The sequence below is a fragment of the Panulirus ornatus genome, chromosome 67, assembly GCF_036320965.1.
Source record: "Panulirus ornatus isolate Po-2019 chromosome 67, ASM3632096v1, whole genome shotgun sequence".
NCBI classification, from domain to species: domain Eukaryota; kingdom Metazoa; phylum Arthropoda; class Malacostraca; order Decapoda; family Palinuridae; genus Panulirus; species Panulirus ornatus.
The window spans coordinates 6330862-6475040 of record NC_092290.1 but is presented as its reverse complement, the minus strand read 5'-3'; the positions used below and the strand labels follow the sequence as shown (position 1 = coordinate 6475040).

At 41.4% G+C, this 144179-nt stretch overlaps 3 protein-coding genes across 6 annotated transcripts; 2 read left to right on the top strand and 1 right to left on the bottom strand.

Moving 5' to 3' along the window:
* The first annotated feature begins 25872 nt into the window (after positions 1-25872).
* On the top strand, positions 25873-102830 carry LOC139747117 (metalloreductase STEAP4-like). 2 transcript variants are annotated; one of them, XM_071659017.1, is made up of 11 exons: positions 25873-25939; positions 41984-42095; positions 42726-42838; positions 89429-89605; positions 90420-90537; positions 91103-91308; positions 91441-91568; positions 94893-95020; positions 97361-97529; positions 98834-99042; positions 99181-102830. In XM_071659017.1, the coding sequence occupies exons 2-11, from the start codon at positions 41985-41987 to the stop codon at positions 99319-99321; spliced, it is 1500 nt and encodes a 499-aa protein (XP_071515118.1). In that variant the 5' UTR covers positions 25873-25939; position 41984; the 3' UTR covers positions 99322-102830. The 2 variants fall into 2 exon arrangements, with proteins under 2 accessions (XP_071515118.1, XP_071515120.1); XM_071659019.1 differs by having other exon boundaries at positions 25878-25978.
* On the bottom strand, positions 102260-133551 carry eIF2beta (eukaryotic translation initiation factor 2 subunit beta). 3 transcript variants are annotated; one of them, XM_071659020.1, is made up of 10 exons: positions 133425-133551; positions 131258-131414; positions 129742-130017; positions 113464-113511; positions 105961-105990; positions 105536-105675; positions 105245-105374; positions 104626-104689; positions 103571-103709; positions 103132-103317 (listed from the first exon to the last, which is right to left on the bottom strand). In XM_071659020.1, exons 1-10 carry the CDS (start codon positions 133440-133442, stop codon positions 103267-103269), a joined length of 1053 nt encoding a protein of 350 aa, XP_071515121.1. In that variant the 5' UTR covers positions 133443-133551; the 3' UTR covers positions 103132-103266. The 3 variants fall into 3 exon arrangements, with proteins under 3 accessions (XP_071515123.1, XP_071515121.1, XP_071515122.1); XM_071659021.1 differs by lacking the exon at positions 113464-113511; XM_071659022.1 differs by lacking the exons at positions 105961-105990; positions 113464-113511 and having other exon boundaries at positions 102260-103317.
* Positions 133552-138379: 4828 nt separating this feature from the next.
* Positions 138380-140499, top strand: LOC139747005 (uncharacterized). The gene is made up of 5 exons (XM_071658722.1): positions 138380-138466; positions 138731-138779; positions 139121-139203; positions 139577-139756; positions 140247-140499. Exons 1-5 carry the CDS (start codon positions 138380-138382, stop codon positions 140313-140315), a joined length of 468 nt encoding a protein of 155 aa, XP_071514823.1. The 3' UTR covers positions 140316-140499.
* Positions 140500-144179: the final 3680 nt, after the last annotated feature.

Below are 144179 nucleotides of genomic sequence, written 5' to 3'. Positions count from 1 at the left end.
ATATGAGCATGGTAATGAGGCATCATATGAGCATGGTAATGAGGCATTATATGAGCGTGGTATAATGAGGCATCATATGAGCATGGTAATGAGGCATCATATGAGTGTGGTAATGAGGTATCATATGAGCGTGGTAACTACTTCACTTCAGGCGAAGAGTCATCTATAGGGGTCAGGAGGTGGGTGGGGTGTAAAGGGTCACCTGGGGTCAGGGGCTGTGATGGTTACTTCTAGGGTCAGGGACTGTGAAGGGTCACCTAGGGTCAGGGGCTTATGAGGCGGTTAGCTAGGGTTATAGGGCTGCGAGGCGCCGTGAAAAAGGTCAAGTGAGGTTAAGACACTGCAACAGATGATAGGACTTGAAGATTGAACCTTAAGCGAAGCCCAAGATCTATTAATAAATTTACGGAATATCGCTCTCTTGTAAATGGGCGAAACAGGAAAGAAGTGCTATTTAAAAAAGTGAAATTGACTCAAGAATTACTGTCTAGTGTCGCGAGAAGGTTCATGGGGGGGTCAACGTAGAGCTATTGTCATATAATGAGCGTGTCTTTTCGCATCAGCTGGATCTTGCAGTCCTTGGAAGTCAAGCAGGATGGGAGATGTCACACAGCCAAAGCGTTGCCACCGAGAAGAAACGTGTCGGTATGCCGCGTTCGTCTAAATGTGGGGAAAGATATTTTAGAGAATCAGGTTTATAATTGCGGTTTTAAAGCTTGGCGGTTCGATGAGAGAGAGAGAGAGAGAGAGAGAGAGAGAGAGAGAGAGAGAGAGAGAGAGAGAGAGAGAGAGAGAGAGAGAGAGAGGAGGTCGCGTACAGATATCCTGGAGGAGTTTATATCCGGGTCCCCAAGTGGAGGTTGGTGCGGCCTAGCAGAGACACCGCGTCCAGAGTGAGCAATAATATGTAGTCAGAGTGTCCAATATTAACACAATATGGAGTGAGGGGGAGTTTGAAATCATAAAAGGCTAGAATACATGAATACCATAACCTTGTCCTAGTTTGAAATCATAAAAGGCTAGAATACATGAAGAGCATGATGACCTTGTCCTAGTCGGAACTTCCAACTTCATATATGAATTAGAAATCCGAGTGTTGAAGGCTAGGATGCATCATCCCCCACTGAAACCATTGTTAAAAAAAAAAGATATTAACCTCTTGAGCACGAGGGCATGACCTTTGGATATAATAGCCTAACCTTTGACCTTAACCTTTGAGTGTGTGTTCAATAGTTTATATAGAAAAATGATATTTGCCTTCTTGTAGGCCATTGATATGCCATTGACAAGTTCCTTATAGTGGAAATTGAAGTGTATTAGGATAGCATGACAGTTCTTAAGGTCTATTACCCTCATTGAATTTGCCTCACGGTTTTTGCCCTTGTGATTGGATATGTCTGACGATCGTAACAAGCCAGTCCGTAATAGCGTACAGGCCAGTAAAGTTCCCCGTACAAGCGAACCCTCACTGGTACCCAGCGGCACAGCTCCTTTGTGTAGGCAGGTCGTGACCTGGGAAGGAAATCCTTGTTGTGAAATATTTCCGTTTGTCATCTTTTTTTTTATATATAATACAAGAAAAAAAAGCGTCTGGTATCCGGGTACCGATCGTCCCATCGGCTGTCACATTAGTATTTACGTTAAAAAAATGATATTTGACAAGGTTGAGCGAAGCTTGTAGGAACATATATTCTTACGAAGGTTTGATGGATGTATCCTTTTATGGCAGGAATATCCTCCCCTCGAAGGTGATATACGTGAGGTGTGGAGGGTGGCGATGATGGGTTGTATGTATATCGATGGAAAACAGGCTTCTTCTCTTGGATCGCGACATGTTTTCGTGCACCAGTTGAAAGACTGAAGTTATGGGTTGGATTCATCCATTTGAATCTTGGAAATCAATTAACTTTCTTGACATTGGGTAAACAGGAAAATCTCAAGAGCTGTAATTAAAGTAGCCTCGAAGTGTTAAGGAAGGAACATTTTACGAATTGCTAGTCAATAATCTCTTAGAAAATTATATTTATCTCACCTATGTCAGTATTCTTTTTACTTCTATTCTTAAACAAGTTCTCAGCACCGATATATAACTATTTGCACTTACAAGATAATGAAATTGCTGAGGTAGTTGGATACATGAACACGTCTGTTTATTTAGACAACATTAACGTTGTTCCAGAACAATAGTAAGTGATCAAAACTTAATTGAAAGACGGGGGAAGAGATGATACAGGAGAACCTTGAGGTAGTTGGTCACAATGACAAGGAAGAGTAACAAGGGAAAGTGTGTGGAAGGCTAGGATTGTGATAGGCTAGGATGGTTGATTCGTCCATTACCCCCAGAACCCATACACGTTTTAGGGTCCTGTGCTCGCCCACTGCTCAAGAACCCAGTGTCATATAGTGTCAGTAAGGATAGTATTAATCTGTTTAAACCAGAATCATATTTGTCATGAGTCGCGATGGTTGGAATTGGATGCTGTGGCTGTCAAGTTGTGACATTTATTTTTACGTAGATTTATGAACATAATATTTATGTACCAGAAAATATTTCCCTTGTAATTAATTATACGTACTTCTCAAGTGATTTGAAGGACCTCTCTATTGTTATCCGAGAGTTAATGTTCCTTGTGATTTTTATAATTATCTTTTCAGATCAAGGATATTTTACTTCAGATAACTTTTCACTTTTCTCATTCCATTACTTTTATTTTGATATTTTTATTTTCATTTTTGTTACTAGATCTGTCGTGAAATATGGAGAATTTGAATTTATCCTACACGCTTGAATGCCGTTTCCTTGTAATCTATTAATGGAATAATTCGTTCTTAATTTATCACTTTAGCTCGTTATCGTTATTAGCCTTGGAAAATGAGGGATTTTGTTATGCAGTGCTTATGTATTTTATTTTTTTTAAGAGAATACAATAACTGTTGAGGTGCGTGTTAAATTTATTGACAGATATGAAATAAGGTCATAGTAGAGAGGAATATGTTTATGAAGGAAAACATTAGGTTCATATGTAAAGGTAGGTAATGCACTTACAAACCACCATTATAATAAACTATTTACCTGAGTAGACTAGGTAGTGCACTTACAAAACATCATCATAATATAACGTTTACTTAGTATACGAGGTAGTGCACTTACAAAACATCATGAAAAATAAATTTTATTTAGTGTATGAGGTAGTGCACTTACGAAACATCATGAGAAATAAAGTTTACTTGGTATACGAGGTAGTACACTTACAAAACATCATGAAAAATAAAGTTTACTTAGTGTACGAGGTAAAGTTTACTTAGTATACGAGATGGTGCACTTACAAAGCATCATCATGATATAAAGTTTACTTAGTGAACGAGATAGTGCACATACAGAACATCATCATAACCAATAAACAGTTTACCTAGTGGACGACTTACTAATAGAAATACACCACCCTTAACTTCGTCTGCCATTAGCGATCGCATGGTTTCTTGCTATGTCGTTTGTTTGTTGACGTCCGGCGCCATTACCATACTTGTCATTGATGATTGTGACTGATATATTATGACCGAAATACTAAATAAAATAACTCATGATTCCCAGGGAGGTTAAGTGAGGTTTTCATGGGTTTCGTTGATTTTTTTTTTTTACTAGTGTTTTACCTCCTTTAAGATTGATTAACCCATATTTTCTTTGATGTACATAGCCTTCAGTACCGTCACTTTATTTAGTATCGTTCAATAGCTCATAAAACAGGATCAAGATCCCATTACATTACATTTTCCGTAGAAAATCACTCGGTATCCAAGAGCTGATAATGATGCAGAGCTGACTCCCCGTAGCAGTTGAGATTTACAGTAGAATTATATCAACATTGTGGTTTGCCGCTGGAACAAGTGTAAAGTGACTGGGAAGGTTGGGCGCTGGTGAGACAGACGCCACTAGGCTTTTCCCTCTGCTTGTTTGATTTCTTTGAGACAGTTTGCACGATGCTGAGTCATGATAAACAGATGAGGAGGGGATGGTTCGACTGGAGGAATTCGAAATTAAGATTAATTTCGGCTGATAGAAAAAAGGTGAGTTAGGTTTTTTTTTTCATAATTTCTGTTGGTTCTTTTTAAAGGTGAATCAAGTACTGTTGCATTGATTATCCCCAAATTTCCATGATATTCATAGCCCTCACCACTATCGCCGTATTTAGATTTAGTTTGTATAAAATAAGGCTCCACATTACCTCCAGCAATTTATACTCTTCATCACCTCCATATCCAGCCTAGCGGTACAAAATTCCTAATAAACACCCGTGCATTCATGGTAGATGTATTTAAAGAATCATCTTTTACGAAAGTAATGTCGTGTTTTTTTGAAAATAGAGGAAAAGACAAAGTGCCGCTGTGGTGACCCTGGGAGCTGAGCTGTGCTGTCTGTCGACAGAAAGTGGCGAAATATAGCAAACTCTCACACGGTTACGCACTGTGCGCCTAATGCAAGTAAACGCCTTTTTGGCCACCCTGGCGTGCAACGCAGCGACGGAAATGCCCGAGTTTTTGTACGCTTATATAACCACTGAACACTGCTCGATGCCTATGTAAGTGAACATTAACTGGGGCGACTGATTTGTCGTCGGAAATAAATAAAAAAGAACTTACGTAAGAAAGCTACATTTTCATCCTTTAGTTAAATGCCCCTGATGCAGAAAATGATGCATTGTTTTCATGCTGTGGGAATGATCAATTTGCGTATTATTTCTGCCAGTTTGATATGGTCAGAATGAAGCGTGGTGAATATGCAATATATTATTATTATTATTATTATTATTATTATTATTATTATTATTATTATCATTATCATTATTATTATTGTTATTATTATTATTATTATATTATTATTATTATTATTATTATTATTATTATTATTACCAGTAAACTGAAGAACAAAATATGAGGAATCTGAAAAAGTGAGTTGATTTAGTCTTTATTTACATGCCAATTTCACGATGATTTTAATGGAACTCATCAGGAGGACCAGTTTGTATGTAATGGTTGCATAACAATAATTTGTCAAGAGGTGGTGTAATGAGCAAAAATTACTGCACACAGGTGACGCAGGGAATTAGGGTTTTCCACCAGAACTCTGTTGTATTGACGTAACTGTTTGTGTGAGTATATATATATATATATATATATATATATATATATATATATATATATATATATATATATATATATATATATATAATTCCAGGTTAGCTACAATCAGGAACAACTTACAAAACTCGATATTTTTGTCCTACGAAAGAAGTGTTCTGTATTGGGTCTAGAAAAAGTACTGGCAGAGCGTGATTTAAAGCGTTATATTTTAATATTATTGATTTATGTGTTGGTTTTACATCTTTCTAAGTTTTCATTTCTTCTATGAATTCTACGACTGGGGCATAGTTTTGCCTCTGTTTCCATAGCAAGAAGCGGGAAATCGGAAGAAGGAAGAAGGGCTTTGAGGATTATTGGAAAAGTACAGGCTGTTTATAATGTGGAAGTAAAAAAAAACAGAAATCGACTGAGTCTTTGAAAACCTAACTGAATTTCTCCATCTGCCGGGATTTACCTCATTGATTAATGTTCGAGCCGAAATTTACGAAGGCGATTGGTCTGTTTTGCTTTTTTGTGATTCCCAGGCTCATGGTGGAAAAATGTTGTAAGGTGGTACGTTTCGCTAGCCAACGCGCTCGACTCATAAAACTAATTTTAGCGCCATTTCTTCACCCCTGCGCTTGCAAACGGGAGGCGAAACTGAACTGTATTACGTTGCTAATATTGCGAAAAAAAAAAAAAACATTAAGAATTGAGGTGATAATCGGCTGTCGACAGAAGGTATGTGGCGTTTTCGTGGGTTCTGTTGATTTTTGATTGTTTCAGTTTACGTTGACCCCACATTTTTACCCAAAAATCCATAGCTCTGCGTATATTATATTAATATATAATCATTAAATAAAATGATAAGTTACAAATCAGGCTTTTTCATTCTTACACTGTTTTCAGAGCGTTATGTTGCAAAAGGAATATAATGAATATCGTTTATGTAAGTATGTAACAAAATTGGAAGTTTTATACTTTTTTTTTTTAGGTTATATAACTGTGGTTTTCTTCAATCTCAGTCCCTCCTTTCTCGCCCATCCCAAACGTCTTGTCTCTCCTCATTTATCTTCCTCCGCTTGTCTTTCATAGCTCCTGCCTGACTTTGCATCTGTTGGCGTCATCTTCACCCGTATCCTGCTCTTACCTTTTACGTGCCTCTCAAACCCAGCTCTGGATCTTTCATCTCCCTAACTTCTAGACCTTCCCCACCCCCACCCAGATGCCTCTCCTTCCCTTACTACCTCACATCTCCTGACCTTTCTTTTCCCATGCCTCCCATTTCCCTCCCTAGTGTCTGACCTTTCGCCTCCCACCCCTACCTTCCTTCTCTCCATACCCTCCCTAGATCCTTAGAACCTGACCTGACCTGACCTGACCTCCCATTCGCCTCCATCTTTTCGCTGCGTCGGGCCTGGGAGGCGTCGAGTACTGGATGTCCTTCCCGGATGTAGTTTCACGGTCAGGTTGCATCAGTCCCCCCCCCCCAGACCCTGCTGCAAACCGCCGCGCCGCGCCGCGCATCGCCCGCCAACCGGGGAACTAAGACGACCGCTGGTGGTGGATTTTCGTTGCGCCTGAAGCACCCGGAACTCCAAGGTGACGACGGTTGGCGGGGACGTTTTATATAGCCGCCGAGCCTCTTCCCAGAGCTTCTCCGTCGTGACCGACACTCGCCGCAGCGCCATCTTGTGTACTCTTCACAGTCCTTTTCCATCCTTTCTCATTTGTTTCTCTCCCCACACAACGGCCGTGGGAGGTGTACGACCTAGAACTGTACGTAGGGTGTTGCTGCAGCGGATAATAGTTTAAATTCATCCACGTTCCAGCGTGGACTAGGACCGTATTAACGGTACGACTCGTAATTATTGATGGCTTGGCCATCATACTGAAGGATCGAAGGGTCGTACTCAAGGACGGTCCTATCGTCCTTAGGGATCGTAACGTCGTCCTCAAGGATACTCCGCTTGCAAGCGTTTACCACGCGAGCGGGAAGTCACCTTCGACAAGACTGTGATCGTCGTCAATGGATGAAAGTTATTGTTCAGTTGTTTTTTTTTCAGGGACCTCCTTGCTCCGAAGGAGTCCTTCATCTCCCTGCTCCTGCGTGGAGTGTATCCTTGAAGCTACAGGAACCTCATTAACGAGGTCCTAAGATTGTATGATGCCCACACACGCATATATATATATATATATATATATATATATATATATATATATATATATATATATATATATATATATATATATATATATATATATATGTATGTGTGTGTGTGTGTGTGTGTTGCAAGAGGTCACACTGGTGCGCGTGATCTAGTAATGAAAAAAAAGCGGGAAAATGAAAGACGATAAGCTCCCAAGTGGCGTTTTTGTTACATCTTTTCCTTGTGTCTCATTCTTGTATCTCCCCTGACGATGTGATCATTACACGAAAGTGCACTTGGGAACGTCGCGTGTTTCATGTATCCTTTTTTGCATATATATATATATATATCAGCACATACATTTAATATGCTTTGTTTTTCTGGAGTGTCGTTCAACTAACATGATATCCAAGACATGTTTACAATCATTGTTCTAGATAATGCCAGAGGAAACTAAACAATCACATCATCGACAAATATATGTAATGTATTGACATGATGTAACAAAGCATAGTTGTACAGGGTGTGCCAATCCTGAACACTTAATTCATACTGTCTTGAGAGATGAGTGTGTGTGTGTGTGTGTGTATGTTTTGGGGGTTTGTATACGTGTACACAGTGAGATTGCAGCAACGATAGAACGGGATGCAGATGTACGATATGTAAAATTTGACACCTGGTTTACTGATATAGACTCGCTGGCAACCGTACTCATAATGACCTGTTATTAAACCTCTACTGCTTGCTTTCATAAACAATGGGTATAGACATAAAAGGCTTCTCTCTCTCTCTCTCTCTCTCTCTCTCTCTCTCTCTCTCTCTCTCTCTCTCTCTCTCTCTCTCTCTCTCCCCGAACTTTTTTGTATATGTGAAACAAAAAAAGCCAATGAGGTTGTACCAGTGAAGTCTATGGTGATATTTTGGGTCCTGACGCTCCTATGTAATCGTCCAAGTTCTCCGACTGTCCTGTGTGTGTGTGTGTGTGTGTGTTGGAGGAGGTGTTATACACACACATTTACGTCATGCGGAACCATCTCATTTTCGTGAGATCGAGATTGTGTAATTTGTCCAACCAGTTCAGTGTTTTTTTGTCTCTCAGGGGTAAACCATATCCAAGGGGATGTATATATAGTGTGGTTCCTTGGGCCTAACCCAAGGACGCGCCACCACACACACACACATCTAACCAGTTATTACCCACACACACACACACACACACACACACACACACACATGGTCGTGTTGCGGCAAGGTATCCTAGAGGATTTCGACGTACTGACAGAAACATTGCATCCTCTGTGTTTTTTTGTCATCAGACTGTGGAGGATATATATATATATATATATATATATATATATATATATATATATATATATATATATATATATATATATATGTGTGTGTGTGTGTGTGTGTGTGTGTGGTTTAAGAAGCTGTTTTTGTCTCATCCACCCACATGAAAATTGGGGAGAGTAAATTCAACCGAGAACGACGACAGACATCGATATAAGATGAAAACGACGTAGTTTTGATGAAGCTTACCAGACCTTCTTCTCTAACCTGAGCGAATGTCATGGCTTCCGTATGAAAGAAATGGTTCAAGGTTCAATATGATCCATACTGAACATCGTATATTGATATACCAAGTCTGCGAGAGCTCATTGTCAACAGCGTACGTCATTGGGCGTGTTGAGATAGGCTGTTGGTGGTGGCTGCTGGCCAAGCCAGTATCGGCTAGGTTGCCGGGTACGGTGGTAGGAGCTAGGCTGAAGCGCACATAACTACGTAGAATTGTACTCTCCACACTTCTAATGCAAGTGATATCTCATTTGTCTAATGACTGAGGCTCTCTGCTGTACACATAAAGCCTGGCGGCACTCGCCTGAAATAATATTCCTATTTATATTAAGTACAATGTAGTGTTCGAACTGCCATGGACGCGTACTTAAAGTGTTGAATGAGAGGCGTGTATCTATAGCTGGTTCCTGTGGCAACTTGTAACACTTTAACACTTTAAGTACGCGTCCTTGGCAGTTCTAACACTACATTGTACTAAATATGAATAGGAACATTATTTCAGGCGAGTGCCTGTTGGCGTAATTTAGCGTTATTTCAGCACCAGCTTATTGTAGATAGCAGGATGGGCTGTGGTGAAGTATATTATGGACGATTAAAAAGAATATTACATAAACGTAAATGTCAAAGTAATGTTAACATCATTACCATCATAAAATATGCATACTGGTGACGGTGACACGCTAGTGAATTACGTAAAGTACATATATATATATATATATATATATATATATATATATATATATATATATATATATATATATATATATATGTACATAACGAAGTGCCGCAATGTGTGTGTGTGTGAGTCAGGATCATGGTTAAAACAGAAGCAGACGTATGTTAGATCTTCGTGATTTGTTTACAAATGCCTGCCCATCCGTATGCCTAAATGTACGTATTCGTACATACACATGCCACGATCACCGAGTTCCAGAGAATAATGATCTTGGTGGCATTGATGCTGTATGAATGTTGTGTAACTGACTGAGCGATGAGTAATAGAAGGGCGGGGGGAAAGGAGGGAGGGTAGGGTGTTGGTGGAATGAGGTCCTCATTACGTCACGAAGGATACAAGATCTGCAGCGTTGTGTGGACGCGCGTGTGTGTGTGTGGATCCTCCCCCGTCGGCTTTCCCAGCTTACACAACTGATCGCTCGCCTCCACCGTTAGTGTCGGTGTGTGCCACACCCGCCTTACTATAGTTAAGTAATTACAAGGGTAAAACTGCTATTATAGTTAAGTAATTACAAGGGTAAAACTATTATAGTTAAGTAATTGCAAGGGTAAAACTGCTATTATAGTTAAGTAATTACAAGAGTAAAACTGATCAGTCGTCGTTACCCACACAGCCTGCGTAGCATCCTTCTGCCTTGGTCGTAAGTAACCTCTGGAATGCGACGGTACGACCCGTGAGGACGACGGTGCGATCCTTAAGTGTCGCCAGCTGAGAGGCCAGGGCCCGATGGTCGTACTCAAGACTCGTACGTGTGCTCAAGGGTCGTACCTGTCGTGCTCAAGGGTCGTCATTTTCGTGGTTAAGGGTCACACGTGATTCATGGTGTGTGAGAGGACGTTCACTTAACTATGTGTCTATGATAATATGACTGGCGCCACGAAAGGGAGGAGGGTCAGAATATATAACGCGCGCCATGAGCCATCCGCATCACTGCATCCACTGCACAACCCCTCGCGCGCCTCCACAAACCCCTCGCGCGCCTCCACAAACCCCTCGCGCGCCTCATACAAAACCCCTCGCGCGCCTCCAACGAACCCCCTCGCGCGCCTCCACAAACCCCTCGCGCGCCTCCACAAACCCCTCGTGCGCCTCATACAAAGCCCCTCGCGCGCCTCCACAAACCCCTCGCGCGCCTCCAACAAACCCCATCCACGCCTCCGACAAACCCCATCCACGCCTCCAACAAACCCCGTCCAAGCCTCCAACATACCCCATCCACGCCTCCAACAAACCCCTTCCACGCTTCCACCCATGTTCCCCAAAATCCACCGTGAGCGCATCCAAAAATCCTCCACGTTCCCATTCAAATATCTCACAACACACGCCTCCAACAGCTTACCGCGTCCATCTCCAAAGAGCCCAACCACACTCGCGCTTCGAAGCTATCTCGCGCGCGCCTCCAGTCACCTAACTGCCGCTCTTGCTGACACTCAGTCGCCCACAATTACTGTGGTGAAGCACATTACTCACCAGTCTGTCATGATTGAAAGCTAATACTATCATGGAAATTATGGAGAGAAAGGAGGTATGATGGAATGTATTTAATACCAAAGGTTAAACCTTCATGGTCTGTTGATATCTGAAGATGAAATTCTTTAACCTCAAGCATTTTTTTTTTTCCAGATATCTTGCATGATATTGTTCGTGAGAGATACGACATTTCATTATTTTTTCTTATTATTCTAATGAACATGACGGTATTTGAATATACCAAGACTCTCGTATTGGTAACCTGTAATCAAATTGCTGCATTCCGATAGATTTCTCTTGTTTGATGAAGGTTGGGCAAACGCGTGTTAAATGGTAACTTTTGAATAAATTGGTTTGCAAAATTCCGTGATGTGTCGGTTAGCGTTCGTGACCGTGACCTTATTCACGGGACCACACAGGGTCGAGGGCATAGGTTCGAATCCAGGTTGCGGCAGTCGGACCACAGTCATTGAAGCTCTTCATCCACCCTTAGTGGTTGATGGATAAAATGGGTACCTGACTTAGGCTAGGATATATATATATATATATATATATATATATATATATATATATATATATATATATATATATATATATATATATATATATATAATGGGATGGCCATGATTAGGGCCTCAGCTGCCGTCTCGGCTTACATAGAAAAAAAAATATTTTTGGTGCTGTGTTGCGTGATGACAATTTTTATGGACTTGCAACAACTTGACATTTGAATTTTCCTATTCGTAAACAAAGGAGAAAGAAAAATGTTCATTTATATTAAATCTTCTCAATAAAAATGTTCCGGAAATCGGAAACCTTCAGCTTGAATTTGTATTAAAAAAGAAAAAAAAAAAAGAATCGATGACTTGCTACTTCCTTGCTGTTTTACATCAAGGTCGTGCAGGGAATAAAAAAAGTTAAGTCCCTTTTACACACGCGTGGTGGGTAGTGTGGATCGTGGGAGGATATCCTACGTCAGTAGTAGGTAAATAAGGCTTGGATCCTATGGCCACAGGGCTTTGGATTCTCTTTCTCTAACTTCGTCGTGGCGTACCAGGTGGAACAGAGGAACGGAGTTGTGGGGAGGAGGGTATGCCGGCTCCTGGGTTTAACGGACATCGGAAGCAACGGTTTTATAAGCTGCTGGAGTGACTTGCCTCTCTCTCTCTCTCTCTCTCTCTCTCTCTCTCTCTCTCTCTCTCTCTCTCTCTCTCTCTCTCTCTCTCTCTCTCATAATTAACTGGAGGTAATGAGCACGAAAAGGGGCGAGCGTTGGGCGATCACATAGCCATCCATACCAATATTACACCGATTTCATCTTGTTATTGGCGTTATCTGCACTTAGTCCATCAAGATTAAATAAAACTCTTGATATACCAGCAGACCTCACCAACATTAAGAACTTACTGCTAGTACTGTACAGTTGTGCATTTTCTTAAGTGTCTGTGTTTCTGAATATGCGTGTAAAATGTCGTTCATGAAGCAGATGATAATGTGGTATGTGAACGCGTTCGTTTTCTATAGCCTGCTTAACCACTTAAAAGCAGCATGTTTTTTCAGGTTTTGTTCATCGTATTAGATACTATCAAGGCAACCGTTGCAAAATGTTATAAAGAATTTTAATAGTGTCACCTTCCTTTTTTTTTTTTTTGTCTTTTTTGTCATTGGTCAATTTCCAGATTGAAAATCCTTATGATTTATTTTCATTGTTTTCAGTGCCCACTGTATTCATGGGCTCAGAGACTCACCACACGGAGCGCTTCGGAAGGGAAACAAACACATTCGTAAATTATTTCTCGCTTGTCCTTGAACCAACTGGAATTCTTGATATTTTCCTCGCCTCAGAGCCAAGCCTTCACACATCATGGCCGTATATGACATATGCTCTGATCGCAGCTTTGTTTCTTCAACCTGTCGACCTTTTTCTTCCCCCAAACGCAAAACCCAGAGACTCTTTTTTTTCATGCGTTTCAGTGGGGAAAAGAGAGATTGGTGAGGTCTGTGACCGGTGGATCCTGTGAATTTCACTCGTCAGCTACGCTTAGTGTTTTCCATCTTACTTTCACCCCGTGGTAGAATAAAGCAAGCCATTATTCGTAGAATGAAACGATATTTAGTGGATCACCTCACTGTTTGTTGGCAGCTGGCAGAACCTCAAACTGGCAAGTCACAGTATAGACAGTTTACGTACAAGAAACAATTTTTTTATACAGATTAAATGACTCAAAGGAAAAAAGAACGTGATAGCACATCCAGTCACAACATTTTCCAGAACTCTACCCTTGGTTTTGGTATTCCTTGTGAGCATCCTCTTATATATATATATATATATATATATATATATATATATATATATATATATATATATATATATATATATATATATAATCTTGTGTTTACAGTATTATGTTACCTGGGATTTACCCTAAAAGCTCGGAGCCCCAGCAGTGTTCCTCCATCTCAATAGATATATTGTAAACCCCGGAATTAAGTTTTTTTTTCGTTCGCCTTCATTTCTTACTTTCGCTCTCCAGTACTTGTGTTTTATTATCCTAGCTCAAGTTTAAACGACCCCCACAAGGAAAGTGATACCAATAAACTGTATGGGTATATACGATGGGGTAATTTTGGTAAATCATTCTCATTAGCTTGAAATAAATTAAGATTTGACCAGTTTTTTTTTTTTTTTTTTTTGAGCAAGGCTTTTAGTGATGGAAACTTACTTATAGATTTATTGTCTCACGGTATCCGCGCTAAGTCGGCTTCTGTACTTGCCCTGAGTCCTGATGACACATAACCTCTCAGAAACTCCACGTCATTCGAATTCTTTCGGAGACACACCTTTCAGTAGTCCTTTACACCTGCACTTTGCTATTTACTGGAATTCGGAATGTTACCTTGTTTGTTGCATCGCAAGCTTGGAAAACAGTATATACATTATTTTGAACACCTCTCAGTTCATGCGTCAGTAAATTTTTGTAAGAAAAATAAATGTAATTCGAGTTGCTTTAAAAAAAAAACTCCAAGTTTTTGCTTTCAGGGAAGTGCTTCGCCTTGAGAAAAACCTCCCTCCATCCTTACCCCCTCCTCTTATGTCCCCTGTTCATTTTTTTTTTCTTATATGCTCCACAGTTGCTTTCATGGCCAACGCGATAGTGTAACCAAACACCTCAGACCCCTGCACACAACGTCTTCCTTTTTCCTCTTCATCTCCGCCTTCTTTGCTTGTAATGTATGTACTCGTCGCTCACTACATAAGCTGTAGCATATTGAGCTTCCTCTGTGACCCCTATCACGACAACTGTCGTTTACATTAGTTTTATACACAATCACTAGATGTGGATGTGTCCAGTTCAAGTTGAATTAGGTCTGAAGTGTAGCTTAATAGCTTAATTCTCCTCATGAAGAACGCGTTAATTCGACCTTTCAATATGATATTAAGACCCTTGAAAACTACTTTAAAACCCTTGGGTATGATGGTCTGGTCTATGACCTAAACTTTAAAGGGTCTGGTCAAGCCGTGGGGTGCCGCCGTCGGTGAGTGCGAGGCTAAGTTAGGCTAGGCTACGAGTCATGCGCAAGGTGTGAATCATTTTTCTTTGTTCTCTCATAGTATTGATGTCTTAATGGTGACTTTATTATTTTTTGTGAGATCATGTGTAGTACGCTAGTCGTTGCATTCACAAATAAAGATAATTTCAGGTTCAACGAAATAGATTTCAAGCTACAGAACATACATTCCATTGTTTGATCATATTTTGACGCCGCTCTCGCGCTCAATCTTCCATTTTCATATATTTTGTCAAAAAATATATCCTCGGAAGTCATTGCTTGTGGGTTGTGAAAGACAAATAGATTATCAGAGTGTCCTCGACGTGAACTGAATTACACCCTTTACTCCTTCGGATTTATTGACTTACTGTCATGTAAGGATTCTTTACATCTTAGTTATCCGCTTCCAATAAAATTCTTCTCTCTCTCTCTCTCTCTCTCTCTCTCTCTCTCTCTCTCTCTCTGTCTCTCTCTCTCTCTCTCTCTCTCTCTCTCTCTCTCTCTCTCTATATATATATATATATATATATATATATATATATATATATATATATATATATATATATATATTCTTAAGAGTCCACAGGGAAAATGAAACACGATAAGTTCCCAAGTGCACTTTCGCGTAATAATCACATCATCAGGGAAATGGAGTTGATAGATCAGTATGGTATTTATTCATCCCTAAAGTCCCCGGTAGAATCCAAAATTAGGATCAGTTACCGTTACCACAGAAAAAAATCAGTTTGTTTAGTTTGATATAATCAAAGGCTCACTGGCCTGTATCCATTTCACCTTATGAGTGCGAATATGTGTATATTAATGCAGCAGACAGCTGTTGACGCTGCCCAGCCACACGCTGCATGCCAAGTACCTTATCCATTGACGTAGGCTTTTGTTTAAGTCGTGCTTTCAATATCCTTGATGGACTGACTCGTCTTAGAGACATTTCGGGTCGTTATTGTCTCGCCGATTCACATCTTCGTTGCGACAGTTATTTAGATATTAAAGGATTCTTTTGAAAAAGTTTAGGAAATAATGTCATTTCAGATATTTTTAATGACGTAGACGCATCATGATATAAGAAATTTGCCTAACGTTGCTTTAAACAGCGTATAATCATACTGATTTTTTCCAGTGAAGAGATGCTGCGAAGCAGCATATGTGTGCAGTGGACACAGCAACAAACATGGAGTTGGTTGACCTTGCTCCCTTGCGCTTGCGCCATGGGAATCTCCGACGTGTGTGTTGGTGGGCTGTTAAGAAGAAAGATACACTTCCTACATACTTTACGTGTTTACCCTCCTCATGCATGGAACACTAATGCTACCTACGTCCTTGAGCATGACCACTGGAAATGTAAGGACGACCCTCTACCACAGCGAGACGACTCTTGAGCATGAAAATGATAGTGTGATCACGATTTTTCTCCTCTTAAACGCGACTGTTTGACCCTTGAGCACAGTGGCACGACCCTTGAGAACGGTGCGCGTTTGTTACGACCCTTGGGTGTAACAGCGTGACTTTTGCCGTGATCCATAGGGGTCAGGTCAGGTCAGGTCAAAGACCAGGCCGTCATACCCGAGGCTCGTAGCGTCTTGCTGAAGCCAAATACTCGACTAAATAAAAGAATATGCGTGGCACTCGCGGCGCTTCGTCGTCTTGCCATTTACGTAGTATTGTCAAGTGTTCAGAAAATATAATCCTTCTGTATTTCCCAGGAAGGTCGCACTAGCGTTATGTCCACAAACCTGCGAGTTTTATACTTTTTTTTTTAAAGCCAATATATTTTGACTGGTCATCTTTGACTTGTAAACAGTTTATGTATTTGTTCCTTAATCATATGGCTTGTTCGGAGGCCTAACCTGGAGATAACGCAGCAAGAAATTTAATTGTTCTAAGCGAAAAGATTATCAGGTGAAGAGGTAAGCAGTCAACAAGAGCACACACGCAGCTACATTGGGTGGAAACAGGAATATTATTCAGTACCGTGTCTATTTCTGTCAGTTGTTGCATATCCCTCCCGACTCTAGGATTCCCAAGATAATGCCTTCTCTGTCCTTATCTTTTATTTGCTGTATGTGTTCGTTTTGTGTTTACCTGTTTGTGAGCATGGGAAGGGAGCCTTGAACTCTTGAACCCTCACCCAACTCTCAGAGACTCTTCTAATGAAACGTTCTCTTGAATTCATTTTTTTTTCTTCGCATCTTTAATTGTCATCATCTACTAGTGCAGTGTTATAGAAATATTTCTCATCTTCCATTAGTCCACTGCTCTAGCCTTGTATGGATGTATCACATCCCACTGATGTACGACTCCACAGATATTGGAATATTTCTTATATTGCGTTGGTGCACAACTTTGCTTTTAGAGAAATGTTTCTCCATCATATTTTTATGGTTTTTATGCTCGGATTTCACTCATGTCCTTCGGTTAAGATACATACAACGTAAGACCTATTAAGGAGCATAGTTTCAAATGCTCTGTTTATCAGCTTTTGTGTGATTAGGACGTGTATGAATGAATGAATGTACGTACACGCAATATATATATATATATATATATATATATATATATATATATATATATATATATATATATATATATATATATGTATATATATATATATATATATATATATATATATATATATATAAAGTATGTTTCCTTATGGTGTCGATGAATTTCGAATTAGTTAGTACGATTCGTGTTAACTCTGTTGGGTTGGTGTGCGTGAATGTGACAACTTTCCCAATAATTATGGTTAGCTCCACTTTATGTTATTAATTTCCATCGGAATATGGAATCCAAGTTCTTTGCATTATTACAGTCGAAAAGCATTATATCCTGGCGTCGCTAGCAAACGATAGATCTCAATATAATGAAAACAGGACTACCAGTAGGAGGCCAAACAGAATGGGCATTTCTTAAGAAATCTTTCGTCCTTACTTAACACGAAATGTGGGTAAGATACTTTTTTTCCTACTTTTTTTTTCCCCCTCCCTTCGCCATTCCTCCCACCATCCAGCAGTGAACAAGACCAGTTGTAGAGGTGGGAGGCGATACGCGCCAGTGTGGCGCCGCGGGTGTCGCCTGGTCGACACTGCCCTCCGGGCATAGGCCCTTTAGGCCACAGTGCCCGTGGAAAAACCATGGGACACATAACCCCTCGAGCATGACGGTACGACCCTCGAGCACGACGGTGTGACCCTCGAGCACGACGGTGTGACCCTCGAGCACGACGGTGTGACCCTCGAGCACGACGGTGTAACCCTCGAGCATGACGATGTGACCCTCGAGCATGACGGTACGACCCTCGAGCACGACGATGTGACCCTCGAGCACGACGGTATGACCCTCGAGCACGACGATGTGACCCTTGATCATGAAGGTTGTAACCCTTAAGTATTACGCTGTGATTCTTGAGCACGGCAGTATGACCCTTAGGTTTAATGGCTTGGCTTTTAATCGCAACTGAAAGGGTAAAGTTAAAGACTGTGTCAGCGCGCGCGCATGTGTGTGTGTATGTGTGTGTGTGTGTGTTATTAACCTATAGTCTAAGAAGCGCTGAAGCTTTATGTTTCTAAGGAAGAAAAAGCACCAGTATATAATTCATTAGAAAGTTCGGGCTTGTCTTCTCTGACATTGTGCCCATTCTTGCAGAATCATTCATGCATTGCGCCCGAATATGCAGTCCCCTTGCGTGTATGGACGCGCTAATGTTTACGTTTTTTTAACGAAAATATTTTGTAGGTTGGATGTTCTGTTTAACGCTTATTTATTAACCAAGTTTATAGTTGGTTACGTTTAATGCCTCCAAGACCCAGTTTAACCCCATCTCTTGTGTCGATGATTCCTCAAAACTCTCTCTCTCTCTCTCTCTCTCTCTCTCTCTCTCTCTCTCTCTCTCTCTCTCTCTCTCTCTCTCTCTCTCTCTCTCCTTTGACGGTTCTGTAATTCCACCTCGAAGCTTTGGAACCCTCTACCCTCTTCATGTCATTCCCAGTAGCTAAGAACCTGGCACATATGAAAAGACAGGGTTTTCCACTTCCTCCAAAATGCGTAAAATACTTTCCTTTGTCTCCCCCCTCTTTTCATTACCTTCACCGTATTTCATTTGAGGCCTCCAACGTAAACAAAAACAAAAAAGATATAATTTGGTTTTACTTTGTCTTTTTTGGCAGGTCTTCGCAAGGCTGTGGACGTCGCCAGGGCTGTAAATCAATTAAGCAAATGACGTCCGGGCCATCTTCACCTTCCATATATATGCCTTGGCTCCGGCGTCCGTGGCTCCTGCAGTTAACAAAGCACAAGCTGGTGGCAGACGACGAAGGTTGAGTGAGGGGGGTAGCTCACCATGAAAGAAGAAGAAAGAAGAAGAAAAAATATCACTGTGTCTTTGTTAGTACCAATGGATTGCCAGTTGAACATGGCCACCAAGCGTGCTGGTTCGTATTCTCATTATTATTAGTATTAGTAGTAGTAGAAGTGTCAGTCCTGTTATTCATACCCGTGATCCCTTGAATTTGGCTAAAGTAGCTTCGAAGATGCACTCCTCGCAGGAGCAGGGAAATGCTGGACTCCTTTGGTGCAAAAAAAAGATCCATGACGAGATTGTACGTCATTTCATCTAGTAGCGATGATACAGCCTAGCCGAATATGACTTCCCGCTCTCGGTGTAAAGCAATAGCAGGCGGAATTCATCAATATCTCTTGATACGTGTTTGTTTTGTACTATATCTGCTGGTATGTAATTTTTTTCTTGAAGTACATAGTGCGTAAACTCATTCAGGATTTGGGAGTATATCACTCAGTGTAATCGTAATTTCCGCTTTTTTTTTAAACCATTCATTTTCTGGTTAAGCCTTTCCGTTCGCTATATACGCTTGCTTATTCAGTGTTTTCTCTGTCTTTAAGTTTTTTATTTTCGATCACTATTACCAAGATTCTTCTAACATTAATACTCTGGACGTATGTAGGGTCGGATTTGGCTTAGAATAAGATAAGTTTACGCAGGGAATGAATTAATATCGGGTTCGCATTATGGAACTAACTCGGCGAAAACAAGGCGAGATTTCTTCGAACACTTTTATATATATGTTATATATTCCTCGATTTCACGAAAAAAATCTTTATAGAAGTTTATACTTGACTGTATTTCAAAGACTGGGAATCGAACGAAATAAAGTTGAGTAAAGAAGCGTTTGGTTTAAGAACTAAAAAGAGATGGGTTGGTAAAGCGCGAGCCGTTGGCTCATGTGTGATGGTGGAAGTGTGTGGCAACTGTACCAAAGAGTGACGTCTGTGATGGGTTGGGAAGAGGGTTTTTTACTATTATAATTTCTTAATTACAGGATTTCTCATATAAGAGCCTGTAGGTAGATTAAGTCACCTCAATTCTGCACACTCGTATGATTAGTTCTGTCTTCTACTGTAACGGTTGACAGAAAGTAAAAAATTTGAATAAATTTTTTTTTAAGATCTTCATATTCAGGGCTCTCCAGATGGGTGATCAGTCGAAATCAGTTCTTTATTTAGAATACAGACTGTTATGCGCTTTCATAGGCTGCCCTTAGTAATGTGGTGGGTAGGCTACAGTAGAAGGTAATAAGATGTGTGCTTGGGTTTCCAGTGTGTGGGGAAGTGGTGGGTGAGTGACTGCTGTGATTTATCAAGTTGGTGTTAGTTCTTGAGGATTTCAGACACCAATGGGCCATGGTAACAGCCGCATCCCCTCGTGTATTTAACGCTGGAACAAGACACCGGTAGTCAGTCACGTCCGCTTGGTTCGGGATTTTCATACCGGATGTGTCATGCGCTTTAGTTCACGTTGTATTTTTTTTTTTCGGTGATTAATTAGATTTCTTCATTCTCACTCACATACACACACACACACACACACACACACACACACACACACACACACACACAGAGCACCTGTTACCACAGCGTGGTTGTGGACATCTGCGGTGAGTGAAGGGACAGGCCCTGCCTGGCAGCTGAGTGAACATCGTCTTCTCTTGGTGGCGGACGTGGGAGTAGTGTCTGCGCTTGTAGCAAGCTGGCAACTAGTTACCCGGAAAATTTACGGAGGTGGTCGCGCCGGTGAGCGATGTTCTTCTTCATATTCTTCCTCCTAGTGCTACCATTAGTAGTAATATTAACGTTATTATTATTATTATATCCCCCAAAACACGATTGATTGAAGGTGTACGCGCGTGTGATGTCTTCGATAATTGTTCTGCTCTTGTGGTTACCTAGCGTGTGTATCATGGCTTGAAGATTTGAATGGAATGTAGAGATGAAGAATAACATAGTAGATTACACCACTCGAAATAAACCCAGGTGAGGTTAACTCTGTCGTGAATATTCGTTTCCGCTCACCTCTTCGATTTGACTTTATTCTTTTGTAAGTAGTTCTGGTAACTATTCCTGACTCACTTCCTTTCACACGCTTAGCGGTGGTGGAGGAGCGCCGGGGAAAGGCCAGTTTGTCTCTGTGACGTGTAAAGGGTGGGGAGCGTTGGGGTGGGTAAGTGAGGGGTTGGTCGATGGGGGGCTGTTGTTAGGGTTGCTGTTGTGGTGGGAGCGGCGCAAGGAAAGTTTTGAGTCCAGGTTATCATCCCCTTGAGAACGACGGTACGGCTCAAGCTTGAGGACTTAGGCAGTGTCCCTTTGGGTATGATGGCGTGACCTTTGACATGACCCCCAAAAGGGGATAGGGTATTGGTAAGTCCATCAGTACCTTTAGGTCACGCTGTTGTGCATGTAGGCTCGTACCGTTGTGTTCGAGGGCCTCGCTGGAGGGTTTTTTTTTTTTATTAAAGCTAGTTTCATCCATAGTGGACATTAGCTAGTTTTTTAACGGTGTTTTCCATGACCACTGCGGAAACCTCAGTGTCTACCTAGTTGGTGGGGAGTGGCTGATTTCCAGAATTTACAGTAACGCCTCTACGAGCCAGTTTAAGGCACACCCACATCCCGTACCGTGAAATGGCGCTTGTTTACACCATCCTTTCGATCTCGGTGCCCATGGACGTCTTGGGAGGGAACGGGAAAGAAGAAAAAAAGGCGATCCTATAGTAACCCTGAAATTCATTAACGCCCTTTTGACATCACAAAATAACGGTCAGGCGGGATGCAACCGTTGCCGAAGGAACGTTATTGACAATGTTGATTTGCTTCTTTTTTTGTCATTTAAGATTACATTGAATGTTAGTGGATGAAATAAATTGCTGTATTAAATTCTCAGCGAAAATAAATAATAGTCTCTTCGTTTAAGATCTTGGAACTGTTTTGAATATAATGCGAAGTATTGATGTATAATTAATGGTAATTTTGATTCGATAATCGTTACCTAGAGAGAAGGAAGCCAGCGGTTGATAATCCTAATTAGATATTTTTTTTTTAATGATACATCATTACATTCCCAAGATATCGCGGTTGTGAAGCAGAGGCATGAAAAGTGAGGCATTGTAGGTTAAGCGGTCATCGCCACGGCTAGGCTAGGCTAGGCTGGCTTGGTGGCGGTGGAATCTCGTCCATGGATGGAGAAAGATAAAGAGATGGGGGGGGGGAGAGGAGGGGTTCCCCCCCGCGAGTTTAGATCTCCCTACCTGTATTTTAAGATGTGAACGTCTCTCTCTCTCTCTCTCTCTCTCTCTCTCTCTCTCTCTCTCTCTCTCTCTCTCTCTCTCTCTCTCTCTCTCTCTCTTTCTCTCTCTAAATCTCAGTCTCGGTCCATAGTGACGACTTCGTTGTGACCAGAATGAGCACGGTAGTAGTACCCAAGGATCGTGTCTGTACCTCACGGGATTTTTGTGATATGCTCAGATATATATCGTTCTAATGAGGAGGCACCACACACACACACCCCACCCCTGTTGCTGTGATGACGTGTGGCCCTGGGCTGGCACTGTGAAGGAGGAGGGGGATGGGGGTTTGTCATGTGTTGGTGCCGCGTCATATGGGCTGGCACTATGAGGGTGTCGTGTGTTGGTGCCAAGTGGTGCCAAGTGGTGCACACTGGCCCTTAGAGGAAAGGATTGTTCACGGGAACTGGATCGTGAAGAGCGTTGTAGTCTCCTGCCTTGTGTGTGTGTGTGTGTGTGTCAACACACATTGCTTCTCACCACCGCTGGAGTAACTTTCGTTGGGTCGATCAGCTTCGGCGAGGAAAGAACAAGGATTGTGTAACTTTAGTTGAAGTTCATTTGGGAGTGACATACTTTTTTTTTCCGGGGGGTAATATGTGGTTTATCGTAATTCCTTTTTAATCGAATTTTGTCAACACGATTGGTTTAGTTTGAACACTTCATCACAGTGATATTAAGGAAGTTGAAAGGCGTGCTGGTATTGGGAGAGAAAAACTGTAAAAAGTTTTAGACATTGATTACCTTACTAATTGAATATCCTTAATCATGGTAATTGTAAGACTTTTAACGTCTTTAAGAACGATGGTACGATCCTTGGGTAAACTGCCTTGGGTTTCAGATTGTCCCTTGAGGGTGTAGTCAAAGGCCACGAACGTCATACCCAAATGCCCTTAGTAAAGGTAAGGCTATGACAGAAACTGTGAACGTCCACAGCTTGGGAGCTTAAAGTGTCAACAAACTGATAGAATGGGCTCACTTGGGTGGTAAATGAACTTTAACTTCAGCAAGTACAATGTTTCATACATCGTAGTTAAAGACAAATGAATAGCAAGGCACAGCATGAATTATGATGAGTTAACGTAAGGTAAATGAAAAAAAAAACGAAGGTGTATTGATATATTAATATCCGATAATCTAAAGCCTAGGAACAGTGCGTGAAAGCAGTGAAAAAAAAAAAAGGCGGTGAAGGTATCTACGCGTCACAGTTTGAGCATTTAAATCCCCGTTCAGTGGTGCGTCTCCACCGTGTGTATTGTGATTTTCCCGCCCCGCTTCAAGTCAGACATGATGAAATGGAGTGTAGTGAAGCTACGCAGATGATTCCTCGAGTGAGAAATCATTTTCAGAAAAGAAGACGATTGAGATACGAGTATTCGAGGTTATCATAGGCTTTGATAACCTTGATCTAAGCTGGTGTTTAAGACCAGAGTTCGCTCTTGTTAATGGAGACTAACGTTGTATTTCGAATGAGGCAAAGTACTTTTTCTTCAACGGGATTGTTGAAATGTGCATTGATCTGCCACTCGAAGTTGACAAATACTTCTTCGCTTCAGGTCCACAACTGACTTTTTTGCGCTTTTCTTTTTTTTTCTTTTTTTAGGTTACAAACATTTCTCACGTCATCTGTTTGCTTTTGTATGCTCTCCTTTCTCGTCTCTTTGACCCCGATTTGCTCTGCTGTTCTCAGACAAACCTAAAAACGATCCGCATGCTCTTTTGCTCTTTGCCATCCTACACTTGTATTCCAGTTGAAGACAGATTTCACTCGAGTTGCATTATCTGGAAATGCAGAGTGAGGTGGCGAACAGATGGTTTTACGGATAGAAAATGCGGATGGTTAAGGGGGACATATATATGAAGGAAGGTGAATATTCAACCCTAGAGAGAGAAAGAACACAAAAGTAATGGATTTAAGTTAGTCTTCCCCCTTTTCTATGTTCATTATATATATATATATATATATATATATATATATATATATATATACATTCCTATGAGTCCACGGGGAAATTGAAACACGAGAAGTTCCCAAGTGCACTTTCGGGTGATAATCACACCATCAGGGTAGACACAAGAGAGAAATACAACTGACTTATATTTCTCTCTTGTGTCTCCCCTGATGATATATATATATATATATATATATATATATATATTTATATATATATATATATATATATATATATATATATATATATATATATATATATATATACCTAGGCGTCCACTGAGCAGGTCAGTTCTGTGATTAAAATAATGAATGTAACCTTTAACTATGGAAGAAGTTCTTAATTCCCGTTCGTAAATAAGTTGCGCAAGTTGTTGATTGCTTTGGCTTTTTTTTTTTTGTAGCCTCTGAGCCAGATCTGCTTTTGTTGCTGAAGTGGATCATCCGAGTATAGTGAACAAGCTTCAGGTCAAGTTGATATCGTAGGCTATTTGCTTGATAAACGAGCGAAGCTTAATAAGGTCTGTTAGACGCCTCAAGCATGTTGAACCGGAGAAGCTTAAATCTGTAAGGTGCCTTTGGCTTGGTGACTGGACTAAGCTTAAATCTGTCAAGTTAGACGTTTATGCTTGGTGAATTGGCTCAGCTTATGTCTGTAGACGCCTTAGGCTTGATGAACGGGATAAGCTTCTGCCAAAGTGCTGTAGGCTCTTGAGCTGGATGAACGGTATCAGTTTCAAACTGTTTGTGAAAACTAATTGGGTGAACGGGGATTTTTAATTCATTAATCTGGTGTGATTGGCTACATCGTCATAAGCTTTTGGTTCAGCAGCCTATTGCTCTAATTCACAGCTGGGAAGAAACATCTGTCACAGCTGGGAAGAAACATCTGTCACATGTAGGTGTTCCATTGTCATTAAACCTCGCCAGACATTCTGATAGATACTTGAGTATTTACTTATTTGCCTGTACGGAGTACTGTTGTGAGTACGTCATTTGGCGATGGAGAAGGTGAGTAGGGGAAGCGAATGAAGTATTCATAAGGCAAGTAAACGAAGTCGTTGAGAGAAAGAAGAATAACACAGAGTTTTGTATCCTCATCAAATTTGTGTCCATAATATGGGGGTTAGATGAAATACATGCGAGAACTATTTGAAAATAAACAGTTTGTATCAGCATAATGGCACATTGTTGGATTGCCTTTAAGGTAGATTTTTTCCAAAATTAGTTATTGGACTTAGGGTATTGGCTGTTTGAGTGTTCAATGGAGTAGTTAGTTTGAAGAGGTTCACTGAATTCTCCCATTTTAATCACAAAAAAGCCACTTAAACGAGAGGCGATGTGTGAAATGTCGTCAATTAACATCCTAGCGAAGAAGTTATACAAGTTGGAAGTCCAGAGTTACGTAAAGATATAATATTGCCATTGGTAGCAATTTTTGTCGCAAGTCTCGGTCGTTAGGCCATTTAAAAGGTGAAGAGATGGTTTATGGTGATATAAGAGACTGAAGGGAGTGGTACCTGCCGATTCTTGAAGGATCATTTTAAAGTTTCTGAAGGCTGTATCATGCTTGGATCCATTTCCTGCGGCCATGAGGTCCGTGAGTCATAAATGAGTACATGGCAACTACACTTGGAAGTGTTCAACCTTGGTCTGTTGTGAGTTCCTTTAGGACGTCAGTGCTTCGCAGACGGTGGTGGGTGTTGTACGTTAACTTTGTGAACTCGCCGACGTGAGTGGACGACTCTCCAGCCTGCACATTTTGGTGGTGGTCTGTCCCTCTCTTCTTTCTCATATGTGCATGAGATTCCATGCTTTAGATATGTAGACTAACTGCAGGGAATGTCTTCAGGTAAAATTGCCAGTTTTGGGGGCATCCACCTGTTTGAAATTATGTTCTTCCGATGGTTTTTATGGATGTGTTTTGCCGTACGAGTCTGACCTTCAGTTCTAGCGCAAATCACTTTTTTGAGGTAACCCCTCTTAATCCAACTGTATTGGAAAACCATTACTGGGAAGTGGGGTTTTGGGCGGGAGAAATCCTTAAAAAAAATTACAATTGCTATGGAAATGAGGGTCAGAATCCCTCAAAAGACATCGTAAACCATCGAAAAACACAACTTCCTCTGAATCAGTCCTTACTCAACCAAACCTAACGTAACCCAACAAAATTCGCTGGATGACCAAAACGGTAATATTACTTTTGATCATATTTGCTACAAGTGATATATATATTGACTCTATGACGCTGATCTGTTGTTGTCATGGTTAGGACTAAGGGTTGTTAGCATGTCTATACCACAGTGTAAACACATATTGAAAGCTACTGTCCTGTTTACCTCAAGCGTAGAGATCAAGTCGAAGATTACTAGTGTATTAAGTGTCTTAGAGTTTGCTAGTAACGAAGATGGGTTGAGAAAATTATGTATAAGTGATTCGTTCTTTAGGGAAGCCTGGAAAAAGTGTTGTTGATTCAAGTAACTGTAGTTTGTTTTGTAGGTATTCTGAGTCCCTACCTAAGATTGGCATTTGGTGATCTACATACTCTTCTCAAAGGTTAGAGAAGTGTGGACAGGTGTGTATTTTCCTTTTTCGGGACCCTGTGTTTGTTTGCATGAAATTGGAAAGTGTTGATTTTGCGTAAACTTTATTCTGTGGTTCTAAGTGAAATAACCTTGACATTGCGAGAGAAAATTATTCCAAAGATATGATAGTCGGAAACATCGTAAATCCAAACCTGTCGTATAACCTTAAGATTCTGTGAGTCGCAAATTGTCGGATCTTTAATACATAATTTTCGTAATTATGGTGCTTTGCGAACTATGATATTTCGAGATAAAGTGATGACACCATTTTTTTTTCTTTCTAAGGTTGACTGCCAAGCGATGTTTCATATTTCATTAGGTTTCGTGCTGAAGATTTAAAAAAAAAAAGTTTTTTTTGGGTGTTTCGAATTAAATCCTTGCTGGGAATAAGTAGGAGGTTTAAAGTCGATTGCTGATTGTCTGAAGTTGGCTCATTTGTTTTGGGTCGAGTGCCAGCCATGTGGTGACCAGTTTTACTGCCAGTCTGTCAAGTGGGTCTTAAGGTCGACTGTCGGCGACATTTAGTGATCTGGTTCTTCATCCATCCTTGGACCTTTATTTCCATTACTAATAGAATATGTTCACTCCAGAAATATATATATATATATATATATATATATATATATATATATATATATATATATATATATATATATATGTGTGTGTGTGTGTGTGTGTGTGTGTGTGTGTTTGTGTTACCGGGCTCTACCTGCAAGAGACTACACCGTTAGTGAAGTCACTTGAGCGTAGTTGTGTCAGCGGGAGTACAGTCTTTTCAAAAACCATCTCTTCTAAGGAGTGTAAATTTCCCTACAAAGAAGTAGTGAAGCCTGTAGAAAGAGGTGCTGGGTAGCTTGACGACTCACACCACTTGGTTCTGGGTAATATATATATATATATATATATATATATATATATATATATATATATATATATATATATATATATATATATCAGTCCACGGGGAAAATGAAGCACGATAAGTTCTCAAGTGCACTTTCGTGTAATAATCACATCATCAGGGGAGAGACAAGAGAGAAATATAAGTCAGTTGATATGCATAGAAGAGACGAAGCTAGGACGCCATTTGGTAGACATGCGAGTGTTCAAGAAATATACGTCATATATATATTATATGATGTATTCTCAAAGCAGACGGGGAAATCAAAGCAGGAAAATTTGCTGAAGCGCTTTCGTGTATTTCAACACATCTTTAGAAGCAAATACTTAGTAACAAATCACAGATGGAGAAAAATGTACAGTATAAATGTAAAGTGAGTCCGCAAGCTTAGATATCTTGCGTCTCTAAGAGGTCAGCATTTCAGTAACTTGTTCATATGAACCAAACCCTGTTCGGCAGGTACACGAAAGCTGAAATTATGGTTGTCTATTTTTTTTTGTAGCCCATGTCAGCTAGAATATTCTCGTCCAAGTAGGCCAGTCTTACATATGTCCGGGTGGAATAAGCCAGAATGACTTATCCATGTTGAGTAAGCTGTGATCATTATCCAGGTCAAGTAAGCTCGAATTATCGAAGTCGAGTGAGGCAGTTTCTTGCTTATCCTTGCCTTTTAAGGCAGGAAAAAAACCGTATATGCACTCGAGTAAGGAAAATTAATCGTATTTACTCAGGTCGAGTTAGACGAACAAATAGTCTATTTATCCTGATAGAGTAAGGCATAATCTAATTTATCCGTGTCGATTAATCCAAAAGTTAGTTTATCCAGGTCGAGTAAGCCAGAATCTTGTTTACCCAGGTCGAGTAAGCCAGAGTCTTGTTTACCCAGGTCGAGTAAGCCAGAATCTTGTCCATCCTGATTGAGTAGGCCAGGATCATGTTTATCTAGTCGAACTAATCACAATCTTATATTTAATTCAAGCTGGAATTCATTGAGGTCTAGTAAGCAGAGATTTTTTTAAATTGCCCAAACCCGTATGTAGCCGGCGCTGATGCATCAGCCGATAAGGAAATGGTATTAATACGTGTGGAATCAGGTTCCTTAAGACAATCAAATAACAACTGAACATCGCTGGAAATCCGTTGTTCGTGTTGGGTCCTAGGTTGCTTTGGGTAAGGTAGTTACTGTATTTTATATATATGTTTTATCCCTCCGTCATACGATTGGTTTTACATTGCCTTGGTCATGAAATTAGAATTAAAAGTATAAATTTTCTTGTGCGTTAGGTAGAGAATATTTTAGCCTTAAATGCATTTGGGAGTTTTGTTTCCTTGAGGAAGTCGATGCGACCTTATGAGCACGACGGAACCATAATTATTTGGTTATCGATCTCCTCAAAGGATCTTACGTTCATGTCCGAGAGTCGTAGTGCTCATAGGATCGTATCGTCTTCGTATCGTAGGATCGTAAAACGTTCTCAAGTGGATTAAGAACGCGTTAATACGCTGGAGATTATGTAATAGGTGAAGAGATCTCTCTCTGACGTGAGCTCTGTAAGCTAACTTTATTTTACCCGACGCTGAACAGTTGCTGAAGATAGATAGTAGAATTTCGTAGTTAGGCCATAGATAACGCGTCCTGCACGAATGAGATTTCATGTCCCAAACTACACGAAATTATGTAAAGATTTATGGATGATAAGAGTTTTCACAAAAAGAAATTGAAGATTGTAATTGCTGTGTCGTTGAAGACGATTTTTTTAAATTTCATTTAACAAGATTAATTTATCGAAATTCTCCCGGAATTTTTTTTTATTCGAATTTTTAAATCTATCGAAGCTTCCTGGTCGTTTGGCATTGATTTGGGCCCAAACTGCACAAAATTATGAAAAGATTAGATGGAATTTCGACGAAATGAAAATGAAGATTGTAATTGCTGTATCGCTGAAGACGTTTTTAATTTCGTTTGACAAGATTAATTTATTGAAATTATACCGGAAACTTTTTTTTTTTATCTCAAATTCCTGGTCGTTTGCGATGACAAGTTGTCCTTGATGGAGATGAGACGCGATTAGGTGGGTGATTATCTCGCTTCGAAATGTCAGAAAGATTAAGGTTGATGCATTGTTGAATTAACCTTGGATAATCTTACTTGGTAGGGCGGGAATGGTAGCTCAAGGTCGCGTTGAGAAAGTGGACGGACAGGGTTTTGGCCAGAGAGGGTCAGAGGGGAGGGGGGGAAAAAAAACGTTTATGCTGGTAAGGAAAAGGGAATAAACGTACATCAGAAGTGCCTTGGATATTAAAAACGTTCGTGAGGTCTTGTGGCGAGTGTGGGTTAATGTTTAAAGCAAGCGACGGCAAGTAATGATGACTGATGCATGACATGAAACTTTTTTTTGTGGTTTTGTTGGCAAATTGTTTGAGGACAGACAGTTATAGATAGCGAATGCGAGTAATGACCATATTGGTGGGTGGGTAAGCTTTTAGTGTGATGAAAGAGGGTTATGAGTACAAACGTTTATGGCAAGCAAGAGTGAAAGCAAACGTTTGCAGCGGGCCGAGGGTGAGACGACAAACGAGTGGAGGATGAGAGTAGGTGGAGAAACGTTTATGGCGTGTGAAAGTGTTTGGAAAGACGTTTTTATCACTTACAAACAAACGTGTGTGGTTGGCGAGAGAACATTTTTCGTGCGGGGTAAGGGTAAACGTGCGAGATAATTAAAAGCTTTTGCAGAATAAGATAGGAAAAATGTGTGTGCACAGTGAGAATGGTAAGAAAACGTTTGTGCAGGGTGAGGACAAACGTGATGGGTGAGTGAGGGTGAAAACGTTTTTGCGGGGATGTGAGGGAAATAAAGATTTCAGGGGAGAGAAAAATGTTTTGTCTGACGAGAGAGGACAAACGTGTGTGATGAGAGTTGAAAAGAAATGTATATGTAGGATGAGAGGGAAAACGTTTGTTCAAGGTCACATGACAAACGTTCATGGTGGGTGAGAATGAAATGAATAAACGTCTTTGTAGGGCGAGAGGGACGAACGTTCATGGAGAGTAAAGTGGAACGTTTGTCAGGTAATTACGGTCGGTAGTTCCTGCAAAATGTTGTCTGTCATGATCCTTCTTCACCCTCGAAACTTTGCTGGTAGATGTAGACTGTATACACTTATATAATCTACACTTAAAAGCATCTAGGTGTAGTAAATTGGAGTGCATTTTAAGCACATTCCTGCCTTTCCTAATATGAGAGGCAAATTATATATATATGTATATATATATATATATATATATATATATATATATATATATATATATATATATATATATATGTTATATATATATATATATATATATATATATATATATATATATATACATATATACATATATATATATATATATATATATATATATATATATATATATATATATATATGTTATATATATATATATATATATATATATATATATATATATATATATATATATATATATATATATATAAACAGAATTAGACTTGTTTTTGCTGATGATGCCGAAGTGGTGAGAGAAATGCGAAGCGTCTGGGACTGCAAAATATTGGACAGACCTCAGACAGATACTGTTGTAATAGAGTTAGGTGGCTGGTGAAATCGAAGCCGAGAAAATGGGTTAAGTGATGAAAATGGGGTTTGAACAGACCAGGCTGTCAATATTGTACTGATGAAGATTAGTCATTGAGTTTTTATATTGACAGTGTACCTTAAAACGTTAACGCCACGTTGAACCTGCTTCACCAAATGAGAACTGTGAGGGAGGCAAACATATGCTTTGGTTTAGCCTCAGAAGAGACACTCCTTCAGTAGACCGAGTGAGGAATCTAGGCAGATGTTCACGACTTAGTACATACGTAAGTTCATCCACCCCGAAGTTGCAGTGTACCGCGGTAGGCTGGGCGTCTCGCCTGAGGAGCTGCTTAGAACTACAGGAGAGAGTCGAAAGGAGCGTTGCATAGAATGGCACCAGAAAAGTATTAAGTGGCACGATCCACGTGGTGAGGAGGTGTAACCTTCGATTGACCTCCTTCGTGTGAAGGAAGGATACCGTAGGATTCTTGGGAGGACTTGAGTCACCCACAATTGTATTTTTGAAGTGAGAAGGAAGTCCAGAGCAAGTGGATAGGACTGGAAGCTAGAGAATGAAAAGTGAGGAAGTCTGGAAGGATCTTTCCAGCTCAGCTCAAGCTAAAGAGGGTATGAGGTGGGGCCCATTGAGTGTTTAAAACACCCTCACCATTCGTAAGGCTAGGTAGGGAAATACACATACACACACACACACACACACACACACACACACATTACCGTTGGAGAGAAGGCGGTGGTCGCACTTCCTGCGGCCAAAAGTGAATTATTAGTTCATCAAGTAAATTACTTCGCAGGGGTTGTTGACACCTAGTCACTCACACGTATTGAAGTGTAGCTGCGCGGGTGGGAGACCTGCGCTTCTAATACGTTGTATGATGCATAATGAATACATTTATTCACGGTATTTCGTGTTGATGTGGGGTTGGGTTGAAGCAACGCTCAAGGGAATAAGAAGCACTGGAAGGAAGAGAGAGAGAAAAAAAAACTGATCACAGTGGATGACGAGGCAAGGGAAGTGTTGCGGTGTTTGGCCGAGAGAGAGAGAGAGAGAGAGAGAGAGAGAGAGAGAGAGAGAGAGAGAGAGAGAGAGAGAGAGAGAGAGAGAGCCTCTCACGACCCAAGCTGTGAACGAGACTGATGAATTCTATTACTAGGCTTTTATTTTGGGGGGTGGGGAATATGAGATGATGGCTTTTGATGTGGATAATATTATATCTTGGTCCAAGAGTCGTCTGTTTACCTTTTTGATCATCTTTGTTGTGTGTTGTGACTGTGTTAAAAGAGTTTGCGTGTTGTGAGTTGCGCAGGGTTGTTAGCGTGAGTTAAACTCTTTTGTGTTAATTGTGTGACTTTGGCGTAGGCGTGTTGACACGGGTTGATTACATGACGGCGTTAACCAAGGGAAGCCAGAGAAGTGGACGTGTGAGAAGGAACGAACCATTGAAGTCTTATCCTGAAGGTGTGGATCGCCATCCCTTCGTCAGTAGGAGAGAGAGAGAGAGAGAGAGAGAGAGAGAGAGAGAGAGAGAGAGAGAGAGAGAGAGAGGTGTACGGTGACCACGCCCCAGGGAAATATATATATATATCCTGCTGCAGGGAGGCTGTTTTGACCAACTGGGGAACACCTAGAGTGTGCTTGGGGACCCGCCTCTCGTTGCATATGACGTGCATGTTGTTGTGTGTGGGAGAGACGGATCTTAAAAAGGAATTGTTTACATCTTGGTTTCTGACCCCCTTTATCGTGCAGTATTTTGGGGCCCCTGTGCCCCAGCTTGCCAGGATGTCCCGTACTTGATAGGCCCGAGTTAATATACCCTTAAAATTACAGGTAGATGTGACGGTTAGGGTAGTTAACACGTTTTAACAGGTAGGGTAGACGTGACAGGGTAGTTAACACGTTTTAATAGGTAGACGGACAGTTAGGGTAGTTAACACGTTTGAACAGGTAGACGTGACAGTTAGGGTAGTTAATACGTTTTAACAGGTAGACGTGACAGTTAGGGTAGTTAACACGTTTGAACAGGTAGACGTGACAGTTAGGGTAGTTAACACGTTTGAACAGGTAGACGTGACAGTTAGGGTAGTTAACACGTTTGAACAGGTAGACGTGACAGTTAGGGTAGTTAACACGGGCTTGTGTCAAGTGGCGACCTGGTTCCCTTGTTGATTCGGGCCCCACAGGTCACAGGTCACCCTATATATTCCCTTACCTGTGTTTGAAAATCATCACACTCTTCCGGTGACCTGCTTAGACATGTAGTACAGGTTTTAGAAATACCTGGGCTGGTGACATGGGCGGGGTGACATGGCCTCTCTTCAGTCCCGGGGGGGCAAGGGGGGTGGGAAGTAGCCTCTAGTGTGGAAATATGAACCGCTTCATAATCACTTTGAGTTTGTAAATGTTGCATTATGATAGGCCGAGGGTCCTGCTGGAGGCGACAGACCAGACCTGACCTGCTGTCGCCATGTCGGGGTAACGAAGGCGAGGCAGTGGGTTTACGAGGCTTCGATGATGACCTCCTCCTCCTGCTCCTCCTCCTTCATTCCTCCTCCTCCTCCTCCTTCATTCCTCCTCCTCCTCCTCCTCTTCCTCCTCCCCTTCCTCCTCGTCCTCCTCCTCCTCCTCCTCTCCTCCTTCAGGAGGGTTAAGAGAACTTTTGTAGGATGGAGATGAACGCGAGGGATAAGTTAGAGCGCCATCATTCCTCCCTCATTGCTTGTAATCATTGCGAGACACGAATGTTTTGATTACTGTTGACACACACACACACACACACACACACACACACACACACACACACATGTACCATCTTAGGTTTGAGTCCTTGAGAGAGAGAGAGAGAGAGAGAGAGAGAGAGAGAGAGAGAGAGAGAGAGAGAGAGAGAGAGAGAGAGAGAGCTTCGTAGACACCAAGTATTGCCAGAACGTTGCGCGGTTTTCCCCTCTTCGCTTTTCTCCTCGAGACAGTTAAGAATGTGTTACCTGGTTCACGGTTGTGACCACACAGGTTCTTCCTCCACGGGTTACCACCGTTGCTGCCTCCGACCTTACCGATTTAACACTTCTTAGAAGAAGAGATTAGTGTCTTAACCTTACCCATGTACACATCACCCATGTCGTCATTAAAACGCCTCGTATATATATATATATATATATATATATATATATATATATATATATATATATATATATATATATATATATATATATACATATAGATAGATTGTTTAGATAGATAGATATTTAAAGCTAATAGTGTTTTGCTGAGAATAGAGATAATAATAATGTTTTGATAAATAAGGCTTTTTATTGTGAGTAGAGCTGATTATGTTTATATAATTAAGGTTAAGTTATGTTTACAATGATTAGAGTTGATTATGTTTATACAACTGAAGCTGACCTGTGATTGCTATGATTAGAGCTAATTAGTTTATACAGGTAAGGCTGGGTTATTATTATTAAGTTGTTGGTGATCAACTGCTGGTCATGTTTGGGGTGAAGAGCTGTATTACTGGCTTATGTAATGTGTCAAAGAAGATCTCAGGTTGGAGTTAATGAAGGCTCTTGCTGGTTATTGACTTATGCTGGTGCTCTGGTGTATATTATGGTGCGGGTTGCCCCTGAAGCACGACTGTACGATCTGTGAGGTACGATCCTATAGCATGTGGTGATGACCTAGCCTTTGACCATACCCATGAAGGTCAGGTCAAAAGGTCATTACCTTTTTAATCATCACACCGTCCTGCTCAAAATGTCAAGTCAGATAATACATGCCCTAGTGCCTTCGTGTGTGTGATTCTCTCTCTCTCTCTCTCTCTCTCTCTCTCTCTCTCTCTCTCTCTCTCTCTCTCTCTCTCTCTCTCTCTCTCTCTCTCTCTCTCTCAATTTAATCACGACCATTAATGTCTCTAGCCTAATACCAGGTAGGCCAGCAGGCTAGGAAAAAAAAAATAAGGGCTGGTTCGAACTAGTTTTATTGATTTAAAAGTTGATTCTCATGGGTCAGCAGCCACAGTGTCTTCCTTTACAGGTTATTGCCCACTTTCTCTGACCAGCATTATGACTAGACAGGGATTATTATGAAATTTGAGTTGGCTTCGAAGCAGTCAGGTATTTTGTATATTCATCCGGCATCTGGGAATTTTTTTTCTTTTCAAATGTTCGCTGTTTCTCTCCTTAGATTGGAAGCAGCTGGTGGCAGACGTGCCCGCGCACATCCTTGTTCTACACTCTACACAGAAATCAGGCCTCACCATCCCACACCCAGGCCTCACACACCACTCTCAGTAGTTTCTGTGAGAGCTTCATATACCCTGGTTCAACCCAGTGACACGTCGTCCCCCGTATACTACATCGCTCCACTTTATCCTATCCCGTGCACGTCTCTCGGTATTTCAAGGCCTTTTTCGTCGTCCATCCTTTCTTCTCTTTTTCTCGGGTTTCCTTCTTCGCCTTCCAATTCTGACACGTAGATCCTCTTAGCTCGTCTTTCTTCGATCATCCTCTCCATATGGTCGAAGCATTTCATTACATCCTGGTCAGCTCCCAGCACGTCTGTCTGCCCACCATCGCCCTTTTCCATTCAGGGGTCAAGACTCGTTCATACAACTTTGTGGGGGGACTAGTGTATTTATATATATATACCTTCAGAAATACCCGTCTTTGGTCTGATGTTCCCTTCAACGCACTTCCTTATGTCCCCAGGGCTCTAGGGCTCCTTCTCCCACCCTATGACTCACTATTACCCCGATGCGTCCATCCACAGTCGCGTTCACTCCCTCATACCTGAAATACTGCTTCTAACCTGGGGGCGTAATGGAACGCCAAATAAAACATTTGTCTCCAGCTTCCTGGAGTGTTTTGTCTGCGACGTTCGTCTACGTGTGAATGAGGTGGTCAGTGTCTTGGCCTGGCCCACACTGGCTCTGCCCGACGGGCGCACTGATAAAAAGTTTCTGGCCGCTCCTTCATCATGACGGCCAACGCCTCCGCCTCCTCCACCCGGCACGAGACTACGCGACGAGGCCAGGTGGCCGAGGGAGTTGTCGTTAGGTCCCGCTCCTGGCGACACAGGCAGGCGCATTCCTATTGGGTCACGGTGTGTCACAACAGCTTCCTGGATGGCTCTAGGTGTCGTAGGGCGTGTGTGTGTGTGTGTGTGTGTGTGTGTGTGTGTGAGAGAGAGAGAGAGAGAGAGAGAGAGAGAGAGAGAGAGAGAGAGAGAGATTATTGGGTCCTTACACCCAGATGGGTCCCCGAGTTTGAGGTGAGGCTCTGGGTGCAACCGATGCAACGGGGTCGGCTTTGAGGCTCAGCTGGTTTTCTAGGTATTTGTGAAAATCACAGGAGGTGGAGGAGGAGGAGATGTGCCATATCTCCTCATGTGAAGGGGAGTAGGGGAAAGGAAGGGTGGGCTTCTGGAGCCAAGGTGGACGTGTCTCTCGGCGGGTCGAGAATGTCCTCTTCGAGATTGGTGACGGGGAATGGGTCTCCTCCCGACCCTAGACGAGGAATGGCGAGGAAGATAGTGTTGAGGGCAGGCGACAAAGGGGACTACCTGGTGAACAGTTCTCGAGGCAGGTGCGGTGTCTAGTGGTGCGTCGTAGGATGGAGATGCCTTAATGTTTTCCTTAATTGTTTAAACAAACAGATTTATTTTGAAATAACAGACAGACCGTCTATTGTCTGACAGTCCACATCTCACACATGTGGAATGTCAAAGCGTTGAACTGAATTCTTATTTTTGTAAAATTTCCACCAATATTTCAAAATTAAGTTTATAAAAGCTCCGAAGAATGTGATAAAAAGTCTCGTAACACATTGCCAGTCAGCGGTATCAGAATGGGGGATTCGAACCGCTCCTCTACCCCCTAAAACACGACGCTGTGACCGTTGGGTATGATGTTGTGGCCTTAAACCCGACCCCAAAAACGTCAGGTTAAGGGTTATTATTAAAGACAATACAGACGCATTACAGAAACGAGTACACTAATCCAGGACCTGGACAGAGGAGCGGAGGGTGTAGGTGATCGCGGAATGTACGTAGACAGAGAATTATTCCCGTTGTGGTGAAACTGCCATGGAAGGTCTTCTTCCTAGAACCCCCAGCCACAGGAGTGGTGGTGGTGGGGTGTGAGGGTGATGGGGTAAGGCAGGTGGGTGGGGAATGGTCGAAAGGACGGTTGGGTGATGGGGTAGTAGGAGTGGGTTGGTCGGATCATATGGCAAGCGCGGGAGTCTGGTGGTGGTGATGGGGGAGATGGTAGGTAGAGCTAAGTCTTTCTCGTCATGAGCCTTCCCTCATCTCTCATTCTGGATGAACAGGTTCAGCCGAGTGCAGGTTGAATCATAAACATTATGTGATACGGATGTAACAAGTGTCTATGTGTGTGTAGTTATCTTTATATACGGATGTAACAAGTGTCTATGTGTGTGTGTAGGGATCTTTATAAATATTTATACTCTTGAAGGTGTGAATGAAGTCTGTCTAGAGTTTGATAGCTTCACGAAGGCCACAGTTATTGGAGCGAGTATGTTGTCCTTGATTTGTCCTTAACGGCTGAAAAAATTAAACATTTTTCGGTTGGTGGATGAAGCTAAACGTTGGCGCAAGCCTTTTGAACGACCTTGGCAAGTTGATAGGCCCACAGCCCAAACCAACCAGCTAACTTAACCCTAGTTTAACAGATTATGCTATATACTCCATCCTGTTTAAGGTAATACTCGATGTAAGAATCTCGAGTTTCACTCATAGTTTCCCTCTTCGAAGTATCTTGCTTGGAAGCGCGTGATCCTCCTAAAGCGTCTTGAAATTTTTTGAATTCTGTGAATATATTCTATTAACCAGACAAGACCCCGGGGCGAGCGTGGCTACGCTGCCGTAGGAGGGCAGGTCCCTAACAGGAAATACCTTTGGGAAATCATAGGATTGTCCATTCAGTGACCAGTGAGGTCCTTAGGGCGCGCATCTGACGGCCAATCAGGGAATGTCTTTTGACGTCAGCAAGTGCCGTCTTCGTATTGGTTAAGAATTTCTCGGTATTGGTAATTTTTCCATTGAAGCAGTAGCTCATCTGCACTACTGGGAGCCTCGTTCTATAGGAATTTATAGATGATTTTGTGGAATCGAGTATGATTTCTAAAACAAAAACAAAAATAGAATGATATACAATTTCTCGTTCATGTAAAAACAAATGCATGCGTTTCCTTCCGTTTTTCTTTTCGGCCATTATCCTCTGTTGTTGCCAGTTCTCGCGAGACCTGGAGATTTTCTTTACTGTTCTCGTAATTGCTATCATACCTCTGCTTAAGCACCGTGGTGTGGTGGGCCTTGAGCGCAAAGTTATGGCCCTCAAGCGCGTCAGAGCGACCGTTGAGCACAACGGTATTTCCCCCCTGGGTATGATAGTGTAGCGTTTATCACTTAAAGGGCCAATGGATCCAGACTTCGTTTTATGTTTTCGGTTGTCGTGTTTCGCTGTAGGGTTGTACCGTTGAGGCTTACGAGTTTGAGTGATTCAAATCCACAAGGGAAAATAGACATGGCAGCAGAGCGAGGATTGAATTATAATTATTACTATTATTACCCATATTTACATGATCGGAACTTCTGTGGTGTCAAAAACAACTGCATGATGGGATTCGGACGAGAATTGAGTATGATACGTAAAGCTGTAACGGTATATATATTTATTTCACTTTTTTGCAACAAGAAAAATAGTTTTAGAAAGAACGCTGGTAGGCGAAAGTGGTATATTGCTCTGTCTGGAGACGGGGGGCGCGCCACTGGACTGGTCAGTAGGACTGCCCAAGAAGACAGTGTGGTTGATGGGCCTCTTGCTTGATGGGGGACTTGGCAAAACCGGGCTGTTGTTGTGGCGGCGGAGGGAGGAGGGTGCACCTGCGGTGGGTGGGTCAAGGTCTGCCGGGTGTTGCGGTGTCTCCTGAGACGGAGTGGTTGGTCATCCTGCCTCACCCAACCCTCCCTCCCCTCTTTTCTCATCATACCACCAACCTCCACAGTATCTTATCCTTGCTGTAATTCTTGCATTAAACACTTATCCTTGCTGTTAAGTTTTGCATTAACCACTTAATAGTAGTAGACCAAGATACGCCATAAGAGGTTTCGTGATGTCGGAAAGGATTGGCAGCCAGGCACGTAATGGGTGAAAAGGAAGACAGAATAAGTGTAAAAGTTTTATCATTTCCCCACGTTTGTTAAACATTATCTTTTCATGTGTTTGTCGAACATTCTCTTTTCCCTATTATGATTGTTAAACATTACCCTCTTCCTCTGTTTTTTAAACATTCTCCTCTCCCTATGTATGTTGAATATTTTCCTTTCCCCATGTTTGTTAAACATTCTCTTTTCCCCATGTTTGTTAAACATTATATTCTTTCCCCCGTGTTTGATAAACATTCTCCTTCCCCCTGTGTTTGTTAAACATTCCCTTTCCCCCATGTTTGTTAAACATTCTTCCTTCCCTATGTTTGTTGGGTGGGCGAGAATACCTACTTACCTTCGCACTTTGGGACTTTGTCGTATTTCGTAGGTAGGTAGGGCTTCTACCACGTCACCAAACAGAAGAGAAATTGCTTTCATCTTTCTTATCTTCTCATTTACTCAGACGCGACACAGAGAGAATGACAATAAAAAAAAAATGCCCATTAAGCACGGAGTGTTAACAGAAAAAAAAAAAAAACATCCACGCGAAGATTATATAAATGATGTAATGTTTATTTATGGCCATGAATAAGATATCTGTACTTCTGTTGTTGTTGTTGTTATTTCCGGTGTAGGTAATGTTGCAAGAGCCTCTTCTTGCCTTCCGGGCAAGCGCAGGAACAATTAAGGAGTTACGTCGTGAGGAAAATTGCTGTCATTAATTTTTAACTAGGAGAGGCGTCATTATTAAATATTTTAACTCGTTCTGTCTTGCAGGCTTTCATACGAAGCTATGAATGACAGATGGTTTGAATTTGTTCCATTTCTGTTTGATCTCATGACACAACAGTGTGACCCTTGCGCACATTGTTATGACGCTTGAACACGACCATTTGACCTTTTTGAATATAACGACCTGGCCTCACACCTAGGGCCGAGTCGTTCCCGTCAGGTTTAGGTAGTAAAGCAGTTAAGATGTGTACAGTTACGACACCAGAAGCATTTGATATGTTCATCAGCTCTACACACCTGCTTAAAATTTTAAATTTCTCGACGTAAATTTGCTCTTAAGTTAGAGAATGACTTAGTAAAGGCTATGTGGTTATGTTTTTATGGTACGGGGGTGGAGCTGTATACTTTTAGGGCCTTATTTGTGGTTTGTTGATATTGTTAAGTTGTAAGACTGCTTGTTTCTGTGCCCGTCCGTCCGTTCGTCTGTCTGTTCGTCAGTCGGGCGCCCGTAATATCCTGCTTGTTTTGCTTCTTGGTAGAGAGTATTACGCAATGTATAGACGCCCTGTTCTTTAACCTCTCTCTCCCTCTCCCTCCCCCCCACGCGTATGCTTTACATATTTAGATTTCCTGAGTTGCACTACAACTGTGTGCTTTGCTTGTTCCACTTTTTCTACTGCTGTTGCTGAGGAAATTGTCGACGAACGGAGTGTCACGTCCTACCGCTGGTGTTGGGGAAATGTATTTTTTGTTTATTTGTTTGTTTATTTATATATATGTTATGTTTTGCTGCTGCTGTTGCTTAGGGGAATATTTGTTTATGCTCTCTTGTCGCGTCTGACTGCTCTTCCTGAGGAAACTTAATTACGTTCTCTCGTGATACATAACTTAAAGGAATGGTTTAATTTCGTTGTCTGTGTCTGTAACCCAGTTTCTTGTGAGCTAATTGTTATACTGTATCCTTTCTGTAAACTGGTTTATCGCAAGCAGGATTTTAAAGGTAGTTTCTCACGTTCCAATTTTTTTCCTTTCGGAATTTATAGGTAGCTTCCCACGTTCCATTTTTCCTTTCCGATTTTAAAGGTAGTTTACCACGCTCCAGTTTCCTTTCGTTCTGTATAGTGAGTAGATAGATTGAGGAGGTCCTCTTCCCTCTCCCTTGTTATTCATTTCCAGAGGTTGTGGCTTTACGAACTTCGTTGTAATCCTCTGGTTGTTGTTCTCCAGTAGTTTGGGTAGCACTCGAGGAAGCCAAGCTGTCTACGGGTTACTCATGATTCGAGGAAGGCAAAGCAACTAACATTTCGTGGAAGCCAAGCTACTGATGGATACTTGATAGTTCCAAGAACCCCTTGCTGTTGTTGGATTCCCTTAATTCGAGGAAGCCAAACTACCCTTAGGCTTGAAGACAAATTAGACACTGGCCAGGGTAGCGTTTGTATAAGATCCCCCTAAGTGTGGTTTTCCGGTAAATATGTATGGTATTATGTCATACTTAGGGTTCCCATGGTTGAGGTACCTTGTTCGCTTTGAACATGCGCTTGTCTGTCTGTTAACGCTCTGTTGTGAAATTTTTAATCGTAATATTAAGCCATAGCCTAAGAGCTTTACTAATTTTTTTTTCTTTAATTTTGCAATCGCTGTTGTCTCACTTTGTTTCGTTTTATACAGATATGCATGTCTCATCACCCAAATGAATCATTGTAAACATATTCTCCCTAATTTATGTATTTATAAATTTATTTATTATTAAGTCTTGTGTCTTTCTCTTGACAGCATGGATAACATGTCGTTCGGGGCGGACAGTATGGATCCTATAAGGGTCAATGGCAACGCCAACGGTGTGGTTGGCGATGGTAAACGGAAGCCGACCGTAAACTCCGACAAGGTAGGTTCCTCCTCGCCCACGCCTCTTGTTGCCCCGAATATCTCTCTATACATGATTTGGTATAATGGTATAGGAACTGTAGAAGGCCTTCAGGCCTATACGAGGCTGCTGCTGCTCCTGCTTCTCTCCCTTTAGAAGTATTCTATGTCTTACCTAGATGATGAATGACCATGCAGCAGCACATACTTTAAATTGTAGGTGCAGCATTTGTGAAAACCCTTCAGACGTTCGAAGGTGAACGTTAGCACGTGTATACCATATGCACTTAATTATGATCACAAGAGGTTTACAAATGAAGCCCCTGATGCAACCTAACTTACTTTAGTCTGAAAATGGATGATTGAGATTTGATCCTTTCATATTTGTGGTTAGTGAGTGTTGTGTATGGAGTAGAAGGCGGGGCTGATGCCCTATAACACAACTTGTATGTAGTTGTGGAAGGTTAATACATGTTGTATTCATGTAGAAGACTAATGCATGTTGTGTTTATGTAGAGTATGCATAATGCATGTTGTGTTTATGCACAGTATGCATCATGCATGTTGTGTTTATGCACAGTGTGCATAATGCATGTTGTGTTTATGTAGAGTGTGCATTAACCTGACGTGCATGTTGATTGTTGTGGTGCAGATAGTGGCGGTGCTGGGGTCTGGTGACTATGGGCGAGCCATCTCTCGAAGGCTGGTCAACTCCGGCTACACCGTCTACATCGGCTCCAGGGACCCCAACCGAGGCAAGATCAAGTGAGTACCATCCCTCTCTCCCTTTCTTTCTCAGTACACCTGAGTTAACGTTAGGCTAGGCGTGTACCCCTCAGTACACCCAGTTAGTGTAGGCTTACTCTGCGGTACACTCAGTTAGGCTAAGCTTACCCTTCAGTACACCCAGTTAGGCTAAGCTTACCCTTCAGTACACCCAGTTAGGCTAGGCGTGTACCCCTCAGTACACCCAGTTAGGCTAGGCTTACCCTTCAGTACACCCAGTTAGGCTAGGCTTACCCTTCAGTACACCTGAGTGTTAGGCTAGGCAAGTCGTGTGTCAGAATGAGACAGGATAGGATAGGGAATAGGAAAGAAGTCGTCAGAGATGTTTTTGGCCGAAGACTTAAGGTGGAACGAAGAGGAGAGGTATTCGCAAATCCTCGAGGTAAAGGGACGCTTTCCGTTGGGCATACCAGACGTGCGGTGAATTCTCTCAGAGGCGAAACCTGAAGGAGGGAGAGCTGTTCCATGTTCGAGCTTCCATTATTCACCCTGTGAGTGGTCAATCGTCTAGGGGAGACGGTAGTGTTGAACATGCAAACTCCCCACCCACTTTACTGAACCGTCTCGTCTTCCTCTTTATAGATGAGGGATAGACGACTATTCCTACCATCCTCCAGCGGTTAACTTCGTCATCGTAGACTGTCTGATCTTCTGTTATGCTCTTCGTGTGCCTCCAAACCAACACCCACAACTGACCGCCGCGCTTGGTGCCCTTCGACCTTTAATTAAGCCGGCCAGGTCTCCTCGCAGCCCAAGTGGAAATGACCCATCTCAGGTCAGCGTACCCGTCCACACATTCCAGGTCAGCTTAGGTTGTCTGTGGTCATTATTAGAGAGGTGGTGGACGAGGAGGTCCCCACCACCGTTGTCTGACCCTCCCACCTCCCGTGACTAGGTGGGTTGTGAGGAAACGTGTTTCAGTGAGTAGATCAGGTTAGCGGATCTGGTGTATGTTCTCTGCTCCCCACAGTCGACCTGCGGATCTGACGTATGTACTCTCTGCTCCCCACAGTCGACTTGCGGATCTGGTGTATGTTCTCTGCTCCCCACAGTCGACCTGCGGATCTGGTCTATGTACTCTTTGCTCGATCTGGTCTATGTACTCTTTGCTCCCCAACAGTCGACCTGCAGATCTGGTGTGTTCTCTTTGCTCCCCACAGTCGACCTGCGGATCTGGTGTATGTACTCTTTGCTCCCCACAGTCGACCTGCAGATCTGGCGTATGTACTCTCTGCTCCCCACAGTCGACCTGCAGATCTGACGTATGTACTCTCTGCTCCCCACAGTCGACCTGCAGGTTATTCCTAGGGTTTTCGTGTTGTCATTTGTAGATTCTGATATAGTTGAACCCTTGCGCACGACGGAACAGCCCTTGAGCACAACGGTACGACCCTTGTGTACGACAGTACGACCGCTTGGCACTGAGGTACGATCTTTGTGCACGTTGATGCCTTTGCCTTTTGACCGAATCACCTGTGAAGATTGAACAACCCCCCCAACTTTCCAGCTGTTTTCCCTAGGCTAAGTTAGGACATTTTAGTACCCTTGAACCTAGCCTTAACATAATTACAGGGGCGATTTTTCAGTGGATCCCTTTACCCTTCGCTTTTAAAAAGGAGTCCAAGAACTGATTGGGCTTTGACTGATCTGATACACAGTCGTGGCTGTTTATATAACATCGTCCTTCGCCCTACGATGGCCTCTCTGCTTTGGCATGTAAGCGTTCTTTAACATCCATGAAGCGAACTTCATGGTAGGGATGGAGACTGAGAATGAGTTGTACGTGGGCAGCAAGCGTGGGTAGGCCGTGGCGACCTCAAGATGGTGGCCAGAGGTCATGGTAAGGATATCTGGGGATCCTGTAGGATCTTGTCTTTGAAGATTCGAACCTGGGATGGTATTCAAATTCTCGCTCACGCTTCGTAGCGATGGTGAAATGTGTAGTCAGCCGTACAGTTATTGTATAGGCTCTTTAATTTTATGTAATTTAGATTCTAAAGGTTAATGCCAATCATTTTAAGGGATAATCTCTGATTTTCTAAATATAATTTTGTCCTTATAAGCATCTAAATACAGCAAGCAGATGGTAGTCATTGCGCAAGCATTGTGGAAGATGTTGAAACTGGTGAGGTTGATACCATAAAGGCAAGTTTTTCTGCTCTCCGTGGCATAGGCATCTGCAATTTTGTAACCCCACTTTGAGCAATGATTCGGCTTTTGAAGTTTTAACACGGCGTCAATCTTCGAGGCCTTCGCCATTTGACGTAGCTTGTATGAATATATATTTTTTTTCATGTAAAAATAGAATTCGTTTTGGCCTTAGGTCTCTACCTTAAGTTATTGTTTGCCAAGGTGAGTGAGAAGTAACGTGGAAGGTTCCCAGCCGGAGTTGATTTGAGGCAGACGTCTTCTTAACGGCGTCTTTTCCAGGAAGCCTTGGGTCTTCTAGCGTCGCTCGTCCACCCTTGAACAACACACATCAGAGGGAGGATGGAGCAGCAGCAGAAGCAGCAGCGAGCCTGTTTGCCCGCTTAGGCAGCCTGCCTCATTGTTTTTCTATCGGTTAAATGAGGAAGTTGTTTCCGTTCCTAATGTTAGATGGGAGGCGCAGTAGAGAGAAGATTATTCGCTTTGTTGACGTCCTTTGTTAGGCTAGGGTAGGTAGACGCTTGGGTTGGCGCGTGTGGCTAGGCTGGCTATTCGAGCAGTAGCTCGCGAGATTTGTTAACCACTAGGATATACAGATATTCTTTTCACTCAGGATTTAGATTAAGAGAAGTACGATTTCTTTTTTTTATGGGGAATTAAACCCACTTGAATGCATTTGGTGTCACTCTGGTCACTCTATCTAATGTTAACCACTAGGATATACAAATATTCTTTTCACTTAGGATTTAGATTAAGAGAAGTACGATTTTTTTTCTTATGGGGAATTAAACCCACTTGAATGCATTTGGTGTCACTCTGGTCACTCTTATCTAATCGAAAACGTCCCACATTTTATTCTTTCGTAATACTAACACTTGCCTAACCGGTTGGAAGTAGTAGTAGGTGAAACATGCAGTGGGATGATGGTGACTTGTCGTGTTGCATCATGCAATGAAAAAGTCGAGATTTTAAAGGTGAAGGAAGGCAAACAAAATTTTGTATCATGCACTGAAAGGATTTTTTTTTTTATGGTGAAGGAAGGAAAACAAGATTTGCAACAGAAAGCTGGCATGGTCTGAAAAAGCGTGAAAGTTTATTGATACAAAATATAACCTAGAAAATAAGTTAGAAATGATATAACATTTATGTTACTGGCTTTTGATTTCGAGATAGTCATATATGATGGTAGTATTCAATAGAAATTTTAATTTGTGCAGAAAACGAAAAGATAAAAATCTATCATAGAAAATTATATAGATAGATAGATAGGAAGATAGGTAGATTAGATAGATAGATAGATGTGTCTGTGTTTTTTTACTGCTTTGCAGATGTTTACCAATCGTGTTGGCGTGTGTCATGAGCATTATGTTAGGTTTTCCTCCCTCGCTGGCAAAGTGTCGCCAGTCGGTATTTTAGCGCGGCGGGGCCCGACCTTCAAGCCCGACGGTACGAGCCTTGAGCACACGATGGTTAAGATCCACGGAAAACCACGGTGCTGCCCAGGGGCACAGCGGCGTTGATCAACGACCCTTGAGCACGACGGTACGATCCTAGCGTACGATAGCCGTAGAAGATCGAGTCAGATGGTCACGCCCGCCCTTGATCCAAGTCGACCCCTCAGTCTCTCCCATCTGTCGTGCCCAAGAGCCGTGCAAATATGCCTCACTATGGTAGTGGCACCTTGCCTACAAACACTGTTTTATTAGAGGAGGTTTTGAATATTTTCCCTCCAAAAACCCCCGGCGAGCGACTTAATTCGTATATATATATATATATATATATATATATATATATATATATATATATATATGAAGATGCGCGTCCATATGCACTTTGTTCGTATATATATATATATATATATATATATATATATATATATATATATATATATATATAGTATGTACGACATGACTTTCTAAAAACCGCCACTAGAGGTGACGCTCTTTGGAGAGGTAATTGGAGCGGTTGTAGTAATGCAGTGTTGTATTGTGGTCTTTAAAACATGTGTGGGAATATCTGACTCATGAATACTAATGGTTGTGTCGTTTGTGTGTGTGTGTGTGTGTGTGTACTTGAAGAGTTAGTAATGATACTGTGGCTTTTTGTTTCTCCTCGCGTTTCCATGTGTAGTAATGAATGATGGTGTTCTTTTAAGATATAACCATGACATTCTTTTATGATAGTAACATTCCCTTTAAGACGTGTCCATGACATTCATTTAAGATTTGATTCTAAGTTACATTCAGCTTCAGATAAAAACCATGACTTTGAAGATATAATCATAAGTTTCCAGTTAAAATATAACCACGATATTGCTTGTAGACATGATTGTAAGATTTCCTGAAGGTATAACTATGACATTCTTTTAAGATATGACCAAGACATTCCTTTAAGATATACCCATGACATTCCTTTAAGATAAAACTAAGACATTCCTTTAAGATATACCCTAGACATTCCTTTAAGATATGACCAAGACATTCCTTTAAGATATGACCAAGACATTCCTTTAAGATATGACCAAGACATTCCTTTAAGATATAACCAAGACATTCCTTTAAGATATGACCAAGACTGCACTTCAAGATTTGACCAAGACATTCCCTCAGGATATGGTTATAAGATTTAGGCGTTACTCGATAGTTACAGAAAGAATAACACCTTAAGCGGGGGAAGGGTTTGTTTACAACCGTTAACCTCAGTACACCATGTTCGACTCCAAAGTTGTTGTTATTTTTGCTGACGTACAGACCAGTCACTCGTGTGTTATGTTGACCCAGATCCACATAGTGGGGGATAGGGGGAAGGGGGGGGGGAGGTGGAAGCATGACGGGTGCGTGTAAACACTGCACCAGGGGGGAAGGAAGGCAGGCGAGAGTGAGGGCCCAGCACGACCACCTCGGTGCACTGGACCACGTGATCACAATGGAGAGAATGCAGGCAACCCCACCCTAACGTGGGCTGGGTTGGCCTGGCTGGCGTTACCACTTGTGTGCCGGGAGTCAAAATTGAGGTGGAAAAGTCTGAACAGTGGATAGAATTATCTTCAATTTTTTTTCTCTCCATTTCAGCGTAATTTTCACACATATACACACATATATCAGGTTCTGTTTGTGTGTGTGTGTATATATATATATATATATATATATATATATATATATATATATATATATATATATATATATATATATATATATATTTTACGTTGGAGGCTTCAGTCAAGGACAAAAGTCCACTTCAAGGCCCGACCTTAATTGAAACATAGAGAGGTTCATGGAAGGGCGAAAATAGTCGACTTTTGTGAGGATTTAATTTGGATGTTTTAGATCCCATTTACATAAGATTTTAGATGAAATTAGTTTCTGTTTTCGTACATATCTGTGTTGAAGGTTACCATGTGTCAATGTCTTGATCACCCGACGTTTTGAGGGTAATTCTGATATTCCTTTTAGATCGACATACAAACTGACCACTTGTCGGGCATTGGAGCGGATCAACACCACGGAAATTCAGTGATGAATTTGGTGAAACTTAACGGTCGACAGGAGCAAAGTTAAGAGTTATTGAAATGATTGGATATGAAATCGTCAATATTTTCTCCCCTTGTCTCCTGTATTTCCCATTCATTAACCCCTCTCTGTATTTCAATTAAGGCTCGTCCTTGATGTGGAGTTAACGTACGTGACTGGGGCCCCCCCAACGGAAAAGAATATATATATATAGTTAAAAAAAAGAGAATTGCGTCTTATATTTATTAGTTGGTCAACTTGAGGCATTTAGAATAGATGGAAAACGTTTAGATAAGACCTGAAGTAACCGAACCAATTTCTGCTTAATCATTGTTGTGTCTGACTTTGATTTATGTGTATGTTTTCTGGTCGCAGTATTGTGGTTAAGGTGAAATAGTTGATGTAATGTGTTGCCTCATAAAGAGTTGTAGAGTTATGTGTTGTGTTTTTGACGGCATGGTGAAGGTTATAGAGGGGTTTATATGTTGCGTCGGAGGGTGAGTAGACATGTTCCTCCCCTTGACCCGGGCGAGTCCATGTATGGTTTACGTGAGTCTCCCATCAAAACCCCATTCCTTTCGTTTTCTTCGCTCGTTAGTTCCTGAAGCTTCCTTGTGCTATGATAACTTTGAGCATGGTGGTTCGAGCCTTTGAGCATGACGGTACGACCCCTTGAGCACGACGGTACGACCCCTTGAGCACGACGGTACAACCCTCCGAGCACGACGAAGCGACCACCTAGGCACGACGGTACGATCCTCCAAGCACGACGGTACAACCCCCCTCCAAGCACAACCGTAAGACACCCCTTGAGCACGACAATACGACCCCTTGAGCCACGACCATACTACCACCTGAGCACGACGGTACGACCCTCCGAGTACGACCGTACGACTTATGGGTTGGATGACCCGGGGCTTTTTTCCGACAAGACCCTCAAAGGAACCTGCTTCTAGGCCAGACCGCCATATGATCTCTATACCCCCCCAGTCATGCTCACCGGTCGTACCGTCATGCGCAAAGGTCGTCCCCGTCATGCCCCAGAGAACACGTAAATACTCCAATGTTAACATAAATACTTCAAGTGTTATGAGAGGGGGGCCAGTAAACCTTAACCTACTCATGAACTGTGGCGTAGTTAAACGTTACGCCACACGGTTAAAGGCACCCACACCTCCTCCTCTTCCCCCCCGAATGCTGGAGTTATGGATAGAAAACTCGATGTGTTAGACCGTGGCTTCCTAACCTTGGTGGGTGGGTGGGTGGGTTACATGGTCCCTCCCTCAGGTTGGGGGGTGTTGTTGTTGAAGACTCATAGAGAGGGGGTTAGGGGGCGCGGGGCGCGTGAGATGTCTTCTAAGCAGCAGAAGTTATATATGTATCCATTAGGCCGTATTGGTTAAGGTATATATACCCCACTGGGCCGTATGATTTGAGGTATATATTCATAGGGCCGTATTATTTAAAGTGTATATATATCCATTGGGTATTATTATATAAGGTGTCTATCCATTGGGACGTATTGTTTAAGGTATATATATCCATATGACCGTATTGTGTAAGGTATATATTGCCGCTTAGCCGTATGGTTTAAACAGGACACCGCTTCTATGCATGAGGTTCGCTCAAAGCTGCCTCATTTTTAGCAAGACTTAATAGTGTAGAAATAAAAAGAAATAGGTTCATTCTAAAGGAAAAAGAAATTGTCTCCATTGACAAGGGGTTACGTAACCCCCTTTAACTAAGGCGCAAAGGGCGTACATTTAAACGGAAAGAGGCTTGGAACCTATGAATGGTTTCATAGTGTCACCCAAGGACCCTTTTTTTTGGCTGACGATAATTGGTAGTTGGGGCGGGCAAGTGCAAGGCTCTTAAAGGAATTTTGATTACCCAGTTGGCAGAGTGACTTGGCAAATCCGCTTGATGACGTAGTGACCATCGACCCATTACGACGCACCTGGCTTGTGGTAGTACGTGCTCTCCTGCAACGTTGTTTAACTACCCCCCACCTCCACCTCCCATATGGAGCCCGGGTAGTGTACGACCCTTGAGCACGAACGACCACTTACTGGGCTTCGTTAAGGTACGACTCATGCATGAAGGTATGCCTTGCGGGTGTGATGATGGCTTCTGACCTTAAGCTTCAAAGGGTCAGAGACCAGAGCATTGACCCTAATGGTGGTCGTACTGCCGTGCTGAAGGGTCGAACCGCCCCGTCGTACCTGATGGTCGCACTGTCGTCTTTAGAGGCATCGTACTGTCGTGCTGACGGGTCGAACCGCCCCGTCGTACCTGATGGTCGCACTGTCGTCTTTAAAGGAATCGTACTGTCGTGCTGAAGGATCGAGTCGTCCCGTCTCTAGAGTTGAATTGCGTTGGGGTTGTGAACCAGCGAGCTTGCGTGTTCAGGTGTCCTTGCTTGGAAATCACGCACTAGGTGAGTCTATAAGAGTAAGTTCGCTGGTCACTCTTCATGTGGATTACACACGTCTTTCCAGCCAGTGTGAGTTCGTTGGTCACTCCTCATGTGGATTACACACGTCTTTCCAGCCAGTGTGAGTTCGTTGGTCACTCCTCATGTGGATTACACACGTCTTTCCAGCCAGTGTGAGTTCGTTGGTCACTCCCCATGTGGATTACACACGTCTTTCCAGCCAGTGTGAGTTCGTTGGTCACTCCCCATGTGGATTACACACGTCTTTCCAGCCAGTGTGAGTTCGCTGGTCACTTCCCATGTGGATTACACACGTCTTTCCAGCCAATGTGAGTTCGTTGGTCACTCCACATGTGGATTACACATGTCTTTCCAGCCAATGCGAATTCTTCATAAGACTTAAACGTGTGGCGTTCCGTAGGTGTTCAGTCCGGGAACCGCTGATCTTCTTCATCCATGTAATTGACTTGCTGACTACTGACGGTGCTTCACTGGGAGAGTTGGAAGTTGAAGTAATGACGGACGCCCAAGTCAGTATTGTCATGTGATGTTCCTCCAACAGACATCTTTGAAAATTAGTGTGTGTGTGTGTGTGTGCGTGAACCATCAGACCTGTGGGACATCCACACGAGGATTGGTATGGATCCATTGGTACTGGTAGTGAAGTGAGACTTGTTTTATCCTCCGCAACCCCTCGGGGAGGAACTGCTCATTATCTGCTGTGAAATCTCTTATGTCAATTCGGCACTCGTCAATCGTTTGTCGAAATTGGATGTTGACTCAGGAGACGTAGCTCTCAGGTTTTGTGTGTGGTGTATTTGACGTTAGATGTCTCAAGTTATTGCAGGAGACAGACACGTTGGTGGTGAACCTTTTTTCTCTCTTTTTTGTCATCGTGGTCCTTACATGAGAGCGATGAGGCAGCAATAACTGTAACGGTAGACAGCAGTAACATGGCTCCCTTTACCATCATTGTGACGCCCCCCTCCTATACTCCATCATGTCCTTGTCTCCTGTGGTTCCCGCGTTGACCGTCCACCCACTTTGGTCTCGGGTATTGATACAGCGGCAGTGTGTCGGTAAGGTGTGGAATTTGCCTAAGGGGGACGATAATTGAGAGGAGGAGGAGGGAGGAGGAACGCATCAGAGATGGAAGTACCCCCCCAAGGTACCTGGCGTTGGAGTCTTGCTGCGTGATCCAGTATGGGGCCTTACCCTCATCTTCAGGTATTGAGTTCAGGAACTCATTATAGAACCCTCATTAATGGTGAGAACAAAGACACACTAGACCCTCAGAAGGAAGGGTACCAACCTCTTATCAGTCTTATTGTTACATTGTGCTCTGCAAGGAAGGATAAGAGTATACAAAAGCTAGTATATACTTTGGTTGCTACACAGACACACCTCCGCTTCAGGAGAGAACCGTGGGTGGGGGAGTGGAGGTGTGTTTGGTAGGAGTAGATCACAATGGGAGGCCATCGCATGGGAACCAGGAAGTGATGCGGAGATAAAAGTTGTCCTCGCCCAGCAGGTGGCGGCGAATGCTACTACTGACCTGTATTCAGTTCTCGGTAATTCGCTCGGAAGCGCGCCTGGGGGAGAAGTCGATCTTGGCTTCCCTGCTCTGCTCTTTGATCGTAAAAAAGGAAAAAAAAAAGGGGGGAATGGAGTTGGCTCCTGTCGTTAACGAGCGCCACCCGGGTACCAAGACGCTGGTTCCGTACTTCCAGACAGAAATCGTGAATTCGTGGAAGTGAGAAACTTGCGAGACCTCGCATGTTGCTCGCTGGTTGAAGAACGGGTAGGAGAATGGCTACGGACGTAATGGTCCGACAGGGTTCGACCATATGGCCTTTATCTCGCTACTGGTACATAAAGGGACCATGGAGCTAGAAGGGTTCACTTGATGTGGCTCGTTCCGATAAGATGTAACGTCCGCCACCAGCCACTCCATATTAAGTTTTTTTTTTACAGTAAAGTTAACTGAACTCTGTTAGCAAATGTACTGTGTTGGTCCATTCTGAGTGCTGGAGGCCTGGTTTATGTTGTGTACAGACTGTCCTCAGTTGCATGTGTGGTTTTGGCAGGTTGTAGCATAGGTATGTATCCTCCGTTCTACATGTAAGGATAGAGGGTTTGCATTATGATAGTCGTTGTAGTAGTGGTGGTGATAATGATATTTATTATTATACTTTGTCGCTGTCTCCCGCGTTAGCGAGGTAGCGCAAGGAAATAGACGAAAACAATGGCCCAACCCCCCCACATACACATGTGTATATACATACATGTCCATACACGCACATAAACACGCCTATACATTTCAACGTATACATATATATACATACACAGACATATACATATATACACATGTACATACATCATACTTGCTGCCTTTATGATAATGATAATAATAATAATAATAATAATAATAATAATAATAATGGTAATTATAATAGTGATAATGATAATAATAAATGGGTCACTGAATTAGCTCCAGCAGTGACAAAAGTATATGAATATACGTACATCATAGTCTTAAAGTAGGGACGTTTACTGGAGACCCTTCGCAATTCTGCTATGTTGAAATGACTGGATGTGTTTTTCCAGCGGCTGGATTCATTCCAGAACACGCAGTAACCTCTTGCCACACACCGCAGCCACTGAATAGCTTCCCGGAAAGGCGTCCCTTTGAGGTAGTATGATCCAGTCCCTAACGCTTATATCGTATGGCAACACTCGCCTTAGTTGAGGGTAACTTATGCCAATGGCGTTGGGGTCGAGACAGAGAAAGGAACCCGTTGCGAGAATTCATGGATGTTGCTGGGTATTGAATGACGGCTGCTGAGGAACTTGGGAGCTGAGACAAGATGCATCCTCGATCCTGGAGGTGGCTGAGACTTTATGTATGAATGATCCTGGAAGAGTCAGGGACCTGATGTGTATATAACCCTGGAAGAGTAGAGACTTGATGATGTATTAATGATCCTGGAAGAGTACAGACCTGATGTATTTATGATCCTGGAAGAGTAAAGACCTGATGTATTTATGATCCTGGAAGAGTACAGACTTGATGTATTAATGGTCTTGGAAGAGCACAGACTTGATGTATTAATGGTCCTGGAAGAAGTTAAGACCTGATGACGCATCCATAATCCTGGAAGCTGTTGAGGACCGGACGTATTCAAGATCCTGGAAGATCGTTATGCATGGAACGCAATTCATGTCGTAAAACTTTCACGGATCTTTATCAAGGGTGTGGTCCAGTTTGCTGAACCAGCGTGTGGCGAGGTGGTGGTGGTGGTGGGAGACGTTGCACAACCGTTGCAAGTTCTGAACGTTGCTGGAATTCAGGAGACCGAGCCTCTGAGGCTGGCAGTATATATCAACTGACTGTTATATTTCTCTCTTGTGTCTCCCCCTGATGATGTGATTATTACACGAAATTGCTCTTGGGAACTTGTCGTGTTTCATTTGCCCCGTGGACTCATAGGAATATATATATATATATATATATATATATATATATATATATATATATATATATATATATATATATATATATATATATATACTAGCCATTTCCAAGATCAATTATTTTATTTTTAATGATTTTTTTTTTTTTTTTTTTTTTTTTTTTTTTTTTTTTTTAGGGAGGGAGGAAAGTGTATTAAATGTTACGTCATCACACAAGCGTCTCTGATGACGTTGTGTGTTTACGCCACCTGTTGCCAGCAGACGGGACATTAACTGTCGCTTTCGTAACCCGGTGAGCATGACGGTACGACCCACACCCCCCCACTCCCAAGCACGACGACACGACCCATTCAGACTTGACGGTAGTACACGGGTCTGGCACGACGTACGACCCGTGGCACTTGGGTGACATGACTGGGCACTTGACCCCGATCTCTTAAGGGGTTAGGTCGCAGGTCACTCCATCCGTACCGATGGAGTCGTCCCGTCGTATTCATGGGGTCGTAACTTCGTTTTACTCTCTGGTCGTACCGCCAAGGTCAAAGAGTTTAATGAACTCGTTTCGAAAATGTAGATTCAGTTTCATTTCCTTTTTTTTCCCAATTGATATATTATCGTCCTTGTGTATCGGTGTAATTAGGTCATTATTGACTTAACGTCCTTGTGTATCGGTTTAATTAGGTCATTATTGCATGCATTTTGCCTCATCAGGTGGTTTAATTAGGCCTTCACTTGTCTCCAGAATTCTCATCATCGCTGGGTGTCTTAGTCGCCCCGGAGAATGAACCACAACCGAAAGGTTCTCCAGCAGTGTTGTGCAACGGCGATGGTGGGAGGAGGAGGCGCTGTGTCGTGTCTGATAAACATGGAGATAGGCGTTAGGGAGGAGGGAGGTGGAGGAAGAGAAGCATTGTGGCACGGGTTATTTATTTCAGGAGTATTGTGGTATTGTGGGAGCGTTGTGTTACGTGGTATTGTAGTATTGTGGGGCTTGAGGGAGGGAGGTGGGAGAGTCATTCGGTCGAGGTAAAACGTTGCTCCTCCAATTTCATTGCCTTTGTGGTCGCCTCACTTGGCCGCTTGGATCAGAATGGTACGAACCTTGAATACGACGGTACGTACCTCGGCTGTGATGGTGTTACGACCCTTGAGCACGACGGTATGCGACCCTTGAGCTTGATGGTACTACGACCCTTGTGCACGATGATGTACGGCCCTTGAGTACGATGGTATGGCGACCCTTGACCACAACGGTATACGACTCTTGAACTCGACGGTACGTCCCTTGAGCACGATGGTATGACGACCCTTGAGCACGATGGTACGACGACCCTTGAACTCGACGGTACGACCTTTGAGCACGACGTTACGACCCCTGAGCACGATGGTATGACGACTTTTGAGCACGACGGCACGACAGGTCTTAGGATGGCGTGGTCGTCAGTAGTGCTGACCGTCTGTGGCTTTCGTGGTAGACGGGTCGCGAGAGTTCTCCCGAGTGATGTCTGCATGAGAGAGGAGGAGGGTTAAGGGGTTGAGGGAGAGAAAGGCCATGATCAGAGGAAGAAGAAGAAGAAGGATACATGTAGGTGGAAGAGGCTATAGATTGTTAAAGATTGATTGGGAAAAAAGGTCAGGGATTGACCCAAGTTGACCCAGGAGTGACTGGGGGCATGCAGTGAGGGAAGGTGGGGGATGTGGGAGTGTAGCCTGGTGCTGGGGAGAGTGACCGGATGAGACGAGTGAGGGAGGCGTGAGGCAGATGAGAGAGAGAGAGAGAGAGAGAGAGAGAGAGAGAGAGAGAGAGAGAGAGAGAGAGAGAGAGAGAGGTAATTTGCGAGTGCAGAGTAACGGTGTGTGAGGGACGGTCAAGACGGTGGCGGAGGAGGAGGGAAGATCTGCAGGAGGAGAGCAAGACCAGCGCCACCGCTGGGTATAACTGGCCACATACCCACCGGGTGCCCTCATGCTCCACTGCCGCCTGACTGACTGACTGACTCTCTCTCTCTCTCTCTCTCTCTCTCTCTCTCTCTCTCTCTCTCTCTCTCTCTCTCTCTCTCTCTCTCTCTCTCTCTCTCTCTCTCCTTTCATAGAACACACCACTCCCTCGCTCCTCAACTTTTACTATCCCGTGCCACGCCTCTTTCCACCCTCTGAACCACCAACTTTCTCCGTCGCACACATCCTCCCTCCCTCCTTCCCTCCCTCCTACTAATGCGTCGAGTCCTCGCCCAACTTTCGTAAAGTCGCTTTGCCAGTCGAGTTCGCCTTGGATTCTCAGCCTAACTTGTCCTCACTTCCCTTCGTCTCATCATAAGCCTCTCTTCAGTCGATCCCTTTTATCATGTAACAACATCCCGACCTACCCCACCTGTCCCCGAGACCCACCACTCACCCCTCCCATTTTTGTCTGACCTCTGCTTCTCCCTGCCTCCCTCCCTCCCTCGAACGGGTCTGGCCTGCGTCACTCCAAAGGAGTTTGCCAATGAATGAAAGTCACAGATAGTGATGAATGCCTTACTACAACATTTACCACTTGCTAATTGATCGAGACAACAGCAGTACTGGGTTGTGAGCTGTGGCACTCAGTGACACGCAGACTTATATGATATCACTTGGAAAGGACTTTCGCCTGTGTGTGTATGTGTGTGTGTGTGTGTGTGTGTGCGGCCGCGTCGGACGCTCTCGCCAAGGGTGGCATCTGTAACGGATGGGTACCGAGTGCCACAGCGGTGTTGTCTCAAGGGCATCTGGCTCCTGCCGAAGGAGAACCCGAGTGTGGCTGATGACGCGAGGTGCTTAAGTGTTAAAGGTGAGGTTTTGTCCAGCACCTCCCCTGCTGTGTGTGTGTGAATTCCTTGACCCAAGAAAAAAAAAACACAGAAAAAAAACCACCCCGTCGCTCTCCCTCCCACCTGGCTGGCCACACACACACCTCAGTATCATTCGACCATTATGGGCACCTGCCTGGAAAGGGAACCCCGCCTCCCATTCCATTTGTAAGGAGCTACGCCGACTGGCTTTCGTAAACGGTCGTGGACACAACCGCCCGCGTCAGACGTGGTGACTGATGGCTGGGATGTTCGAACCACGACCATCTGTTAACATCAGTCCTCCGCCTGGCCATCACCACCCAAGCTGTTGGTGGTGTATGTCTCCCCTCCCCCGTCAGGAGGGTCACCGCCACAGTTCCCGTTCACCTGCAGACAATAGGTACCAGCCACGCCGTCGGAGGACGTAGCCATTTCAGGTCGTCGTGGACGACAAAAGCCGTTGAGTGGGGGTGATTTGAAAAAAGAAAAAAAACAAACGAGGCGTCAAGTCGCTCTCCTCCTCCTCCTCCTCCTCCTTGACCCCTTTTGGCTTGGCGGCAACAACAGCGGGGGCGCCAGGCCAGCGCTCCTCCTCCTCCCCGTTGGCCAACTGTTCCACAGGCGCGCGCGCCACGCCCCCGATCCTTGACTTGATATGAAACTAGTATATACCAGGGAGGCTTATTATACAGCAATGTGGGCAATGGTACGGCCGAGGCAATCGGCTTTTTATCAATAAGATTTGAAAGTGAGATTGTAAAGTAATATACGGTGTTAATGGGGTTTAGTCGATGAAATAGGTAACTAACTTAGGCAGGGGTATATATATATATATATATATATATATATATATATATATATATATATGTTATATATATTCATACATATTCGCCATTTCCCGTGTTAGCGAGTAGCATTAGGAGCAGAGGACTGAGCCTTAGAGGGAATTTCCTCACTTAGTCCCCCGCTTCCTCCCCTTTTAGTCGTCTTCTACAGCAAAAAGAGAATGTGGGAAGTATTCTTCCTCCCCTATCCCATATATATATATTTTTTTTTTTTTTTTTTTTATACTTTGTCGCTGTCTCCCGCGTTTGCGAGGTAGCGCAAGGAAACAGACGAAAGAAATGCCCCCCCCCCCCATACACATGTACATACACACGTCCACACACGCAAATATACATACCTACACAGCTTTCCATGGTTTACCCCAGACGCTTCACATGCCTTGCTTCAATCCACTGACAGCACGTCAACCCCTGTATACCACATGACTCCAATTCACTCTATTTCTTGCCCTCCTTTCACCCTCCTGCATGTTCAGGCCCCGATCACACAAAATCTTTTTCACTCCATCTTTCCACCTCCAATTTGGTCTCCCTCTTCTCCTCGTTCCCTCCACCTCCGACACATATATCCTCTTGGTCAATCTCTCCTCACTCATTCTCTCCATGTGCCCAAACCATTTCAAAACACCCTCTTCTGCTCTCTCAACCACGCTCTTTTTATTTCCACACATCTCTCTTACCCTTACGTTACTTACTCGATCAAACCACCTCACACCACACATTGTCCTCAAACATCTCATTTCCAGCACATCCATCCTCCTGCGCACATCTCTATCCATAGCCCACGCCTCGCAACCATACAGCATTGTTGGAACCACTATTCCCTCAAACATACCCATTTTTGCTTTCCGAGATAATGTTCTCGACTTCCACACATTTTTCAAGGCTCCCAAAATTTTCGCCCCCCTCCCCCACCCTATGATCCACTTCCGCTTCCATGGTTCCATCCGCTGACAGATCCACTCCCAGATATCTAAAACACTTCACTTCCTCCAGTTTTTCTCCATTCAAACTCACCTCCCAATTGATATATATATATATATATATATATATATATATATATATATATATATATATATATATATATATATATATATATATATATATCGTTAATGACATGGCTAAGGCCACTTTTAAGGAACGTGTTTACGACAGAGATTCTTTTTCTGTAGGAAGAGTTCATGAATTTCGTCTTGTTTGGTCGGGCGGGTGTTTTGTGGTGGGTGTGTTGTGGGGGTGATGGAGGGCCGGGATGGGTGAGGGAGACAGATACTGTGGCGGACGCTCTTCCCGGCTCCTCAGAATGAGGAAGGAGAGGAGGAGGAGGAGGAGGAGGGATCTTGCGGTGTATGTACTTATATATTCTTTTCCTGGTACTGGAACAATTTATTTTTTTTTTCTTTGGTCATCCTCTGCCACAGTGAGCTGAGCGGGCTTCAGACAGGTTTTTAATGTGGGTAACGGCGCTGCTGTTTTGTGGTCGAAGTTCAAAGGATGTGATGATCCGTTTTCTTTAATGGCCCGTTGATCTGTTGTGAAGATTTTTTTTTCCTAGATGTTTATTTTTCTTTTTATTTTCTGGGTGTAGGACGTCCCTGGGGTCGGTTTGTAAGGCATTTTGGGCAGATGGACACTAGTTTAGTGCAAGTGTAATTTCGAGATGTTATGACGTGAATGGTATATACTTAACTAAATAGAATTGCTGTTTGAGATGGCTATTTTAACACTATATATATATATATATATATATATATATATATATATATATATATATATATATATATATATACACCTTCACAAATGCACGTGTGCAAGAATGAATAGTTGGTTTTAAAAACCTATTAAGCAGGATGACTCGATTTTGGGTATATATATATATATATATATGGTCAGGCCATCATCCCCAGGGGTCGTACTGTCGTACTCAAGAGTCGTACCGTTGTCCTCAAGGTCGTCACGCCGTTCTCAAGGGTCGGATCGACCTGCGGTTAAGAGGTTAATCACCATTATTCATTCACCAACTTAATGGTCATCACTACCGACGGTCTCCAGTCGGAGACAGTCAATCAGGTCCTGTTTACCTTGTAGATAGAGGACAAGGAGTGACTGGGTCATCCAGGCCGTGTGCTGCAGGGACGGCTGCGCGCGCGCGGCGCGGCGGTTAGGCGAGGAGAGGGAGGAGGGGCGGCATCATCTCCCCTTCAACTTTCTCCCGCAGAAGTTCTCCTATTTTGACTTACCGGGTTGTACATACCCCTGTTATGTGGCAATAGGGGGTTTTTTCGATTGCATGGAAGTGACCTGCAACAGGTGGGCATCTTACTTTTCAAAACCTGTTGCTCGGTGACGTCTTCACCTTTTACCTACCCACTTTTTTTTCTTGAGTTAACTTTCACCTTATTTTTGTATATCGTGTCCTGATTTTTCTTCGATAGCGCGTATTTTTCATTCGTCTGGAAGATTTTCAGATTATTAGATTTTTCCTTTTCGAATAGCATCTTATTTGATGATATATCGTCTATATTTTAGCAGAGAGAGAGAGAGAGAGCCTGTAGATTCCTCATATTCTCGAAAAATGTTATATTTTTTATTGTATCATATGCCTGTCTTATTTACAAATCCCAAATACTATATCGGTTATTTCAGACGTCAAGTTGTACGAAAGAAAAGTATAATAGTGAGATAACTGCTCTCTCTCTCTCTCTTCTCTCTCTCTCTCTCTCTCTCTCTCTCTCTCTCTCTCTCTCTCTCTCTCTCTCTGAGTACTGTCTTTAGCTCTTTAAGAAGACGAATCATGCATGAGTCAGGGAAGTAAGGAATGGTGAGGATTTACTATTACCTCCCAAAAGGACGTTGGCTGAGAGGTTTGGCTTGAGTCGGTGGATGGAGTTCAGACCCAAGTGAGTGTAGTGATCATGGGTGAGTGTAGTGAAGATGGGGTGGTTGAGGGTAGTGATAGAAGGGCTCGATATGTCTTATAACTTTGGTAGGAAAGAAGCAAAACATTGAATGTGTAAAAGGGATTTGGATGGTCGACGTGGTACCTAAACCCCATCGTCAGAACCCCAGTATAGGATGAGTGTAAATAGATTGTCTTTTGTTTCATCGTAAAATCACACAAGAGGAATAAATCAAATAAACCGTTTACTAACACCTGATTTATAGTTGTGTATCTCAAGTCTGGCCACATCACGCACTCGAAGAAAGATTAAAGATGATATAGAGAACTTCTTGAGGAGGTACCAGATATGGTAGATGATTTTAAGAATAAAAAAAATGCTGAATTATGGGAAAGAAGTTAAGAGGCCTAGGGTTAGGCTTCCGTGGACGAGAGAAGTAGGAAAAGATATTATCACACGCATCACATTTCTAAACTGAAATGACGTCGGCGTTGACCGGTTCTTCGAAGAAAAGACATAAATATTAATGCGACGAAAACGCAGCCAAAAAGCCTAGCGAGAATCGGAATCCATTGAAACATGATAGAAAAGATGTAACACAGGTGCTCATTTGATATAAAGAGTTGTAGTTGAATGATATTAAACTGAGGGATGAAGCTGTGAATGGTGGTTGAACACAGAAGTGAGAGAAAAAGTTGTATGATGATAGAGAAAGTTCAAGAGATGGGGGAATGGGGGAGGGAGGTCGTCTCCCTTACGAATGTGTAGAACTCCCTCCCAGTCCTGTATGATTAGGTCATTTCTCCTACAGCTGTTATTTCGTAAACATTTCCCCTTGGTTTTATTTCGTAAACGTTTCTCCTACATTTTTTTTCGTACGCGTTTCCCCTGTAGTGTTATTTCATAAACGTTTTCCCCTACAGTGTTTATAAACGTTTTCCCCTACAGCGTTATTTCGTTAACGTTTCCTAACACGATTATTGGTGTTATCTCCCCCTTGATCAACCTCCCACTCCCCACTGTGTCGTCAGCGTACCCAGCCAATCAGGATTGGCCGGTATTCCCCACAAGACTGCAACGCGCATCCTCCCCCACCAATCGCACACACCGCTTTGCTGTGTTGCCACAACCACTTTAACTACTAGGATGACTGGTATTTCCGTAGTCCAGTTCATGATGATATAGTTATGATATTAATGAATGATATTAAAGTCGGTAACAATAATTATTATAACATTATTATTATTATTATATTTATCTATTTATATTCTAAGAGATTTTCTTGTGTGGGTAGGAGCGTGTCTCTCCGTTCGATGCACCGAGAGAAAATGAATTGATATTTATATCTACACATAATTAATCTCTTTCGGTTCATGTATAGATAACCTTTTCAGACATGTTAAGCCAGGGCCCCTGTAGAGTTGACCTGGTTATACCTAATGGGACGGGATGACGAGGCATGGGAACTTCATTTCGATGTGTGACAATGAATTTTGCTTATTGATTGATGGTTGACATGTTGTAACACTGGCTGATCTCTGTGTTGATAGGTGACATATATATTGTAACACTGGCTGACCTCTGTGTGTGGTGATTGACCTCACCTAACCTCATTCTTACAGCGGTACGACTCCTGGATATGATGGTCTTAACCTCTGACCTGACCCTCATTGGTTCAGGTAAAGGCTAGGCCATCGCACCGTCGTGCTCAAGGATCGTACTGTCGTGCCAAAGGGTCGTAACGTCCCGTCCTAGTTGCTCCTCGTACTAGGCTCGTACCGACGCGTCGTGCTCAAGGGTCGTACTGTCGTGCCAAAGGGTCGTACTGTCGTGCCAAAGGGTCGTAACGTCCCTTCCCACTTGCTTCTCGTACTAGGCTCGTACCGACGCGTCGTGCTCAAGGGTCGTACTGTCCTGCTTAAGGGTCGTAACGTCCCATCCCACTTGCTTCTCGCGCTAGGCTCGTACCGACGCGTCGTGCTCAATGGGTCAGAGAATTACCTGACGTAAAATTCCACCCACCTTACCATTCCTCAGCCTCTCCAGGGAGTGACGTGTTGAGGGAATGTCGAGGGAATTGCGCGTTCTACCGTGTGCATCGTACCCACCTCGAGCGTCAGATGTCGGTAGGGTGAAGAAGGCTAACAACACTGTACTTATAACTGTGTCTTTAGAGGAGGAAAAAAATATGATGTACTGTTGTAGATGAGGAAGACTTTTGATCGTAGTAGTATGTGTGGGAGTCAGAGGAGGAGGAAAAAACTGGTGTAGCGAGTCGAGAGGCCGCTGCCCCCCTCTCTCTCTCTCTCTCTCTCTCTCTCTCTCTCTCTCTCTCTCTCTCTCTCTCTCTCTCTCTCTCTCTCTCTCTCTCGGACTCGTATCAGATTGAAGACTTGGTGACCGTTAGCGTCAAACACATCCTTCAGCCCTGTACTGTAACGTACTTTGGCGAGATCCGTTAGTGTTAAACAGACCAAAGGGTCAAGAGTCTTACAACGCCATCTGTTGCGTGGACTAAGAAGTTGGGCAGTCATGACGTACTTGCATATATATATATATATATATATATATATATATATATATATATATATATATATATATATATATATGATTTTGGACAATCACATGTTTACCAATGGCGTCCTAGCTTCGTCTTCGATGTATATCAACTGACTGTTATATTTCTCTCTTGTGTCTCCCCTGATGATGTGATTATTACACGAAAGTGCACTTGGGAACTTATCGTGTTTCATTTTCCCCGTGGACTCATAGGAATAAATATATATATATATATATATATATATATATATATATATATATATATATATATATATATATATATATATATATATATATATATGTATTTATATTATATGTATTCTTTCTGTTTTATTAATGGTTCCTTTCGTTTATAATGGCACCTGTGGACCTCGTTATAAATGCAGTTGCGTTGCATGTGCATATATGTGTGTTTCTGAGTGGGTCAGATTGGTATATTTCTGAGATGATTTTAATGATGGTTGTCAACTGTTTTTTGAATACCCCGCCTTCACAGTGGTTAGAAAACGGGGTGGCGGAAGATGGTTCCTGGCTTTGGCTGTCGTTGTTTTCGGCTTTTGATGATCACCCAACGCAACAGGTGGTGTATAGAGCCAGCTGGTACGTGCAGGGGTTTGGCTACCAGCTGGTGTGAGCCTTTCCTAACATTCCCTCCATTTTTTCCTTGTCCTCTCCACTCCATTTTCTATCTGAGCATGACAGTACGACCGTCCGAGCTCAATTAGTACGACTTTTGAGTAAGATGCCCCCATGCCCTTTGACCTGACCCTTAAAAAGGCCTTTAAAAGGCCGGGCCTTCATCTATTAATCGTACATAAGTCTTTAAAGGTTGAACAGTCGTGCTCAGGGGTCGTACCGTCGTACTCAAGTGTTCTTACCCTCCATGCTCAAGGGTCGCATCGTCATTTTGAAGGCTTGTATCGTGTTGGTTCGAGGGAGTCTGGCTATTGAGAACTTTTCCTTCTAAATTCCTTATTTTCCAGTATTCCTTCTATAATATTCCATATTTTCCCATTTTCCTTCTATATTCCTTATTTTCCAGTTTTCTTTCTATATTCCTTATTTTCCAGCTTTCCTTCTATTTGCCTTATTTTTCAGTTTTACTTCTATATTCCTTATTTTCCAGTTTCCCCTCTGTATTAATTTCCTGTTTTCCTTCTAATGCCTCATTTCCAGTTTTCCTTCTATATGCCTTATTTTCCAGCTTTCCTTCTAATATGTCTTATTTTAGAGCCTTCGTTAGATTTCTTGTATTGGATGATGATCTTTATATTTTTTTATTTGCATTACTAGTAATGATGTATGAATACTGTACGTTGTCTTTATGTTATAACAAAAAAATGCAGGTACATATTTTTTATGTGGGTAATGAAAACGGATAAAAACCGGCCGTAGAGTTAGCTGGATACCAATGGTGGACAGTTAGCTGTATGTGCTTTCGGGCCCCAGAACTTACTGACCTGGCTTGACACACCAACTCACACTGACCTCCTGACTCATGGAGGAGGGTGATGGTTGTGGAAGTGGCAAAGAAAGAAGCAGGAATAGCCAAGAGTAATAGGAAGATGAGGCTAGTGGCGGCGCTGTGCGGCGGGCTGGCTAGCAAGCAAGCCAGCGAGCGACCTTTTGACTCAACGCTTGTGCGCCAAGCGGCGGCGGCGTCGGCTCAGAACCAAGCCGCGGGTCGAGGTGGCAAGGCCGAGAGGTACCACAAACCCCGAGCCATTTGGTGGGAGGACAATTCCTCGTTCCCACACCACCTCCACCGCACTTCCTGTTGGTATACGCGAGCGCTGCTTCCGCTCTGGTGTCGATGGAGGGGGTCAGGGCGGGCGTCTGAGGAGGTGGGGGGAAGCGCTTTGAAGGACCTGTAGTTTTACGGGACGTGAGTGAGGCTGCTGGGGTCCATCGCGAGGTTAGCTTCGTGGCATTACTTTGAGCACGTACTTGAAAAACCTTTACGTGTATATCTATCTTTCTACCTATTTATCTATTTATCTATCATTATATATATATATATATATATATATATATATATATATATATATATATATATATATATATGAAATATTTCAGGGAATAGAGTGACAGAATACTGCCCACTCGATATGAGACGACCGAGAAGGACTTTGAGCTGGGTGGCTGGAAATCCTCCCCTTCCTTTATTACTTTCCAGACTCAAGTAAGGATTTTAAGGCTCAGTGGCACATGGTACGTCGCTCACCCAGGAAATAGCGAACGGTAGAAGGGTTTTTTTTCCACAGGTCTGTGTTCTTCAAGTGTTGACACTTTGCGAATTATATACACCTGATGAGGTAGTTGTCTTCTGTGTGGGACATTGTGTGTTGTAAACCAACGGAAACCCTGCTGAAGTGCGCATTACCCGTACAGAATATACATGACTGCTATTGAGGAAATGTCTCGTTCAATAGGAATGGAAACTTCGTCAGGAGATTTGAAGCTGTTGTAACAGTACTCGATGCGGTTATTGTAGACTGTCTTAACACTTCTCCCGCGACTCTCAAAGTGACGTACGTTGTTCTACGTATTAAGAAACATTGATCAAGGAAGGAATAGCGTGTGTCGGCCTCTCTGTAGCGAGACCACAGGTGTGTGTGTGTGTGTGTGTGCTAGGGCACCCAAGGTCAGGCTTGGGTAACGGTGGGTGGGTGGAAGGGGGAGGAGTGGTCTCACCCGACAGGTTTGGCCAGATGTCGCTAGTGGGAGGTGGGTACAGTGTTCCACGCTCGTATATTATTTTTAGGTAGGTGTATGTGTAAGCGCTCTTTTAGGTAGGTGTATGTTTAAGCGCTCTTTTAGGTAGGTGTATGTGTAAGCGCTCTTTTAGGTAGGTGTATGTGTAAGCGCTCTTTTAGGTAGGTGTATGTGTAAGCGCTCTTTTTTTGTGAGTTCCTCATGTGTATCTTGTTTCCTTTTTTTTATTTTTTTTTAGCAGGTTTCAAGCCATGTATTCAGACTGACAACCCCCCCCTCCTCTCTCTCTCTCTCTCTCTCTCTCTCTCTCTCTCTCTCTCTCTCTCTCTCTCTCTCTCCACTCATCCTCTCCTGGAGTATTTCAGCTCACCCAGGTGGGCCCTCTCGGTCAGTCTGCGCTCTGTCGACAGAGGAAATGAGTGGCTTCGTTTGGCACCAGGTTGCACTAGTTCATTGGTCATGTGGCTAGTCTTTGTCATGTGGCTCTTCGTGGTTGCCCCTCATGGTGAGTGGATAGAAGTATGGCATGACTGCCTCGTCAGGATTCCTCGGTTCGAACCCCCCGCCTGAAGTGCTTCGACGAAGAACAACATACCGCTAGTACCCGGGTTAGAGAGAGAGAGAGAGTCGATCCCCTAGAGTGCTTCGATAAGGGTCGAAACCCCTGGGTTTAGAGATAATTATTCTTCATGCATCCTTGACCAACCGTCCCTCTCCAGTTCTTGGCCCCGTGGGTGAAGCCTGAAGTCCCTGTTCTTTCGATCATCCCCTTTTATCGAAGTCCAGTTACATGGAAATCAAAGATAAATATGATGTATGTGTTGTACCTAATGTTCACTGTGTTTCATCTGCTATGCAACCGAGACCTCGGTGGAAAAAAGGGGGGAAATCGATCGATTGTTCTTGCTTTCTCTAAAAATTGTGGATACTCAGTGGTCACAGAGCGAAGTTTTCAGTGAACCGCTTCGATGACTTTAGCGGTGCACAGGCCCCATCCGGTTAGCGGGGGGCCTTGAAGGCAACTTTCGGGAGATTCAAACACCCCCACAGGAACCCTGAGCCCTGACCCCTTACCCAGGGGAAACTAGACGAGTGTTTTGACACCGAAGGGTTAGGAACGGGACGCATGATGACTGTGCTGTGTTGAGTGTATGTGCTAGGGAGGAACCGTTTACACCGTGAACTGGTTTGTTGAAGAGCCTTAGAGGGAGAACCTTCGTTAGAGGAGGTGGGTGTTGGATGGCTGGGAAGAGGCAGCAAGAGGAAGGGGGTAGGGGATAGACTGCTGGTAATCAGAGATGATGCGAAGAGAGGGTGGATAGTAGGGAGGGAATAGGCAGCAGAGAACAACGGGGTGGGAGGCAAGAGTGAGTGAGGCAACAGACGGACAGCAAGCAGGTTGCTGGTGTAGGAAGCGCAGGGAGCAGGAAAGGCAAGGACAGGCCCAGTGGGGGGAAGAAGAACCAGGATACACCAGCAGGAATCTGAGGAGGACGTCAGGTATTTAGCCCTCAAACTCTTGAGAACGAAACCTCCTCCTCCTCCTCCTCCTCCTCCCATTACCCTTTGCCCTCCCTCGCTCCCTCCCTCCTAACCCAGGGGTACAGCTGATCGTGACCTGTCTTGACAGGGGCCTTGCCAGGTCCTGGAGGTGAGACCTACCATTACCTGGTCCCTGGGGGTCGTCAGCAATGTTGGGAGACATGACGCATCGTTTTTGTGTGGGGTGTTCCGGAGGTCAAGGATTCCAAGGATTCGCGTTGTCAATATATATTTTTTTTTTTGAGGAAGTCACTATACGCGCGCGTGTGTGTGTGTGTGTATGTGTGTACAGTAAACTGTAAACAGTGGATATATATATATATATATATATATATATATATATATATATATATATATATATATATATATATATATATATAATCCCTTGGGATAAGGAAGAGACATTACTGCCCACGTATTTCCTGCAAAGGCAGGGGCGACCAAAAGAGGCTGGGAATCTTCCTAGCTTTTGTTACTTTCCCAAAGAAGGAACAGAGCCAGCTGTTTTCGAGGCTACCTCGCTCATGCGAGAAATAGCGAACGTGTATAGAAGATACGTGTGTGTGTGTGTGTGTGTGCATGTCTGCGTTAGATTATTAATCTTCCATTAATCATTTTCATGGTTCGAAGGGTTGGCTATCCTGTTTATTATTAATCTTATTTTGTGCAGTGGATTGATGCATTAATATATGTTAACAAAACATGACACAATATTTGTATTTAACATCCAAAATCGTGACTGGATCCAAGTCCCCATCTCTTCTTGATCCCTGATACTCATCATTTGATCAACGATTTTTGTAGGAGGACGTCTCGATTGTCCTCGAAGGCTTTCGTATTTATTGTGACGTGTGTATATATAATATATATATATATATATATTTGAGCCGACGGAAGTTATCATTTTCTGTTGAGTAGTCCCGTTATCTCGTGTCGTCCAGTCAGTCCACTAGTTTCTTCTTCGCCCATGCTCGATTATATGGATATTTAGATACGCTGGTTACAGTTTTTATCTTCGCTCTCCACACGAGACTCGCCGAGCTCGAGCAATTCTCACCTTAGACAGTTGGCTGACTTTAGACTTGAGGGGGGGAACGGGCGCGGCTCACTTCCCAGTGTTGCCAGAGCGTTGCAGCAGTCGCTTCGCCTCTCAGCGTTTTCAGACTTGTGGCCAACTGACTGCCCGAACCGCTGGAACGGTGTTTTGATCCCCCTCAGTATTTCCTTTAGGTTTATATTAGCAGCTTCTTCGGCCGATCTTGAACCTGGCTTTGACCACTTGAAGGGTTAGGTAGGATTTCATCTACACTACACTCTCATCACCACTATAAACTCCTTTTTCTTACACGGTTTTCTACAGACACTTACGTACGTACATTCAGTCATCATTATCATCATGCAAGCTAGGTTCAAAGGCTGGCTTTCTACACAGACATGTTACACACATACACACCCATCATCATCATGCAAGCTGGGTTCAAAGGCTGGCTTTCTCCACAGACATGTTACACACATACACACACACACACACACACACGCAAGCAAACTCCTCTACAGACATCTTTACTACTATTACTATTCCCAGGAGTACTTTAGTATTATTGTTGATATAGTAATGGTATGGGAAAAACATGTTTTTTGATATTTTTCTTTGGGCGCTGAGGCTTCCGTTTGCCCTTGGGCTGAGGGTCGGGCCTGGGTAGTCAGGGACGTAGTCTGAAAGAGGAGACATAACAGGAACTGGAATTCTATTTTTGGTGCATCGTTTCCAGTAGGAGAGGTATCCTTCCCTCGCTGGTCAAGGAAGTATTTTCCTCTACCAGTACTGGTAATTAAATGCATCATTTAACTCCAAAAAGTTAATGATTACTACCAGAACATTATATATATTCTTTCTTTCATACTATTCGCCATTTCCCGCATTAGCGAGGTAGCGTTGAGAACAGAGGACTGGGCCCTTGAGGGAATATCCTCACCTGGGCCCCTTCTCTGTTCCCTCTTTTGGAAAATTAAAAAAAAAAGTGAGAGGGGAGGATTTCCAGCCCCCCCGCTCCCTCCCCTTTTAGTCGCCTTCTACGACACGCAGGGAATACGTGGGAAGTATTCTTTCTCCCCTATCCCCAGGGATAATACATATATATATATATATATATATATATATATATATATATATATATATATATATATATATATATAACTGACTTATATTTCTGTCTTGTGTCTCCCCTGATGATGTGATTATTACACGAAAGTGCACGTGGGAACTTATCGTGTTTTATTTTCCCCGTGGACTCATAGGAATATTATATATATATATATATATATATATATATATATATATATATATATATATATAATATATATATATATATATATATATATATATATATATATATATATATATATATATATATATATATATATATGTTTGTGTGTGTGTGTGTATATAAACGGGAGTAATTTACTGATGTTATGTAATGGCATTTTCATTCATTGTTTGCCGGACGTGATGGAACTGTACTTTTGATTGTGTGGTTGGGTAGGTAAGTTGACACAAGCCCCCACCACTTGCATAATTATTATGGTTCATGTTGGCAAGGTCATTGGCTGAGTCAGATCTCTAACGTCCCCCCCACGCTAAATCTCAGGAGCCATGGGCTTGTGAGCGCGACGGTGGGTTCCGATCCTTGAGAATGAAGGTACGATCCTTGAACACGACCGTAGGCAGGAGCCTTGAACACCGACGGTATGGTCCTTGAACACGACGGTACGTGGGGGAGAAGATGATCATCTGGCTTCAGACTATATATAGCCTCATAGAAGAGGGAAGGCTCGGCCGCCATACCCAAGGGTCGCACTGTCGAATTCGAGCGTACAGGTTTGCGCTCAAGGGTCGACCCATCGTGTTTCAAGGTACTTACTGCCTCACCCACACACACACAGGCTGCTGGCATCGTCCTCCCCAAACATACAGTCTCCCCTTATCATACATAACACTTAACACGCAGCTCACATTGCCCACTTCTACGTAGCCTTAAATTTCCTAGCGGTGAGCGCTACCCGATAGCCATGTCATTTGGCGAAATCTCGCGATGATTTCTCTGGATTCTTTGACGTGATAATTATACTGACGTCGACTCGTTGGCGTGCTGTGAATTCGAGGTCAGGTCAAAGGTCACTAGTTTAATAATGAAAGGAAGTGACAGCGTAGGAGAGAATGGGAGGGTGAGGGAGTGGAGTGGACAATGTAAAAGAATGAAGGAGAAATGAGTGAGGTTGGTTGATGGCGAATACATTCGCATTTATTGTATTGTTTTAGGGCCTCGACCTGATGATATGAGTTTCATCAGTGTCTTCATTCCATTGTAGGGAGTGGGCGAATTAGGTTTGAGGAAGCGGGAACCGCGAATGAATGAAGGTGGGAATGGGTTTGGGAATGTTCATCCCAGCGAGAGAAGGTAAGGTAATTGCTTCACTTATTAGCTTGGACACGGGCCAAACATCATAAGAATGAGTGTAAATATATATATATATATATATATATATATATATATATATATATATATGTATATATATATATATATATATATATATATATATATATATATATATATATATATATATATATACAGAGAGGAGTACGAGAATAGAGTCCAGCGCGGAGGGAGGGAACCAGCGCGCGCGGCTTGGCCGAGTAACGGTCCACACCGGCTCTCCTCCTCCGCCTCCGCCTTGGGCCCTCCACCCCTCTCTCAAGCCGCGGGGGAAAAATGCCGGACGGCATAATTTCCGCTCGTTCCGTCTTACTTCCTGGGTGGACGGCGGTCACACACTTTGGTGACGCGTGGGGGACATAAAACAGGGTTTCAGTGCTTGAATTATGGTGAGGCGGGAGACATAGAACAGCTTAGCGAACGAACAGGGCTTCAGTACCTGAATTTGTGATAGTTTAAGAGGTACTTAATTTATTGCGTTGAATCCCAGCTCTCGTGAGTGTGTTGCTAGTTTTCGCCTCTTGTCTAATGTGCATTTATTAAGGACTTTACTCTTAAGTACAGAAGGAGGATGTTGGAAGTTGATGGAAAACTTAAAGTTTTCTAAGTAGGTTTGGAAATGAATAGACTTTGTGTTTTCCATGGAAAATGTCAAGACCTCCCTCATTGCCCTCTTCTCTCTCTCTCTCTCTCTCTCTCTCTCTCTCTCTCTCTCTCTCTCTCTCTCTCTCTCTCTCTCTCTCTCTCTCTCTCTCTCTCTCTCTCTCTCTCAGCGGTGTAAGTACTGAAAACCCGCCCCCCCCCCCCCCATTCCTGCCATCTCCTCGCTCCCCACCCCTGACAGGAGACAATGATCTGCCCAGACACCTTTGTTTTTAAAAGCCCTTTGAGCACAATACCCTGTGTGCTGTTCTACCTGATTGGTTATAAAAACAGTAGATTTTTTCTTGTGAGTGTCGATAACTATTGGTACAAGGGAAACCAGTCTCTCTATACCGGGTGAGTCCAAAAGTACGTCATGTACTTCCTTGCCGTGATAACGAGTTTGGGTGCAACTGTGTGTTCAGTTACATAGACGCATCACTGCATGAAAAAAATCGTAGTAATATTGTTGAAAGTTTCTTTTATTTATGTTACTTATTTACAAAGTCATTATCATAAGATTCAGTAGCGATTAAAACTCATAGGTGTGACTGTTTCTCTGTTTTCAACAGATGAAAATAATGATTAGGATTTTATTCGAACCCAGGCAGTTGAGTGCTGCAGTATATATGTGTATGGGATGTTAAAGTGTTGTTTACCATTTAAAGTCGTACCGTCTTGCTCAAGAGGTTAGCGGTTTTCAGACAGCTTTGGGAAAGTTGCTGAATTCAGTTATCTTCGAGACATTCTTTTAGCCCAAATGATATTGTGTGGTTCAGGGTGAATTTTACCGCAAAGGCAAGTGATGTAGTGAAGAAAGCGTGACTTGGTGTCCAGGTGTGGGCCGACTAGGCTGGGAGATCTGCCCGCGCGGGCTCAAGCCTTCGCCTGGTCCACTAGGTGACAGTTACATTGATGTTTGACGACTATACTCCTCTCTTGAGTCTTCTTGTGCAGACGGCGGTGGTTCGTTATGTACTCATTTGATTCTTATTAAGCAAAGCACAGTTGTAAATAGATAGTTAATAGGTAAAAGAAGGTAAACAAACAAATATGTAAGTGGAGATGATATGTGATCAGGGAGCTTTTAAGGATCAGTCTTTGAGCGGTTGAACTGTTGGCCACAAACACCTTCACTTGGGTAAACACCACATCCATACACATCTTTTTGTAAACACTTGCGTCCTCGTCCACGTGCTTGGTGATCGCTTGAAAGTTATTGATATTAAATTTCTCTTTTTGCCGCTCGCTTGCCTTGCCAAATGGTGGACATTTGCACTCTCTCCGACCGCCCATTTTTGATGCATTCTCCCATATGTTAATATTATTATTATAATTATCATTCTTATTGTGATCAATACTACTTCCACTACTACGACACTTTTCAGACGTATGACAGCAGCTTAATAGATTAGTTTGTTTGTTATTTTAAAGGTCATATATTTAGAATTGAACTAAGTTTCTGCCACCTTTAGAAAATAAACTACAAAAAGAAAAACAGGTGAATGAATGGTTTCCCTAGCTTCCACGGTGTTAGAAACTTAGAACACAAGTGGTTGGATGCTGCTGGAGAACGTAAAGGGGAGTCGTTAAAGAGAAGTGGGAGAGGAGGGACGTCAGAGGTTAAATGGAATCTATCCTCATGAACGGAATTGGATGTAAACATTTGATGAGGAGATTGCCCATACGTTGGAGAGATGGGCCCTCGATGAGACCTACTTGGTGGATAGTGTGGGAAAAAAAAAAAGTTGAATTACGTTACCGTCATAACACAACGTCTCGTCTCAGCAAGGTGGTGCGAGATAGTTAGAGAAAGTGGTATTCCAAAGGCTATGTAGCCTCGCCGACTTCAGTTGATAACGTCGATTGGAAATTTATACCGCTTGTAGGCTAATGAATGCATGATTCAGATATACAAGCTCAACGGAAATACATCATTTCATAGCGAAACAATCACGTTAAGGTATATTTTGTACTGCAATTGTTGATCTGTGCAGTCTGGTTTCATAAACACAAGCACATACACGCGCTCTCGCGCCAGCTCCCCGCCACTCACCCATACGCCGTTGCTCGGGAGACAGTTGAACGTCAGACTCCACGCCAGTCTGGCACGTCATGCACGGTAGTCAAAAGCCACAGAAGGACATTGCATGGACTGTTGAATGAAAAAGAAATGAGTTTTTTTTTTTTTACCTAAGGAAGTTGTCCTACCGTACAATTCTTACACAGCAGGTGTCACTTTGAAAAAAAAATGCTTTAAAAAAATCTCGCAACATATTGTGAATTAAAACTAAAGTCTGTTATGAGAAAATGTCTCTTTAATTGCTGAAATGTGGGCAGCTAGGCATTTCCGTCGATATAAATCAGCTTTGGTAAAAATTCCAGTATTGTTTAGTGTTGGAACATACTAGAATTTCCTCTCGAACAGCTGACGCGATAAGGATATTGCTAGTCAAATATAAACAGTAATGATGTTCATGGACTGTGCGTGTTAGCTTCGTTATTATTTTATGGCTGAATACAGACAGAGTGGTGAGAGTCCACACCGGCAGTTGACAATGTATGAGACTGCGTCATTCACAGTCACCAGATGAGTCGGGAGTTTTATATTCGTATTTCCCTAAATGTACATTCATGTTATTTACTCATCCATGAACCTTATCTGGGGTCAAAAAGACCTGATGTGTCAAACTTGCAATAGATTCTTTACGTTGGCAATATTCATTTTTAACAATCCGATGCATTGTGTACCTTTCAGTTCAAAGAAATTTCGGAGATTAGTATTTTAGACTATTTGCAAATACCGCCTGTAGAGCAAGCTATCTGTTGGGCTTGACGCCTTAAGCCTCGGTTGTAAAACCCCGGGGAACTGTAGTGTGTCGTGCCGCTCACCAATTCTTCATAAATCTAGAAAAGTCGAACCTCTTCCTGAGACAACTTTCCCTCGAAGCCAAAAAAAAAAAAAAAAAAAAAATAGCCATCGTGGACTTTCCAACAGACATGGCAGTCTTAGAAAGTCTTTGTGTAATCCTCTCTTAATTTTCACCTAAGGAAGACTGATATGTAGGAGGATCCTCTGTACTTAACACATACGCCATAGACGTTTGCGTGGGGTGGGGGTATGGAGAACATAGCGCGAATGCAAAATATGTTGGCAGGCATGTCTGCCTCCCAGCTTTCTCCAGAACCTCTCTCGCTACATTGGGCTGAGTCATGGCATTACTCTGAAACTCATTGTGTTTTTTTTTTTATATATACTCCCACCGACGGGGCTGTGCCGAGATCCAGGCTGTCTGTCCTTGTGATTGGTGAAGGCAGTGTGTGAGTGTGTGGTCAGTGAGTTGGCCAGGGGTAGAAGCTAGGCTAGGCGTGTAGGGTTGTGGAGAGGGTGAAGGTGAAAGGGGGATGGGCGGCGGTGGTTGTTGATTTGATGCATTGAGCAAGTTATTATTATTATTATTATTATTGTTATTATTATTATTATTGTTATTATTATTATTATTGTTATTATTATTATTGTTATTATTATTATTATTTATATTATTATTATTATTATTATTATTAGTAGTAGTAGTAGTATTAAAGAATTATTTGAAGTTAAGAGACTAATTATTAGTCTTCAAAGACGACGCTTGATGCATGTCGCTAGATGTCTTGACTTTTTTCTGCATATTATCACCCCCACTTTTTTTTAACCTTGGTAACATTTACCACTGCGACGTAGTAACCTTAGCAACACGAGAGTCGCAAAACATTTACGTGGACAATACCAGCAGCTCAAGTCTCACCACTAGAATGTTTATAATCATTGAGTTTACGAAATGATGCCACATATCCGTGTCTGTTATGGATTGAATTTTGACATTGTACTTTTAACATAAACATCTACTTGTCTTCTCACAAAAACATCGATATCTTCATAGACATCGAATCGTCTTAGTCATAAAGATGACTTGAGGTATCATCTTCCGCTGCCAGATCCACCGGTCGAAATATAGGATGTGGTCCAACGAAACTGGGTGATGAAGGAACTTGCCACGCGTCGCGTTTTGTGCAAAAAAACTGGATCATCGTTTCTCGAAAGAAGCGGAGGCATTCGGAAGAAAATTCCGCTTTTTTTTATATTACTCCCCCTTTCCATCTATAAGCCCACAGTAATGTATGATATAAAGTACAGATTAAAAGTATCGTTAGTTTGGTAGGTTTAGAATACATATCTTGAAAGCCAATACCATCATCAGTCATTGAGATGCTACAGGAAGGGTTTGCGATTTTGTTTTTTGTTTTTGGCAGATTCATTTGGGCACCGCTTGCTACGGACCGTTACAACGGCCTGTTGTCGGTTGTGGCGTTTATATTGAAGCTTGACGCGTATCCCGGTTGGGTGTGGCTTTCTCACGGCAGGAACCACGACAGAAAATACTTATTACTGATCTCGTGATCGAGGAGAGTTGGGTGGGAGTTCCGAGCTTTGTTGCTGTCCTGAGTGTCATGTTTGGCTGCTCAGTCAGGCAACATGGGTCGCGCGCGATGAGTTGTCTCAACAGGTCAGAAGCTAGGCCATCATACCCAAGGGTCGTCGTGCCTTATTGCTCAAAGGTCGAACCGTTGTGCTGTATACCAATTTAGCCATCAATACAGGGGTGTGTGTGAGGTTACGCTTGACGCCTCAGAACAAAGCCGGCGCCTTCCGCCCACCAGTACGTCACGCTATTGCCTCGGAACTATTGTAAAAATGTTTCATGGTGAGTGACGGGCGGGATATGTAATGACAAGTTATCGACAGCGTGGGAAAATGGAGCCGTCGAAGGTCAGAGTTGATGGTTACTTGGTAACAACTTCAGTATTAATGGTGGTATGTGGTGATGAGCAGAAGAGGAATGGTAAAGTACCTATGGTAACGGCTGGTGACGGATGGGTGCGCCGTTGTAGCGAAACCAACGGAGGCATCACTGCCCATTGGATCACGCCTCTCCCACCACCACGACCGACCATCACACACTGTAGGGAACCGAGTACTCGGGTGATGTAATCATCGCCCCTGTACACCATTCGTCAACACCGACTTGCCTCTTTCACTCAGTAGGGAGGTTAGAGACAGTGGGCACTATGTTGGTTAATTATCATTTTAACTTGGGGCTGCTTGTAAATTGAGGGCATGTGTGTAAGTAACTTGTCTACTTGTAAATTGAAGGCATATGTGGTAACTTATGCGGTACTCTTGTAACTTGAGGGATTATTTAGAGTGTGAGCCTTAGATATTTATTTTTAATTATTTATATTATTATTATTATTATTATTAGTAGTAGTAGTAGTAGTAGTAGTAGTAGTAGTAGTAGTAGTAGTAGTAGTAGTAGTAGTAGTAGTAGTAGTAGTAGTAGTAGTAGTAGTAGTAGTAGTAGTAGTAGTAGTAGTAGTAGTAGTAGTAGTAGTAGTAGTAGTAGTAGTATTAAAGAATTATTTGAAGTTAAGAGACTAATTATTAGTCTTCAAAGACGACGCTTGATGCATGTCGCTAGATGTCTTGACTTTTACCTGCATATTATCACCCCCACTTTTTTTTAACCTTGGTAACATTTACCACTGCGACGTAGTAACCTTAGCAACACGAGAGTCGCAAAACATTTACGTGGACAATACCAGCAGCTCAAGTCTCACCACTAGAATGTTTATAATCATTGAGTTTACGAAATGATGCCACATATCCGTGTCTGTTATGGATTGAATTTTGACATTGTACTTTTAACATAAACATCTACTTGTCTTCTCACAAAAACATCGATATCTTCATAAACATCGAATCGTCTTAGTCATAAAGATGACTTGAGGTATCATCTTCCGCTGCCAGATCCACCGGTCGAAATATAGGATGTGGTCCAACGAAACTGGGTGATGAAGGAACTTGCCACGCGTCGCGTTTTGTGCAAAAAAAACTGGATCATCGTTTCTCGAAAGAAGCGGAGGCATTCGGAAGAAAATTCCGCTTTTTTTTTTATATATTACTCCCCCTTTCCATCTATAAGCCCACAGTAATGTATGATATAAAGTACAGATTAAAAGTATCGTTAGTTTGGTAGGTTTAGAATACATATCTTGAAAGCCAATACCATCATCAGTCATTGAGATGCTACAGGAAGGGTTTGCGATTTTGTTTTTTGTTTTTGGCAGATTCATTTGGGCACCGCTTGCTACGGACCGTTACAACGGCCTGTTGTCGGTTGTGGCGTTTATATTGAAGCTTGACGCGTATCCCGGTTGGGGTGTGGCTTTCTCACGGCAGGAACCACGACAGAAAATACTTATTACTGATCTCGTGATCGAGGAGAGTTGGGTGGGAGTTCCGAGCTTTGTTGCTGTCCTGAGTGTCATGTTTGGCTGCTCAGTCAGGCAACATGGGTCGCGCGCGATGAGTTGTCTCAACAGGTCAGAAGCTAGGCCATCATACCCAAGGGTCGTCGTGCCTTATTGCTCAAAGGTCGAACCGTTGTGCTGTATACCAATTTAGCCATCAATACAGGGGTGTGTGTGAGGTTACGCTTGACGCCTCAGAACAAAGCCGGCGCCTTCCGCCCACCAGTACGTCACGCTATTGCCTCGGAACTATTGTAAAAATGTTTCATGGTGAGTGACGGGCGGGATATGTAATGACAAGTTATCGACAGCGTGGGAAAATGGAGCCGTCGAAGGTCAGAGTTGATGGTTACTTGGTAACAACTTCAGTATTAATGGTGGTATATGGTGATGAGCAGAAGAGGAATGGTAAAGTACCTATGGTAACGGCTGGTGACGGATGGGTGCGCCGTTGTAGCGAAACCAACGGAGGCATCACTGCCCATTGGATCACGCCTCTCCCACCACCACGACCGACCATCACACACTGTAGGGAACCGAGTACTCGGGTGATGTAATCATCGCCCCTGTACACCATTCGTCAGCACCGACTTGCCTCTTTCACTCAGTAGGGAGGTTAGAGACAGTGGGCACTATGTTGGTTAATTATCATTTTAACTTGGGGCTGCTTGTAAATTGAGGGCATGTGTGTAAGTAACTTGTGGCTACTTGTAAATTGAAGGCATATGTGTAACTTATGGGTACTCTTGTAACTTGAGGGATTATTTAGAGTGTGAGGCCTTTATGTAACTCGACCCCTTGCTGTATTTGCTCCCAAGATGCATCTTAGTATGTAGGAATGAGTTGTATTTATTGGGAATTAAGCATTATCGTTTAGTGATAGCATATCTCGCCTTCTGTAATGATATTGTTAGATATTCTGATGGAAGTGATGGGTGAAGTTGACCAGTACATTGAAACTTTGCATAACGAACCACCATTTGGATTCTTATCATTTTATTGGTGTGATTATTATAACATCGTTATAGAAAGACGTGCATGACCGCGAATCAAACACTCACCATGACGCTCTTTGCTTAAAGACGTTACGCCCTTTTAACCAGGCGTTGCTCCCTTGAGCACGATGGAATGTGTTGTTCCCCATGAGCACGGTGGCTACTGCCCTTAAAAGGTGTATTGGCCCGACATTTTGTGACCTGACGCTTAAGGACAAGTTCTGAAATGACGTAGAGCGATGGACTGAAAGATGTACTCGTTTGGCAGAGAGAGAGAGAGAGAGAGAGAGAGAGAGAGAGAGAGAGAGAGAGAGAGAGAGAGAGAGAGAGAGAGATGAACCCTCACGCCCCGTCATTATATAACAATGCTTGTTTGTATGCTAGATTTCGAGCGCACCGCCTCACCACCATGTCTAACCTCATTGTAACCACGTACCTTATGATGTCTCCACCTCACCTTACCACGCAACTGCCCGCCAGCAAGACGCCCACATCCATATATATATATATATATATATATATATATATATATATATATATATAAAGGTTATACTGAATGACCTTTAAAAGTAATCCCAGATTTTTTCCCCAAGGAAAAGAGTTTCAAGGCCTTGCTAGCCAGTGACTTGACTGTTTTCTGGCCAGAAATTTGAAACGCAACCTTCTGGTGTATGGGACTAGGCTTCAGTATTCCCAGTAACGGAAGGTCTTTTAAACTGACCTCTAACGGTCATGATATACATAACGTACGTGGTTTCTTTTGCTTTCAAGGCGATGAGGTGCGTAAAATATGTTACTCTGTTCCCCTTGTCTTGCTTATTAAATATAGCTTGGATGTTTATTGTATATGGTGACGTACGGACCCGCGCTTCTCCAAACCGATCGACCCTACCTCCTCACTGCCTGCAGTCAGCCTATTGTCGCGCGCTATCAAGGGTAATGTTCATCCTTAGATGATTAACGAAAGATCCGACATAATTATAATGTACATTTACTACACTTTGTCACCATGACTAGCGAAACAAAACAGTGGTAACATTTGCATACGTCATAGATTAGCGACACAAAGAACATTAGAAAGGGATACAGAAATGTATGGTTGTCTTAGTGTACCACTTCCATAATATTGATGGCTGTAGCACATGCGTTTCTATGTCTTATGCTTGATACAGTGCATGAGCAGAAAGCTATTGGGTATACCGTGTGTACTGCCCGAGAGGTTGTGTGCACCAGTATATACGTTAGAAGATTTTCGTGTTGATCAAACGATGATTCTGTTGCTAAATGTCTCAGTGGAAGCTCCTAGTCAGACGATATATATATATATATATATATATATATATATATATATATATATATATATATATATATATATATATAGTGTGTGTGTGTGTGTGTGTCTGTGTGTGTGTCCCAGCTACGTTTTGATGTATAACAGGTTCATCTCCTGTTTAGATAAAGAATTTATTTCTGGCCTAGAATCCCGTTCCTGGTTCTTCTCGTCTTAAACACTAAGATTGGCAGCTTTTTTTTTCTCTCTCTAGATTACCAGATTCTTCTTGTGGCGTCGATAGTTGAGCGGATCGGCAAGATCATAAATGCTTCAATAACGGTGTTCGCGTCCGTTGAACCTTTTTACTGTTGGTATGTAGCGTTGGTATGTAGATTAAAAGGATCATATTGCCGATAAACGAATTTGTTGAGTTAATGGTGCATGTAAAATTACTGCGTTGTTTTGTAAAGGAAATGTCAAAAGAGTGCGATACTTACAGCGTTAGATCAAGTAGTATTGTCACAAGCGAAGCCATTACAGTATGCGGTGTTGGCTGGCTACATTTAGAGTTGTTACGTTTGAAATTATAATGTTTTACAGATGTTGCATCTCATGTGTGAGACAAGCAACATTACTACCTCAGACACCCCCCACACTCTCGGGCTTGGCTAGGGCGCTAACGTAATAGTATCAGTGACGTTTGTCAAGCCTATGTGATCGTCGTTTCTCGAGCCTATGTGGTCGTTCGTGAGGATGGGGGAGAGGCGCCGTGTTATATTAATTACTTATTCGTACAATACGGGGAGGGGGAGCAGTTATTTTCCTCCCGCGGGGCCTCATCTTTTGTGTATGTATGTATGAAGGGGTTGCTTGCCGATGTCTGTAGGTGAGATTTGCTGTGACTAGTCAAAGTGGAGCATGTCGATGTGTGTTAAAGAGAAATAGACGGGGGAGGAAAGAAGAGGAGGGAATGACAGTGCATTGCTTGCATTTACAAACAACGGCAAAGCTGACAGGTGAGAAATGTATATAATTCAAGTGTGGACTGCTTCCAGCCTCCCGTTACCTCAACCCCAGCCCCAGCCAACCAGTCATTCAGTCAGCCTCCGCCATAAACACTGCATACGAGACCTGTTTAGATTGCAAACTTTGCCACCATCGAACATCCCGTTCTTTCAGCTGTGAAAATGGTGCTGACTCTCCTTGGAAACTGTATCATGATTTTCCTCGGGAGATTGTGCTGAGATTTCATTTTTGTACACATCACGAGAGACTTTAACAGATATTTCGAGAGAAAAGAACAGTAATTTGTATCGTTAACACCGAGGTTTGTGGACGAGGTAGGATTTTATTACCATCGATTACAACTGTCACTGTCGTGTGGTGTGGTTGGGTTAGGCTGCCGGTTTTGCTAACTTTGCCAAGTACGGCAGAACTTGGAAGCACATCGTTCGGTGGGATGACAAAGCACTCTTAACCTAGCCCCAGGAACACCCGCTCTTGGTGACGGGGAGCTGAGGTAGGTCCAGGGGAGTGACAGTCGCTTCCAGGGTCGTCTGAGGGATTTTTCTTTTTCTTTCTAACTATTGCCACGGAGACTGTTACTCTCAGTAGTGTAGCGAAGTCAAGGACCTAGGTATTGGCTTCCGTTCAGGGCCCGTGTCATCGTACCCAAGGGTCGAACCGTCGAGATGAATGCGTTAACGGACTTTTCAACCTCCTCTCCTCCTCCTCCTCCTAACCCATTTCCCGCGGTGGCGGACCGGACCACCACTCCTTTGTTAACTCCCCCCTTTTTTTATGATTGACCAGGACGACGTTCATGTTGAGCTGTGATCAGTGCTTCGTGAAAGAACTCTTGCAGTAAGTAAACAAGAAAAGAAAAAAGAGAGAATTGAGACTTAAAAGTGTGGTGTAAATGGATCAGTGAGGAATGTGCGTGAAATGGAACAAAGGAAACAATATTTAAGTTAACCGGAGCATCGTTTTATAGAAGAGTTGTGAGAGAACTTGAACTCCTTTACAATATTATTATTGAAATTTAGGTAGCGTTGGTGGACCTCTTAGGGAAAGACAGACGCAAGTAGTTGACTGAAATTATAGATAAAACTTGCGTTTGTAGCTGAATTATCGTACGTAATGTTTGACAGATACAAGTAGTTGGTTGGTATCGTGTTAAGAGACGTTTCTACCAGACTTCACGATACGTGTGATTGAACACAATGCCAGCGGCCGGCCTCTGTCCACCTCACAGCCCAGAACAACGACTGGCCAAACGCGCGAGGGAGGGGGTGCGGCAGCATTTGTGGTGTCATGATGCCCAGGGTGGATTCATATCACTGTATTTTTTACATCGGAAAGATTACCGTAAATCATACTATGCCCATCGGCGAGGCACGTTTGATAACTGGAATACTGAGTAGGGAATTCACGAGCAAATGTAGTAAAAGACATTATTATTATTATTATTATTATTATTATTATTATTATTATTATTGTTATTATTATTTATTGCAACGGTTCTGTGAGGGTCGGAACTTACCTGACGCGCCATAGGACATGAGTGTAAGGTTAGCCACATGAGCCTACTAGCCATTGAAGCTTAACAAGGAAGATCATCTACCGTTCTGGCCCTTTTTTTGTAAGTAGCCACCGTGGATGGCTTCGGGGGGGCGGGCGAGTAGCGTAGTGTGAATGGCCTGCAGGTCCCACGACTGGGTCGTTGGACGGCTACAGCACGAGGCGATGGAGGGAAAAAAAAAAAAAACTAGAGTGGTGGGTGTGGGAACTCACGTCATCCGGTAACGGTCATGTGTACACAGGGAAGATACTAGCAGATCAGTGCCCCCCCCCCCCGGAGCTCCACGCCACGACCCTTGGGTATGAGAGAGTGACTTAACCTAAACCCCTTAAGGGCCAGGATAAAGGCTGGGCCTTCATACTTAACCTATACCCCTTAAGGGCCAGGATAAAGGCCGGGCCTTCGTCCTTAACTGTCGCGCAGTTGTGAGGTGGAAGTCGCCATTATTTTTTATTTCAGTGGATGTTTCCGCACAGTTTTCTAAGATCACTTTGAGCAGCGGTTTTTTTTTATATTAGCTGTGGATACATTAGGGGTGATGGAGGAGAAATTGTGGATACACCCGATAGCTATGAAGGCTATAGTAACTTGTGCATTTTGGCAGCCATAAACGCGGATGTATACGAATAATTCGCATGTTCGTTTACGCTTTTAAGAAAAGTCCTGTTGTAGAATACCCTGTAGTTCAGTAGAACAAGGTGTTGTACATAGTGCTGGATGTTTCGTACTATAGCGAATATAGTGCACAGTGCTGGGTGTAGTACACTGTGCTTGGGTGTAGTGCACTGTGCTGGGTGTAGTGCACAGTTCTGGGTGTGGCGCATGACCGTTGGTGCTCAAGCCTCATAGCCACAGGGAAGGTGTAAGAAATCCTACCGTCAAGTTACCCACAGGGCACAGTGTGGGATCTGATTGCCTTTAGAAAAGGTGTTGGCGCGGAATTGTTTACAGGGTAGCTCTTAGGTAAAGGGATTGGGTGTAACACCTCATCTTTCCACGAGATATTGGGTTGTAAACACAGATTTGTCTTCCCAGAGCCCACCTTCAGAATGTACTGCGCATGCTCCCTGGTTAAGTTAATAGCCGTATTTGAGTCGTTATTGACGCTAGGTGAGTCAGAAAGATGCGTGCCGCGCTTTTCGAAAGAGGTTTGGGGTTGGGGGGGTGGGTTGGCTTCCCCAGCCAGCCATGGGAACGGGCGGAAATGGGTTGGGTTAGCTGTAATATCGTACGAGTTCTTCTACGAATTACTGAAGCATTTGGTTGTTAAAAAAAATTGTGTGTTCTTAATGGGTTTTTGAACGTTTCGGGAACTGGTTTTGAATATTCTAGCAGTTGTAAACTCATCATTAAACTTCCTTTTGACTCTCAGGACAACAGGTGTGGTTGTGGTTCATCCTGTGTGTGTCTGTCTGATCCTGTAACCTTTGGTGAAGGAAGTGGATGACTGGAGGATCCCAAGGTAAAGGATGCGACACCCCGAAATTCGCACTGGATAGAGGCGCTACTGTGTGTGTGTGTGTGTGTGTGTGTGTGTGTGTGTGTGTGTGTGACTCAGATCCTACGAGATATGAAGGTTGTATTCACACAGGATGTGGGTGATCGATAGGGTCTCACGATTCAAATTTCTGCGTATCCTGTGACTCACTGGGGGGGGGGGGGGGGGTACGCTGATCCTATGATTTCCGAAGTTTGGGGTTTCAAATTCTATATGAGTCATGGTTGAGTATTGAGGAATACGATTGTTAAGGTGTGTGTACAGTGTGATCTTGTGGTTCGAGATGGCTGTGGTGGTGTGGGGGAGGGAGGAGGAGGATGTTAGACCTGGTGGTGAAGACGAGGCAAGACTGAGAGGTGTTGGTGGTGAGGACATGCGGGGATGGGGGAAGATGCCAAAGCCCTGACCCCCAGAGCTCCCTGACACTCCCACTAGCCTCACATGACCCAGTAGGGGGTCATCCTGGTGAAATCGTCTCCTTGTCGAGTTTCGGTCAAGGCTAAATTGAATTTTACCTTATGATTATGTCAGATCAAGCACTTCATTCATTGTTTGATCCCTCTATGATTATGTCAGATCAAGCACTTCATTCATTGTTTGATCCCTCTGTTACTGCTTGTATTTACCTGTATTATGCGCTTTAATCTTGCATTTCACATGCCACATGTTCGTTGATGGTGTCTATTGCTCTGAGTAAACCTTGTGTCTTGGAATATACATAGACCACATTCACATATTGTATGTGTTTTATGCTGTGTGTTTTCGATGTGTGGAAATTACTTGAGCCTTTACTTTGCTGTTTAGTCGTGGTATATATCAATGTCTTCTCGATGAGAAGGAATAGGGCGCTGGGAAAAGGTAGCGTCTGGGAATAGGTCGCTAGGAGGAACTGAGCATTTATATCGTAACTCGTGCATGGCGTTCGGGTCCAGCAACATTCTCCATCGTTGGCTTACCTCGGTGTGAAGACGTGGCAGGAAAGGCGCGTACTCCTGCACCACCGGGATGACCTTGCAGCGGGAGACACCCGTGAACCTGCCTTGCCCCTCTACCCCCCCCTTCCCTCGCTTAAGCGCCTACTCACTCCCTCCTTCAAGGCCACCAGGTTGATGTGGGGAGAGAGAAAGAGAGAGGGAGAGAGAGATCCACCCGTGGGAACTGCTGACGGGCGGCATCCTACTCATATAGCTTCCCACCAGCGCGTTGAAAAAAAGAAGCGTAATTCACTTAACAGTTATACTTGATTATGATATGCCATGGGAATGGGTTGATGAAAATGAGATATTCCCCCATCTCAACGGTGATTGGACGGACCACCCTCGCGTAAGCTGCGTAGTTGCGTATGGGTACACTAGGACTGCTTACGCAACGCGACAGACAATCCTATGCACAGACAGTAGTTTACTGAGTACGATGGTACGTTACCGTTGGTATGATAGCTCGACTTTTTAATAAGGCCAATAAGAAGGTCAGGTCAAAGGACCATTTCATCATACGGTACAGGTATCATATATATATATATATATATATATATATATATATATATATTATCCCTGGGGATAGGGGATTAAGAATACTTCCCACGTATTCCCTGCGTGTCGTAGAAGGCGACTAAAAGGGGAGGGAGCGGGGGGCTGGAAATCCTCCCCTCTCGTTTTTTTTTTTTTTTTTTTTTTTTTTTTTTTCAAAAGAAGGAACAGAGAATTGGGCCAGGTGAGGGTATTCCCTCAAAGGCCCAGTCCTCTGTTCTTAACGCTACCTCGCTAATGCGGGAAATGGCGAATAGTTTGAAAGAAAGAAAGAAAAAATATATATATATATAGCTTTTGTCTACAACGGCCATACGCTGTGTGTTGTTTTTTTTTATCATGGAATGAAGAAACTAAATCCGGGCTGTCTCGAACATATCATGGCTGTGAGCCAAGTTCTTGGTTATAAATAACCGTTGGTGTTGTAAGCTGGAAAGAGGTGATGTAATTCCCCCAGACACCCACACCCCCACCCCTTGTCTTCGCAATTTTTTACAACGCCACCTCGTTCCTTACGTATCTCGACGAGAAATCGGAGAGGGACGAAAAAAAATATCCAAACGAAATATGGCATTCGGTTCCAATAGGCGTCAGCCTAGAATTTGTTCGCTGTAAACAGAGGCCACTAAGTGCCTAATGAGATTTTTTTTTTTATTATTCAAGGGTTACAATAGAATTTTTCTATGATTATATATTTTGTTATAAACTTCAGATTCGTTGTTTTTTAAATGTATATAATCTTGACTCGTAAGTTTGCCATACCGTGTGCAAATGATTGGTAATCTTTTTGTCAAGGACAACGTTACTATTATATTTTTTTTTAGTGTGTGGGGGATGGGAATAAGATTTGTTCGTATCCCACAACTCTTAAATTATCTCTAAATGTATTGGGTAACTAGATGAGCTGGTGACTTTGTAGCATATATTCCCCGTAAGTGTTTACTGTGTTATTTACGTTCCGGTAGAGAATGTTATATGCTCGTGTTCTTGTTGGTTCATAAACTTGTCCATTCGGCACTATCCGAGGCCTCGATTGAATTCGAAATGAACAGTGCTTCACCAGTTGTTTCGGTATGGTTGATACTTTTATATTTTGCCGTAATTCTAAGACGTTTTCACATCCCTTCCTGAATTCCAAATTCTTTAAATCTATGAAATAATGTTAAAAACTACATATTTAAAGACTTGAATTGCACTTGACCGTCCTAGCTCAAGTAATTCACATCTTTGGTGATAATCGGTGTGACACATACTTTAGAAAGATAAAGGAATGAGTTTCCATTAACCAGATTATGATGAGGTTAATCAAGAAACAAAAAATATAAGACAAAAATGTACCCATTATCAGGACATTATTTTGCCTGGGAGGAATCAAACATATGCGTGCTGATTTGCCTTTAGTTTCTGTACTTTAGGATACGAATAAACCATAAAGCTTCAAAAGTTTGGAATATTTAGATTCGAAACGTGCTTCTGAATCATGTTTGAACACGTCAATGAATCAGTGACTGCCAAGCCTTCGTGAGGGAACCATTGTTGACAAAGTGAAAACTTTATATTGCTTTTTTCTGCTAAGGCTTTTGCACCATGTGTGGAACAAATGTTGATCAGAAATCTTAGAAACCCGTGGTTGAAGGTGAAATAACCGTAGACATAAGTTAAAGTACTAGACGACCTAAATCGGTCAAGTGTATGGGAGGTGGGTGCCGGGAGCGGGTGGTTTTGTCGACAACAACAATGGACGCCATGGACCGTTTTCTTCAAGAGGTGATCATTTATAAGAAAGAAGAGGAGGAAGCGGAGAAGCAATGTGAGGTTAGTGATATGAGGTAAAAAAAATGGTCAGAGAAAAACGAGTGTTTGCCTAGAGCATGCTAAACTGTGTGATATATATATTTATGCAAAGATGAATTGTTCTCCTTTCATATCTATCGCCGTTTCGTAACCTTAGCTCGTCGGTAACGCCAGGGATGACATATTAGACTATTTTTAGCAAAGTTGTGCACCTAACGATGGCGTTTTGTACTTTTTGACGGCTTGATTATAAATATTTGCCCCAGTCACGCCTCTGCCTTCCCTGTATTATGTGTTTGACCGTGAAACCGGCCCTTGCGATTGATGGGGGTCAAAATTCCTTCTAGTCGTTGCTGTGCAGAATTGTAAGGTCATGTACGTGGTGGCTAAGCCTTTAATGAATAAAGGTAAAGGATAATTTATGTGTAGATAGGCATTTTTGACCTCCGTTGATCAGTTTCCTTTTGGTTCCTAGATAGTTGGTATTTGAAATGTGTGATTAAGAAGTGTTTGTTTTTCGCCATGTATTCGTTTTAGTGGTGTTTGAGTTCCTGCAATATCAACCAGAAACGATGTATATCAGAATTTCTAATTCGCTTGTTTCCCAGCTTTTGAAGATTCGAATGTCAAATTGGATTTTTTCCCGAGTTATGTCCCTCATATAAAGGTTCATCCAGAAATTTAACCTGGTTCACAACAAGAAAATGTGACCTTTTTGCCATGGACCTCCTTACACTTTTATTCTCCCAAACAATATTTCCATCCATTCTTACGTTACTTCCAAAAGCTGTTAGCTAGCTTACTGTTACAAAGACTTTGTAGTTCTTGGCGGCGTTGTGCTGAGGGGCATTGGATTAGGGAGGCAACCAACAATGGAATCTTAGAATTATTCCTTTCTTGCGTGTTATGTATTATTGTACTCAGTAACATATGGTATGCTGAAGCAAAGCGAGAATGATAAACATTAATAACTTCAAAGCATACAGTGCCAAAAGTGAAGAAAAGGTGAAGATAACTAGGGCGATTATTGAAACAGAAATACCTGTATGTGGAGTATTCAGGTCATGTGATGGTGTGGGCGAGAGAGCAGTGATGGTGTGGTAGGGGTGATGACGGCTGGCTTTTACCTTAGCTCACCCCTGACCTAGGCGTGCTTACCTTGCTCACCTTCACATCCAGCAGTGTAGTCCTTTCTGCCAATCCCAGGATTTCGTTGGCACTGACAAGTTGTTGTTTGAAACTAAATTTAGATTTAATTCCTTCTTTAATGATGAGTAATTCTAGCTCGGTCTGAGTTTAGTATACTAGAGTTAAATGTAGAATACCTAAGTTCATTTTCTTGATGGGAATAATTATTTGATATTAGCTATTACTGTTTAGGTCCTTTTAAACTGCAGTTTTAAATAATGATCGTAGCTGCTGTGGTAGTATTCCTTCAGTGTTATCATGAGCATTTTGTGTGTATTCCTGCAGAACCCTGGTAAGGCAGACGGGAGCAACGCTGACGGGGCAGGAGGCGGCTCTGGCAGTGGCCAAGGTGGTGATTGTGGCAGTGGGCCGCGACCATTATGACTTCCTCCCTATGACCCATCTGCGGGACAAGATCCTGATAGATGTCTCCAACAACACCGAGCGACGCAGGGGGCCCCAGTAAGTAGTCCCTTAGATTTTCAGGTCTCAAATGCAAGTCAGTGTATCCAGGACTTGGACAGTAGTACTCTACTTCGAACCTCACTTCATCTAGAGTTGTATACTGGACATTACACCTTTAGAAGTAAATTGGCACAAGTTACTATTGAGCAGAGGTCTTGATGAGGTTAATCAGATCATTAAAAAGTGAGAGAGTAGGATGGAAAGTATGACATGAACGAGGGTTAACAATTGGTGAGATGAGGAGCATGTTGAGACTAAGTTTAAAGCTGAAATTATTGCTGATAAGAAGTAGAAGAGCAAATGAGGTGAAAGTTTAGAGAGAATCATCAGGGGTGTTGCAGGAGAGGTGTGGACTCTACTATAGCAATTGAATGATGTAAATAAATGTAGGAATGTTTTAAGTGGTCATTAGAAAGTAATGAAATTGATCAGAAAAATATAATTTCATTTTAATGTACTTAGTCTTAAAAGAAAGGAATATATGTAGTGGGGGCTATAAGATATTGAAATGACTACAGTGTTATTCATACAGGATATGATCAGGAGTTGATATGGTTATTCTTAATTACTCTTGGATTATATCCTTTTCATTGTGGGCCATTTTAACCATCCAAGCTTGTAAACTACATATAACTGTACATCTCTCTTTATTCTTCTGTTTATTGAAAACTTGACACCTCTTTTTAGCCTGCTATGTGTTTTTTTAGACATTACTAAGAAAAAATATTTCATAGCACCTCTTGGTTATGGATGGGGTGTTGTATGCCTGAGGAAGGGGCAATTCCGTATTAACTTGTGTTGTCTCTGGCAGTTACCGGAGCAATGCTGAGTACCTGCAGGGCCTGGTGACAGAGGCTAAGGTCGTCAAGGGTTTCAATGTGCTCTCTGCATATGCTCTTGAGAATGGTGGCCTCCAGGGCAGCAAGGAAGTGAGTCTTTTTTTTCATGTTTATACCTTCCCTTTAGTGTTTTACTTAAAGATAAGGGAAAGTTATGACAATATATATGTTGATTAGATACTCTAAGTTGTTGGAATTTTGCTCAATTACTTATATATGATGTTGGATCTTGTTGTGATAAGAAAATATTGGGAGTGCAGGTTTCACAGATGTTCTGTTTCACAAATTTGATTTATTGTTTGACTGAACATAGATATGCTACTAATTGGTAATAGGTATTGAGAGAGAATAAAGGAAAATGCTTGATTCCACATATTCTACTAGTGATAAGCACAGATGTAGATCTTAAGGAATGTGAGCAACATTGGAGTCTGTGGAACTAGTCACAAGATTGAAGTTCATAATGCTTGTGTTGTACATAACCTAGAGTTGATTATTGTTGGGTAGTGTTCATTTTAATTAATATGTGTTTATGATTAGGGTTCTAATTAATGCTGTAGGTTTGATTTGTGGTAAAATCTCAAGTGACTAATGTTGTCGTAGAATACTATGTACACTTGATGGAAGACACCTCTTTAACACAATTTTTTAATAGGTGTTCCTGGCTGGTGACCACGCAGATGCTAAGATGAAGGTATCTGACATTGTGCGCTCAATGGGATTCCACCCAGTGGACTGGGGTAGCCTGCAGGCATCACGTGACATTGAAGATGTCCCTCTTAAATTCATGCCCTCTTGGAAGAGACCTGTTGCTGTTGTATTTGGAATCTTTGTTTTCATATGGATTCTTGCCCTATTTTCGTAAGCTACAGTTTTACATGAACATTAGTTTGTAATATATTTAAGGTGAACTAATCTGCTCATTGATAATTCAGATATTCATTTCACATTAAACTTGTATTAAGTTCTCATCAGCAAAAATATTTTAACCAGGTTCCAAATCTGCCGCAACTTGGCTTCAGGCAATTGGCATGAGCGATGGAAGCACCTTGCGATGCAGAACTTCAATCGTGTCATTGCTATCACTGCTATCTGGACCCTCTCCTTCTGCTACCTACCAGGTATTTGCCTTCGGCTCATTAATGATATATATATATATATATATATATATATATATATATTTTTTTTTTTTTTTTTTTTTATACTTTGTCGCTGTCTCCCGCGTTTGCGAGGTAGCGCGAGGAAACAGACGAAAGAAATGGCCCAACCCCCATACACACGTACATACACACGTCCACACACGCAAATATACATACCTACACAGCTTTCCATGGTTTACCCCAGACGCTTCACATGCCTTGATTCAATCCACTGACAGCACGTCAACCCCTGTATACCACATCGCTCCAATTCACTCTATTCCTTGCCCTCCTTTCACCCTCCTGCATGTTCAGGCCCCGATCACACAAAATCTTTTTCACTCCATCTTTCCACCTCCAATTTGGTCTCCCTCTTCTCCTCGTTCCCTCCACCTCCGACACATATATCCTCTTGGTCAATCTTTCCTCACTCATTCTCTCCATGTGCCCAAACCATTTCAAAACACCCTCTTCTGCTCTCTCAACCACGCTCTTTTTATTTCCACACATCTCTCTTACCCTTACGTTACTTACTCGATCAAACCACCTCACACCACACATTGTCCTCAAACATCTCATTTCCAGCACATCCATCCTCCTGCGCACAACTCTATCCATAGCCCACGCCTCGCAACCATACAACATTGTTGGAACCACTATTCCTTCAAACATACCCATTTTTGCTTTCCGAGATAATGTTCTCGACTTCCACACATTTTTCAAGGCTCCCAAAATTTTCGCCCCCTCCCCCACCCTATGATCCACTTCCGCTTCCATGGTTCCATCCGCTGACAGATCCACTCCCAGATATCTAAAACACTTCACTTCCTCCAGTTTTTCTCCATTCAAACTCACCTCCCAATTGACTTGACCCTCAACCCTACTGTACCTAATAACCTTGCTCTTATTCACATTTACTCTTAACTTTCTTCTTCCACACACTTTACCAAACTCAGTCACCAGCTTCTGCAGTTTCTCACATGAATCAGCCACCAGCGCTGTATCATCAGCGAACAACTGACTCACTTCCCAAGCTCTCTCATCCCCAACAGACTTCATACTTGCCCCTCTTTCCAGGACTCTTGCATTTACCTCCCTAACAACCCCATCCATAAACAAATTAAACAACCATGGAGACATCACACACCCCTGCCGCAAACCTACATTCACTGAGAACCAATCACTTTCCTCTCTTCCTACACGTACACATGCCTTACATCCTCGATAAAAACTTTTCACTGCTTCTAACAACTTGCCTCCCACACCATATATTCTTAATACCTTCCACAGAGCATCTCTATCAACTCTATCATATGCCTTCTCCAGATCCATAAATGCTACATACAAATCCATTTGCTTTTCTAAGTATTTCTCACATACATTCTTCAAAGCAAACACCTGATCCACACATCCTCTACCACTTCTGAAACCGCACTGCTCTTCCCCAATCTGATGCTCTGTACATGCCTTCACCCTCTCAATCAATACCCTCCCATATAGTTTACCAGGAATACTCAACAAACTTATACCTCTGTAATTTGAGCACTCACTCTTATCCCCTTTGCCTTTGTACAATGGCACTATGCACGCATTCCGCCAATCCTCAGGCACCTCACCATGAGTCATACATACATTAAATAACCTTACCAACCAGTCAACAATACAGTCACCCCCTTTTTTAATAAATTCCACTGCAATACCATCCAAACCTGCTGCCTTGCCGGCTTTCATCTTCCGCAAAGCTTTTACTACCTCTTCTCTGTTTACCAAATCATTTTCCCTAACCCTCTCACTTTGCACACCACCTCGACCAAAACACTCTATATCTGCCACTCTGTCATCAGACACATTCAACAAACCTTCAAAATACTCATTCCATCTCCTTCTCACATCACCACTACTTGTTATCACCTCCCCATTTACGCCCTTCACTGAAGTTCCCATTTGCTCCCTTGTCTTACGCACCCTATTTACCTCCTTCCAGAACATCTTTTTATTCTCCCTAAAATTTACTGATAGTCTCTCACCCCAACTCTCATTTGCCCTTTTTTTCACCTCTTGCACCTTTCTCTTGACCTCCTGTCTCTTTCTTTTATACTTCTCCCACTCAATTGCATTTTTTCCCTGCAAAAATCGTCCAAATGCCTCTCTCTTCTCTTTCACTAATACTCTTACTTCTTCATCCCACCACTCACTACCCTTTCTAAACAGCCCACCTCCCACTCTTCTCATGCCACAAGCATCTTTTGCGCAATCCATCACTGATTCCCTAAATACATCCCATTCCTCCCCCACTCCCCTTACTTCCATTGTTCTCACCTTTTTCCATTCTGTACACAGTCTCTCCTGGTACTTCCCCACACAGGTCTCCTTCCCAAGCTCACTTACTCTCACCACCTTCTTCACCCCAACATTCACTCCTCTTTTCTGAAAACCCATACTAATCTTCACCTTAGCCTCCACAAGATAATGATCAGACATCCCTCCAGTTGCACCTCTCAGCACATTAACATCCAAAAGTCTCTCTTTCGCACGCCTGTCAATTAACACGTAATCCAATAACGCTCTCTGGCCATCTCTCCTGCTTACATAAGTATACTTATGTATATCTCGCTTTTTAAACCAGGTATTCCCAATCATCAGTCCTTTTTCAGCACATAAATCTACAAGCTCTTCACCATTTCCATTTACAACACTGAACACCCCATGCATACCAATTATTCCCTCAACTGCCACATTATATATATATATATTGTATCTGTATATAGCTTCATTTGTGGTATCCCAGAGGAATTTGAAAAATTTCAGTAAACTGTTAAAAAAAGTTTATTACTAAAATCTTTATCATCTTAGATTCAAAAAGTTTTGGAACAAATCCTGTAGATCCAAGAATATCACTGCTTTACAGGGTGCCCTCTAAGTCCCTTTATTCCCAGTGTTAAGTAAATTTTCAGGCAAGTTGTGGTAAATATAAAGTTGATGCACTTTGTAAGTTACCAGAACCCCATTATGGGATCATTTAGAGAAGAGAATGTGGGTGCATGAAGTGGTCAGACTGGTAAAACCCTGATTGTTTGACGTCTTTCAAACCTGACGGATTGCTCAGGTTTTTACTAATATGAGGACATCCATGTACCCAAATACTTATTAAACACTTTTATAATTTTGAGGGGCTCTGGTCACTCATATCTTTCAAAATTCTTAATGAAATCCCCTTGAGAAAGTTTTAACTTTGGGTACATACACTTATAGGACACCTGTATGATTTCAAATGAAAAGAAGAATAAAGGAAGTTTTAATGCACAGGTTTGATAGCAGCGTACATCCAGATGTGGCGAGGCACAAAGTACAGCAGGTTCCCCAAGTGGTTGGATGACTGGCTCAAGATGAGAAAGCAACTTGGGCTTTTGATGCTGGGCCTTGCAAGCATGCATGTCAGTTTTATTTATTACTGTATTTTTTTTCTGACTGTATAATTGACTTGCTTTTTTTTTGTATACTTTATTCATGAATACAGTTCTTATTCTTTAAATTCTTCGGTGCTGTGAATACAGAAGCTAAGATGCCCTCTTTTTTAAGAATACTTAGATTTTTTTGTTGCACTGATTATAGTTTATTTTTAGTTTATGTAAGGTTTGTTGGTATTTGTAGTTTTTCTTGTTTCTTTTAATTTTAGATTTTAATTTTTGGACTGATGGAACGAACTAAATGTAGTACAGCATAGTAAGTGTTGATGGGAAAGCTGTAAATCTTTTAGGACCCCCACAATTATAGAGCAGCCTGATTATACATGGAAACACGACCACTTTATATCATTTACAGATGGGTTTTTATTTCATAATGTGCAACGTAACCAAAGACTGAAAAAAAATACTTTTAGATGTATAAGCACCTTGTAATTTTAGTGGTTATACTTTTTTAGCTATGTACATCTGGTAAATTATATGGGAGGGTATTGATTGAGAGGGTGAAGGCATGTACAGAGCATCAGATTGGGGAAGAGCAGTGTGGTTTCAGAAGTGGTAGAGGATGTGTGGATCAGGTGTTTGCTTTGAAGAATGTATGTGAGAAATACTTAGAAAAGCAAATGGATTTGTATGTAGCATTTATGGATCTGGAGAAGGCATATGATAGAGTTGATAGAGATGCTCTGTGGAAGGTATTAAGAATATATGGTGTGGGAGGCAAGTTGTTAGAAGCAGTGAAAAGTTTTTATCGAGGATGTAAGGCGTGTGTACGTGTAGGAAGAGAGGAAAGTGATTGGTTCTCAGTGAATGTAGGTTTGCGGCAGGGGTGTGTGATGTCTCCATGGTTGTTTAATTTGTTTATGGATGGGGTTGTTAGGGAGGTAAATGCAAGAGTCTTGGAAAGAGGGGCAAGTATGAAGTCTGTTGGGGATGAGAGAGCTTGGGAAGTGAGTCAGTTGTTGTTCGCTGATGATACAGCGCTGGTGGCGGATTCATGTGAGAAACTGCAGAAGCTGGTGACTGAGTTTGGTAAAGTGTGTGGAAGAAGAAAGTTAAGAGTAAATGTGAATAAGAGCAAGGTTATTAGGTACAGTAGGGTTGAGGGTCAAGTCAATTGGAAGGTGAGTTTGAATGGAGAAAAACTGGAGGAAGTGAAGTGTTTTAGATATCTGGGAGTGGATCTGTCAGCGGATGGAACCATGGAAGCGGAAGTGGATCATAGGGTGGGGGAGGGAGCGAAAATTTTGGGAGCCTTGAAAAATGTGTGGAAGTCGAGAACATTATCCCGGAAAGCAAAAATGGGTATGTTTGAAGGAATAGTAGTTCCAACAATGTTGTATGGTTGCGAGGCGTGGGCTATGGATAGAGTTGTGCGCAGGAGGATGGATGTGCTGGAAATGAGATGTTTGAGGACAATGTGTGGTGTGAGGTGGTTTGATCGAGTAAGTAACGTAAGGGTAAGAGAGATGTGTGGAAATAAAAAGAGCGTGGTTGAGAGAGCAGAAGAGGGTGTTTTGAAATGGTTTGGGCACATGGAGAGAATGAGTGAGGAAAGATTGACCAAGAGGATATATGTGTCGGAGGTGAAGGGAACGAGGAGAAGAGGGAGACCAAATTGGAGGTGGAAAGATGGAGTGAAAAGGATTTTGTGTGATCGGGGCCTGAACATGCAGGAGGGTGAAAGGAGGGCAAGGAATAGAGTGAATTGGAGCGATGTGGTATACAGGGGTTGACGTGCTGTCAGTGGATTGAATCAGGGCATGTGGAGCGTCCGGGGTGGGCCATGGAGGGCTGTGTGGGTATGTATATTTGCGTGTGTGGACGTGTGTATGTACATGTGTATGGGGGGGGGGTGGGCCATTTCTTTCGTCTGTTTCCTTGCGCTACCTCGCAAACGCGGGAGACAGCGACAAAGTATAAAAAAAAAAAAAAAAAAAATCTGAAAGTACTACATACTTATCTGCAGAATCAGCATTATGACTTCATCAGTGGAAGATAGGAAGGGGTTGGGAAGGCCACAAAGGAAATGGAAGGATTGAATAAAAGGCTATCTGGTATTGGGAGTTTAGCATTGAAGGGCAGTAGACATCCACCCATTGGAATGGATTGGATTGACGTAGTATACATTAGTGACATTCCATTAATGGGGTGAACCAGGGTACATGAAGCAGAGTAAACCATGGAATAGTCTGTAGGCTTGGATATGGATGATAGATATAGTTTTCAGGCATTATACATGTCAGCTTTAGAATAGATGAGTGCAAATGAGGTCATTGCTCATCCATTTCTCAATTTTTCTCAATCTAGGCATGCATCTCTGTGGCATATTTGACACCACAGATGACATCATGGGTATATGAGGCACCCACGAAAATACAAGCCGAGGTGATAGTAGGTGTTAATACTACCTCGACCAAGTCTATATCTATCTACAATTCTGAATTCAATTGGAGAGGAGAACTTTTCCTCACAATGGGTAAGTATGCAACCTTATTTAGATCTTATTACAATGTCCTCACCATACCTTTGCTTTGGTTCAATGTACATTTCTTAGATTTTATAATTATTTAGATGCTATCTCCAGATTTTAGAATTATTTAGATACTATCTCCCACCATGTATATCTGTGTGGACACTTAAAAAAAAAAAAGTTGTCAGTTTCATTCTGTTGGTATTAGACTTTATGTCATACTCTCAGTGTTGCTTAGTTTTCCTGTCGGGTCCTTTCACACTTTTAAATTCTGTCACCATTTCCGGTTTTTCTCCCTCATATGTATGACACAATTCAGTGTATTTTCATTTCTCACTATAGGGCTTTCCCAAATCTATACTTTCATTCTGTTTCTTTTCAATCACCATTACTTTACTTTTACTTGCATTTACCTTCAACTGTGGCTATGTTTATATGCATTTCGTATTGAACACTTACAGCCTCTTATTACAACTCTTCTTCTATCTCAGCAAACAGCATAGCATCATCCGAAATAGGCGTATCACTAGCCACCATACTCCTTTTCCCAAGTTTTTCTTTTATCACTTTATCCATATGTATTTTAAAAAGCCAAGGTGACATAACAGAACCCTTTGTCACACCCACATGTTTACCAAAACTTTTGCATGAGTGAATAACAGTTTATGAAGCAAAATTCTTCTCAGTACGACTCAGTACTCTCAAGACTGGTCACGTGTGCACTCATCTTCCTTGCATTTACTCCCATGTTCTGTCCATCTGCTTATATTTTAGTTGACTACCACAAAAATTCTGTTTACCTCATTGAAATACACTGTCTTCCCACACCCAAGCCATGTCAGAATCTTTATACTTTTATATCTGCTCTCTCCAAAGTGTAGTGTACTTCTTGATATAATTTCATTCTAGTTTCTTGATGTAATTTCACTCTAGTTGTATGTACACTAATGTCCAACCTTTTGTACTAAACCCCACCAGTTTACATTGTTCATCACAATATTCTAGTGAAGGGGTGCAAGTTACCACAAATGTGATTGTTCTGAAAGCCAATATCCCTTAACTAACCTCTTGTCAGGGATAATGCTATGATAAAGATACTATTTAATATATTCAGTTAAAAATTTTGTAAATTATTTGAATTCAGAATTAAAGCTTCATATTACTATGTTCACTATGTTCATGTTGCATAATGTAGTACATGTAGTATGATAAACAAAGCTTATGTCCATTAATTGGGTTTATCTTGCCGAGTTGCAACCTGTTCTATTTTCTATTTCGCATACTAGCAGCTGTATTTAATTGTTTTTCAGGGGCTATATCTACGTGCCTCCTGGTTGTGTTAGGTGTTTCGTCTTTGCCCTCTGTCACAGCTACTTTGTCCTGGCGAGAATTTACCTTCATTCAAAGCAAACTTGGTTGGGTAGCATTAATTGCTGCTGCTTCTCATGATATCTTTCTTGCCTGGCATTACATGTTCCTCTACTGGGGATGCTTCAGAACTCTCCCAATTGGCCCACAGGTAAGTAACAAGCAGAAAGTAATTACAAAAGAGATCAACAAAATTAAATGAAAATTATATTGGAAATAAAACATTTACATTGAACAAATATTGTGCTTTTTGTTGTTTCTACATTTTATATTTGATATTTTATTTCAGTATGCACTGTATCCTCCATTCATAGCAGTAATAATGAAGATACCACTGTTGCTGCCTCCTGTTGACAATTACCTGCAGAAAATCCGAAGGGGATATGAACGCAATAGCCAGTATGAAATAAGAGGATCAGAAGGTGTTTAACACTAATTATCATTCGTATTTATCATATGCTTAATGCACGTATAATAAGAGACTTCTATTTTAAGATGTTTCAGTGAGCCGGAAATGATTGTAAAACCTGTTTTTGTACTGTGATGTATGTTATGGCTTAATGATCAAACTTTTGAATTTGGAAAAAGATTAGCCTCATGGTAAAACCTGGGGCCTCTTGGCTTACCCAAATCACAGAAAAAACAAACAAAAAGGATTTTAATTGTTAACATCTACCATTGTTGTAAGTCTTCTTCCTGAGTACTTAATGTTTAATCTATGTATCAGTATATCTGATGCCTGTTCTCTCCTGGAACCACCTCAAGGGGTTGCCATGGCAATGTAGTCTCCATAACAAGGGAACTCCAGTGCTGCTCCTTATCCTTTATTGCTCACCCTTAACTGGCCACTAGCAGAGGGCAACTAGAGCACACGTTTGCTGAGGCTCCTACCTGATATTCTGACTGACTTCTACCTTATGCTTTTGCCTAATGTTTTTACCTAATGCTCCTGCTGAAATATTCCTAGCTACTACTACTGTCTACTGCTCCTACCATTTTGCCAAGAGGCAGGGCTAGCGCATGTTGCTCACTATAGGAAAATGTAGAGTTACGAAGAATAAGCTGTGTAAGTTAAGTGATGTGTATGATAATGAGAGATTGTATGTTTGTGAACAGAATGCCAATAGTCGATGTGTGGGTGAGGTAGAAAGAAAATATGGCAACATGGGTCAAGAGGAGTGCAACTTGTCACCCACAGAAGTGCTGGCTCACTATGCAGCTTCGCTATCCCTCCCATTACCTAGGCAGGTAGTGCTGGTAATAATACCTCCCTGGGTATTGGTAGCCTACCAACTTCTACGTACCATGGATTGAGCCACAGAGGTCAATAATCCAGGCTGCATAAATGCGCTATTTGAGAGGGGCATGAGGTAAGACTAGATGGAATGAAGGGGTGAATGATGAGAGATGTGGTATGGCAAAAGGGACCAAATTGTAGTGTGGATGAAACATACTTAAAGGTGGTTTGGGCTTGTGGAAAGGATGCAAAACTGTGAGTTTAGAAGGAGAGTTTATGATAGTACAATTAAAGGAGTTGGTGTGAGAGGATGACCACCTGTGATGTGGGGAAATAGTGTGGAAGAATACTAGAGGGAGAGAAATGGTGGAAGAATGCATAGAATAGTGTATGCGAGGGAGGCATGTAAGGACAGGGTTAAGTGGAGACTCCCTTGCCCTGCCAACACCCATTAACACACACACACCCACAAAATGGGAGCCCCTGGAGAGAACGGGCACCAGAGATACAGGTAGATAGATATATCTTATGCAATGGCTCCTGACCTGGTTCCCCTGCTTGTCATTAGGAATGGAGTCGATATACCCAATTAGCCTTGATGTTTAAGGGTACATGTTGTATAGTATTAGCCAGTTTGCACTTGATTTTTACATTATGCCGCAGCACATCAAAATTTGATTGCTGTGAATTATAATGTATGGTAAATTATTATTCTGATGCAGTTTTTTTTAGGTAGAACTTAGAATTATTAGTTTTCCAGACCTGTAAATTTTAAAAATTTTTACTTTTGAAATATCTGTATAATTGAAGTCAAAAATTAGTAAATTTTGCAAAATGGTGATTTTTATCAATGAAAATTTTTGTCATTTAAACAATGTGGTTGTGAAGTTCGTCTTTAATGACTTTGCCTTGAGTTGGCATACAAATGGGCATTTTACAATTGCTATTTGTAATCTTAAATAGTTAAACCAACCACTACAATTTTATGTATAGTTTGATTTTTTCACTGGAATTTTCATGTGTAATTCCAGCAGGTTAGATTTCAACGAAGAAAAGCAACACTTGTTTAAATGTCTGTTGAAATATTAAAATTTTAATTGATAAAAAAAAATACATGTACTTGTTACAAATTGATGAGCAAAAGTATGAACAATTGATTCTAGAACTACATTAAAACTGTATGTTAATATAATTTCTGAGGGGTTGATGTTTATGTACATAATTACAATTTATGCCTCGAGATTGTTGGAATACCTAGACTGGGTGGGGGGATTGCTTTTGGGGGCGTTTGTATTTATTGGACATGACACATGACTTGCAGGTGGCAGTAAGTAGGCAGCCAATGACCAAGGAGGTTTATTACTGGTATTATCCATCTAGTAGGTCGTAGTTGATAGGCAGCCTTTGATTTAGGAGGTATACTTCCCACGTATTCCCTGCATGTTGTGCATGTTGAAGGCGACTAAATGGGGGGGGGGGGGGTGAAAATTCTCCCCCTCCCCCACAGAGAAGGGGGCCAGGTGAGGATATTCCCTCAGAGGCGTAGTCCTCTGTTCTTACCGCTACCTTGCTAACGCGAGAAATGGCGAATAGTTTGAAAGAATTCATACCACCTGCTTGTGTATGGTGAGGGCACACTTACACAACTCACTCTTCCTAACTAGATTTTTGTAGAGAGTGATATTCACTAGCTGGCTTTTGGCAAAATGACAGCAGCAACAGATAGTATTTGGCATTAGGTAGTACAGGTCTAGACCAGCATGTTTTGAAATGTATTCAGGATTATTTTTTTTGCTAAAAATGAAAGCCAGAATAGTGAGAAAATTTTGTAAGGTGCCAGGAGTAATTTCAGCATCATGTGTAGAAAAAAAAGTAGCTCATATGGAAGCTTGTGTGAGATATTTAAATTGATAAAAAATTCCAATTATCAATGTCAACAGCAATGCCTGGAGGAATATTTCCAGATGTGCATTGTTCACTATGGAAGGTACTGGTAATTATTCTTCATTAAAATATGTTTTCAAGGCACAGCAATGTAAATTGAGATATATGCTTAAAAAGCTCCATCTAGAAAATATTCCTTCATTAGTTTGTTGACTATATAAATCAAAAAGTAAAAAAAGGTTAGAAATTGTCAAGCTTGTTAATTTATTCTACATAATGAACTCTAGTTAACATTAAGGTACAACAAGATACAATATCACTCTAGTATAAATGACAGTTATAGTTACAGTGAGGCTTTACATCTGGAATAATGTGAAAAGTCAAAGCCTAGGTAGGGTTATCAATATGAAGATTAGATGTGCTTAAAAACAAAACTCTTATGTATTGCAGTTCACAACAGAGCTTTAAATTTCAAATGCCTAAGCCTCAACAAAGACTGTAACATATTGCATATTCTGATGGCAGAGAATTGGATACAGCATTACTATATACTTGAAGGAATCTGTAGTGTAAATCATGCACAATGTTTCATATAGAAGCCATCAATCAGCAGTACAATATTACTTCAGATACAATACAATTGAGAATCTTGTTTCCTGTCAGAAAACTGCTGCATGTTTCCCTAAAAAAATTTTCCTAAATCATGAAAAAGGTCGAGATAAATATGTCTATACCTAAAAATGACCAAACAACAAATTCTTAAACAAATAACATCACTTTCTGCTTCATTAAAAAAAAAAAAAAAAAAAAAAAAAAAAGATGAATTTAAGTCCAAGTAAAAGACATACATAAATGAAAAAACTACATCCTGTGCTTCTTTTTTCATTACTTCACAGAAATATAAAGTCTATAAATGAATAGGGAACAAAAATTTTTAAAAACTATCCCTCTCCAGTATAATTCCAAAAACAAATATGAAAAGAAATTTGGTGATGTTAACAGGCTGAACTGAAAGCACCTAAACTTAATGCTTAAAATTACTAGAAAAGATTTTGGGTAAAATAAATCAAAGTGATACCAATATAAACTCAGCCTTACATAAATGAATCGAAATGAAATAATTTTGGGGATGGTTTAAACAATACTAGTAACTCCATAAACCCTGCATATACAATATCCATAATTTGTAAAAGGTTACAGTGAAATATATATATGTATATAAATAAAATATTAATACTAAATGTGTGCTGTTCCCTAATTTTTGCTTGCTCTGATAGCCTGTCTCTGCTGTTTGTTGGCCACAGCCTGAAAATAGATAGAAAACGTAATTAATATATGTACATTCCTAAGAAATATAACACAAATATCTAGAAAAAAAAATATACTTAAATCAAAGGGTATAGTTAAGGAAACTTTATGAAGAACATTTCTGTGAAAATTAATCATGGCTGCATTAAGAATTCAATATGTAAGGTCCACACACGTTCCTCAACACCCTTTGAGTTAATTGGATAAAATGCTTACAATCATGAAAGCACACATCACTTTCATATCCTACCTGGAAACCGGATTTGATGGGAGCGACAGAACATCGAGAATTACACTGTTCACACTGGAGAAAATAGAGACGTGCATCTTTCTGTAGGATCGTGTCCGGGGATCGGCAGGTATGGCACGTAACATATTCCTTGATGTATCTTTGAATATACAAGAGAACACTATTTCAGAACATGGCCAAGCAAATTGTGGTTACTCCATAATTACATTTTACATGTTGAAATATTCTTCAAAATACATTAAACTGACTACAGCCCGTTACAAACCTTGACCAGTTTTCTAGTTCTGGTGGGAATTCCTGTGATCTGGCAAAAACTAGTTACATTAATAAACAAACTTAATCTGGGTATCTATAGCCTTTCTTTTCCCTATATTTTTCTTAAAAGTCCATCAAGCATTACAGGGATCACAAACTCAAATAATATCTATCATTTTCCTCTTAAATGTAACATACCACACCTAGCTGGCCTAAACAGAAACTCTACCCGACAGTAATATTTTAGCAACCATCTGTGAATGCTAATAATATAACCCTGTCATTATTGTAATTACTCACCCTTTCCTACAATGTTACCTTCAACCCCTTATAAATTTAGCAAGCTGTCATCATTTGAGATGTGTCTTCCCATATACTTGCTATGAAACAAAATAGCCTCGAATAACAGACCATGATCATGCCCATGTATTGGAAACCTGCACCCATAACAAGGTTCTGAGGGTTTCCATATTATCTTTCCCTTCCATTTTCTCATGGGAAGTCTCACTAATCAAGTCAAAAGAATGGTTCTTAAATTCACTCTAATGTGCTTCTACCTAAGTTTGCAAGAGTATCATACCACACGACCTAACTCATTCTAACTGCATCTAAGTGATAAAATAAAACTAAGTACGCAACTCCACAGGAACGCTTTGAGCAACTAAAAATGAGTTTTGGACAAGCGAGATCATGTACCGAGATAACGACAGGCAACAGATATGAAATAATTATACTTCCCCATACAGACTAAACTGGTGTTTATCCTCTACACACAATGAACTACACATAATTCATGTTACCTCCTTAAAACATTTTCAATCTGTTTTTGTTGGAATCGTCCTTTGATGATAAGCTGATTGCTACCTGTAATAGAAACAAAGGATTAATACATTAATAATCAAAGTAATGCAATTAATAAATACATGAACTCCTCTATGGATCAAACAAATGAAAATATTACAAACACTCTATAGTGAATAACTTAATTCCTCATATTATCTTGCTGTCTTCTGCAACTCTTTCTTGTAAATCCTTTAGACCAATCAGTTACCCTTCAACCAACAATTCACTCATTATGAATGTAAAGGAAAAATTTGAATTTTCCTTATCTTCTCTGTAATATTCTTTTCAAGTTTCATTACTCCTCTTGTCTCTTGCTATACAAAACCTATTCCTTGCTTTCTTATACTTTTCAAATGCTATCTGGTTACTGTGCAACCTACTGGGTATGTCTCCGCCACATGTTCTTTGCCTTTTTAACATGTCCCCCCACCCAACTGAAAGGCATTCATAAAAAGGAATTCCTCAATTTGCATGACAGGAGCCCTGGCTCCTATAAAATATAGTGATTTTACAACAAATAACAATAATATCAACTAAAAACAATATTATTTAAACACAGAAGCTAATTAATCTCACCATCAATACTGCCAGATGTACCCAATTCAGCTAGAAGGAACTGCAGTACATGTTTGGGCATTCTATGGAGGAGTCGGCATATGTCGGCAAAGTTGGCAAAAGCAGTTTTCTTTGACCCAATCCTAACAACCTAGAAATAACCCAACAATTAGAAAAAATGAGTAATCAGTACTAATGCCATTTATCAAATGATCTTTCAAAGGAAACTATATACATCGCTGCAACGAGGCACAAGAAAACAGCTATAAAATGAAAAGTAACCCTAGAAAAATGTTTGAAAACAACACACACCTGAGGTGGCTTCATAACAAACTTTTTCTTTTCTCCTGTGGCCATCTCTGGGTTCTTCTCACGGAGCTGGTTGAATGCACGTTCCAGTAATTCATCATATGTGTAGTCACGCTCACTTCCTATCCATCCATCTCCAGACTCTGAGAGAGAGAATTAACTCATATATGACAACAATACGGAAAATGAAAAAGTATCTTCAAACATTACGTACTACTAAGGGACTAGTAATAAACAATCAGTCCAGATTAAAAATGCACTCTTTTGACGTACACACGGAGATTTTTTTTTTTTTTTTTTGTGGGTCCAATCAAGTGCTCCAAGGCTTACCAGATGATGTAAAAGCCATTGCATGGAGTCAATCTTAAGCAAAAGGGATCAATATAAAACATGTTACATGCACCTGTTACTAAATACTTAATACTTACCCCTTATTTCTTCACACATAACAGACTCCTCTGGGAGCATGTGTAAAACATTTATCTCTTATTAATAAGCAGCATGAAATATATCAAATCTCATCAAATTCCAACAACAGGAAAAAAATGAAGGAATGCAATAAACTTTTCTCTTGCTGGGTAAGGTATAATATATGAATTAAAGCTCCACACAAGGCACTTCATGAATCTTAAGTTCAAATCCTTAATCAAACAGTGTTAAAAATGACAAAATCTATATAATTTTATATCTAACTTTAAAAGTCTACACTAACATTTTACTTTGCATACTTATTCCTATTGCCAGCATGCTCATCACAGAGGCATTTTCTTATTTAAAAATATGAAAAAAATCCACCAACTAAAAAAAAGTGGAGGGAGGGGAGAGGAATTCTTCTGAAATCTAGGCTGAAAATATCTTTTCAGTTTCATCTTGCAGAAGGAGGCCCATGGATGGGCTTCATTCTGATGACTACCTAAACCCATTATAATTTCATGATTAATGTCACAAAATTCTTGCAATGTCATGTGGTATGTTCTACATAACTTCTATACGTACTAAAATCATCAAAGCTATTTACTGGCATTACTTTTCATCCTGACATTGTACAAAACCTTAAGTAGATACTTGAAATATTAAAAATCCTTTACCAATGTACATTACTAATGCACTGTCTAAACTGCACAGAAGCTTTTTCCTACTCCTCAAATAGAAAATACAATACCCTATTTCCAACAGCTCATATATAAGATATAATAAAGATCCAGAAACATCAGGAAAGGATGATGGGAACTCCCTCTTAGAGGTTAAAAAAGAAATCATAATACGACCATGGTAAAGTGGGAAGCCCAAGCTGTACTTGAAACTCAATAACTGATCTGGTGGAAAATTCATATTCTGTAACCTTACACAAGGAAATTCTTTTGACAGTCGAAAAATAATTCCTGTAATACAAAACGTCAACCACCCATCAACCTTAGACTAAATGGATGATAATGGTATGCATGGCCTCAGAAATGGATGATGTGCCATTACTTTTCTAAAACATGTCTTGAGTGGAAGTAGTATGTACTTTATGAAGTGGTAATTTAGACGTGTGTCACACAAAGCTTAAAAGTTACAAAATGTTTTATTAGCAAGGTAAAGGTAAATGTAGACTTGATGGAATGTTGTGGTTAGTATGCATGAGAAGGAGTTGTACTCTAATAAAAGATGACATATGAAAAGGTAACAGACTGCGAATAATAAAAACTAGGCCATTAGTTAATACAGCTTACGATAGATAATTGAACAAAGATCTACAGGCTGTTTTAACATCATGCACTGACACAGAAGAGGTCAAAGATGCATTGTGAAGGGACAAAAAGAGAAGTTAAATCTAGGGTAGAAGCTTAGTGTGTGTGAATGAGGGAGTGAAATAGAGTCTAAAGCACAATAACACCCATGAAAGGATACATGAATATATATATGCCAACTGCTCACTTAAGCTATTTCTGTGCGGAGGAAGTGATTTAAAAACACAACAATAAACAATGGGGTATCATCACTCTGGAACACGTGTCAAAGTGTGATAAAACTAATATGAAATTCAACATAGTATGCTTATAATAACATAACTAGGAAACTGGCCTATATGAAAGCGCTTTGTAATTATGTGAAGGAGGTGAAGCAACAAACTACAATAAAATCTCATAATCAAGGACTGAGGGTTCACTCCTTCTGAAATAATTGCATTAAGGTTAAGTTCTCCACATAATCAGTACAAGAATAAATACATTATCATTAAAAAGCTTGTGATTTTCTATTCTACACTACTTATGCATTTCCAAGGAAGGTGCAATAAATATTAAAAATAATATATCAGTAGTGTAGAGTGAAATATCATGAAAACAAATGTACTGGTATGTACATGGTGATGGAGCCCATGTGCACTACACAAATGTAAATCTCAAAAGCTTTCTTACAATAAAGCTATATATATATATATATATATATATATATATATATATATATATATATATATATATATATATATATATATATATATACACACACTACTGTAAAAATATATGAACACTGTACATGCGCTTTTCACTATACTCTAATCATTTTCCAAATTGACATGCTACAGTACATATGCTCTAATCTTCTCGTCCCTGATTATTCATTTAAAAACGATCCAAAGATACCAGACAAAGCTATAAGGTTGAACAGCTTCCCAAAAGTTTCAACATTCCTGAGTAGGAGAAATTTCTACATGAGGTTCAAAATCTTCCAATTTTCAAAAGTTTCCATGTAGTACCACATATTGCAGGGCATAAGGTTTTGTCAGAAGATCTCAGAACATAATCAGATTACAAAAATAGTAAAAACCATAAATGAAGTCAAGAGCAAAGCTGTGCCTGCACTCACTGTGTAAAAATAACTAACATGCCTCTGAGCATCTCCCAGGGGCAACATGCATCCACCATGCAGCCTGGGGCATGGTTCCTATAAGCAGTCTGGCTTGCATTCAAATTTGGACCAACTTGGACTACTGTATGATAACTCGGACTCTAGTCCAAGTTAGCACACAACAGTAAGAGGCAAATAAGACACCCTAATTACTTGATTTCCTGCGTTCTCGAAATTCAAGTGAAGTTCAAATGACCGACGTAGTCCAAGTATTAACACACAAGAAAAATGGCAACAGTACATGAGTTTTGTGTACACAGAATCACAAAAGAAATAAACAGAAAAACTGCAGGTGCTCTTATTCATGGTAACACTAGAATGTGAATAATTTAAAGTGAATCAGGCTTTCAGCCAGCCACCTACATGTCCACCCATGAGGATGGGCATTTGCTGTTTTGACGGGCAAATATTTTCCTAGCCCTTCAAAAGCATTGGTGCATATGAAGTATTCTTCTATTGCATATTCTCACAAACTATATAAAAAAAATGCTCTTGGCTGTAGTAAATCTTTTAAAAAGTTCTCTCTCAAATTGGAGTGACACACCTCCTAATACCAACAACAACACTTGTTACTTTATCATTTCAATTCATTCATCTTTGTAGGAAATATGAATCATCATTTATCAAATAAAAGTTGTACAGGTACAATAAAAACTAATGATCATATAAGTATTTTGGATAGAGAATATCATCTTAGATCCGTTGATCACCACAACTCTATATCCCTTCTAAAGGCATGAATATCAAGGTAGCATTGGTTAAGTAGCTCATGCAAGTTTGTGATTTGGCTACAAAATTCATGGCAAACTGGTTTTAATTTTAAAAAATCAAATGAAAATATAAGATCTATAATACACAGCAACTGGACCACTAAGTGCAAGAGTATTCTATAGGTACTAGTAAAGAGATAATATCATGGATTTAGGTGATGAGTTAAATATCTTTCTGAATTTGGAATTACGATTTATATTTTGGGGAACTAAAAGGGGTTTTGCAAAATCAAATCTGAGTGTATGATCCTTAGTAAACCCAGTAGTATGTACCCAGTGCAGGTTAGCCTGCATATGAAATGGATGAAGAGGGTGTAGACTGGAATCTTATGCATTTCTTAGCATCTTTGAAGTCTTTTGTGCGACACCCCAAATGCAACAGGGGATCCACAAACTAACCTTTGGCAATTTTCAATTCATTACAGGTTAAGGGTATGCTAATTTCTATTGGTAGTTCTACTGATTCATACCCTGATGTGAGCAAAACCAATGAAAATGATCTTTCCCATCCCATGCTAAACTACCCTTATCTACTTACACACAACTCATGATTGAAACATTATAACCTCATGCTCCTTCACTATGTCTGCCTAAGTTATTTCCCTGTGTTCTCTTTACCAAAATATATACTCTTGGCTTTGTCAGTTAAATAACAGCTTTGACATCCTCTTCAAGGCTGAGCTGTCAGCTCTTAAGATTTCAAACAGATCTGGATAAAACAAAGGATAAATACTTCTCACATCAAAATAAGATTTACCAATAAGATCAAATATGTCACGCAAAAACTACTGTGTCTGTTTACACTCTCTCATTCTGTCTCAAGCACTTATGAATTTCAAAACCCTATCCACACAGATATACTGCAAATATGGCAAATTTCCTTTCATGTACACTGACTGTGAAAAAGTTATGTGGAGTGCTCAAGTCATTGGACAGGCGAATGCATGAAAGTCTTTCAGAATGGTATATCATGTGTGGCAGATGACTGTCTGGTGAAAAATGACTGGGGATCAAATGCAATGGAAGTACATTCTGCATGAAAGCAGTAAGAATGGAAAACTTGGTCTCGACTGAAGAATTGCTATATAAGGTGGAAAAGACAGAAGAGTTTTCTTTTATATAAGTGTGGAAGTTCGTTTCACTGTGATGCACTAGACATGAGTTGATTTTGATCTTAGAGAGAGAGAGAAAGAGGGGATGAAACTGCAGTGACATTGTACACCTGATCTGCCCTACTGAAGTGCGAACTGAGTGATGATGGTCACGACAGGCAGTCATCCTCTACACCAACTACAATTTTTTCTAATACTTAATTGCTTTCCTCTTTCTAGCAAGGTAACTGCAAGAACAAATGAACAATGGCCTCATTTATACACATCCAATCTGTAGATGTCATGCACAAAGTAAAAAACACCTACAGACTACTCCGATATATTTTCAAAATTTTGCATGCTCTGGTTCTGAGCACTGACAGCAATTCAACCCCAATATATCATAATGATCCAATTCCTTCTATTCAATCAACGCTTCTCATACTCCTGAGTATTTAGGCTCTAATGCTCCAAAGCAACCTTCCTCTTCTTATGCCTAAACCATTTCAGAACATCCTGGTCAGCCCTCTCAATCAAACCCCTTATCTCATTACATCAAGCAGCCTTCAACAAACTTCCTTCTTAACAACAACAACAACAAAAAAATACCTGTATGTATAAACTAAATACGACAATACCAATGAGCAGACAACTACATCTGGAAATGTACATGAAAACTTAACATTCTGGTTTTGAATCATTATAAAATCATAAGGAAGAAGGGGGTAATCAAGAATCAGTAAAGAGAAGGAAGAGGTTAAGAAGATTTTGAGCAAGACAAACAAATAAGATAACACACTTGGTTTCATTTATCAAATGTCAAAGAACAGCCATTAAAGCAGGTGAGGAAAGAATCTCAGGACTAGATTTTGATCCATTAAGTTTTTCTCGTGTACTGTATCACAAACAGCAACCACATCAATTCCTGACACCTCACCCACTGATTAGAATAATGTTCTAAACCAAAAGTAATCATGAGCATTCAGAAAACAGCTAAGAAATTCATGTTTCAGTTATTTTCTTCTATATCATCATATCATGCTTCAGATCCAAACCAACCATGAGAAATATACTGAAAAAATATATGAAAAATACAATTTGCTGTATCTTTCCACAAGGGGCTGAGGTAGGAATCCCCTATCTGTGGATAATGTATACGTAGATGCACAATTGAAGCCCTATTTCGTGCTCATATACCCTCATGGTGATAAAGAAAGAATGGTAAAAACATTATTAGTTACTGTCTGACACAAGATGGCCCATCGAAGTCTCTTTACCTATGTATTTAGAGCAAATATATTCTATTAGTTACAATCAAATAGCTAGTTATCTATCAAAGACACTGGTTACTTATGGATAAGCACCCCAACTGTTGCCACAAGTGGAAGAGGTTTGAATCTTCTCTATGAAGGGTAATTCTCTATGGAAGTGCAAGAATTCTACTTAAAATCATCCTAGGACCAGTTTCCATGAAACAGTCCTGGTGATACCCAAGACCTATTTTGGTGTAAAGCACTAATGCATTAAAAAAAAAATTAGCATTTCAACAAATAACTATTGATTTTATAAAGATCTTAAAAGGCCTCCACTTTCCTGAGCTTTCTAGCATATTTCACTAGGACTATCTGAGGGACAAGTCCTACCACAAATGCAGTGTTACTAGTGATGTAATGAAGATCAACATATGCAGATACAGGATGAATTTCAGGGAAGTCTATTGTCTGAATGGAAAAAAAAAATTATATTTCAATGTGGCCTACATATACTTGTGGAATTACTTAGACATTCCACTAAATAATATGAGGTGCTGGTGAACACCTGCGCAGCTGCGTATCACCTAAGCAAAACAGTCATGTGAACAAAAGAAACTGCACTTTCAAGAGCCACACCTTAATCAAAATACAACTAGAAAATGAGGTTCATATGTATGCTCTTTCTTTTCCGAGTACACATACTGAGCTATATAAATTAGCAACCTTCTTTGTGACAAGAATTATTCAAAACTTTGCCTAAGATGGCAATGAGAATACTCATACTCAAGCTGAAAAAAATTGGCAAAGGCAGAATGAGTTAATGAAGTCCAGTCAAACCTAATGTAAGTTAATTCCTTAATTTTAAAACTCGTACAGTCTAAAAAAAATAAAAAAAGAATTCATTCATACACATTAACACATTATTACTAATGCAATCTACTTGCATAATATCACCACCCCACAACTTTATCTTCTGCTTCTTCCCCATTCCACTTACTGTTAAAAACGTTTCTAAAATACAACTCATCCTCATAAATTAATATTTCATATCTTTAAACTTTCTTTCTAATCATCTATGCTACCATTCACCACATTTTCCCATCTCTTACAAGACTAAAAATCCACATTCATATACTGCAAAGTTTAAAAATTAGCACTGCCTAAATGATCATCATCTGGCATGTTTACACATGGACACAAAATGATGAAATATTCCAGAAAATAATTTTGGAAAAATATCACATATATTAAGATTTTCTCTTAGTTTTCAGAGTCATTTGCATTATAAGATGCAGAGCAAATTGCTTATTTTGTGCCATTTTCTATCAGCCCTGAGATTAATACAATTTACCCTAACTGTATCAAAATTGTGAGTATGAATTTCTTTATACCTTATATTTGAAGTTAAGATAACAAAGCATTTCAAAATATCAGTTCACAGCCATTATAAATGGGCTTCCATGAGATGGATGACCAAAAGCTTGTACTGGATCCAATAGGATATCCAGGTTAAGATTTCTATGGAGCTGCTAGTGGTTACCATCAAGGTACTTAGGTGCTGGCAATGCTTTTAACCCAGGAAAAAAATTGTGGATCTTCTGATAGGATCCACAGACACTAAACAAAATTTTTGGGAAAAAAAATAAGCAGCCCCATGGGCCTCCACCTTCCTGCAACTTGCATGCAAAACTGTATGCTGACAAGGTGATGCCCTATTCTTCTGGAATGTATAAGGAGTGACTGATTTAAAATCAGGAATGTGGAAAGACCACCAAAATGGACCATGCTGCTGATGAAAAAGGACTGGAATCAGCAAAAGAATATCATAAATTTGATACAAAGAAAATGCCACTAAACCAGAAGAATGCACCCCTGCCAATGTAGAGGCTGCTGGACATGCTTGTGGGTTTCAATTAGTTCCTCACCCTCCATATTTACCAGTCCTGGCTCCCGACTTCCATCGGTTTCCAAATCTGAAAGAACATCTTTATGGAACAAGATTTAGGGTTGCATGTGCACTATGACAATTCACAAGCAGCTAGATGTCCAAGCTTCAGACATGTAAGGGCCCCTAAGCACTGCAGGACCATGTGAAATCAGCTTACTGGGTAACTATGATAAAGTAAAATAAGAAAAACACTTGCTCTTTTTTTAATAGGTTAAATAGAAAGAATCCCTTATGAATAGCATCTCGTTTACATGAAACCGCACGTTAAAGTTACTCTCATATATCAATTAATAACTATCTTAATTTAACTACAAAGTATTTAACTTCAAGAAATTAATATTTCAGTTCAATCTACGATGACTATCTATAAGAATCATGCAAAGAATTAAAAGAGTTCAAGCATTAAGAAGAAAAAGGAGTTTACTCATTAATCATTTTCACATAAACCATGACTGACCTGGATATGTGCTCTACTAAGGGCTGCTTGCTGTAATGTGTATTAAGTCTGGTCAAGGTGTTTTGCTTTTGTTTTAATCTTTGTAACGGGAAAAATCTTCCTCCCTCCAATTCAATTCACCACCTTAAATTCATCAAAGGAATACACGAATAGCTGGACATTTCTTCTCAAGGTGAAGACTTTCTATTACATAATGTAAAAATCACACGTCCATAAGTTAAAAGTGAAGCTGACACGACAACACAAAAGGGAACATTATCTCCAGCAGAAAAATAATGAATGATTCGTCATCACTATTCTTTACCCTGTAACTCTAGCTGGCTTTGTTTGTCATATTCATCAAAATATAGCAACAAGCTACACCTACATCCAATGACTGTTCCCACAGTGTTAGTTTTAGAATTTTTCAATCCGGGAACAAAGCCTCAGGTGATCATACAAATCTTTAGGTTTATATATGTATACCCGCTATGCTCTCCCATTTCACTTCATAGGAAGACAATCAATCCAAAATGAATGTTGCATTACTGGTGCCAAGGTTGTGTACCCATGTTAGTCTTCATACATATCTTCTGTTAGTGTAATTTTCTTTTACATATCTAATCTTACAATATGAATGGAAGCACATCTTATAATCTACATGATGCTGGCAGGCCATTCATGAGACATGGAATTAGGAAGATCATGTTCTATCTTCTAAACTCACACCTAAGTTGAGTAAGCTTTAGTCTGCAGCATACACTTAAACCACAGCTAAAGCAGGGAATAGCGATGCTGTTTTCCTGTGGGGCAGGGTAGTGACAGAATGTATGTATGTAATGTTTGCGTATGTGTATGTATACTATGTATATGATGATATGTATATGTGCGTATGTAAGCGTTTATATATATATATATATATTTTTTTTTTTCAAACTATTCGCCATTTCCCGCATTAGCGAGGTAGCGTTAAGAACAGAGGACTGGGCCTTTTGCGTAATATCCTCACCTGGCCCCCTCTGTTCCTTCTTTTGGAAAATTAAAAAAAAACGAGAGGGGAGGATTTCCAGCCCCCCGCTCCCTCCCCTTTTAGTCGCCTTCTACGACACGCAGGGAATACGTGGGAAGTATTCTTAATCCCCTATCCCTGGGGATAGGGGATATATATATATATATATATATATATATATATATATATATATATATATATATATATATATATATATATATTACCTCGCAAACGCGGGAGACAAAAAAAAAAAAAAAAAAAAAAAAAAATATATATATATATTATACCTGGGGATAGGGGATTAAGAATACTTCCCACGTATTCCCTGCGTGTTGTAGAAGGTGACTAAAAGGGGAAGGAGCGGGTGGCTGGAAATCCTCCCCTCTCGTTTTTTTTTTTTTTTAATTTTCCAAAAGAAGGAACAGAGGGGGCCAGGTGAGGATATTCCAAAAAAGGCCCAGTCCTCTGTTCTTAACGCTACCTCGCTAATGCGGGAAATGGCGAATAGTTTAAAAGAAAAAAGAAAATATATATATATATATATATATATATATATATATAATTATTTTTATTATTATTATACTTTGTCGCTGTCTCCCGCGTTTGCGAGGTAGCGCAAGGAAACAGACGAAAGAAATGGCCCCCCCCCCCATACACATGTATATACATACGTCCACACACACAAATATACATACCTACACAGCTTTCCATGGTTTACCCCAGACGCTTCACATGCCTTGATTCAATCCACTGACAGCACGTCAACCCCGGTATACCACATCGCTCCAATTCACTCTATTCCTTGCCCTCCTTTCACCCTCCTGCATGTTCAGGCCCTGATCACACAAAATCTTTTTCGCTCCATCTTTCCACCTCCAATTTGGTCTCCCTCTTCTCCTCGTTCCCTCCACCTCCGACACATATATCCTCTTGGTCAATCTTTCCTCACTCATTCTCTCCATGTGCCCAAACCACTTCAAAACACCCTCTTCTGCTCTCTCAACCACGCTCTTTTTATTTCCACACATCTCTCTTACCCTTACGTTACTCACTCGATCAAACCACCTCACACCACACATTGTCCTCAAACATCTCATTTCCAGCACATCCATCCTCCTGCGCACAACTCTATCCATAGCCCACGCCTCGCAACCATACAACATTGTTGGAACCACTATTCCTTCAAACATACCCATTTTTGCTTTCTGGGATAATGTTCTCGACTTCCACACATTCTTCAAGGCCCCCAGAATTTTCGCCCCCTCCCCCACCCTATGATCCACTTCCGCTTCCATGGTTCCATCCGCTGCCAGATCCACTCCCAGATATCTAAAACACTTCACTTCCTCCAGTTTTTCTCCATTCAAACTCACCACCCAATTGACTTGACCCTCAACCCTACTGTACCTAATAACCTTGCTCTTATTCACATTTACTCTTAACTTTCTTCTTCCACACACCAGCTTCTGCAGTTTCTCACATGAATCAGCCACCAGCACTGTATCATCATCCATGGTTGTTTAATTTGTTTATGGATGGGGTTGTTAGGGAGGTAAATGCAAGAGTTTTGGAAAGAGGGGCAAGTATGAAGTCTGTTGGGGATGAGAGAGCTTGGGAAGTGAGTCAGTTGTTGTTCGCTGATATATATAATATATATATTTTTTTTTCATACTATTCGCCATTTCCTGCATTAGCGAGGTAGCGTTAAGAACAGAGGACTGGGCCTTTGAGGGAATATCCTCATATGGCCCCCTTCTCTGTTCCTTCTTTCGGAAAATTTAAAAAAAAATGAGAGGGGAGGATTTCCAGCCCCCCGCTCCCATATATATATATATATATATATATATATTTTTTTCATACTATTCGCTATTTCCCGCGATAGCGAGGTAGCGTTAAGAACAGAGGACTGGGCCTTTGAGGGAATATCCTCACCTATATATATATATAAGTGATTGGTTCTCAGTGAATGTAGGTTTGCGGCAGGGGTGTGTGATGTCTCCATGGTTGTTTAATTTGTTTATGGATGGGGTTGTTAGGGAGGTGAATGCAAGAGTTTTGGAAAGAGGGGCAAGTATGAAGTCTGTAGTGGATGAAAGAGCTTGGGGAGTGAGTCAGTTGTTGTTCGCTGATGATACAGTGCTAGTGGCTGATTCACGTGAGAAACTGCAGACACTGGTGACTGAGTTTGGTAAAGTGTGTGAAAGAAGAAAGCTGAGAGTAAATGTGAATAAGAGCAAGGTTATTAGGTACAGTAGGGTTGAGGGACAAGTCAACTGGGAGGTAAGTTTGAATGGAGAAAAACTGGAGGAAGTGAAGTGTTTTAGATATCTGGGAGTGGATTTGGCAGCAGATGGAACCATGGAAGTGGAAGTGAATCATAGGGTGGAGGAGGGGGCGAAAGTTCTGGGAGCGTTGAAGAATGTGTGGAAGTCGAGAAGATTATCTCGGAAAGCAAAAATGGGTATGTTTGAAGGAATAGTAGGTTCCAACAATGTTATATGGTTGCGAGGCGTGGGTAGAGTTGTGCGGAGGAGGGTGGATGTGCTGGAAATGACATGTTTGAGGACAATATGTGGTGCGAGGTGGTTTGATCAAGTAATAATAGGGTAAGAGAGATGTGTGGTAATAAAAAGAGTGTGGTTGAGAGAGCAGAAGAGGGTGTTTTAAAATGGTTTGGTCACATGGAGAGAATGAGTGAGGAAAGATTGACCAAGAGAATATATGTGTCAGAGGTGGAAGGAACGAGAAGTGGGAGACCAAACTGGAGGTGGAAAGATGGAGTGAAAAAGATTTTGAGTGATCAGGGCCTGAACATGCAGGAGGGTGAAAGGCGTGCAAGGAATAGAGTGAATTGGAACGATGTGGTATACCGGGGTCGACGTGCTGTCAATGGATTGAACCAGGGCATGTGAAGCGTCTGGGGTAAACCATGGAAAGTTCTGTGGGGCCTGGATGTGGAAAGGGAGCTGTGGTTTCGGTGCATTATTACATGACAGCCAGAGACTAAGTGTGAACAAATGTGGCCTTTGTTGTCTTTTCCTAGCGCTACCTCGCGCACACGTGGGGGGAGGGGGTTGTTATTTCACGTGTGGCGGGGTGGCGATGGGAATGAATAAAGGCAGACAGTATGAATTATGTACATGTGTATATGTCTGTGTGTGCATATATATGTATACATTGAGATGTATAGGTATGTATATGTGTATGTATATACATGAGTATGTGGGTGGGTTGGGCGATTCTTTTGTCTGTTTCCTTGCACTACCTCGCTAACACGGGAGACAGCAACAAAGCAAAATAAATAAATAAATATAAAATAAATAAATAAATATATATAAATATTATCCCTGGGGATAGGGGAGAAAGAATAGTTCCCACGTATTCCCTGCATGTCGTAGAAGGCGACTAAAAGGGAAGGGAGCGGGGGGCTGGAAATCCTCCCCTCATTTTTTTTTGATTTTCCAAAAGAAGGAACATAGAAGGGGACAGGGTGAGGATATTCCCTCAAAGGCCCAGTCCTCTGTTCTTAACGCTACCTCGCTAACACGGGAAATGGTGAATAGTATGAAAGAAAAAGAAAGAGATATATATACAACTGGAAGTGAAAAGGGAGCTGTCGTTTCGGTGCATTATACATGACAGCTAGAGACTGAGTGTGAACGAATGTGGCCTTTGTTGTCTTTTCCAATAATGCTACCTCGTGCACATGCAGGGGGAGGGGGTTTTCATTTCATGTGTGGCGGGGTGGCGACAGGAATGAATAAGGGTAGACAGTATGATTTATATACATATGTTCCTATGAGTCCACGGGGAAAATGAAACACGAAAAGTTCCCAAGTGCACTTTCGTGTAATAATCACATCATCAGGGGCGACACAAGAGAGAAATATAACAGTCAGTTGATATAAATCGAAGAGACGAAGCTAGGACGCCATTTGGTAAACATGTGATTTGCCAAATGGCGTCCTAGCTTCGTCTCTTAGATGTATATCAACTGACTGTTATATTCCTCTCTTGTGTTTCCCCTGATGATGTGATTATTACACGAAAGTGCACTTGGGAACTTTTCGTGTTTCATTTTCCCCGTGGACTCATAGGAATATATATTTTATTTTGCTTTGTCACTGTCTCCCGCGTTTGCGAGGTAGCGCAAGGAAACAGACGAAAGAAATGGCCCAATCCACCCCCATACACAATGTATATACATACACATCCACACATGCAAATATACATATCTATACATCTCAATGTACACATATATATACACAAACAGACACATACATATATACCCATGCACACAATTCACACTGTCTGCCTTTATTCATTCCCATCGCCACCTCGCCACACATGGAATACCATCCCCCTCCCCCCTCATGTGTGCGAGGTAGCACTAAGAAAAGACAACAAAGGCCCCATTCGTTCACACTCAGTCTCTAGCTGTCATGCAATAATGCCCGAAACCACAGCTCCCTTTCCACATCCAGGCCCCACACAACTTTCCATGGTTTACCCCAGACGCTTCACATGCCCTGATTCAATCCACTGACAGCACGTCAACCCCGGTATACCACATCAATCCAATTCACTCTATTCTTTGCCCTCCTTTCACCCTCCTGCATGTTCAGGCCCCGATCACACAAAATCTTTTTCACTCCATCTTTCCACCTCCAATTTGGTCTCCCACTTCTCCTTGTTCCCTCCACCTCCGACACATATATCCTCTTGGTCAATCTTTCCTCACTCATTCTCTCCATGTGCCCAAACCATTTCAAAACACCCTCTTCTGCTCTCTCAACCACGCTCTTTTTATTTCCACACATCTCTCTTACCCTTACATTACTTACTTGATCAAACCACCTCACACCACACATTGTCCTCAAACATCTCATTTCCAGCACATCCACCCTCCTCCGCACAACTCTATCCATAGCCCACGCCTTGCAACCAGACAACATTGTTGGAACCACTATTCCTTCAAACATACCCATTTTTGCTTTCCTAGATAATGTTCTCGACTTCCACACATTCTTCAAGGCTCCCAAGATTTTCGCCCCCTCCCCCACCCTATGATTCACTTCCGCTTCCATGGTTCCATCCGCTGCCAGATCCACTCCCAGATATCTAAAACACTTTACTTCCTCCAGTTCTTCGCCATTCAAACTTACCTCCCAGTTGACTTGACCCTCAACCCTACTGTACCTAATAACCTTGCTCTTATTCACATTTACTCTTTAACTTTCTTCTTTCACACACTTTACCAAACTCAGTCACCAGCTTCTGCAGTTTCTCACATGAATCAGCCACCAGCGCTGTATCATCAGCAAACAACAACTGACTCACTTCCCAAGCTCTCTCATCCACAACAGACTTCATACTTGCCCCTCTTTCCAAAACTCTTGCATTCACCTCCCTAATAACCCCATCCATAAACAAATTAAACAACCATGGAATATATATATATATATATATATATATATATATATATATATATATTTTTTTTATACCTCGTCGCCGTCTCCCGCGTTTGCGAGGTAGCGCAAGGAAACAGACGAAAGAAATGGCCCAACCCCCCCCCATACACATGTACATACACACGTCCACAAACGCAAATATACATACCTACACAGCTTTCCATGGTTTACCCCGGACGCTTCACATGCCTTGATTCAATCCACTGACAGCACGTCAACCCCTGTATACCACATCGCTCCAATTCACTCTATTCCTTGCCCTCCTTTCACCCTCCTGCATGTTCAGGCCCCGATCACACAAAATCCTTTTCACTCCATCTTTCCACCTCCAATTTGGTCTCCCTCTTCTCCTCGTTCCCTCCACCTCCGACACATATATCCTCTTGGTCAATCTTTCCTCACTCATTCTCTCCATGTGCCCAAACCATTTCAAAACACCCTCTTCTGCTCTCTCAACCACGCTCTTTTTATTTCCACACATCTCTCTTACCCTTACGTTACTTACTCGATCAAACCACCTCACACCACACATTGTCCTCAAACATCTCATTTCCAGCACATCCATCCTCCTGCGCACAACTCTATCCATAGCCCACGCCTCGCAACCATACAACATTGTTAGAACCACTATTCCTTCAAACATACCCATTTTTGCTTTCCGGGATAATGTTCTCGACTTCCACACATTTTTCAAGGCTCCCAAAATTTTCGCCCCCTCCCCCACCCTATGAGCCACTTCCGCTTCCATGGTTCCATCCGCTGACAGATCCACTCCCAGATATCTAAAACACTTCACTTCCTCCAGTTTTTCTCCATTCAAACTCACCTCCCAATTGACTTGACCCTCAACCCTACTGTACCTAATAACCTTGCTCTTATTCACATTTACTCTTAACTTTCTTCTTCCACACACTTTACCAAACTCCGTCACCAGCTTCTGCAGTTTCTCACATGAATCCGCCACCAGCGCTGTATCATCAGCGAACAACAACTGACTCACTTCCCAAGCTCTCTCATCCCCAACAGACTTCATACTTGCCCCTCTTTCCAAGACTCTTGCATTTACCTCCCTAACAACCCCATCCATAAACAAATTAAACAACCATGGAGACATCACACACCCCTGCCGCAAACCTACATTCACTGAGAACCAATCACTTTCCTCTCTTCCTACACGTACACATGCCTTACATCCTCGATAAAAACTTTTCACTGCTTCTAACAACTTGCCTCCCACACCATATATTCTTAATACCTTCCACAGAGCATCTCTATCAACTCTATCATATGCCTTCTCCAGATCCATAAATGCTACATACAAATCCATTTGCTTTTCTAAGTATTTCTCACATACATTCTTCAAAGCAAACACCTGATCCACACATCCTCTACCACTTCTGAAACCACACTGCTCTTCCCCAATCTGATGCTCTGTACATGCCTTCACCCTCTCAATCAGTACCCTCCCATATAATTTACCAGGAATACTCAACAAACTTATACCTCTGTAATTTGAGCACTCACTCTTATCCCCTTTGCCTTTGTACAATGGCACTATGCACGCATTCCGCCAATCCTCAGGCACCTCACCATGAGTCATACATACATTAAATAACCTTACCAACCAGTCAACAATACAGTCACCCCCTTTTTTAATAAATTCCACTGCAATACCATCCAAACCTGCTGCCTTGCCGGCTTTCATCTTCCGCAAAGCTTTTACTACCTCTTCTCTGTTTACCAAATCATTTTCCCTAACCCTCTCACTTTGCACACCACCTCGACCCAAACACCCTATATCTGCCACTCTGTCATCAGACACATTCAACAAACCTTCAAAATACTCATTCCATCTCCTTCTCACATCACCACTACTTGTTATCACCTCCCCATTTACACCCTTCACTGAAGTTCCCATTTGCTCCCATCCATTCATCCAAAAAAAATCTGTTATTTCCTCTGCACTAGTGGAGAGGGGTGATGAGTTGACAGGGTAGGAAACTGGCAAGTAACATGGGTGGCCCCTAACTTATGAAAATATATGAATATCATGGTTTTTTCCTGGTGAGATTTCTTTCTACAAACATCAATCCAACATTACATTCTTTGTACTTCTCTTTGCATCTATGATTTCACACATCTCACATGTATCATTTACATAATCGTATTCAATTATATATTTTAATGTATTATACTATATTAATTCATAGATTCATATAAATATAAACGTAAATATAGGAAAAAACTTTTCTCATAAAATTCTGACTTCCTGCACTAATGACAAAGTAACACTCCCTTTGAAAATTTATTGGTGTCTATGATGCATGATACATTTTCCAGCTGAGTTATTTGGTTCATTGTGACATCTGTGGATAAGATATGGAATCACAGATCAGCTGGAAATTTACAAAATCGCTCCCAAAACTTGTGTTATTCAACTGGCACGTTGTATCCTGTCAAGTGGATCCCTCAACCAATATGTCACAGTCTAAGGGTTAAGTTACTATATGTCATAATTCTTAAGATCCCTGTTTCAAAACAATCTGTACTGGGGAAATAAGTAATTTGTCTACTATGACAGGCAGTTTTTTTTTAAATCTAAATTGGAAAAAGTTGTTTATTACCATGAAATACTGGTAATGAACTACAATGATATGTGTATTTTCTTTCCTATCTTATGCAGTAAGCTCCTAAAACCAACAACAGTAAACCCTTGATTTAATGGACTAACAGGAGAGAAGGGGTGTCCGTTAATACCAAAAGTCTGTTACATAGAATGCAACCTATGGGCCATTTTTTAATACAGCATACAGTAATACAATATACACTTCACATGCTTTCTTTTAACAGTTAAAATTCAACTCCTCTATCAATCACTTGATGCCATTTTGAATTGTAAGGACTGCAAAATTATCTACTAAATAAAGTCACAATTCTCTGTATACAAAGCAAGTCTACCCCATGCTACCAAAAAAAAGTGCAACATGAAATATACATGGTGCAGCATTTGAGATTTCCTCTACTTTTCTTAATTATCATTAATCAATGTATCATTATTTGCCTAGTCCATTAAATCCAAAATCCATTATATCGAGGATTTACTGTAATTGGAAATACTGTATTTTTTCGTAATGTGTACCCATAAGCAGAAGCACCTTTTTAAAAAGGTAATTTTGTACTTCATCTTATGTGATTATACCTATGTTAGTTCATAAGCTATCTATCTATCTATATCTCTGATGCCTGTTCCAACTGAAACTTCCTCAAGAGGGTGACCATGGCAATAGTCTCCCCATAACTAGCGAACTCCAGTACTGCTTCTTAGCCTTTAGTGCCTCATCCTTAATAGGCCATGGGCAGAGTTTGCAGAGGCTCCTTCCAAATGTTTCTACAGACTACTACCTAATGTGTCTACCTAAAGCTCCTAACTACTATTTCTAACTAACGTTTCTACCTAATACACCTACTACTTCTATCTACTGCTCCCGCCATTTTGCCAAAAGGTAGGGGTAGTGCATAGTGTTCACCACAGGAAAATCTTGCGGTATAAAGAATGCGCTGTGTGAGTTAAGTGTAACAAGAAGACTATGTTTGTGGACATAATAACAGTAGTCCACATGTGAAAACCACCACTAACCCTCCTGATATCCACATGGGTAGTACTGGTAATATACCTCCCAAGTCATTGGCTGCCTACCAGCTACTACCTACCTAGTCCATACTCAAGTGAACACAATAATCTATGCCTAAATGAACAGCTGCCTTAATCATGATCCACATACAAATCAGGTTAAGCATTAAATAAGTTCACATATATGAAGATTCTTTATAAAGTAATCATGCGCATTTTGAGTAAATAACTTTGTTTTACAACAGAAAAATAAATCCCATGTATGATTATTTTTGAAGTTTTACTTAATCTTATTTATTCAAGCTGATAATCTGTGTCATGAAAGGTCACAACAAATCACCCATACCTTGGGGTCAAGTGGTTAAACACAATCCCTTAAGCTTGAGGGCCACTAAATTTTGGACACTGACATATCCAGAATGTGCAACTCTCCTTACTCTTGGACAAAGAAATATACCTTGAGACAAAAGATTCTGTTTCCTATAGGACACAGATACATCACTAATGTTTGGAGACTATACTGCCTTTACAAAAAGGAAACATCTCAAAACGTGACTGAGTATGCTACCTTCAGGACACTAAGGCACCCAATGAAGGTGCATAACATCATGAAAGGACACTGAAGGCAATATAATCAGCTACCTCTGGGCAATAAAACCATCCCTGAAGGTAGCAGACTGCTGCCTGTAAAACAAGGACACATCCCTAAAACACAAATTCTAACAGAAATCTAGCTGGGGGAGGTAGTACCTAACCCATCAAGTAATTCATCTTCTCAAAAATACTTGAGAAGAAGACAACAAAAACGGAAGCACATACCAGAAAGAGGTTAAATAAGATCCACTAGTCTGTAACAATGAAATTGAGGATCTTGACTCATTTCTGTTAGTCAAACATTGATTTTCCATGTGGAAATAATCTAATCTCTTTTTGAATCATTTCACTCTCTCTGGTAACTTTGATACTTGATGGCAACATAAGTGTTCAATGACCCTCAAGCAATGTGGCATTTTCCTGTATTCCACAAAAATAAGACCAGAGTTAATGACAACAGAATAGGATACGAAGCATTTTGCTTTTAAGCTTTAACTTATTGTTTCTAGTTAATGGATTCCTACATAATCAAAAAAGGGTACTTTATGTGAATTACTTTTTCAGCATTTATGAGATTTCATAGAGATGCTTAGGACTCTTTACTCTGTAAAGAAGCTATCATTCCGTAAACTTTTCCTCAGCGCTACCTATCACTTAGTCCTAGTATTAATTATTCAATCTCTTCTAGATTCTTTCAAGCCTATGGTGGTTCAGTTGATCCTTTGAGAACCAGAATTGTGTTGCATACTTTAGGGAAGCAAATGAGCATTGGGGTGAGCAACTACCAGCAACTTTAGGGAGAATAAGATGTTCTGGAAGGAGGTAAATGCGGCGTGAATGACAAGAAAACAAATGGGTACATTGGTGAAGATAGCAAATGGGAAAATGGTAAAAGGCTGTGGTGAAGTGAGGAGGAGTGAGTATTTCTTAACTGTTAAGTGTGTTTGATGATAAGGTGGCAAAAGTAGGGCATTTGTGTTGGGTTGGTATGCGAAGGGAGAGTCATGGAGAGTGATTCGGTGAAGAAAGAAAATGTGGTTAATGCCTTACATAAGATGAAATGTGGCAAGGCCACTGAAGTGGATGTATTTCAGTTGAATTTTTAAAGAAAGGGTGACTGTGTTGTTGACTGGATAGTTAATTCTTTCAAATGTTGTATAAATCATGGTGACGTGCCTAAAGATTGGCAGAATGCATGTATAATGCCAATGGAAAAAGGAAAGGGGGATAAAGGTGAGTGTTCATGCAATAGAGGTATAAGTGCTCAGTGTACCTGGTAAGTTGTATGGAAGAAAGGTGATTGAAAGGGTGAAGGCATGCACAGAGCATCAGACTGTAGAGAAAGTTTGGTATTATATGTGATAGAGGACATGTGGATCAGGTGTTTGCTTTAAATAATGTTTGAGAAAAATATTTTGAGAAATAAAAGAAGTGTGTGTGGCATTTATAGATCTGGAGAAAGCATATGATAGGGTTGATAGAGATACCTTGTAGAAGGCTTTGAGAATACACAGTCAGGAATAAAAGCTTTTAAAGCAATGAGAAACTTCTATCAAGAGTGTAAGGCAAGTGTATAAGAGGGAACAGGGGAGAATGACTGGTTCCGTGTGAAGGCTGGTCTGCGACAAGTGTGTGTGATGTCTCCATGCTGTTGAACTTATTTGTGGATGGGGTGGTGAGGCAGGGAAATGCTTAGGAAGTGGGTCAGATGTTTGCTGATGATACAGCACTGCTGGCAGATGCTAGTGAAAAACTACAGAAGTTGGTGAGAGTACAAGAGAAAGAAGTTGTGTGTAAATGTGATAAAAGCAAGGTTATTAGGGCTAGCAGGGCTGAGGGTCAGGTTAACTGGAATGTGAGTTTGAATGCAAAAGAATTGGGAGAAGTGTAGTGTTTAAGATAACATTGAGTGGACATGGTGGTAAATGGAACTATGGAAGCAGAAGTGAGACAAAGTGTGTGTGAAGGGGCAAAGGTTCTGGAAGCTCCGAAAAAAATGTGTGGAAAGAAAGGTCATTCTATGGGAGGGCAAAAATGGGAATATTCAAGATATGGTAATTCCAACATTGTTCTAAGGATGCCAGGTATCCACCATACACGAGGATGTGCGGAAGAGGGTAAAGTGCTGTAAATCAAATATTTGAGAATAATATGTGGTATGAAGTGGTTTGACTGAGTAAGTACTAAAAGGGCGTGAGAGGTGTGGTAACAAAAGGAGAGCTGAAGAGGGTGTGCTGAAATGATTTGGATATGAGGAAAAATGAGTGAAGAGAGGTTAACAAAGAGGATATATGTATTAGAAGTGGAAGGAACAAGAAGGGGTAAACCAAACTGGAGACGGAAGAATGGAGTGAAAAAGATTTTGGGTGATCAGGGTCTGAACATGCACGAGGATGAAAGGCATGCACGAAATACAGTGAATTGGAACGATATGGTATACAGGGGTTGACATGATGTCAATGATCTGAACCAAGGCATATGAAGTGGTCAGGGTAAACCATGGAAAGGTCTGTTGGGCCTGGTTGTGGACAAGAAGCTATGGTTTCCATGCACCTCACAAGACAGGTAAATAATGGATGGAAGCAAATGCAGCCTCTCTTTGTCTGTTACTGGTGTTTACCTTGCTAAGGGAGGAGGGGTCATGATTCTTTGCAGTTTCCTGCATTAGTGAAGTAGCACCAGGAATGGAAAAAGAAATGAACTCACTTGCTCATATACATTCTCTAGCCGACATGTATAAAACACTGATATCAAAAACTCCTATCCACATCCAAGCTCCAAAGACCTTTCTGTATTTCCCTCTGGCCACTTTGCATATCTTGGTTCAGCCACTGACAACATCTGTGGTTTCCACAGACCACTTCATATACCCTGGTTCAACCACTGACATGCTAGCATGTTGCCCTGAATACAGATAGCATCACTCCAATTTGCTCAATCCCGTGCATACTTCACACCCTCCTGCATTTTCAGGCCCTGATAACTCAAAGCGTCTTTCCCTCCATCTTAACATCTCGTTAATGGTCTCCCCTCTTTGCTCCTACCACTTCTGAAGTATGTATCCTTTCAATCAGTCCTTCACATTCATCCTCTCATTATGTCCAAACCATTTCAGCACATCCTGCACAGCTAGCTCAAACACACTCCACTTACTACCACATCACTCTATATAACAATATTTTCATTCCTTACTCGATCAATAACCTCACATCCTCACAGAAGTTTTTCCAAGCTAACTCACTTTCACCATCCTAAGATATGCAGGAAATACAAGGGTAGTATTCTTTTTGTCATATCCTCTACTAATAATAATTTTTTTTTTTTTATACTTTGTCGCTGTCTCCCGCGTTTGCGAGGTAGCGCAAGGAAACAGACGAAAGAAATGGCCCCCCCCCATACACATGTATATACATACGTCCACACACGCAAATATACATACCTACACAGCTTTCCATAGCTTACCCCAGATGCTTCACATGCCTTGATTCAATCCACTGACAGCACGTCAACCCCGGTATACCACATCGCTCCAATTCACTCTATTCCTTGCCCTCCTTTCACCCTCCTGCATGTTCAGGCCCCGATCACACAAAATCTTTTTCACTCCATCTTTCCACCTCCAATTTGGTCTCCCTCTTCTCCTTGTTCCCTCCACCTCCGACACATATATCCTCTTGGTCAATCTTTCCTCACTCATCCTCTCCATGTGCCCAAACCACTTCAAAACACCCTCTTCTGCTCTCTTAACCACGCTCTTTTTATTTCCACACATCTCTCTTACCCTTACGTTACTCACTCGATCAAACCACCTCACACCACACATTGTCCTCAAACATCTCATTTCCAGCACATCCATCCTCCTGCGCACAACTCTATCCATAGCTCACGCCTCGCAACCAGACAACATTGTTGGAACCACTACTCCTTCAAACATACCCATTTTTGCTTTCCGAGATAATGTTCTCGACTTCCACACATTCTTCAAGGCCCCCAGAATTTTCGCCCCCTCCCCGACCCTATGATCCACTTCCGCTTCCATGGTTCCATCCGCTGCCAGATCCACTCCCAGATATCTAAAACACTTCACTTCCTCCAGTTTTTCTCCATTCAAACTCACCTCCCAATTGACTTGACCCTCAACCCTACTGTACCTAATAACCTTGCTCTTATTCACATTTACTCTTAACTTTCTTCTTCCACACACTTTACCAAACTCAGTCACCAGCTTCTGCAGTTTCTCACATGAATCAGCCACCAGCGCTGTATCATCAGCGAACAACAACTGACTCACTTCCCAAGCTCTCTCATCCCCAACAGACTTCATACTTGCCCCTCTTTCCAAAACTCTCGCATTTACCTCCCTAACAACCCCATCCATAAACAAATTAAACAACCATGGAGACATCACACACCCCTGCCGCAAACCTACATTCACTGGGAACCAATCACTTTCCTCTCTTCCTACACGTACACATGCCTTACATCCTCGATAAAAACTTTTCACTGCTTCTAACAACTTTCCTCCCACACCATATATTCTTAATACCTTCCACAGAGCATCTCTATCAACTCTATCATATGCCTTCTCCAGATCCATAAATGCTACATATAAATCCATTTGCTTTTCTAAGTATTTCTCACATACATTCTTCAAAGCAAACACCTGATCCACACATCCTCTACCACTAATAATAATACACTAATAATAATAAAATAATAAAAATAATAATAATGATAATAAACACAAACATACCCGTGTGTGGGAGCAGGGGGCTGGAAATCCTCCCCTCCTATTTTACTTTTCCAAAAGAAGGAACAGAGAAGGGGGCCAAGCGAGGAATTTTTCCTCTAAGGCTCAGTTATCTGTATTTGACGCTATCTCGCTAATGCGGAAAAATGTACAAAAAATATATATAAATGATTGTCTAAACATTAAGTAACAGTTTTCAAAGTGCTTCAAAATTCTCTGTAAAATAATACATATTCCCTGAAAATTCATTTATCAGTGACATTCTTACTCCATTCTCCATGTGCTGGTAATATTCCAAAATTCTGAAGTAAATCAATCACCTTGTACCCTGTAACTTATAGAATGGGGAGAAAGACAGACTCACCTGCTTCTCTGTCATCACTGTCCAACACATTGTCATCTTTTGCTATAAGGTCATCAAGACCCTTCTTCTTTTTACTTTTCTTCTTTTTGGCCTTACTGAAGTCCATGTCAAGATCAAAGTCATCAAACTCAGCTGGCTGGGTCGATGAAAAGTCACGATCTTCCCCTACGGTAACTCCAGCATCCTTTGCCTCTGGTAGCGTTTCATTTAATTCATCTAAATTGAAGGCTTTGCTCTTCTTTTTTTTGCTCTTCTTTTTTCCAAATATCTCAATACCTACAAAGTGAGAAAATGTATAAACATTAATGGAAAAGAGTCTACTTGGACAGGAAACAGTGATACAGCAGCAGAAATTCAGCTACCTAATTGAGCCAGCTAAAAATCAATCTCACAAGTGGCAAGGTCATCAATGATGTTGCTCACCATGGGGTGCAGTTAGGATTCATCAACTTTTCATGTTACGTTTTATTATTGTATCACAATATCAAAACATAACCTTATGCCTGTATAATCCTTCATATCTAATGTAAGCAGTCCTGCTTATTATTGTATCACAATATTAAAACATAACCTTATGTCTGTATAATCCTTCATATCTAACGTAAGCAGTCCTGCAAACACTTGTTTCAAAAACGTTCTTCATACCTCCTATATGCTTTACCCTAGTATACTTGCCATCTTTCTTGTACTTCTGGCTTTACTATGTATCTAAACCCATTGGTCTGATTCCTAAACATTGTAGAAGTCATTCCATTTATACCCATTCCCCAAAAAACACAAGTAACCTGCAACTATACTTTAAACTCCTCTTCCTGGTACACATTTAGGTGACACAGCAAAATATAAAAATAAATCTATATACAACTCTGACAATGAAATCCACCCCAAACAGATGTACCCTACATGTCTGTCTTTCCACCAATTTTCAGTTTTCCTCACAACAACTTCCACTTATGTCCCTTGAAATACCCTTCAGTTTATTCTTAACAACTTCACTCCAGCTAAATGTCTACAGTATCTCAGCATTCCATCTTCATCTTGAACGACCCAACTGTGTTCACAACAGAGCATCACCACACGTCTTTAACTCATGGTAATCACTTTAAATCAAAATCCAATCACATAACTGATCTATGTCCAGTGTTTGTTTCCAGGATTCTCCTCCATCCCTACCGTTTGGTGTATGACTGAGCTTCCAATGGGTGGTTGCAGCCTGCATACTTCTGTATCCTAAGTATATAGGGTATTCTGGTACATAATAGGGACCAGTTCAATTATTTTAGATAACATTCACTGGCTTTCTTATAATATTCATGTGTTAGTAGTAAGCCCTCTCAAGCCTCAGACATACATAAAATCGTCTTTCACTATAACCGAGTCATCTCAATTATCATAACACCACCATATAATTACTTTAGCCCTGTGTGCAAATATCATAAAAATATTGAAAATATAAGCCTATCTCTCTGTCTATCAAAAGACACACAGTGCAGTAAAGGGGTTTTGAGTTACTTACTATCCATTTCTGGAGTGCCTTCCTTAACTTCTGGACCTTCTCCATTTTCTGCTGATGGCTCAGGTTCCACCGCAGGAGGTGCACTGCTATCCGCTAATGCTGCATCAAGAAACCCTGTCTTCTTCTTCTTTTTTTTCTTCAGACTGGGATCAAAGATCTGAAATCATTTCCCATCAATAAATAAAAACCACAGCAATGCTTTAAAACATGGGGTAAACTTCCATTTGGTAAAATAAAAACATGTTATCAATACATAAAAACAATTTCAAGGCAACAAAAATGCAATAATTCTATTGCATGGAAATGTTTTTGCTAAATTTGTGATGATATGATTGAGATATTACTAAAGTGAGCAGCCTACGGTTGTATTTTATTGGTATAGATGTATATTCTTAATGCTCGAAATAGTAACTCCAAGAGCTATTTCAAGCTGAATATGGTCTTCCTACTTTGATTTTATATTTACTGTGGTTGATAAAGACTGCTAACAGAGATATGTGGAAGAAAATTTTCAAATAATTCTCAGTTTACAATATTCTTCTAATATCAGACTAGTTTAAGAGAAAAAAAAAAATATTAAACATGGCAACATCTCATTTCGATAACTTCATATTCATTTTCTTAAACTGCATCCCACCAGCGGAAAAACTTTAATATGTGAGACCCAGTTGACTAATGAAATCTATTTTTATATATCAGCTACTTATTGCTTTTCTATAGCTATGCACACTCATGAACTTGTTTTGTGAACCTCTGTTCCAATGATTCAATGCCATACATAGTTTATCAAGATTTATCAGTGGGTGCAACATCAAATACAACACCAAATATCATTAATCTAGTTCAGTAGAGCCAAATAATCATTTTTCTCAAGAGGCATTTGGTTAATCATAATGGTACACTATCTATTGGTGCAGTCCTAGTTTATTGCAGTTAAAGTATTCACTATGGTGTTGTGACATGCATTTGGCATGACGGCCATAAAGAATTCTCGTACATATAACGAAAAGCAATATAATTGAAATGTGCCAACACCATATTCACCTCCTGCTGAATATTGCACGTTCGCTTGCTGTGTCATCTGTTTGTCACCATTAGCCACTGCGTTGGCTTTTCCTGAACGACACGGGTATATCTTTACAAAGATACTGTATCAAAATACTTATATAAATAATGACTTCTAGGGAGGTTACATGAGGTTTTCATGGGTTCTGTTACTTTTTAAGTAGTGTATTTTCTATCTTTACATCAACATATCCCAAAGTTTTCTTGATTTGCTACTATTTACAATAAATAAGATAGATTGCACCTCCAAAGGTATTTTTGTAATCACAATGCCAATGTACCTGATATTCTGATATGTTCTTATCCTTCTTGTTACTCATTCCCAATGGAATCAATTTGCTGTATAACAATACTATACCAATAAACATAATTCTCTCCTCTTAATCATATAATTTTACTTACTTCTATAAGCATAGTTTATATAATAGAATTCATTACATTAGCAGAATATTAAATCGATACTGGTCTACAGCCACTTTGCTCATGGGGTTGTCAGCGTACGAAAAGCAAACCAGATTCTGGGTACACCAGCGTACAAATACCAAAACAGATTCTGGATATATCAGTAGTATCTATAGCCAATATAATCCTCCAAATCATACTTCAAAACTACTGTTCTCCAAAGACTTCCCTCAGTACGGAGAAAAAATTCACCCTATACCCAAAGCTAGTTTTGGTGAGCTGCTAAGGAGGGAAAGGGGGAGGGGGGGGGGAAGAAATCACAATTGGCTTACTATAAGTTCATATAAGTTCATGTCTTATTCTGCCGATAAGTCCTACGAAAAAATGACAATAACATCTACCGTCCCGTAAAGATTACTCAAAACAGGTTGACATAACGGGTTATGGCCTGTGGCGGTGACAACACTCGTGCGTTGCCGGTTTTTACCCGATGCTGAATATCCTTCACAGACAATTATCTTCCTCATCAACCATGTACATCAGATGACAGCAGGTGTCTCTCTCTCTTCCCTCCATCCTAAAGTTTGTGTTCGACGGGGTCAACAAGCATGCATCAGCTGGAGTACGGTTTGTCACTTTCACACCAGTAAGTACCACAATAAACCCCCTTTTTAGTTCACTGTGATCTACATATACTCACAAATTCCTCGTCAGCCATGGTGTAATTGTCGTCCACTGGCAAATATGCTGTTAAATAATCACTATGTTAAGTTCTCCAAGATTTCATCAGCCAACACTGTGGACGGTATAGACGAAGTGACTCGAATCTATAAATGGATTGGGATTTGGATCCTAAAACAAAAGGACGATCGCATGAAGCGATAAATACCTTACAAATCCTTCTTATAATATCAGGTCGATGCTTAATATTTTTGTCAATCAAAATGACTTTTATCGAAGACATATGGATCTTTATCATTTCAAAATATTACTATAAATCATGAAAAATAAGATTAAGATTTTCATACGATGGCAAGGATTTAGCGGTAGATATCACGATATAAGCTTGATGGAAGGGGAGATCTTTGATATCAATACGTTTAAGTTTTATTCTCTCACATTAAAATACATCCTACCTCTTTATATCCAATGTCTTATCTTATTTCAAATAAATGAAACAGTTATCTTTATCATGAACTAGTCTACCATTCCAGCAATAAATTAAATGCGCTCAGTCTTAACAGGATTTCTAAATCCTGTTTTGGAAAAAATACTATAAAAATCCTTTCTGTACTGTCTTTTAAGAGATTTTTCACAAACAAATATCCACTGCATATTCCAAGGGAGTTTTTAGGATTCCACAATGGTGTAATTTTTCATGGGGTCCATCTATAATAACATCTTTTAAAGTATAGGCTGTGAGGCTACAATAATGGACAGTGAGGCTTAAATTATGGACTGTGAGGCTTAAGTTATGAATTGTGAGGCATAAGTTATGGATTATGAGGCTAAAGTTATGGACTGTGAGGCTTAAGGGTTTTCAACAAGATACTGAGGAGTGTGTGTGTGTGTGTGTGTGTGTGTGTGTGTCTAGGGCGTGAGTAAGGGTATGGTCTATGAGGAGGGGGGCCTGTGAGAATGAGGGATGTTCAAGAGAGAATAAGGAGTCATGAGGATTGTGAGTGCAAAGGATGTGAGTACGAAAGTTCCGCGATCACTGTGTGTGTGGTGAAATGTGAGGATGGAACTATGAAATGGTGACGTAGTGGATGAGGAGAAGGGGGGGGGGGTAGGTATGGGGTCTGAGTATGATAGAGTATTTCTGTCTTCCACGTTTTATCAAAACACAATCCGAACCCATCATTGGAAAATATGAGAAAATATATGAATGTCACACAATATGAGAAAATACATGAATGTCACACAACTTTGCACAAGAAAATGCAAATAAACTATTTCTAAACCGAATCTTAATTATGGAAAAGCTTGATCCACTGTGTAACACAATCTAGAATTTAACCTAAACGTAACTCCAAAGATTACCTTTAAAACAAACATACGATTTCTAATTAGAAAATCTACTACCGTATTTTCCAAGGGTTAACAGAAGAATCCTGGTGAATTATAACTGAGGAGCATATCTTACTAACAAATGGCATAACCATAGTTAGAAATATAATTAACTCGGGTCATTTGGGTGGGTGTGACTTCTCAAGAAGCAGTTAGCTGAATAATAACTTGTGGTGCAATACATTCCCCCAAGCCACAAACATGACCCTACCTACAAGTAAACTTGGCCACATTACCTTTCCGTACGAAACATGACCCTTATCTCTGTCCATCTATTACCCTTGGTCTTCTACCTGCTTGGTCTTCACTTGTCCATTCATTCATTACCCTTGGTCTTTTACCTGCTTGGTCTTCACTTGTTCATTCATTCATTACCCTTGGTCTTCTACCTGCTTGGTCTTCACTTGTCCATTCATTCATTACCCTTGGTCTTTTACCTGCTTGGTCTTCACTTGTTCATTCATTCATTACCCTTGGTCTTCTACCTGCTTGGTCTTCACTTGTCCATTCATTCATTACCCTTGGTCTTCTACCTGCCTGGTCTTCACTTGTCCATTCATTCATTACCCTTGGTCTTTTACCTGCTTGGTCTTCACCTGTCTTTCTACATGCACAATCTACCTAGAGATGAAGAAGACCCTATTTCAACACATCCTGGGTTTACCACAAACTTCCAAGTTGAATTTGTCTACTTTCTCTTCCTACGAAGAATAAAAATATATACGTTAGCTTTATCATCTTTCAATCTACCGTAAAGTGTCTTTTAAAAACATCAGCTGGAAATTTTCGGTATTGACAAGTCAGAAAAACGAAACTAAAGCCTCCTTTAAAAACCTATATATTTCCTTCACTACATACATGCCCGAGAATAAAAAACGCCAAGGTATATATATAAAACCCGCCAAGGTATATATATATATATAAAACCCGCCAAGGTATATATATATAAAACCCGCCAAGGTATATATATAAAACCAGCCAAGGTATATATATAAAACCCGCCAAGGTATATATATATTCTTCGTAACTGCTCCACAGAAAGGAAAGAAAAAAAAGTTAATTGAGAGCAGTGGTGGCACTTGGTAGGGAGGAGGAGGGAAATGAGGTAGCTGGCCAGAGGGCCCTTTGGCTTCCTCTCCAGTGGTCAGGAAGACGGAGGCAAGGCTACTGCTACATGGCGGGCCAGCCCCACGTTGCGCCCGCGCATGAGCCAACAGGGCAGTACTTTCACTGCCACCTCAGTCCTACCTGCTTGGCTGGGTTTCCCCCCGTTTAGTCCTGTTATTTTGCCGATAGTTCTATCGAATTCTCTCTCTCCATTTCTTTCTTTCCTTCTTGATTCATGCACTGACGGTGTTACGTCTATGGTACGATAGCGTAGCCCATACACCACTCCTTTCTATACCAAATTGAATTCTCTTCTGGTTTCTTTCATACCGAGATATAATTTTCTAAGAAGATCAAGAAACATCATCTGATGAATTCCCACTACAGTAACTACAACCTGTTTTCCTGACTTCGTTCACTCGTGAAGTTAAAGTAGAATCAGAAGTCACCCTTTTCTTTCTAACTTTTACGTAATTCGCTATGAAAGACGTAGCGACAAACAAAGAGCTGGTAATTAATAAACAAGATTAATCTTACTGCTAACAATAAGACACAACCCAACTATCACAACATAGGCTAACTTTCTAACAACACGTCTCCCCAAAAACTGGTTCAAATTCATGGGGCTTACAGTAACTCTCCCAGCTACTGAACCCTGCGCGGAACAATCTATTTCTAACTACCCCACCTCACTTCAGATTATCCTAACTCACACCTCCAAAAGCAATCTAACCACTTTATTAACTTACTCCTCAAACTACTTCCGGCCCAAACAGCCCAATATCCTATCACAAAGCAGTGTGTCTCATCACCCATTTTTAAATTCTCCCATAACTCACAAGAGAAACTATTATTATTTATTCCACATATTTTTGAGATCGTATCATTGGTAAAATAAAGGCCAGTGACTCCACAATACATTTGGCCGTCAGTATGATTTTGTCTTTCAGGGCAAAAAGTTATGACACTTAAATACAAACTAATATTATTTGATTGGAGTTCTCAATTTTCTATTTAGTAATATCAATTGATTGGAGTTCTCAATTTTCTTATTAGTTCATACTATTCAACTCGTGTTAGCAAGTAAAGGTGCATGAGATTATAATTAAGCAACTTAAATACTTTACTAATACGATTATATATATACTACTAAGGATTTTACTACAATTATAAGTGTATCCACCTCTGTTAGCCCCTGTTATTAATATTAATGCTACATAATCATCATTGGTTTTTAATATTAATAGCAGCAGTAGTTAAAGCAGGTGTACAGTAAGAAGCATGTCAGTTGGTTATTTGGGCTACAGAGATAAATCTACCAAACTGCCAGGGTCATTAGGCCATCAGACTCAAGTTATAATCACCACTTGGAAAGTCTTGAGCACCTTCTACAGGTGTTTAAGGTAATTCTTAAGCAATAGACACACACACACACACACACACACACACACACACAATGCATATAGTAGTGATAGTATTAGTGCTTATAGTTGTAGTAGTAGTAGTAGTAGTAGTAGTAGTTTTTGGTGTCGTAGGAGTAAAATTAACCAGTGTCTGCTTCCCAATCAGCCTATAACCATCTCTTGGCTGCAATTTCAAAAAGTCCTAACTTACATGCCCAAACACAAATAAAAATCCAAAATCGTATTCCACAATAAATTCAGAAGACAAACTCGCACTGGGTCAAAAAGTATTACTGGTAATATTTACGTATAATAACTCATATAAATTATCAAATAAGGGATAAATTATTAATATGTCTTACTTTGTCGTTAATCACAATGTAAATATGTCTTACTTTGTGGAAGGTTATGAAAATATACAAACGAGTTACGAAAAGGTATATCGTAACCAGTGACCTAATTTCCGAAGCCTTGCACAAACTGTACCTGTCCTCGGCCCCAATGAACTAAAATGTCTCAGGTCATATTTTCTTTTTTTTTTGTGGAAAGGATATGATCTTGCCTCATTCTCAATCCCGTTATTACAGCACAATTCAACGCCTGCAATTAAATACAATAATACAATTCTTTATGAACACTTTTGCTAAAGGAAAAACACACAAAAAAAAACCGCAACTCTCATACGTTAATGCTATAGCTAAATTCCTGGTAATTTTTGGACCGTTTTCCGTAAAACTTATAAGAAAAAAGGAGAAAATATATATGATTACAGGAAACTCTACCTTCGCCTAATCACCAGCTATATATATATACAGTGAGCGCAAGGGAGGTATTCAACTGACTCCCCAGACAGTGAATTTAACAGCCAAAGGACTTTTACTTTGTGATCTGTGAACTGATCAAGAAATATATACACACACAGACCAGGTTTGCTGATGATTCCTTTTGGTAGTTTTAAAAACTGTGTATGTATTCCTGGGGGCTTTGAGGCTACCCATAGCTTAAGTTTCATATCTGATGTGTATATACTAATATAAATAATTGATATATGTGTGTATATATGTTTATCCGCAGGATGGCCAATAGCAATTTCGTATTGAATAACTGCTGTTTCTGCGCCTCACTTAGGACGGGTTCCCTAATCATAGCCATCTTTACTCTGGTAAGTAATAGGAGTTAATTATATATATATATATATATATATATATATATATATATATATATATATATATATATATATATATTCCTGTATTGTCTTTTCTAAATAATTACTCCATGTTTCTATTTCATAAACTAATATACGAAAGTGTTCACCATATTTTTTTGTCTTTTGCCCTTTTACAATGGTAAACACCCCCACCCAACCCCCCTTTCCAGTGATACCACATCAGACACCAGTGTTAATTTTAAATTATTTGTTTTGCAGGTGATCAGTCTGTTTGGTGCCGCCTACAGCATCTTTTTAGGGGTCACTGGTGAGTTAATATATATATATATATATATATATATATATATATATATATATATATATATATATATATATATGATCATACACAAAACATGCGCTGTTTCCACTTACATCTGTCATTAAAAAAAAAAAAAAAATGCACAGAACGAGCTATCAAGCATTATGGAAATATACTGATATTCAACTACGTAAATAAGTACATATAGACGTGCATTCATATAATACACGCAGGTACAAATATACGCATCTGTTTACAGTGAAATATATCAAGGACGTAAAACTAAGGGAAAATGAGCAAGCCATTTTAAGGGAGACTGAACTAATATAAACTCTTTTGTTTCCTCTTAGGCAGTAATGAGGGATGGGTCGACTTGGCCATCGACATCATTCACATTGTCCTCGCCTCCATCCTCATCAACGGGATCTGCACTGTGAGTACACGCAAGCAGTGAGGTGCCTCGCTCCTCATGATCTGTCTGTTCTAACCACTCCACTAACCATGGTTCTAAATTGGACCCAGATGAAAAACGTGCGTCATGTTAAACGAATTACAGTGTTCCCTGTAACACTTACAAGGGGGAAACAATACAGTAAAAGAGACCTTCTACAGTAAATGAATTATAATGAGGAAATGAGGAAGACAGAGGAGCTATATATATATATATATATATATATATATATATATATATATATATATATATATATATATATATATATATATATATATATATATTGTCCAACGCCACCTCAAACACCTCCTCCTGGCTGAGCCATGTTTGTACACTTCGCCCTTCCCTTCTTCAGGAGCGTCGGTCGCTGGTGAACCTATGGGTGTGGGGCACGGCCTTCCTGGTGGCGGTGGCCATCGTCCTGGGCATCGTCTTCATCCTCCTCACCGACTCCCTCTACGTGGCCATCGTCCTCTTCATCGTCTCCGTCATCCAGATCTACTTCGTCCTCGTCGTCCGCTCCTACGCCCTTACAGTGAGTAACATGTACATTCGTACGATCTAACCTAACACGTCCTCCGCCATTACCCCCTGAATATACTTTAGTCTACCCTGCAAAATTTCTGCCTGCTTTTCTTTCGCACTCCAAGTTTTCTATATACGTCTCTCTCTCTCTCTCTCTCTCTCTCTCTCTCTCTCTCTCTCTCTCTCTCTCTCTCTCTCTCTCTCTCTCTCTCTCTCTCTCCTAGCTCTCACCATCTTTACTATTCAACGCCTCTAACCTTTTATTTTCGTCTTTATATGTATACAATTACCTATTCACCTCACACCATCATGCTTACAGACACACGTTCCATCACCACAGCCTTAGATACTCCATCAACCTTGCCTTGTCCATCACAACTCTCCACTCTACTCCACCTACGGCTCAATGGCCTTCCATCATCAATTTAATACAACACGAACACCACGCGTCGTTTTCTTTGATCTTGGCTGGTCAAGGTAATCGTCTCTTATCTCCACAGTTATCTGATGGGCTTCCTGTGGTAGCGGGACGGAGCCAGACCCACGCTCGACTGGAGACAGTGGCTTAATATCGTCGCCATGTGAAGAGGAACAAAACCCCAGTGGTCAGTGGGAAAACAACCGCCATCTTTTGAATTTCTTAACAATAACTGGAAAAAAAACACCCGCTGGACTGAACCCTTTTTTAAACTAGCAGGAATAATTTTTTATGTAATCTAATGTACTTTGTTAACAAGTAATTTCTTTTCTTAATTAAAATTCATATTCAGTAACACATTGGTTCATTCATTACCCCTTTAGGTTAAAGAAGGCTTTGTATATTACTAGATAATGTTCTGTGTTTTGATACTGAAGGATCGTTAATGGCTTAGCGATGCCAGAAATACATGTCATGTTTTGAACAAAACTATTCTAATTAATATCAAATGATTGTTGTCGGGTCAGTTCCGAGGCTTTCAGCTTAACAGCTCGCTCTTTATGTCCTTAAAAGACCGAAGTTTAATATAAATGTTTAACTATTCTACTTTTATACTCTGTAAATATATAAATAAGGAGCAAACTTAAATGCCTTAAGAAATATACGAGTCCATGCTGATTCCATTTTCTTTGATAGCAGTCTATATTATTATGGGTAACTCAATTAATTTTCCCGTGTTTGTGTGTGTGTGTGTGTGTGTGTGTGTTTAGGAGTTAAGCAGGCAGGCAGAGGGACGCGTTACTATATAATACTATGAAGCTCTGATCCTTAAGGAATATATGAGCTGAATCACTAATATGCTAATGCCAAAAATGTACATATTAATATTCATCACGCGCGCGCGCACTCTTAATTTCGGCCCTGAAATAACACTTGGGACATAACAGTGTTGGATGTTCTATGTACGGATCTCCCTCCGTCTAGGGTAGGCTCCCACTGTCTAGGGTCTAGGCTCTCTCCGTCTAGGGTCTAGGCTCCCTCCGTCTAGGGTCTAGGCTCCCTCCGTCTAGGTTCTAGGCTCCCTCCACTCATTTCTTCGCCTGTGGGCTCTCCTACGCCATCATGCCAATTCTCTCTCTCTCTCTCTTACCCCCATTATTTACATCACATTGCCAACAGCCTCTCACAACCCCATAATCTCTATCTATCTATCTATCTATCACTCACAAGTGTATCCTCAGCCCTGTAGACATCAACAACCCTTGCATTGTCTACCCCTCACAGCACTTGTCTCGTCTTGCCTCATCTCGTCCGTACACGACAGTCTGGCCTTTTAAAAAGGTCATGTCCGTATACGACCCAGGTACGACAGTCTGGCCTTTTTAAAAAGGTCATGTCCGCATACGACCCAGGTACGACAGTCTGGCCTTTTTAAAAAGGTCATGTCCGTATACGACCCAGGTACGACAGTCTGGCCTTTTAAAAGGTCATGTCCGCATACGACCCAGGTACGACAGTCTGGCCTTTTAAAAGGTTATGTCCTCATACGACCCAGGTACGACAGTCTGGCCTTTTAAAAAGGTCATGTCCGCATACGACCCAGGTACGACAGTCTGGCCTTTTTAAAAAAAGGTTATGTCAAAGGCCAGGCCCTCCTCCCCTAGACCTAACACAGTAATGATCGAACAGGTTAAGAGAATCAAACGATTGTGATCCTATTTCATACCACGTTTGCCTCCTGGTGGCTCTGACGAGGTGTGGAGAGGGTACTTACTACTGGCCCTCCTCCTCTCCTCCTGAACCTCCCCCTCTTCTTCTTCCTCCTCCTCCTCTTCCTCCTCCTCTTCCCTCTCCTCTTAGCGTCCTAAGACCCCCTCTCCCTCCCTCTCTCCCCTCTCTCTCGTTTGGATCACCGTCAACCCCACACCTTGGCCAGCCCACTCAAGTGGACTCGCGTGTCAGGTCAAACACTCGAGGCGACGGCCGACACGAACCAACGAACGAACGCGAAGGCTGACACGAACGAACGAACAAGAAGGCTGACACGAACCAACGAACGGAAGGCTGACACGAACGAACGGGAGGGGACGGATCTGACCCAAGTGGTGTGTGTCGAGAGAGAGAGAGGGTCAAGGACGAGACCCACCCAGATTTGGAGGGGGAGGGTCGAGGACCAGACCCACCCAGTAATACAAGGTCAAGTCTGAATTAGAGACAAGGACGACTTGATAATGGCCGCACCTCCTTCGTGCTGGAGGAGGGAAGGGGGGGAGGGAATCACATGGTCGAGGACGAGGGGTCTTGGAGTCGTCCTTCCCGGGATCACACACACACACACACACACACACACACACAAACACACACACACACACCTCCTCCCTCCCACACCAACGTCTGCTGGCATCCACACACGGCCACCTCCCACCGGCAAATTCAATTCAGTGGTGCGAGGGGATGGAGGGGAAGGCCCCTCCTGCTTCCCCCCTTTTCCCCCCTCACTCCCTTCCCATCCTGCGGGACGGTATCGAGGTGTCATCACACATATACCTTCTCACGTATCGCCACTACCCCTCCTCCTCCTTCAGCGTCGCCGTCGGCTGTCGGGTGGAATCACTCGAAAAAAAATTGACATCTTATTGAGGTGTACGAGCGACGCGTGCGCTACGGACGGATGGAGGGGAGAGAGAGAGAGAGAGAGAGAGAGAGAGAGAGAGAGAGAGAGAGAGAGAGAGAGAGAGAGAGAGAGAGAGAGAGAGAGAGAGAAACAACGAGGCAAAAATGAACTTACGAAAGAGAGAGGAGAAGAACGGAAGACAACAGCAGGTCACAGATGCGACATCTGGTCCCCCCTCCCCTTACCTCACCGCCTCAGCTGATGAGGAACTTAAACCACAGACACACACAGACACACACACACACACACACACACACACACAGCCACAGATATATAAAGTACGCTCCCTGCCTACTCCCAGGAGACAGTAGAAGATGGGGTTTTGAAAGCCACCATACACACACACAAGGCTCCGACAGAGGAATATCTTATGGCAATATATGGTCGTGGTGGTCGTAATGCCCCCAGGGTACTTACTCCTGCCTCCGAGCGACGCCAACGGGATGGAGAGCCGGACCAGGATGAGGGAGGGAGAGGATGGAAGTTCCATGGGATGGAGGGAGGGAGAGAACTGTAGAGAGAGAAAGAGAAGGACGTAGAGGGACATTGGATGAAAGCGAAGGAGTGCTGAGGGATGGGGATGAATGCTTCGTGTCTCTGTGGGAGAGAGAGAGAGAGAGAGAGAGAGAGAGAGAGAGAGAGAGAGAGAGAGAGAGAGAGAGAGAGAGAGGAGGAAAGGAAGGGAGAGGAGGGAGAGGAGATAAACTAGGAGGGAAAGGAATGTCGAAGGGAGATAGAGGACACATGACGTCATCTGATGACACAGACCACGACCCATGTCCAGGGTCAGTCGTAAGATGTTATACAAACCTGTGTTGTTCTCCTCCTCCTTCCCGCGACGTCCAAGGACGTGGAAAATTAGCCCTCCCTCCCTCGGGCGCCACGTCCAATCCAAGATATATGACCCCTGAGAGAGAGAGAGAGAGAGAGAGAGAGAGAGAGAGAGAGAGAGAGAGAGAGAGAGAGAGAGAGAGAGAGAGAGAGTCAGCCAGCCAACCACATGTAACAGGACCCCTGAATGACCTTCCAATGGAAAGTGTCAAAAGTGGTTCGACAGGTCTCGTACAAGCAGACAAATCCATGCCGTGTATGGGCGTAAATCAATAGACGGGAGGACCTGTGGAGGAAGAAAGGGGGGGGGGGTGTCAGGGTCGGTCTATGCAACAACGAGTGGATGTCAATGCTGTCTCGTTGATCGTCTATAGAGTCTATACCCCTACGTCTATACCACTACGTCTATACCCCTACGTCTATACGAACCTTCGAAAGTCAACAACCAAGAGAATATATATATATATATATATATATATATATATATATATATATATATATATATATATA

What these genes read in the sequence shown, in the direction of transcription:
- LOC139747005 (XM_071658722.1), top strand. Translation starts at nt 138,380, where the DNA reads ATGGCCAATAGCAATTTCGTATTGAATAACTGCTGTTTCTGCGCCTCA. An exon ending in CATCTTTTTAGGGGTCACTG is followed by an intron (nt 138,780 to 139,120) that starts GTGAGTTAATAT and finishes GTTTCCTCTTAG; the next exon opens with GCAGTAATGAGGGATGGGTC. An exon ending in TCCGCTCCTACGCCCTTACA is followed by an intron (nt 139,757 to 140,246) that starts GTGAGTAACATG and finishes TTATCTCCACAG; the next exon opens with TTATCTGATGGGCTTCCTGT.
- LOC139747117 (XM_071659017.1), top strand. Translation starts at nt 41,985, where the DNA reads ATGGATAACATGTCGTTCGGGGCGGACAGTATGGATCCTATAAGGGTC. An exon ending in CCCAACCGAGGCAAGATCAA is followed by an intron (nt 42,839 to 89,428) that starts GTGAGTACCATC and finishes GTATTCCTGCAG; the next exon opens with AACCCTGGTAAGGCAGACGG. An exon ending in CTCTCCCAATTGGCCCACAG is followed by an intron (nt 99,043 to 99,180) that starts GTAAGTAACAAG and finishes ATTTTATTTCAG; the next exon opens with TATGCACTGTATCCTCCATT.
- eIF2beta (XM_071659020.1), bottom strand. An exon ending in AGGCACTCCAGAAATGGATA is followed by an intron (nt 130,018 to 131,257) that starts GTAAGTAACTCA and finishes CTCACTTTGTAG; the next exon opens with GTATTGAGATATTTGGAAAA. An exon ending in ATTGAAAATGTTTTAAGGAG is followed by an intron (nt 103,710 to 104,625) that starts GTAACATGAATT and finishes GTATATTCAAAG; the next exon opens with ATACATCAAGGAATATGTTA.